This window comes from Aedes albopictus, chromosome 1 (assembly GCF_035046485.1).
Source record: "Aedes albopictus strain Foshan chromosome 1, AalbF5, whole genome shotgun sequence".
In the NCBI taxonomy this organism is placed as follows: Eukaryota; Metazoa; Arthropoda; class Insecta; order Diptera; family Culicidae; genus Aedes; species Aedes albopictus.
In genome coordinates, this window is record NC_085136.1 from 201,397,546 (window position 1) to 201,541,724 (window position 144,179).

Sequence of the window (144,179 nt, forward strand, 5' to 3'; positions counted from 1 at the left end):
AGGGTATCATCGTTCTAGTGAAGAAGAAGGGAGATGATAACTCAGCCCGGTCATATCGCCCCATCTCGTTGCTCAACAGCGACTACAAACTTCTCTCGCGAATTCTCAAAACTCGACTAGAGCGTGTGATGAGAGACCACCACGTGCTAAGCGACGGGCAGAAATGCTCAAACACAGACCGTAACATCTTTGAGGCGACTCTCGCCATTAAAGAATGAATAGCCAGCCAATCTCCGCCATCAACGTCGAGCCGGGAAGCTCATTTGCTTCGACTTGGAGAACGCATTCGATCGGGTCAGGCACTCGTTCCTTTTCCAAACCATATGCTCGCTCGGGTTCAACGAAGATCTCGTCACTCTCCTCTTTCGAATCGCCAACCGGTCGACCTCTCGGCTGCTCATTAACGGGCATCTATCTCGTCCGTTCGAAATTAAACACTCGGTTCGACAAGGGGACCCGTTGTCTTCTTTCTTTTCCTTCTAAACCATAGGGGGATAATCTGCTCATGAGACACCCTAACAGAAGGCTAGGGTAGTGTAGGTCTGAGGCCGTCTTCTACAACAAAAGTAAAAGCCAGGACTACTCTCTCCTCGTACCCACTAAACCATTTCTATGGTCGCCAAACCCTACGTCTCTCCGGAACCACCAAGAAGGTATTGCTTCAGAGAGGGGCTAGTGCACATCGCACCCTCAAGGTTAGCTGCGTAGCCTAGCAGCAACGAACATCGATGACTCGCTCTGGAGAGTCCATCACGGTAACATGCTGGCGCTTAGCCAGTTTCCCGAGTGGTCCTCGCCACTCCCTTTGTCCTCGGAAGGTGGGCAGGGTCAACCTCGCCCGCGCCCAACTGCTTTGCAGACATCAAGAACTGATGCCCACGTGCAACCCGATCTGACCTGCTGAAGGCAAGGGTATCACTACCCTTTAGGCCCTATCAGCTGCACCAGAAGGTTGCTGACAGCAGGCCGCTGGGAGTGGTGATCAATCCCAAGAAGCCAGGAAAAATTCGGATGGTTTGGGATGCAGCCGCGAAAGCTTATGGAGTCTGCTTCAACGATATGCTGCTGAAAGGTCCAGATCTTCTTGTATCACTAGTGGACGTTTTGCTGCGATTCAGACAGGGGAAAGTCGCTGTGTGCTCCGACATTCGGGAAATGTTCCTCCGAATCCTCATCCGTGATGAAGACAGATGGTCGCAGTGCTTTCTTTGGAGAAGTAGTCCGGAGGAAGAAGTACAAGTCTACGTGATCAACGTGGCGATGTTCGGTGCAACCAGCTCGCCATGTACAGCGCAGTTTGTGAAGAACTGGAATGCTTCTGACTACAGTGAACAGTACCCCAGAGCAGTGGAAGCAGTGACCAAGAACCACTACGTAGATGACTTCCTCGACAGCGTCAACTCGGTGGAAGAAGCAGTACAGTTAGTACAGCAAGTGCAAGATATCCATGCAGCAGCCGGTTTCCAGTTTGGAAAGATACTGTCCAACGAGCAGGAAGTGCTAAACCGACTAGGAGAGACGAGTACAGCGATCAGTAAACCACTGCCAGTGGACAAAGACCGAACATACGAACGTGTCACATGGATTCCGTCAGAAGATGTCTTCACCAAGGATTGGAGGAAGTTCTAGGCGCCGATTGGGCGGCACCAACGAAGCGCCAGGTCCTGCGTATTGTGATGAAGCTCTACGGCCCCTTGGGATTCATCGCACACTTCGTCGTCCAAGGGAAGATCTTGATGCAAGAGATTTGGCGGACAGGTACAAATTGGGACGAGCCTATTGCGGAGCAACCACGAGAGCTTTGGACAAGGTAGATGGAACAGTATCAGCAGATAAACGAAGTAGACGTTCCGCGATGCTTCTTCATGGATTTCTGTCCGCAGCAGGTCAGCGATATCCAGGTCCATGTGTTCACGGATGCGAGCGTTTCAGCATGTGCATGCGTGGCCTACATTAGGATCACAGTAGATGGAGAGAGTCAGTGTTCGCTGATCGCAGCAAAAACTAAAGTTGCGCCTCTTCGAGCACTTTCTATTCCACGTTTGGAATTACAGGCTGCCATGATGGGTTCCCGTTTGCTACAGAACATCTGCTCGGCCCCAACCATCAACATTCAGAGGCGTTTCCTGTGGTCAGATTCAGCAACAGTTCTTGCTGGGCTTCGCTCCGATAGTCGTCAGTATCATCAGTTCGTGTCTTTCCGTGTTGGCGAAATCCTGTCGTTAACCAGTGTGGATGAATGGCGCTACGTTCCTTCTCGCGAAAATGTTGCGGACGATGCCACGAAATGGAATGGGGGGCTTTTATTCGACGCGGGTTGCCGTTGGTACCAGGGTCCAGCATTTCTGCTAGATCCGGAAAGTCAGTGGCCTACGGAACGGCCAGGAGATACAGCGGAAGCAGATGTGACGACTGCTACGTGCGACAGCATATGTTCACTGAGCTGTATCAGTATGGAAGCATTCAACGAGTGGGACAAGATCACTCAAGGTGCTCAGCCAGAGTGAATTCGCGAAAGCTGAGGAAACACTATGGCGACAGGCTCAAACACAGGAGTATCCGGATGAAGTTCAGCTGTTGCGTGAAGGACAAAGTGTAGCGAAAGGCAGTCCTATTCGTGCACTGTCTCCATTCCTGGATGAAAAAGAAGTTCTACGAGTTGGCGGCAGAATCGAACAAGCTCCATGGATTGCATATGAAGCGAAGCATCCAGTCGTGTTATCGAGAAGCCATCGGATCACATATCTCGTTGTGCTTAGCTTCCACCAGCGATTCCTTCATGCGAACACCGAGACAGTGTGCAACGAGTTGAGACAACGTTTCCACATTCCGAGGATGCAAACAGTAGTGCGGAGCGTATGTCGTAGCTGTCAGTACTGCAAAATCAAGAAAGCAGCTCCAGTTCCACCGATGATGGGACCGCTTCCGAAGGTTCGTCTGACTCCCTTCATTCGTCCATTTACGTACGTCGGCGTGGACTACCTGGGTCATTTGGAAGTGAAAGTCGGTCGCAGTATTGTGAAGCGGTTTATATGTTTGTTCACATGCCTCACAGTTCGAGCAGTTCATCTGGAGCTAGCACACAGTCTGTCAACGAAGTCTTGCGTAATGGCTTTCAGGCGTTTCGCGAACCGACGAGGAGCTCCGCTGGAAGTATTCTCGGACAATGGTACCAATTTTGTGGGAGCTAGTCGTCAGTTGACAGAAGAGATCCAGCGAATCAAGGCCATTAACGAGGATTGTGCGGCTACGTTCACCAACGCCCGTACGCAGTGGCACTTCAACGTTCCTGCAGCCCCTCATATGGGAGGTCCGTGGGAGCGAATGGTGAAGTCCGTAAAAGTAGCAATGGTAGCAATATCCGACAGTCCGCATCATCTGAGTGACGAGGTTTTCGAAACCATTATGTTGGAAGCAGAGGGCATCGTTAACAGTCGTCCACTGACCTATGTACCCTTGGAAGCAGCAGATCAAGAAGCGCTTACTCCGAATCACTTCTTGCTCTACGGTTCAAGCGGTATCAAGCAGCCTACAGTTGATCAGTCAGTCAGTCTTCGAGATAGCTGATTAGTCGCTAGGAACAACGTTGACGAGTTCTGGCGCAGATGGGTGTTGGAGTATTTGCCAATGCTAACAAGGAGGACAAAGTGGTTCGAGAACGTGAAACCTTTGGAGCCTGGTGACTTGGTCGTGATAATAGATGAGCAGACACAGAGCAGTTGGGAAAGAGGACGGATTCTGGAGGTCTTTCCGGGCAAATCAGGCCAAGTGCGACGGGCAGTAGTACAGACAGCTCGAGGAGTCTTCGCCAGGCCGGCAGTGATGCTGGCAGTCCTGAATGAGGCGAGCAACGAAAAGAAGGCGGATGAAGTCGCACCGGAAACGGAAGTAGTTCACGGGGTGGGGAATGTTACCGGCAACACTGTTGACCGCGAAACGATGGTGAAACCACCGTCCGTTCCCTCGTAACTGAGCGGCTGTCGCCGAGTGGACTGACAGATCGGACAGCAGCTGACAGAAAAAGAACAGAACAGTAAAAGAATTGGTCGAATCCATTGTACACAGTGAGTTGGAATTTGATGCACATTAGAGAAATTTCGGATTATTTCAAGTATTTGCAGTAAGTTTGTGAACTAGTTGTTAGTTTATCTATATTGAATTGTATTCTTTAGTATATAGTGACAAATTGTATAAGTATTCCGGCTACTGTCAGCACCGCACAGTAAGAGAAAATTCCAGTCAGTTCAAGGTACGTTTTCTAGTCAGAATTTGCTCTGATGTTGCATTGTTCAGTCTGATGCATAACCTGTAATGAATTTCTATAGATTGTACTGTCCACGTTATTCCCCGGTTACCGACACTCAGAAAAGTGACCGAAAAATACTGAAATTGTAAGTGATTACTATTAACTGTAAACTGACAACCAACTAAAATGAATTTAATAAATTACAGCTTTGTAGCTGCTAAGTCTGCAACTAAAAGAACGGTGTTTGTTCTGACGATCGGGAATACATACCATTCCATTAGAAATATGCACCGCGAAGCTGATCACTACTCATACCTATATATGATATATGGTATAATTTACCACACGGCCCAGCACACACGGAATACAATCGCAATTCAGTGTGGATGCACAATGAGCACTCTTCGCAGTGTACCAATTTGTCGTCGTTTGTGAGATTATTTATCATTTTCAAATTAATAATACCGACGAATATCACAGAAACTATGTGACAACGATGGAGCAGGAAAATATCAACGTGCAGACAAACTTTTGAGCAATTTAAGTGTTTTAAACACGAAGAAAACGTTCAATATTTCAGCGAACGGAAAGTCAACGCAACTCGGCACTCGGTCACTCTAAACGATATTATAGAAAAAAGCTCCCAGGTGTTACTCATTATAGATGAATTAAAAGAATCACTATTTTAGGGTTGCCAAAAAATACCACTACTTGGTCAATTCAATTTGACACGCGTTCTATGGACAAATTCGATTGTTTGTCTACGAGGTATATTCTACCAGCAACTAACAAAATACTCATCCCTAGATAGCACACAGCACCACATCCTGTAACAGAAAGGGACAACAACGCGAATACGACATCGTCGATTATTTGTGGGGCGGAAAATAAATGTGCGGTAATGAATTTTTGCCAAGGGTCGATTACGGTCGTCCTGTTCGACGTATGCGATTCTGTGGCGTCGGACGTTGTCCTATATATGTGGTAGGTGCTGCCTATGAAGTCGAATCGGCTTTGCTCCCTCCCCCGCGGTACCCGCACCTGATAGCAGCTAAGCCCATTGAGGATTCTTCATGCGTTTGAACGATATCCCATCATCATCGTCCTCGTAGTAGGATGGCGTAGGCCTAGAGCCTAGAGAGATGAACAAAGGGTCCTGATATCATTCCATAGCTTAGTGCTCCAGCTCCCCCTATAATGCTGAAGAGGACAAACTGACAAAGTTGCTCCTGTTGGGATGGTATTTCCAACATCCACAACGATACGAACCCTCCTCGGAAAGATTTCAATGTATATTGTGGTGTTTGATGAAGGGAACGAGACGGGTAGGGGAAAAACAAATATTTTAACGAGATAAGTGATTGTAATTGAGCTTAGCTACTGACTGCCATTTTCCGGGGTTCCGATGCCATACAGCATGGAACTTTCCGACTCTCGAGCAAGGAATGCGAAATAGAAGAGGATGTGCTGTGCAGCCAAACTAGGGAACGTTAGACGGCATGACTCCGTACCAACACGTTGTCTTCCATAGGCGTGTTAAGCTCTTAGCGTTTATGTTACCGATTGCGCTAACTATCCCATCAGAGCATCCCACACATGTCCATCGCTGGCGATGTCTATGCTAAACAAACTCCGGCAAGCTGTGAAAGCGGAAATTTGAAGTGCTCGTCGCCACGTGATAACAATAAAAGCAGTGCCGGAAATTTAGTGGGGAGAAATTGCGTTCATTCGCTCGTCGTCATGTCATGCCGATGGAAATTTTCTAGTGCTAGTGGACGAAATGCAAAGAAAACTGACTGAATGCCGGCCCATGTAGATGAATTTGAATTTTACCCCGGAGAAAATTGAGTTAGATTCAAATTTTCGAATCTCATCCCAATGGATAATAAATGGCACTTTAAACACCCGAATCAGCTTGACAGTTTCGGTCCGAAATCAATTGTTCCCGAACCTAACGTTTGCCGAAGTTTTCTTTTTTATTTTAGAAGTGCACTTTTCTCATCGAAGGCACGAGTTTGTGCACGGCAAGCTGCGTCTCTGAATGCATCGCAGGCGAATAAATGAAACAAGGTGCGATATGTGCTTCAAATGTGTGCAAAACTCGAGTAGGTAATTCATACAGGATTCTATTGTTTGGTTGAACCCGGCAGGGGGTACCCAGGAGACTCTATCTCGGAGCAACAAAAGATGGAAGTCAATTATTTTGTTTTCTTTCTGTTTCTGTTTTTTTTCCTCTCGACTGACTTTCACGCATCAGGCGGTGATGCTGGCAAGCAGCCCAGCCAGTCAGTGGTGGTTGCTCATTTTTTGTCATTCATAGGACTGAATGCTTTCGAGTGGTTTTTGCAAGCAATTCAAAGGGAATTTAGGCTCTATTTGATGCCACTCAAAGGTGGCCTCGGTTCAGAGAAGTTAGGATTTATGTTTCTTTGTGTAGTTTGATAATAACGACGAGAAGAGAGATCATCAATGAGGGATTTAAGGAGGATTAAAAGTGGAAAAGTCAACGAAATTGGTTTGAAATTAGCGTTAATTATTTTGTTTGCTTCGTGACATGTGACATCTGCTTGAAACGAATAGAAAATGGCATTTAGGAATAGCTGTCTTTGAAAAGGAATTGTTCTACTTATTTGCATTATCTTGGTACTACTACAGTGGTAGACATTCGTTTAATCGAGGCCTATTTCCTCCATAATTTTTGGCAATTATAATAATTTTTCATTCGTTTTTTTTTTGGTTTTTGAATGATGTTTTAGGTAATTTGCATTATCCCTTCTCTAAGCCTGACAAACTTTATCGATAACCCCTTATCAGGACATAGGGTCCTGTACCATTTGGGCAGGTGTACCTATTTTGGGCACTTGCCGCTAAAACTAAGTCAATTTCAAACCGATTGATTTGAATTTTTGTATAAAGTTAGGCTCGTACAGTATCCAACTCTATACAAAAACTCAAATCAATCGGTTTGAAATTGACTTTGTTATAGCGGCAAGTGCCCAAAATAGGTACACCTGCCCAAATGGTACAAGACCATATTTTTGTAATAATTCACAGAATTTAACAAATAATAAACTTCTACGGTCAATTATCTTGCAAGCATGCCATGAACCAAAAGTCTTGTGATGTATTCTCGAAAATTACTTACATAGGGTCTGAGTGCCACAAGTAATATCACGCTCCCAAACTCATCATATTCGAAAACAAGCGATTACGGCACCGATTGATTCCGTTCGTTTTGTTTTCATGCGTGCTCACATCTAACAAAAAATACTACAAAAGGAAGAAACACAAACAGCGCTTCAATCCTTTGTTTTGAGTATGTTGAAAATAGGAGCCACATTAGGGTCACATGCTCAATAAGGGAGCCAATACCCTAACTCTAACAATGCAATAGAAAATCAAACTTCATTTACATTGGCTAAACAAATGTCTAGGTAAAAAACGACATTTGATGGGTTTTTATTTCAGTGTATTTTGGAGAGTGATGTAACTAACGCCTGCCTATCGAACTGTAATAAATATGATTATTATTACTACGATAAAAAAGTTTTATTATCAAACTTTTAGATTGGTTCCTTTACACTTTTATGAAATTTTGTGGACCTTGTCCAAGTGAATGTCAATCACTGTAGTTGCTAGATGCTGTCATTTTTTAACCGTAATACGGAGTGAGCCGATAAGATGTAATATTAAGTCTGAACTGATTCCATTGCCCATTGAATTACTTCGAAAAAATGCGTAAACATCAGGAGCAGTTAGGAATTAAATATGATTGGCCAGAAAGGAGAAGAAGAATGGTTAAAAGAGATGAAAATTTAAAACCAGATTCAGTTAGAAACAGGGAGGATCCTAATGTATTAATTTATTGTTATTCCGCATTTTCAATACAAACAGCATCACCGAAAAAGTAGAAGAATAACGCAAATTCAGCTTTATGTATTTCTGAATCTTTTTTTTTTTTAATTTGTTCTTTTTTATGCATGCAATAAATGTAAGAATGTCTGTAACCTCATTTTTTTTTCACAATCACATTGATGGTTACAACCAATCTTGTTGGAGTGTAAGTCCAAAGCTTATACGAGTTTCTATTTATTCCGTTTTATCTATGGCAATTTGTGTTCAAATACTTTTGCAACGAGACCAGCCAGCTCAAATATCTTGGATCATGCTGCATGCAAAACCGGCTATATGACCCAGATAGGCACACCAGGCACACTGAACATGCACTACGCCAGTGTGGGGCGCATATCCTAACAGCTAATAAGGGCTAAGCTAAAGACGGATAACAAAATCATAACAAATTATGTAACCTGGTTATCTTTTGTTTGATAATTGAGTTTGTAATCATTTAGGTTGAATTAAGAGCCAACATAACAAAAATGATAACTCAAACTTACTTCTCGAATAGGTACCAGAATAATAAAAAGTTAAGTTATCATTGGTTACAAATTGACAACTAATTGTGTTATAGCGCCTTCACTCCGTCACAAACGACAACAACGGTCTGAGATTAGTTAACTTTGCTGCTGCCAGAAGGATGGCCATTTTTAGCACCTACTTTGCACGCAAGAATATCCACAACTACACCTGGAGACACCCAAATGGCGAAGTTTGTAACCAAATCGACCATGCGCTGGTAGATGGCCGACACTTCTCGAACGCCATTGATGTTAGAGCTTTTGGGGGTCCCAACATGAACTCAGATCACTACCTCGTAGTTAGTAAGATTCGAGCTCGGTTACACTAGTTTACAAAGAAAAAAAACGAAATCCATGAACTTCTACCAACGACCAAATTTTTTGATGTATAATTATGTTCTGATATCAGTATCGTGCATCAAAATTTTTTAAGAAGAACAGTTTTTAAATTTTTCCTGAAAAACGATCTCTACAGTTTTAAAAATGTGGAATTTGCTTAATTTTAATTATTTTGCGTTGCAGTCAACGAATTTTCAATCTTTTTGCATAAATAGAAAGCTGAATGTAATATGTTTCGATCATCTGAACATAATTTTTGCATCAAATAAGTGGGATTCGAGATGTTGGTGATTATATAGGCCAGTCTCTTTAAATGTGAGCAAAATTTCCAAAAAAAACAATGATTTTTTTTTTCAGTAAGAAAACATCATTTGAAAAATTCTTTCTCAACTTACATTTGAAACATTAGCCAGTTACAGTACAAATTTCAGCTCAATCGGAGCTTTGTTGACGAAAATAGAGATGAATGAAGGGAGCAACTTTGCTTAAAAACAAAACAAAAATCGATTTCAAATCGACAGCCTTATATGGAAAGTCGAAAAAATTTCCGCTCTACTGTAATTTTTTTCCTTCACATTTTCGAATTCAGGGCATGATTCTACACCAAAAATGATCATCAGCTTACCGAGTTCAAAAATGCTGTAAACTAGTGTAAATCCAGCGTTTTTCAACAGACGGTACGGTAACTGACTATCACCAGAAGCTGGACGAGCGGATAAGTGAAATCAACGAGAGCGATAATCTCAACACTCTGTGGGAGTCTATCCACGGAGCGATGAGTACGGCATGGATGAGCGCGGGAGGTGATAGGCACTGGTCAAAGACGACCTAGGAACGGGTGGTTAGACGAGGAGTGTCAGAGGCTAACGGATGAGAAGAATGTCGCCAGAAGCCGGATGCTGATGTCTGGGACCCGGCAGAGCATGGGCGATATAGGGAAGCGAGGGCAGCCAAAAAACGAATCCACCGCAGAAAGAAAAAATACCAGGAGGAAAATGTGAATGCTCAGGCGCAAGAAAATATAGAGCAGAATGACAGGCGAAGGTTTTACGAAAATGGCGTGCGGAGAAAAACAGCGCCTCTCCCGTCTTGTGCAACGTACGTGAGGGAAACTTGCTGACAGACAAAACAACGGTGACTGCCAGGTGGAGAGAGCACTTCGAGGAATTGTTGAACGGTGGGAATGCAAGAGCGACAGACAGAATTTGAATCGACGACGACGGACAAGCTGTGGAACCTCCAACGCTAGACGAGGTCAAGACAGCCATTAGAGGGCGGAAGAATAATAAGGCTGCTGAGAAGGCATTATGCCAAATGGGGTAGAGCCTGATGAACTATATCAAACTTAGATTGTCTAGAATTACCTATAAATTTCGAAAACACTTCATGTGCACTACCTTATCATACAGGAAATCCTTGTCGACCTTAGCCATCCGTTTTCTTTTCGATAGCTGAATTACCAGTGTAGATGCCAAACGTGCAGCTGAACGGTTCCGCTTGCTAATACCTTGCGATGTTCGTTTGTGCCTCTCTGGGAATCCCTCAAAATACTCTTTATCCTTGCTAGCTCTCATTTGGCTATTATTTTCTTAGACTTATCGCGAACGCCCCCTAAAATACGGCCTCTTATAGCAACACCTTTAAACCCCTTAAAGGAGCAAAATACCTACGACTTGTAATTTAACAGAAAGTATAGCATCTTCGACTGTCTCATGTGGTTGCTGTATGCGGTGGTTGAATTTCAGTCTTTGAATCGGGTCAGATTTGATTTTGTCTCGTAGTCGGGTCTGGGACCATATGGGCAGTGAGACCTATTCTGGGAACTTGAACTCAATTTTGAACCGATCGACTTAGTTTTTGGGACACGAGATACGTAGGGAATCGCGCCACTTGGGCGGTGGCTTCTATATTCGTCTGTTTTCCACTATAACTCAGTCAAATTTGAACCAATTGACACAACTTTTGGAATGTGGTAAGATAGGTATAGTATCTACCCGTGTACAACATTTCAAGTCAATTGGTTCAAAATTGACTGAGTTATAGTGGAAAACAGACGAATATAGAAGCCACTGCCCAAGTGGCGCGATACCCTATCAAGTCAATCGGTTAGAAATTGACTGAGTTATATGTAGCAGCAAGTGCCCAAAATAGGTCTCCCTGCTAAAATTGTCCTACACTGAAAAATATTTAAACCCAAAGAATAAGTTCTAAAAACTCAAATTTGGCTAAACAGCTTATAGTTTTTACTCAGCATTGGGTTGTTTTCTCCCTTACCCCACACGAATGTTGTCAAAAACGAAGAGAGAAGCACCGACATATCCGTCCGGCTCCGTGGAAGAAGCCAAATTTGGGTTATCTTGACTTAACCCAAATTTGCGTCAAATAAGGCCTCAGCTGGATGAAAATAACTTACCACTGGGTGAAAATTTTTGCAGCGATCAAATGAGATTTACCTAGTGACCACTATCGCTGTTTGACGCAAATTTGAGTAATTCCACGGAGGTGCGGGATTGCGTCAAAAGAACTTAAATTTGGGTTGATTTGTAGTTCCGTGTAGACCCTCTATCCTATCTAGCAGCTTCAGCGGGGCAGCACGGACGTCAACCACGAATAGATGTGCCGTAGTCCACATGAATTTGACATGTTTGGGAAAATGACACTTTTAGGCACTCTCACAGATCTGGGATGTGCACAACATGTGCGAATTAGTCATTACCAGAAGTTATTACTTAAGTAAAACGTGTAAAACTAGCAAAAGGCTATCAAAATTTTAGCGTGTAATCGTTCGAGAATACACGGCAACGCGGAGATAGCAAATAAATCAGTAATAAATTGTGTAATGCATCATTTTTCAGCACAAACAACATTGAACGTGTTTTCGTTGTGAGCTACGGGGATTTTGCCTTTCGCTGGCCCCCTGAGCAGCTTAGTAACTACATATGTCCTCATAGGACAACTCCTTCAAATTATTTGTTGGAAATCATTTGAAACATTGATATACGAGACCTCTCAAATTCAATTGAATTCGGATAAATTTGACAAAGTTGATCTCAATTTGTCATTTCGGAACTGCAATAAAAAAGTTTTGTAACAAACTGGCTGCAAAAATCGATTTTTGTAGCACTTGTCGTATTTTCGAATACTAGTTGCATTTGTTACTATCATATTTTTATTTAAAATTTAATTTGTTCCGTTTAACTATAGGGGATTGTGAAACGAATGCATGATTTTTCCACACAATTTTCACATAATCAAATGCGCTCCTACTTGTGCCTGGGGTTCAAATTAGTTTTTATAACTCTCTTTTTATCTATTCATTCTCTGATAACATTTTTAACGTTGACTAGTGTATTACTAGAAACCCCGACGGTATTTAAAAACCAGTCTTGATAAAAATAAAACGAAATGGAAGCACTCAATGGATCTGTCGAAATATGTATTCCACATTCTATGCGAACTGCGTTTTCCGCACGGAAAGCAAAACCAACCAGAAGTAATAATACGTCGAATTAATTATCACTCAAATGGCTCCCGAACGAAGCTTCACGAACTCACGAAAAACTTCCAAAAGCAGCCCCACCAATTACCCGCGGGACAAATCTTCAATTATATCACGTCTGAAATTATTATTAAAACTGACCCCTTCAGAATGGCAAAGCAGAAAAAGGAAAGCGGTAGGAGAGTATGCCAAAAATTTCCTCTGCACGAAAAGCGCTTATCACCACCATCGCCATGCTGTCACCATCAGCACAGCCGACCGCTCGCTCGTTCGCTCGAAGGAACCGCATCGTTCCGTTTCGTGCGTATTCTGCCGGTTTGTGTCTGGAACCCATTAAAAATTAACAAGAATAAAATGAGCTGAAATAAGGAGAATTACCACCCGATTGTGTCCAGTTTGATGGGTGAGCTACGGCAAGGAAGGAGACGAGAAGAGGAAACCAAGAGAGACTATTTTGTCCAAAATTAATTACACAGTAAATAAGAAATTATGGAATGAAAATTGAATATAGGGGTATTAGGGGCATAATGGACACCCTAAGCAAATGATTATGTTAGGCCTGTATAACAGACAAAAACTTAAGATATTATCAGTTGGCTTACAACTTTAACTTGTTTCCTACGTATTTCAATCATTTACAGCTGGTAGAATGTCATTATTGTGAAGAAATAATGAATTGAAAACCGTGTGTTTTTTGGGGCTGGCAGGAAAGGTACGGGGCGAAATGGACACCCATCGGGGCATAATGGACACCTCTGCATATTTTATGCTGTATCTTTGAGAATATCGACCGGTTAAGTAATTTGCCAACGGAGATCAATACCACAGATATAATACTCCATTTTAGACGAGTTTACATAACTTCAAAGTTAATTAAATAAATTATAGACTAAAATAATCGGATTGATTTTTTTCAAACTCTCTAAACGCCTAACAGTATGCAACGCGCATACATCCGTTCATAATTGCCAGTGTTCATTTCGCCCCGAATAGACTACAACATTGAAATTGCTATTTTCAGTTTGTTCTGATCAAAAATATAATAATTCATCCATTGCTAAATTTACGTATACATGTAGATAAGCTAACAATACACTTGTTTGTATGGTGGACACACTCAATCACTCGTAATACCTTATTTGCTGCTGCTTCGAAATTATAAGAAATCCACCATATGAAAAACATATTTCAATTTCAATTATATTTTGGTTATTTTGAAGGAATATAAATGATACTTTTGAAAAGTAGAACAATGACTTGTTCATTTACACCTTAGCAATGAAAGATTTACATAAAAGTCAACAGTTTCGGCAAAAACAGGGGTGTCCATCTCGCCCCGGGTGTCCATTATGCCCCTAATCCCCCTAATCGTGTCTGCCGGTTTCACTCATCTGCCCTGTGTGTGCGCTATCTCTGTTTGGCTCACGTGCAACCAACGGGCAACGGCCTGCCATAGACCCGAGAAACGAGAAGCTAATTGAATTCGCGCTCCCTAAAGAGGAGACTGACAGCTCTTCACCAACACAGAGACCGTGTGCATAGCGCAGAAAATAAGAGCACAGTGCTACAAGAGCGCAGAATAGACGTCAACTTTAACACCAACACCGCACCGTCCGTCGACAACTGCAGCACCAAGCGAGAAAGGCAAAGCAGACAGCACCAGGCCAGCAGCAGGCTTCTTTTCAGCGATTCGTTTTGAATGAATGTGGGAAGAGAGGGAACGTTTGAGGGGACATAATCGTAAAATATGAACAACTTCATTTGCCGTTTCTTGTTGGATTGACTTGGTGGTGAAGTTGCGAGGAAGCGAGGTGCGATCGAAGCGCTGCAGACAGACCGTCCCCGACAGTGTGCTTATGTACTGAGAGGTGATTGGTGGGAATGGTGTGAAGCAGAGAGCGAAACATAAAGGCCGGCGAGGCTCCGCCCCTTTTGGGATCGGGTTTCCAAAGCAACATCATTCGGTCGCGATGCCGTTGCGCGATGGTATTGGTGAACCGGGCCGTTCGCAGAGCTGGTTGGCTTAGTGGTGGACAAACTGGTTGATTGCCAGTTGTATGACAGTCGTAGAACCGCACGCACGTAATCGTAGTTGACGGAAGATCCCTTACTCTCGCCGCTTTCCATAGAGTTTTGTGTTGTTTTGCGCCTATAGAGGGTGACGTTTGTTTCGATGTGGCCCCAATTGTTGTCGCAGCCGTCGATGTTGTTGTCCGTTGTGTCGTAGGGAATGAGTGGAGATCGTGTGACGTGCCCCGGGAGATAAGAAGAATATCGATTTTCTTTGGCTCGGACGTGTTTCGGAGTTGAAGTTGCGTGAAATTATACCTTGAAAGGTGACACTTTAAGAAGTTGAGCAAAGAAGAGTGGTAAATTTGCTGGTAGAAGTGTGATAGTGCCATTCTAGAAGAAATTCGGATAGCAGTGTTAAAGTGCTTGTACAATACCGAGTTGGCTGATGTGTGGGAACGTTTAGACCAAGGACAGTTAAGATATATGTTAAAATCATCAGGAATGACTGTAACTCCGATACGTATGGCGATGACCAGCCCGACGGTTCCCGCGCAACAGAAGAGCGCCTCGAGGATCAGTAACTTTAGTGTGGCGTCACTATTGGCCGATACGCGGCCAAAGACGCCATCGAATGTGTCGGCTGTTACGGAAGTGCTATTACCGGCTAATCTTTCGCACGCGAGTAGTTCGCCACGATCAGCGCATGATAGTGGATCGATTAAAAATGACCTGGACCGATCGGACACCCCTCACAGCCTGCTGGAGTCGGACGATTACGATTCAAACCAGGAGGACTCGATAGTTGACATTGAGGATATCAATAATGAAAATAGTAGTTCGCAGCCGGATCTACCGGATAAGAGTTCACCAGCACTCCTGCAGCAATCGGCAGCACTGGCAGCCGCCGGACATGTTCCTATCCGACCCACACCATTCAGCGCCCTGGCCGCAGCAGCTGCGGCATGGGGTGGCATGAGCGGTGGTATGCCCTGGCCGGCAGCCGCAGCGCGACAGATGCCCCCGTTCGGTCCACCCGGTCTGTTTCCCGGACAGGGCTTCGGATCGGGACAATTAGGTGGAGGTGAGTGTCATTAGTTTTTCTAACTTGTAAGCAGCGATTGTCGATCGCGCGGTAGGTTGTTGACTTTTCTGTTTGACCACGGAGTCAATTAGATTCTAATTCAGTTTGATTCTAGTCCGGCGGCGCTCAAATGTGTGTATTTAATTAGTGTTCTAATGTCGCCGTCCGTTTACAACAGCTGGAAGCGATCCGCCTTACGGTGGTGCGTTTTTAATTAACTGGAACGCTAATGTCTTAATCGAGCGTGAATCAAGAGAGCGTCGGTAAAATGGCGTTGGCTGATTTCTGTGGGATGTGTTTCCCAAGTTTCCTTCTCTCCACGATCGTCCACGACACCAGCTAATGACAGGGCATTTCGTCTAGTCAACCAAACTGTAACTAATTACCGACACCGAATGGGGTCCCGCGTTGTTTTTTGCCTTTTTCAAACGCCTAATTAAATTAAAGAATTTAGATTAGGGAATTATGTAAATCGAAGTGTTTCTAGTTCGTGAGCCGAGCGAGTTTAGAGGAGTGAAGTTTATCGCCTTCGTTGGGTTTGACGAGTTTTGGGGAATGGAGGCCAAGTCAAAAGTTGAAAATGTAAACTAATTCTTCCGTTTGTTTTTCTAATCGTTCAACGACAGTTGATGTTTTGGACAGAAAGTGGGGTATTTGCTTTAATTGTATGATGCATGAGAAAGTTTTATTATCAATAGTGTGAATTTCAGCAGAACTATTTCGAATCAATAGAGGTCAAATTGATAAAGTAATAAACGTGTAGCCATTGAGGAGGGCCATGTTTTATGACTTTAAGTTCGCTCCCAGTGTTATTTTCTCGTAATACAGTCATAGCACAATCATGGGTCACCCACAATTATGAGTCAATTCCATTTGAATTGCATGGTGAAATGACTGACTAATAATTGTGATAGAGTGACCCATAGTTGTGCAATGACTGTAGATGAATACAAAAATTTTTTGTGTCGGCAAAATAACACCCAATTTATCACTGGAAGTGAAACTTTGTCTCAATTGAGATGTTACTACAGAGAAAAGATGAATCCCAAGTTCAAACTTCCTCCGACCAAGTTTCTTCAAAGCCCGGCTGACTATCGTCAGGAAGTCATTCAAGTTCCGACAAAGCCAATTACACATCTCCCAGCTGTCATAAAACAATCGACCTCGTAGCCGCAATGATTACTACTGTGTGCACAGCTTCTTTTACGACAGCTTCTGCTTCCCTCTCCATCGGAAAACGCCGGACACCAGATTCATGAATGAACTGAAGCCCAATAGTGGCAATCTCGTTCGCTCGAGGGACTAACTACAAGTTAATTAAGCCACTCGAAAATTCATAAAACCTAAACCGGTGTGTGATGGACCGACCGAAACTGGACCTATTGAGTTAGCGCTCTGACTCTTCTTTATCGACACCTTTCAAGCGTGGTTCCCACACTTTTGGACCGAGGAAGCTACCTGCATCCTCCGCTTCACCCATTCGGAAATATCGCCAAGATAAAACTCGTGTATCTAAAATCTATTAATTAGCGTTCTTATCTGTTGTCCTCCGGAATCTTTCTTCGACTCGAAAGACAAACCCGAAAAGAAGATACAAACTAACGAACGGGGCCGTTCTGAATGGGAGAAACGAAACATGTCAATTTTTCGGATTCCTATCCCTCGATTCTTCAAGCACCACCGCTTCGTGGATGAGCCTTGGGCTGAGAATCGCCGCATTGTGGCAGGTATACGGAGGCTCATCGCAGACTTAAAGGGAGAGAGGGCGCACCCGGCTTGGACGCAGAACCAATTAATTATGGTGTGTGATCGATATAAATTCGGAGATTCCGGGAACCCGGGAGTTGTCCTTTTTCTGTCGTGTTATTGTTTTTTCTTCGTCGTTTTGTCAGCATTTTTTGTCTCCGCTGCCGTTCGGCGGAGACCGTCGGTCTTTTTGTGAGCGCTCCCATCGGCAGCAATTAATTTGAATGTTATTTATAACGATTTTTGGGCTTTGTCGTTGTATAGTTCTTAAGGGATAGGTATCGAGATCATTGGAATGGATTGCTGAAACGGATGTTTTAGTGCATCTTGTAGCATCGCCAATATAACTCACCATATGAGATCCTATATAGTGATGTGAGCATCTCACTGTTTTCTTTTGATTTACATGTATTGTCGTCGCGGTTGAAACCCGAAGTTTCCCCACACCCGACAATCGAATTTTCTCAAAATCTATACGTGAAACCTAACGTCGGACGTAGTGCGCTGGACAGCGGATCTGGCCCTTTATCCAACGCACTGTGCCCGACGTACGTCCGACACACCGTTTAAGAGAAAAATCGATTTTCACGTGTCAAAAATTCCAGTTTTCAACTGCACGAACAATAATGGTTCTCCGCTGATACGCACCACGTTTCACTGGCATACTACTGTCCATATTTCTATCACACCACGGTTATAGCGTAAATACTGAAGAGAAAACTGTAAGCAAATCCAGATCCACTCAAAAGTGGATCAACCACCTTGACTTCATCTCGATCGAGGGCTTATTTCAAGAACTTCATTCAAAAGTTATGAGACCATGGACTCGTTTGTCACCGATCCTGGTTCTACCCAGAACTGCGCGTTCTTCTCGGCGCTTCCCAAACAAAAAAAAACGGGCGAATGATTTATTCGCTCATGATTTGCCCATTATTGCGATTTTCTCCCAAATGACAACAAACGTCTCAACGCGCCTTCGTTTATTCAACGTGCGCGCGCGCAGGCAGCGATTTAATCATCTACAATTGAGATTTAAAAATTATGGCTGTGGTTGTGGATGTGGATGTGGGTGATCCGGCCAGCACAGCACATGTGACACACGCAGCCTGCGGAGAATATGGAGCGTGTAATTATTTTCAGCAGGATTCGTCGTGGTGGGAGCCGAAGCTGTTGGCTTCAATTAGTCCGTCAAAGTGGTTTTTATTGGATGCTTCCTGACAAGATTTTTGTTTCGTTTGGTGGGACTTTTGTTTTTTCGGAGTTTTCGACTCTCACTCACTCGGTACGCATGTGTGACTTTGGTCGGAATTCTTGGGAAGTCTCTTCGAAGGCTGCTACTACCGTGTGGAAAAGACTTGTCGCAAGTGAAATTGATACTCCGGAGATATGGGGAGACGAGGTTTTGGCTGATTGAGCTGACGGATGGATGGGTTAACGATGGAATAGCAGTTAGGAAGCATGTTAGAGGATGACGCATTTGTCGTTCGCTGATTTGGGCTTTAACTGCTGGTTTAGTATTTGTCAGTTACGTTTTTGAAGATTAATAGAACTTTGAGAAAAGTTATATCGACCAGACAAAATTTCTGTCTGTGCTAACATACCCTCTCCCTTTCCCACATTATCCTACATTTTAGGCAGCAAGTGCCATTCTCAGTGTTTGGAATATAATCGCGAGTTTCTACTAAGCTTTTATTACACTCAAACAATGTAACAAAAGTTGAAACGACGTGCTCGGAAACGCTTCCAGAAATGCTATTCACTCTTTTGACCGGTTCCATTCGAGAGCACGATCAAGAGAGAAGAGCACGATCAAGAGCTCAGCGACGCTAATGAGAGCGAAGCATTCGGGAAGAATGTGTATGATCAAATCATTGTAGTCATTTTTCATCTTATTTTTAACTTTTCCTAACTCTTTCAAAGACTTTATATCTCTCTATTTTGTACTGATTATTTTCAACATAAACAAAACTTCGACTTCTTCCTTCCAGCTTATTAGTTACGTATAATCAAAAATCATCTTAGGCCTTACAAATCATCAACCACTGCCACACAGCCATTTCCGAACACTTGGTCCACCATTTGCAAAAACTCATATATATGGAGTGATACATACAATTTACAGTGGATGAATGATGGCATCAACATTTTCTCTTCCTCATTGATCAGTCATTTATACACTGATGATAGCCACTTCTGTTTTACACGCAGCTGTTCGAAGCTTTGTATGTTACTTCATCTGTTCCTTCTTCTCACAATATTTTGGTCTTCTTTATATTTATTATATTCAGGCTACCATACATTACTATTAGCCGAGGAGATTCAGGGCCTGATATTTGTGGTGAATGATTACGGAACCCACAAATTGTCATGAGTAAAATTGTTCGATAACCTCTATCTTTGTATTTTTTTTTTATTTTTAAAATATTTGTAGGTAGCCATGTTATGGGATGTCACCAGAAAATCCCATTGGTAGTTGGTGGATTGGCCAGTCATGACGCTTACATCGGTTTTTGCTCCTGTTTGACGTTTGCTCACCACCGGCATCTAGTGGTTGCTCGGCCAAACACATCATGATTAGTATTGGGCGGTTGCGTTTTTGTGACGATATATTTTACTGGAATTTGATCACCCTTACTGTAATCACCCTTGGGATTATCCTTGACGACTAGAGAACAGGATGAGGCTAGACTCTACCGGCTGAGCCCGCTTGGCCAAACAACCAAATGGCGAATATTTTACATTTGTAGTTTGCTGGATTGGCGGTCCGTATTCACTGTAAAAACAAAGAAATGTTCTTCCTTCCCGAATCATGGGCTGGCACTTTCTGTTGGGCAACTACTGACGCAATCACTCACAGACGGGGCCAAAAGCGGCCTTTTTGCTTGCTCGCTTTTCAAAATTCACAAAAATGGCACTTTACTCGGTTAAAATCGTGCTAAATACTCAAGGACGGGAAATGCCATGGAATGTCATGAAATAAATGTTATGACATTTTTCAATTACCGCCTCTTCCGGTGTTAATTTCCATCCATCTACTATATCAGTTTATATATCACTGATAATATCACCAATCCATAATAGAGGTTAGTTATGGAAAATTGGCTTCTTTAGCGCTGTTCAGATAATTCCATATTCTGAATCTGCATGCCAAACTGAGCCGAAATCCAAATTTTCATGAATTTTGGTGCCCGGGAACCTATCTAAAAATCAATTTGTAGTTTGTATGGGAGCGATTTGATGAATCACCCCTCGTTGTATTTTGTACTGGGCGGAGCTGTCAAACAGTTGCCCAGCTGTCAAAAGGTGATTTGAAAAAATCTCTTCGAAATTGATTTTAGGTATCAAAATAAAGTTCTAAAAATCTGAAAAAAATCATAGTGGCTCAGAAAAAGGTGCTCTTTCATTTAAAAATATAAAATCAGTGATTTTTTCTTAATTTAAAAACCCAATTAACGTCGATACTAGGGCCATAGAAATTAGCATATAACAAAATGACATTTTTACGACATTTGCCATTCCAAAACTAGAGTTACTCGAAGGAAAAATTGCGTCATGTCCCAATGTTGATAGGTCTCCTACTCGTTTGGAATGAGAATTCGTTCAAATTTTCCCTGTTTCAATTTTGACATTGTCGCCACTCAAAGTTAAAGGCACTCTAGTTCATATCTTCTCTCTTCTCTCTGGTCATACAATCGACCAAATGCATACCACTTCAAAACGTCTTTCACTTATTCCAGAGCTGCGCAATGTCATTCATATACTGATTTTGCACCACCGTCACTATCACTGTAGGTAGACCTATCAATATCAAAACGACAACGACAGACAACGGCTCGATACTGACCCACACTGCAGATCATTGCACAGTGGTTCAGGACCCAGATTAGCGAGATAAGATACATTCAGCGTCTTGAAATGAGTTTAAGGCGAATATGGTCTACTGCAAAGGTGTTCCAAATAATCAGGCCCTCCCAGACAATCTATTTGCACGTACCGTGATTTCGGGTGAAATTGATCACTTTTCACAGTTTTTGGCTTCTAATTTTTGAGTTGTTATCAATATGGTCAAACTCAATGCTTTAAAACAAGTACTACCCCGGTTTCATCAGTCAACGAGGTTGAAACTTTTACTGCAAATCGTTTTATTGCAATAAATATCATTTAAAATAAAAAATCAGAAATTATAGTTTCGGGGTGAAATTGATCAGTCAGTGAAATGTCTTTGTAAGTGCTGAAAATTAATTTTCCATCTGAATTAATCACCCCAGAATGCGAAAAGCTTTGACAAATTTATACAAGTTTAGTAAATTCTTAATTATTTAAGTTTAAAGTTTAATAAATCTAAAGAAAACGCCTAAAAGTATGCAATTTTTGTACTAAACGAGTCATTACTTTAGCAAAAGTACAATTTAATGCATAAATATCAACATTTATAGAACTTTTGATGACGAAATCGGGTTTAGTAAACACTTGGCAGCTATAAACAGTCATTTGAATATTTATTCCATGTGCGATACTGCTACGGTTACAAAAGTTTGAAAGTGTCTTTGAAATTCGCCAAACACGCAGATTCGGAAAATAATAAATTCAATATAGAAATATGTGACTAATTAGCTGTAAAACATGTAAACTCATCATTCAATAACCCTTGAGCCAGATGATGGTCATTTTCTACAAATTGGTTCAAGCTCAAAGCTTTATTTTTGAAAAATAAAAACTGCCCTCTCGTCGATCAATTTCACCCCACTGATCAATTTCACCCGAAATCACGGTACGTACGTTTATGCGGTGAAGTGACATCGCATAAGATGCTGAACATAAACAATTCTAGATTATGCGTGTTTGTATGCACACTTTAACGAGGTTATTTTTACTTTTATGCGATTTTATTTGTACACCAATGCGCTTTTAACTGACATAATAAAAAAAATAAACCAAGTCGTATAATTATGCGAATTCATCTATTGACACGAATAAGTAAGGTTCATCGCAATTAAACATCAGAATATCGTCTACTATGATGAAGTCGGTAGTCATACTTCGTACAAGTTGATTTGCCGTCTTATATGACATAACATCGCATTAACTTAAAAAATCAACATCATATGCGATGAAAATTATCTCTACCGTACATATGTGTCATAATGACTTGAAAAAGTACTTTCTACGATGCACATCATTATGTAACTCCTGGAGGTCTGGTTTTTTTTAATGTACACATAAATTAGGGTGGCCCATATTTTCTAGCAATGGGAGACTAAAGTTTTTTTTAACAAGAAGAATTTTATATGTTCTTCGACAAAGTTGTACATCAAATGAGAGGCCCACATGTAAAGGGATTTTATCATTTTTTAACTGAGCATATTAAAAAATTCTTCAGATTTCAAGCCTTCAGGAACTCTTTTGAGATTATTTTTACGATAAATCGAAGAAAATTATGTTGATTTTGAAACATTAAAAAATTTTAATGTCATGAAAAAAATATTTTTAGGATTTTTAGACTTTTCAGTCCGATTTTGAGATCAAAAACAGCCTTATGTTCTCTAACTCCGACGTTTCGATCCCTATCGGATCTTTTCCAAGGGATCGCAATGTCGGAGTAAAAGAACAGTAGGTTGTTTTTGATCTCACAATCGAACTGAAACGCCAAAAAATCCCAAAAATTCACCAAGAACAGTCGGAACCAATTAGCATGAAAAATTGGTGAAAAACTTTAAACCTCGTTTACAGGAAAGAGGACTTTTGTCACTTAAACCCTTTTCCTTTTTACCCCCTCAATTCAAGTTGAGCAAGTTTGCCGAAGAATATTTTATGTAGCTTTGCCATTTACAAATCTAGAACAGTTTTTCTGAATTAGCTTAGGGTTATTAAAAAAGAACTGGTTCTCTGTCTGTTACTTTTTCAGTTTCAGTTTCTCATCAAAGCCACCTATAAAACAACATGCGTCGTTTCGTGTGCAGAGATTGTAGTTATCTCTTTTGGTTAAAGAGTTACAGGCGTTTTTCTTCAAGTATAATAATGTATTCAAATAGTGATATTACGGGTTTGGGCAAACATGAAAAATACCTCGTGTCAGTATTCAAAAATAAAAATTGTTTATCATACTTGTCGAGTGATGCCGTCGGTTTTCCGAGACACGCTTAACTAAGTATATGAATTAGTGCAGATCAGATTTTAACCATGGTTAAAAATCATAGCTGTCAAAGCTTCATTGAAATTCTTGGTGCAAAACTAGTGTCCTGTCAAATTTTCATTTTGATGACATCATAGGGTCAAAGTCAAAGACGACCGCAACTCGTTTCGACGCACGACACTGGAGAAGATATTAATCAATATCCATGCTCGCACAGAAGGCCACAGCTCGATCGGCATCGTGTATGAAGATGCGCATGCAAGTGAAAATTTGTAATCATCACCTAAATGGCTGAAAATTTGACATGACTTTACTTTTGCACCAAGGATAAATTAATGGAGATATAGGAGCTTTCAATTTTGAACATCCATGATCCTATTGTTGAACACTGGCATTATTTAAACTGTAAGCATCACTGACACATTTTTTGAAATTTTCCTAATCGTGTATTTTAAGGGGTTTCAGGGGTGATCCAGGGATGTTCCAGAGGTGTTCGAAAAGTCTTCAGGAACGTTCCAGGAGTTTTCAAGGGGTTTCAAGAGCGTATCTGGGGTGTTACATAGGAAATCAGAGGAATAAAGGGATCTAGAGGTATTTCAGGGCGTTACAGGGGTTCTAAAAGGCGATCCAGGGGATTAAAAGTGTTTCTGAGGTGTTACAGGGGTGTTCTACGGGTGTTCCAGGGGATTAGGGGGGTCCCTAACTGTTTAAGGAGTGTCCCAGTGTGTTTTCAAGGGGTTTCAGAGCGTTCTAGGGGTTTTCAAGGGGCTTCACGGGCTTTCAGGGACTCCCAGGAGTGTTTCAAGAGGTTTTGGGGCACTCCATGATGTTTCAGAAACATTCCAGGGGATTTATGCCCAACATCACCTGAAACCCTGAAACAGGTTGACGCTCTACTGAAAATACCTTGAATCTCCCCTGAATCTCTTTTTACAGTGTTGCAAAAATTCAACCCATTCGTCTTTTCAGTAGTCATTTTTGGTTCTAGTCATGATTTCTGTCAAGCAGAGCTCTCTGCAAATGATTAGCTGGGCATCAAACACAAAACCCACAGACCAGACTGAACAATTTTAGGTTGTCGGATCAAAATTGGGTCAAATTTTATCGAATGTTGGACCACTGTGGGACCTACATACGATAACTGTGGGGTCTGTGTTGGGTTTTGTGGCTGAAATAAATACAGATCAATGATAATACCTATGTCAGGTTCATATCACGAACAAAACTTGAACTGTTCAACAATAAGTGACAATCGTCCAACATTTGGATGAGTTAGCTTGAAAGCGTTCACCATTTGCGTTTCAGACTTCTGATACAAATGTTCTATTTTCTCTTAGAAAATGAAATTGAAAGAAATTCAAATTCAATGGAAAGTATAAGAAACGAACAGACGTTCTCTGGATGTTTTCAACTACATACAGTGGAGTTATACACGAAAAAATCAATGAAAACAAAAATTACAGTACTAATCGTTCAACAATTCTCTACTCACTGTTTTCGTGAATGGCGAATTGCATTACGTTGAGATTTCAAGGAGATGTTCCTCGAGTTGAAGATTTGCGACGATGAAAAGCAGAAGTTGCATTACATGCTCCGAGTGAATCCGGATGAGCCTCCATACTACATGTCATGGGCTTAGAGCGACATTTTGGATGCACCATTCGGTGGCCATTACGCCACTTGTTGAGCAAGGGCTCACATCAGCAAAATTGGTGATGTAAACTCCAAAAGAAACTGCGTCCAATAAACATTTAGAATGAAACGAGAAGTACAAAGCAAAATGCAAATGATCAATTAACGCGAATAAACTTTCGCACTAATTAGCCAACGTGAAGTAGATATACGCTTTATGTACGTTCTGCAAGGTCACTCTGTCGTTGCCCTTCCCCGAAACAGGTTACATTTTCGACGAAACTCAGATCCCTAACGACCAAAGGATAACCGAGCGCCTATGTCCATTTGTAACGCGTCAGTAAAGAGCATTTTTCTCCCACCGCCTAATGGACAAATTAAATCAATTTCACCTGTGATAAAACATTTTAATGGCTTAATATAATTTATAAGCGCGTAATTTTGTCCCCTTGCCACCAGCCGGTAGTCCATTATCACTTTATTAACCGATAAGCTCCCGGTGTTTTCGGTGATGGTGGCGGTGGTGGTGGTGGGTGCAAACTGTGAGTGGCTAAGGCCGACCCTTCGCCAGGTATGCCAGGTTCCAATTATCGCAGGGTGCTCAATGAGCATCGTGGTCGCGCCTCTCTCAGCTGGGACCGAAGCGACCGATATATGTTTTGGTCCCGGCGGGATGGAACAATTAATTGGCCTCTGAACCAAACAGAAAAAAACGAGTTCAGAAGACAGACGCACAAACGGCAGGAGCTCCCGTCCGAACTTATCGGCCAATTAAAATTTACTATCGAAATTAGCGATAAACACGCAAATTTTATTGCCACTTTGACTGAGTTGGTTGGTTGGGTGCATCCAGCTGAGTGAGGCTGAGGTGGGGATATTGGAGGTTCGCCCGTATGGATCGATGGATGAATGCGGAGAGAATTTCTCTGCCGTTCGATAAATTGTTGCTGGCCGAGTATGGATCGTTCGAAGAGGAAACCCCGACTCCGGGGAGTGAAAAGAGTACATAATTGAAATAAATTTACGCACCCTCTGCGATGGTTGTTCAATCTTCTGTGAGTACAGGATGTGCCCGAAAAAAGCTGGTAGGGTCGGTATGGTAGCTCGATGGAAACTTGTGAACAATGCAGCTAAACAGACACAGAAGCAAAGCAAACCGGCTCGTGAACATCAGAAGTTCGAGAATACTAGCAGTTCTTTATTCGCGAACAAGCGAAGCAGGCGTGTGCTCTTTTGTGATTCGTGAAGCATCTTGCAATTTGTTGAAAATGGGTTCTGGTTCTCTGGATCAGGACAAAACATCTCTGAAAAGCATGTCTCATTCGAAGAGAAGTGCCAAAGAGAATGGCACTGAGGTCGAATGCTAGTATTCTAGTAAAAAGAAAGCGGTACGTGGTGGGTAGAGCAAATGAGAAACAAATTCACCACAACAAGAAAAGGCAAGATGAATGTGTGATGGCTAAAACGCAGGAAGCTTGGAACGGAACGATATGTGGAGGTTTTATGCACCTGCGCCAGACTGCGCCTGTGCCCGCAAAGGATGAAAAAATATTGGTTTTTTACATTCACACCCTGTACCAGTGGTTCTGTTGGCTGAAGAAACCAGTTAGCCATTTGCTACTGGCGACGATTATTAATTTATTTAAATTTTAGTTCCGGTCCCGAGGGGCTTGGGTCGTTGTGTCAATCGAGGGGAATGACACCAATCGGAACTCGCCAAATGGAAACTGTTCGGGTCGGCAGTTAACCCATAACTTTGTCAAAATCAACAACCTTCAGAAGTGTTGTACCACGCGCTCTAGCACTGGCTGTGTCAGTGACGCATCCACTCCGCACCAAAGTTCATGTAACCCATACAGCAACACAGAAGGCAATCAAGCCGAGAGGGCGAGACAGAGTGTCAATTGAAAATTATCCAATCAGTGCAAACCCCCACAGAAAAATAAATCTGACACCACGCATAACACAGACCAACGATGATGTGGCCGATGCCGACGACCGCTCGCTGCCCTGACTGGTCTGCGCAGGCAGTAGTAGTGTGGTGAAACAAAAAATTATGATCGGGCAATAATGCAATTAATTTTTATAGCTCAATTTATACGCGCCCGTTGCCCCCGAGGGGGCCTAAATTGAAACTTCCTACCACAACAACGTTCGCCCGCCTTCGCGTCCTCTGGCTGTGTGTGGATCCTAAAAACCCTGGAAAAGGTGCCATATTTCGGTTTACCCATGTCAGAGTGTTTAGCCTTTATTATCGCTATATTTACACTTTTGTTTGCCCTGTGTTAATCATTTATTTACTCCTCGCACCTTGCGTTCTTCGCCGGTTCAGTAGTCCTTCCCGCGGACCCCGGATCCGAATCAGGCCAGGCCAAGCCAGAGCAGGCAGAAATTACCGACTCGAGATCTTACGACATGATACCGTCATCATGGAATTAATTAGTACCAGAAATTGAATAAAAGCCTGTGGCTCGAACCGAAAGCCGTTGAGCGAGAAATATAAAATATAAATATTTCATTTAACCTGAATTAATTGCCAACGAAAAGGGATTGGGGGAGGCCCCGTGTGGATTGGGACGGGCGGCGCAGTGGTAGCACGATCGCTTCATTTCTCCTTCCGGTTTTTGTTCGATTCTTGTTAGGCAGACATTGAGGTAGAAGGGTATTGGTATCATTGATTGGACTTTTGTAATAACCACGCCATCGCGATCGCTTATAATTTGGAAGTACTTTCTGCAGAGAATCAAGCAACCATATCCAAAATGTGCCGATTATCTTCAGTAACGGAAATTAAATGTTTGAAAGGTGGAAGCAGTACTTTGATGAACACCTTAGTTTCCAAAGTAGGCATTACCAGCATGGCAGGCCAAGCAAGGCAGTATGCAGGCAGCTGACAGAAGTTAACCAACTTCCTCCATGAATCAACTAATAAACGACTTATTGTTATGCTCATGAGCAGTTGATTTCCTTAACTCGTTCAGCGAAAAAGCTTGATGTGGTCTATCATTGGCTAGCCTTGCTAAGCCATTTCTGGCGCTATCTTGGTCCTAATGCATACATTGACCAATCAATTGTTGATCAAAGTACTGCTTTCACATTTCAAGTGCAAAACTGGTAAGAGAACCAAACTCATCTAGGTGGGTGCACCACAGACTACCAAATTGATATCCTGAATTGCGTCTAAAAATTTCATCTTAGATCACCTTCTAATGTCTTCAGTCAAGATCGTTAAGATCGGCTATGTTTTGTAATGCTTGCGTAGCGACTTCAACCGTTTTCCCCTTGTCAAGGTAAGATTCGAACGGTCGTATTCACTCAAAACAAGTCATAAGAACGATTCCCCATCACTCAAAGCGGATTGATCCCATTTTTCCTGCCCAGTTTGGATCCGTCCGAAATCGCGTGGAGGTGCGATTAGATCCTTATCTCGTAAATGCTAGTTTTGTAATTCCAAATATACCCACGGAGAGCGAGAAAGTTCTGTGGCTGTGACCCTTAGCTCGAACTGTGCGCCGCAAACACTTTGTTTACGGAAAAAGGGTTTTTATGAGTTTCTTTTGTTGCGCCAGGCAACACAGTGAGACGACAAAAGCGGCGCGAACGCGAAAATTAATTTTCAGCCAAGTTCCCGGAATGCAACCACTGCTGCATCCCGTGAGCGAAATACGCCGTTAAATAAAAGAAATATAAATTAACAGCTTCATTTACGAGCACCTTGTCGTCCCCTCAGCAGCCGGGCCCGAATTCGACGACGCGAATTCATGAGAACGGGAGCAGCAACCAGTTGAAGATGTCACCACCACCAGACCATTAGCTACCGAACCGAGCGCTGCGCCGCCTCAGAATGGCAAATTCATTTGCATCCACAATTTGGCGGGCAAAATCGAGCGGAGCCGACTCTTACTGCCAGGCCAGCTCCGTTCATTCGGCGTTTGGCGCTACATTTGGTGCATTTTTAATTAATTGTCACTGCAGCGGCGGTAATTTGTCTTGGTCGTTTGCCTGCAGCACCGCGCACTCGTCGCGTTGTATCTAAGCGCGCGTCCAGTCATCGAGACTCGAGAGAGGACGCTTACTAGGTGATGTCGTCAAGTACCGATTCAGAGTGGAGGGAGAAACATACCCATGGTTGCATGGAATCCCTGTGCTCCCTATGCTGGACAAGACAGGCAATCTGTTATGCAATGTTGTCAAGACTTCACGGTTTGTCTGTTCTGGAAACTAGTGTTAACTGCGAATCAATAAACAGAATCCACTACTACACAACCGCGATCAAGTGGACAGTAGTCATCTCCACCTATTCGAAAACTGTATACCTCCTACGTAATATAATTATCGAAACCGCTAATCTCAACTTCAGCACCTCCTTGTATATGGCATTCCATTACACTTGACCTAGGATGGAACCTAGTAGAACTCTTAAAGCTATGCGAAAGCACTTCCGATCCACTTCTATGCCGTATACCTGTACCAGGTTTCCGGACATCAAAAGACGTAGGAGTGTAAAACTGACGCCATTGCAAGCGTTCTTTACGTCAAAGGCCACTAATGCCCTGTCGCGAACTACTGTTGTTTTACGCTAAAGAGTTACATCGATAACTGATAAAATACCGACAACGGTCTACCACCCCCCCACCTCCCCCCCTTCTGGAAGTCTCTGGGAAGACTCTCTCGTCCTGACACTTCTGCATAGCAGATCCGAGCATACAGGGAGCCTTTGCAATGGCTGCTATTATGGTCAGGTTCGGAATTTCATCATATTTCCCAGCTCCAGTCCCCGGAGATACTATAAAAGGAGGCCAAAGCTTCGAGTTTTGATGCGAGATTAGCCTCTCGATGATACTCCACAGCATCTCTGAAGGCTGCTCTGTGGGTTTTCTTACACCTCACGACCCTGTAGGCGTCACCTCAAGGGCTTGTATTGGCACTCTGACATAGGCCCTAAAAGCAGGCCGTTTTTCTTTTCCTTACCATGGTATTGAATGCGGTTTTGGCACCCACAAATGGCAGCCGTCTTTCATCCCACTCCACATCTAGGATCCTAGCTGTTCATCAGTACGTACTCGCTGCAGCCGTCGCCGTGACAGTAGACAAGCGTGGAACAAGTTCGCAATCGTTTGGGATGGTTTTTTATTCCTATGGTGAACTTTCCCAGATGACATGTCAAGGGACAAGGGGCAGAACTGTTCTGGACAGATAAAACTTCTAGTGATCTGGATATTAATCCTAGAGGTTTGATGCTTTCAGAGGAAAGTTTTGTAAGAGTATTTTTACTAACATCTGGTGATACAATCAGCTGTAAAACTGCCTTGTCAGCATTTCGGTCGTTGGACAATGCTTCCCGTATTGAGCATTCTACGCTGAATTCCCCCCTCAAATCCGCACGTGCTGGACTTTTTTACTATGTAGTATGTGCGTTACGTCAACTAGTATTTGTGCGTTCGAACTCCTGGCAAGAGGCCGTATTACTACCAATTCTTGACCCATCAGTGAACCGAGTGTGCCCAATTCTCAGTCGAGTGAGCCCCTTATGATCTCGAAAATGGTCCGCATATCTCAACTTCTGTGTGTCGTTTTTAGCCTGCGGAGAAAAGCTTTCCGGTTGTAGTACCAAATTTCATTCCACGCATTCCTCGAGGCTACGTCTGTCTAATGCAGCGAATTGCGTCACAGAGCGGAGCATGACGCCCCTGATTTGATAGAACATCGGCTGCTTCATCGCTTGGAATGCCTACGTGTTCAGACACCCTTGTACGTCCATGTACCCTTGCACCTCAACCAACGACGAGTGGCTTACCTTTCCATGGCTACACGCTTGCAGCAATGCATAGGCTTCGGCTGAGAAGATACCACATCACAGAGACCCGGTAACCGGCCGCTGCGGCTCCATAGACACTCCTTAACCTACTTTCTCTTGTTCTAATTGACCATCGTTGAACGATGCGGCACCCTCTCTGAAGCCAGCCAAAGCTACTTCAGGAGCGGTACTAGTCCTGCATCCGTTTGTCACTCGCCACTCGCTCTTAGGGACGTCGACATCTGAGGCTCGCTGCCATAGGCGTGGTCTAACAATGGCTGATAGTGAGAAGCTCGTCGACGTCAGATCCACACTGGTTTAAGGGAAGCTGTACTATCGACATTCCACTAGATAGGTTGTCCCATTCCAGGGCCCGTTCAGCCTTAATAGCCAGGACCTTGGCTAACAGATGCACTAGTGGAAGCCTTCTACACTCTACCTCACCGCTACCTGGCTATTGGTGAGTTCTTGACATCGTCTGAGCAGATTCTAAACACTTCATTGTACTGAGGTTCCAGAATATTTAGCACTGCCGTGCTATTTGTACCGTCCACGGCAGTCCAATGAGAGGCTTCAAAGAAGTGTTCACTCAGGGCCAGAAGAATGTTCAACTTGGCGTTGAGTTTATCTTTCACTTGCTTGGAATGTTTGATAAAGGTAAGCTTGTTATCAATCAGGAGACCAAGTAGTTTCATCACGCGCGAAGTTTTGATTATGCTCTCACTAATACCGATTTGTGTGCAAGGTTAAAGCAAGCATGTATCTGATTAAACACCTCATGGAAAATCTTAAAGTCAACGTTCGCTCTATGCTCATTCTACTGCTTGTTGCATTTGACTCCTAACTCACCTAGCATACTTGCCAAAGAATACTAGGGTCATATTATACTAGGAATACTAGGAATATTAGGTCATATCAGGGCGTTTATTATGAGGTATACTGTTGGAGGGCTGAATTGACAGACCCTTGGGGGATGTCATTTTCGTGCAACCTCGAGATAGAGGGAGTTCCTGCTTGCGAAACTCGATTTCGTAGGAAATTGGCTATGTAGTTAAACATGCGCCCATGGATCTCTTGAGACTTGTCAGGATAGTAAGTCTCCATGTCATGTCGGAGCTCTTGAATAGGTCTAATAGGTTTTAATGGAACTACACCTACGGGCAGATTGCAGATCCTAGCTTAACACTTTCTCCAAAAGACGGCCATACTAAGAAAAGATCGATCCCCCGCCATAGCAGCATCAAAGTACGTGTTGATAAGGATGGATTTGTTCAGGGCCGGATGTAAGGGGGGAGGGGGTAGGGCCCCGGGCTCCCGCATTTTGGGGGGCCCCACAAACCCCTTTTTTAATTGCTAACATCAACTTTATTTTTCATATTGCTCAAGTTCTGTTCGAAAACAAAGAAAAAAAATTGCTCATATCTCCGAGGGACCTCCACATCCGCTTGGGCCCCAGGCCCCCACAATCCTTAATCCGGGCCTGGATTTGTTCATGCTTTTCCAGCTCTGTTGACAGGCGATGATTAACCATCTGCTCGAGTATTTTCCCATGCAACTAATATCAATATCTATATCTATAACCCCCCATCATTGTCCTTTTCCTCTTTAGGGATAGGCATAAATAACGCTTCTGTTCACTCATCATGTATAGCCCAGTTTGTCATAGCTGGTTCATGGTAACAAGGAGGGTCATTCGATCCAAAAAGGTCTAATCTACGAAGGATTGGATACCCGATCTCGTCAGAACCCGTAGCCTTTCCAGTGCCATGGTCTGTTGTTCTCGTTCAAACGGAAATCATTATTGTAGTCTACTGCTAGACATTAGCTTTCGTCTTCAATTGAGTATCGCAGAGCTCCGCTTCCGCCGCCCCACTTGGTATGCAGGAAATAATAGCTGAAATTGCTGTTTGCCGACAGCCTGGCAAATTGATCAGCAAAGGCTTGAGCGACCGTACCCGTATCATAGGTAAGACTATCCCTTACTCTTATAATGTTATGTCTGTTCTAATCGAACTTCTCCCATAGCTCCGCCAGTCTCAGAAATCTTCGCTGCATAGTCAGCCCTCTCTAGCATTCCAGATGACAATCCTGGCCCTCAAGAGGAGCCGCCCCACTCTACCTTCTCAATGCTCCGTCTAAGTCTTGACGCAGTAGACGGAGGGTCTACGGCCTCCGAGAATAGAGAAGTGGTCAATGGCTTGAAGATCTTCAACTACTTACCTTGTAATCCTACTAGCGATATGCAATGAAGAAATGGAAAGATCGACCAGTGACTGAACCCCAGTGGAAGGGAGGCCTTGTCGGTCTTTCATCATAAGTCGTAGCCGTTCACATCGTACATCTACCTTAGGCGATCCCCATGATGGATGACGGGTGTTTAAGTCGCCCACAATCACATACAGTGGATGTAGCTGTTGGACAGCATCCTGCTGCAAACCTATGACGTTGCTTGGAGCCATGTGAGCAAAGACGTGAATTCAAAAATTACCGCACTGGCTTCCAGATATGTTGGGCCACCTTATGTGGTATTTCCTCCCTCATTGCTAGTCCAGCGCCGTGGATTGTGGTGTTAGTGTGAGACTTAATATACCAGTTGTAACCGCTCTAGAGATAGTTGCGGAGTTGGTCGACTACGTTAGTTGTGGTTTCTTGGAAGAACATAACGAATCAAGGATTGTACCTGTTCGTTAGTAGTTGGATTTCGGGCAACCTTGGTCTCAATCCATACGCGTTACAATGCAGTGCAACAGGCGAGTGTCCGTTCCCAGTTAGCGGCGGAATTCTAGCCATCGGGCTCACACTGTCCAATGATCGGACGCAATCCGGTACCAAGGCCAGGGGAGTCTTGGTACCGGATGCCTTTTATGCAGTTCTCACCACTGGGGACCGTTTCAAGACCGTCGAGGTCCCAATTATGTACGTCTGGTAAGGGATGGACAAGGGGATGGACCATTACCATTCTCAATGTTGTGAGTGGTCCTACAAGCTTCTCAAGCTGTCCAAATGCTGAAGTTCAATGACTAAAGTGTATTTCCTCTTGAGTTGGGTGATCACTGTTGAAAACAGCACTTACTGGGCAGCGTTAAGGTGTTTTAGGCTTAACTTCGATACCTGCACTGTAGTTTACCAGCTGAGGCTCTCTTGGAAGTCGGGTACTTTTAGCCTCCCGTCGGCTGTTCTTGGATTTTCCAGAACAAATCAAACCATTGTAAAATATATTCATTCTGTTAAATACTCCCAATCTGTTGTGTAACTTAACTGTGTAACATAGCTGTTGCCTAAATCAACCCGCAGAAAACTCAAATTAGCATGCAATTGTTATTGATATATCTAGGTACTAACGTTTGAGCAAATCTGGTCACAAACAATTGCGAACAATTAATCAAACTCAACTTCGACAGTTGGACAGTGGCTCTTACTCTCGTCACCTCCCTTCCACCCAAAATTCTCCTCGTCCTTCGTCAAACGACGACGCGACGCTACTATGATCTCATCCCAAGTAACAATTTCATTGCTGATTGGTTTTTTTTTTATTTTTATTAGGGTTTAATAACAGCAATAATTAAAACTCACAGTTTTATGACTGCTTTTATGAAAACCATTGATAAAATGTTTTATAGTATACTTGAAGATATCCATAAAGACAGATTTCAAGAGTAAACAAAACTTTCCGATATGTAAACCTTCTGGCAATCATTATTACCACAATAAAACTGTTAAAACTCTCAACAGATGGCGATCCGTTCGATTAGTAACGACATCTGTTGATGGAAAAGCAGAACTACGACACTGCTAGGTTTATTGCGGTCATCATAAAAGTAAACTCGCTTTCGTTTTATTTTCGCTGATTATGGTTGTCGCCATATTGAAGAATTAGCTAACGTGAATGGAAAATAGTTCATTTTGCTCAAATTAGCAATGAATTGATAGTTTGCCACCATTTCCCTAACATGCTCACATAAATAAACTCTATCTGCTGAGTTTTCTTGTGATTCGACATAGTTTTACTAAATTCACAAATTGATTTATTTCATTCCAAGATGATAATATTCACTATTTTCGAAGCGCATTAATTTTATGATTCTGCAACCCCAATATTCACGGTAAATTCGAATGCGCATAAGGCTACCAGCACAATAACTACTAAAATATTGCTTTGAAATAATCGCTTTCTACTTACGAATGATGTATCCTCCTGAACTTTACATGCCATCGAAGAAGCTTCTCTGCATCTTGAGCTGTCATAGTTTTTGTTGAAAAAAAAAAACAACAACAATCGAGAATTTTTCGACTAGGTTTTAAAACGGGTTTATTGCTACTCTTAAAGCAGCTTGCAAAACCTCTCCGAGAGTGGTCCACTTAGCCGGAAGATGCTCTTAAAGAGGTTTTCAAGAGGTTTTGATGTATGATTCAGTTTTATTGCAAGTTTTATAAAATTAGTCATGAAGATCTCTTGTAGAGCCGAACAAAACTTAAAATGTTACTTGGGATCAGCAACGCTCCGTTGTTGCGCCGACTGACTGACCACCATCCACCACGCCACACAGCCCACCGAATCGCGCCGAACACGATTTTGCACGATCAATTACAGTTGCTAATTAATGTTAAAAGGCAGCGAGATTAATTAATTTAGATCTTCTTCTGTTGTTCTTGTTCGCTAGCCGTGTTCGACCCAAAGGGAGAACACCATACTACTTATACATTCCCGACCATGATTTGCTTTCGGTTTGCTACTCTGGTCACTACATACCTACCCAACCTCGTTGGGCAAGAACATTGTGAAAAATTATAATTAATTGACGAACCGCACAACTGGATGGGTGCCGAAAAGGCTTCCGATTTGATCGTCGCAGCGCGGCTGGAGATGATCACCGCGCAGACGCATTACTCAAGGGTCCATGTTAAACCGCCGAATTTCGCTAATTACAGCGATGTAGTTTCGGAAAATGTGTAAGCGTACAATAACTAGGTAGGTAGTGCTTCTGAATGGCGAGGGCCTCGCAACTCGTACAAATTTTAAGGCCATTGTTTGATGGGCCTGATGGTTGATGGTGGAAAGCGAGGGAAATCCCGAGGCAAGGCAGCTCATTGACATTTCAAATTTGGAGCTTGAAAACTTCATGTTTATATTGCTAGCGAGTGGGCAACCGTTGTTGCTGGTGGCATTGTACGTTGATGCAGCTACAATTTAACGGGTCCTCGATACGCTCAATGGTCAGAGTGGCGCGAAACGCATAGTAATTGATTAATTTTCGATTACCGCAGATAATTTGGAAGTAGTTGAGCCCATGGAATAGATACCGTATCGTTCGAAATATTGAGTGCTTTATCGTGTTGTCTGAGTTCAAGTAGCGGAAGATTGCCGTTATGGACGATATAGCTCTCACAACCATCCCCAAAAAGGCCCAAATAAGGCTAATCGAGAATTGTCGTGCACTAAGGTTCCCCCAGCATCACGTGTCAACTGGAATTTCTCCGGACAAATCGATTCAGCTCGAGTTGAGTTTCGAAGGGGGGGGAGCGAAAATTTATGCATGGATATATAATTTAACAATTTCATTAGGCCCGTTTCCTTCCCGGTAAGGAAGGAGTCAACGGCTGGCTGCCAAGAGCCAAGATTTTCTGTGCGAGGACCTTGCCCGGGAGGTGGGGACACCGGTAAAAGATAATTTATGACTTTATTGTTTTCCCTCTTGGGGGGAAATAACGATTCCGATGGGATTCCAAGTTTGCGCCGTTCGGTAGTCGTGAAATGCGCCGAGGAGGGGGGCTTAAGGAATAATAAAACAAGAATCATGCAATAGTTTATGATTTTATTGTGTGATTCCCCGTCTCACCTGGACAAGTCTCAGTCGTCGTCGAAACACAGGCGAAAAAAAAACAGCCGGGAGAAAAACTTTCAGGCATTCAGATTGGACAAACGAGAAACACCAAAATCGATTGAGATTGCAAATTTGAACTTTCCCGTCGTCGTCGTCTCGCGTCTTGGCCGTTGTCGCGTAGGTACAAAGACGACGCGGCCCTACAAAGTTCTCCGGCCTTTCCCACATGGAGTAGGAGAGAGGCATGTGGGGCGAAGGCTGAGGTTGGTTGGAAACTATTGTTTCTGTTATGTTTCTGTTTTCCAATCGGTTCTGTGGCCAGGACATGGTTTCTGGTCTTTCGCGCGGGCAACCAGCACTGGCAGCAGAAGCAGTTACCTATGCGGATTTGAAATGCAAATTTTGCCTGTTCAACGGAATTGGTTACAATAGTCCGGGCATATTAAATTTTCGGGAACCAATCCACGCTATGGAGGGTATTTCTGCCGATCGCAACTTGCGCGGCGGAGTGTGGCGAGTAGTTGCCAAACACTAAACAATATCCGGCGACAAATTCTGGTGAAGTTGTTTGTGATTTTTTTTTTGTGTTTTGTAGGGGCGAGGAAAGTTTGGTGGACTATACCAAGTTGAGGAGTTTTTTTTTCATCAAATTGGGCTATTTAAACAGGCAGAACATAGTCGAGACTGATGAAAACTCACCATGTGGTGAACAACTTATCGATTTTGGTCTTCTTCTTCTTCTTGGCGTAACGTCCTCACTGGGACAAAGCCTGCTTCTCAGCTTAGTGTTCTATGAGCACTTCCACAGTTATTAACTGAGAGCTTCCTCTGCCAATGACCATTTTGCATGTGTATATCGTGTGGCAGGCACGAAGATACTCTATGCCCAAGGAAGTCAAGAAAATTTCCTTTACGAAAAGATCCTGGACCGACCGGGAATTGAACCCGTCACCCTCAGCATGGTCATGCTGAATACCCGAGCGTTTACCGCCTCGGCTATATGGGCCCTTTCGATTTTGGTATGTGGCCTATATATTCATAATCGGAAAACTAGAAAATATTTCATCGGCGAAAATTTTTCCATACATTTTGTATGGAACGTTTTTTGATCTAAAATAGTAATTATTGATTTTTAGTATGGAAAATAGTCAAAATCTCATCTAACTCAAATTTTCCCCGATAGAATATTTTCAAATTTCGCATTTATGCATTATAGCCGAAGTTCTAACATTCTATGAAGAAAAATCCGAGGTACATGAAAGTTCGATAATAATCAAAATTTTGACACCGTGCCTAGTGGATGAACCTAGAATCAATTAGTTCATCATAAGCTATCCTTGATGCCATGACCACCTTTGCTGAAAACTCTGCACTCAACCTTACAAGTGTTTCAACTCGTGCTATGTAATCTACGCCTCTTCAACGGCCCGACAGTCAATCCCAATGATGTAGATATCGTTCGCATACGAAGGAGCAATGGTTCCGCTCCTTTGCACACCAGCTTTCCTTATCGCTCCACCCAGTGCTTTGTTGAACAATAAGTTCGAAAGATCATCACCCTGCTTCAGTCCATCTAAGAATACGCACAATGACGAAATTTCATCCGCAAATCGTACACTTGATTTCAATCCGCCAAACGTCGCACGATCAGTCTAATCAGCTTCGCCGGAAAACCATGTTGGATCATAATCTGTCATAACTCCACAGATAAAAATAATGAGTTTTACACGTCATGTAAACTTCATTTTAGTCATGTAAACTTAGTGTTATGATGATTTACATGATATATCATGTAAATTTGTGTTATATGTCATGTAAACTCTCAGAGTCATGTTGAATTACATGACATATAATGGAAGTTTACATGATATTTCATGAACTTTACATGATATGTCATGTAAACTTCTATGATATCCCACGCTCCAATTATGTGCATTATATGTCACAGAATTTTACACTCTTTTTTCGATCTGTGTCGTTTTTCTTCTCTGATTCGCTTCGAAAAATGAGCGAATATTGTTAGACTCTCTTGGTCATTGTCTCCCGATTCGATGACATTGAGAGAAGAACTTCTGTAAAATTTGCGTGAAGATCCGTGTTGACGCTGACACTTTCCAAGCCTGGTATAGAAGGTAAATCAGATTATCCAACCAACAAGCAGGCAGTTTTTCCTATTTTCATATCTTCAATATAATACGTTGTAAGAGTTGACACAGCTGTTCACTACCATGCTTCAGAAGCTCAGCCGGTAGTCCGTTCTTACCAGCAACCTTGCTGCTCTTCAGTCTTAATGGCTGACTTGACCTCGTCTAGCGTTGGAAGTTCTAAAGCCTGTTCGTCGTCGCCGATTTGAATTCTGTCGGTCGCTCATATGACGGAAGAGGGTACGGTTTAACTCTGCACGCCATCCATTGACTGTCTCGTAAAACCTCCGCATAGCATTCGGTTTCATACTCTCTTGCAGCCTGAGCAATCACACTTCCTTCATGCTCGTTTTCCTTTTTGCGGTCGATTCGTTTGTCGGCTACTCTTGCTTCTTACATCGCTTCCCTCTAGTTCGGGTGCCCGACATCAGCTTCTAGAAACATTCTTCTCATTCGTTACCTTCTTGGCAATCCTCATCGAACCACCCTTTTATAGGTCCTTTTTGAGCAATGCCAAAGCATTCTCCGTAGGTCTTCGTCCGTAAAACGCATCCTTCACGACATTGGTTGGCGTGTAGCGATAAATCAGGCTGTAGTTGAATAATTTGCATTGAATCCTCAATACGCAGAACCGGCCTTTGATCGCATTCCACCCAATAACTAGCTTCATCTGTTTCCCGATCTGAGTCCGACCTCAGGCTCTGGCTCATAACTGCCGCTGTGGTAGGTGTGATATTTGAATGATGTTCAGCAGACTTAGACCACCGCACTTTTTGAATAGCAGTCACGCACTCATCAACTTTAAGCTATCCACGAGCCAAAAGGCTCACTCGTCCTGGTTCACTTAAGGTCCTGACATTCCTTCCAGGTACCGAGTTTTCAATCATACTCCTTATTTCGTTGCCGGGTCGGTTTTCGAGAGTATCGGTATTCCTGGTAGTGTATGGTTTCCTACACCGCGCTGGTGGCGCTGTCAGCTTAGGTATAGCTGACGCAATACTGCGGGTGTTTCTTTATCAGCCGCTGGATACCAAAACAGCGCTATTTGGTGAACAGACGCTCGGCACGCACCTTCTCAATCAAGCTGTACTACTCTTTTTTTTCCTTCTAAACCATAGGGGGAAAAATCTGCTCAACAGACACCCTAACAGGAAGGTTAGGGTAGTGTGGAGTTAAGACCGTCTTCTACAACACTAGTAAAAGCCAGGACTACTCTCTCCTCGACTCACAAAAACTCATTCCTATGGTCGCCAAACCCTTCATCTCTCCGGAACCACCAAGAAGGTATTGCTTCAGAGAGGGGCTAGTGCACATCGCACCCTCAAGGTTAGCTGCGTAGCCTACAGCAACGAACATCGATGACTCGCTCTGGAGAGTCCATCACTGTAGCATGCTGGCGCTTAGCCAGTTTCCCGAGTGGTCCTCGCCACTCCCTTTGTCCTCGAAAGGCGGTCAGGGTCAACCTCGCCCGCGCCCAACTGCTTGGCAGACATCAAGAACTGATGCCCACGTGCAACCCGATCTGACCTGCCCGTAAGGACGGATATATCTACCCTTCAGGCCCTATCAGATGCATCCGTAGGTTGCAGACAGCAGAGTCTCACCTACCTCGACCCTTGCCGGGAACCCCTTTCCAACCGCTGGCTCGGATCCAACCCAGTAGACCGACGCCACGACAGCACCGCTACCGGGACTTCCTCTCCGCGGCCACTTAATCGCTGTAAGGGTCGATCTCGACCGCAGGGCACCGGTATGACCTACGAAGCCGACCTCGAACCCATGGACCACCTTTTGTACTGCATCTGGACTAGCCATTCTCCGAGTCCACGCGCCACCTCCTCAGTAGCTCCCAGACGATATGGGTGATAGCCGTTGAAACGGCGTTCCAGCTAACCTCATCCCTACACATGCTCTGGATCAAATTGTCCAGAGTTGTGTCCTCCCTGCATGTGGCAAGCATGCGGTCACGCATTGTGCGAAAACGCGGGCACACGAATAAAACGTGTTCCGCCGTTTCCTCTAAACCATTGCACTAAGGGCCAAAATCGCAATCTAGCGGAACTAAATTAATTACTCCAAAACGAAGCATTTCCGACACATGATGTCTTCGACAAAGTTGTTTGACATCAACAGAGGCATCTATTGCAAAGAACGTAGTAGTTCGCAACTCGTCCGCATAGGTGGCGCCGCCATCTAACTTTTTTGTTTTACGTCCTAGAGACTTGGCGTCTTCAGCAAAGTTGTTTATTTTGGTAAAATAAACAACTCTTTCTCAGACGTCAAAATTCCACAGCTTACTGTTTTCGAGTTATTTTAAAAATAAAAACCAATCAATGAAAAAACAGTTTTTAAGCTAATTTTGACATTTTTACCAGAAATCACGTGAGTTTAATTTTTTTTCCTAATGCATATGTGTCAAACCAAACACATTGTACGGAAATATGTTGAATATTATCATTAAAAATTAAAAATACAAATTCGTCAAAACAGTGTGAATTTCATGCCTTAATATCTCACAAAGCGCGAAAAATCGCAACTTCAAATTTTCAGCAAATACGAAACAGTACTAGGTGAACATACTGCCAAAAATTTGGAGAGGTATTTTTTGGTGTTTTTGGGATAATAGCTTTTTAGTAACAGTTTAAATATAAGTAGTTCCAGTATGTAACTTTTTACTGTTACACATTAGAGAGTTTATGTCTTCGAAAAAGTTGTTCATTTTGACTAAATAAACAACTCTTTCTTGGACGTCAAAATTCCACGGCCTACTGTTTTCGAATTATTACATATAAACTAGATTATATTGACAAAAAAATACTATAAAACACATTTTGATGCAATAGTATGAACTATTTTTATTGTTTTTTCTTTTATGATACATAGTAGGTCATGAACATGTCAGTTTCGTGGAGCTTGAGTTTCATAATCTTCTATCAACGTCCTTTCCATCCAGGAACAGATCCACGAGCTTTCGACAAGATATTTCGCGCTCTAGAATTTAAAATTATTGACAAAATAGGTTAAGCTTAAAACATTTTGAAAATGACATGCAAAAAATTAAAAGACATCTTGACCCATGCTGACAATAGTAAACTAACATTTGCTTGACCTACTATGATCGTAAAAGTAAAAACAATAAAAATAGTTCATACTATTGCATCAAAATGTGTTTTATAGTCACTTTTATCAATATAATCTAGTTTATATGCAATAATTCGAAAACAGTAGGCCGTGGAATTTTGACGTCTAAGAAAGAGTTGTTTATTTAGTCAAAATGAACAACTTTTTCGAAGACATAAACTCTCTAATGTGTAACAGTAAAAAGTTACATGCTGGAAATACTTATATTTATACTGTTACTAAAAAGCTATTATCTCAAAAACACCAAAAAATACCTCTCCAAATTTTTGGCAGTATGTTCACCTAGTAATGCTTCGTATTTGCTGAAAATTTGAAGTTGCGATTTTTTGCGCTTTGTGAGATATTAAGGCATGAAATTCACACTGTTTTGACGAATTTGTATTCTTATTTTTTATTTTTAATGATAATATTCAACATATTCCCGTACAATGTGTTTGGTTTGACACATATGCATTAGGAAAACTCACATGGTTTCTGGTAAAAATGGCAAAATTAGCTTAAAAAACTGTTTTTTCATTGATTGGTTTTTATTTTTAAAATAACTCGAAAACAGTAGGCTGTGGAATTTTGACGTCTGAGAAAGAGTTATTTATTTTGCCAAAATAAACAACTTTGCCGATGACGCCAAGTATCTAGGACGTAAAACAAAGAAGTTAGATTGTGGCGCCACCTATGCGGACGAGTTGCGAACTACTACGTTCTTAGCAATAGACGCCTCTGCTGATGTCAAACAACTTTGTCGAAGACATCATGTGTCGGAAATGCTTCGTTTTGGAGTAATTAGTTTAGTTCCGCTAGATTGCGATTCTGGCCCTTAGTGCATTGCACACTGGGCATTCGGGAGAATCCGCATGCCCGAAACGGTGTAGATACTGTCGGAAGCAACCATGACCTGTAAGGACCTGTGTCAGGTGGAATCTAACTTCCCCATGGTGCCTATTAATCCAACTATCTACCCTCGGTATCAACTTATGGGTCCACCTTCCTTTGGTGGAACTGTCCCACGCGCGCTGCCATTTGACCATAGAGGCCATCCTGGCAGTCCTACGTATGCCTCTTGTGCCGCGCATTTCGAAGCACTCCATGTCCTCACTGATAAGAATGCTGATAGGCACCATACCAGTAATGACGCAGAGAGCGTCGCGTGACACGGTACGGTACGCGCTCGCAACACTCAGGCACATAAGCCTGTAAGTACTTTCCAGCTTCCGTCGGTAGCATTCAGTACCTAGCGCGGTGCCCCCCTAGCGCGGTGCTTGCGCTTGGCGTACACCGCAGACACAGAACAGATGTGTATCTTCGAACAAATTTGAAGTTTAGAGGTGGAAGTCGTAAAATTTTCACTTGGAGAACTAGATTGGAATGAATTTCCTTGGAGAAATAAAAAAACCATCAAAGCGTGCCTCGCTCCCGCCCTATGCTCGCTGTACAAAAAAGCTTGCTTTCCACCACCAGGTTCGCTAGTGTGAAGTAGTCAAACGAGCGGATTTTTTGGTGATGAAGATTCACCCCCGTGCCGCAGAGCTATTGGACATCATCTGGGACAGTGCCGCAATAGCTGTGGAGGCTCTTTTACAGGCATAATCGACGTGGCTACCGAAGGTAAGCTTATCGTCGATCATCACGCCCAAGTGTTTGACGGAGCGCTTTGACAGGATAGTGCACTCTCCTACACTGATCTTCGTCTGCTGCTCCGACTTCAGGTTGTTAACAACCGTCACCTCTGTCTTGTGGTGAGCCAGCTCCAGTTTCCTGGACCGCTTCCACGCCTCCACAACCTTGATCGAGTGGTCGGTAGTCAACTTCACCTCCTCGATCGTTTCACCGTAGACTTCGAGCGTAATGTCGTCGGCAAATCCGCCAATCTCCAATCCCACTGGGTACTCTGTTAAGGTTAACACCTCGTCGTACATGACATTCCATAACACCGGACCCAGGCTGTACTACTCTAAATATTCCAGAATGTCGACTCACCATTTTGCAGTTCAGAAATCGCAAAAGTTACTGATTCCAAAATGGATCTTTTGATCGAACACCAAATTCAAGTCGACGTAGCGGGCTAGCTTTGATAGATTCCTTGTTTGTAGATTTCGTTTCTGCTCCTGCGTAGAACCTGGACATTTTACATAAACTTCTAAATTGTGGTCTCTTTTCATGCATTAATACTAATGCCTGAGTGTTGGAGTCGTCTCCATTCGACCCAGTGTATGGTTGTTCCTCTCCAGGTACACGCTCTGCACATGGTCCTGCACTTGATCGATTCACCTAGCTCGCTGCGCACTATGTCTTTTTGTGGCATTTGGATTGCTCTCGAGAACCATTTTCATCGGGTTGCTATGCCGCGACCTGCCCATCGTAGCCTCCCAATTTTCGCGTTATAGACGATGGTTGATTCTCTCAGCAGGTGAGACAGCTCGTGGTTCATTCGTCTTCTCCAAGTCCCGTCTGCCATCTGCAATCCGCCGTAGATGGTACGCAACACCTACCGTTCGAAAACTCCCAGGGTGCGTTGGTCTTCTGCACGAAGATTCCATGCTAGAGTACTGGTCTAATAAGCGTTTTGTAGATGGTTAACTTCGTGTGACGGCGAACTTTGATCGATCATAAAGTTCTGCGGAGTCTAATATAAGCTCCACATGTATCTGTCGATTAGGATCTGCAGTTGTCGAGTGTTATCCACTGATACACAGCAGGTTTCACTGGCGTACAGCAATTTATACATAGATCATGAATGATCTATTGTAAATACTGTCACTGAATAATTGACGAGAATATCGAGCTTATGATGAAAAGGAAAGAGTTTGCATGTGGAGCGGACCTGGTGTGAAGGTTAAAGCACGTGACTATCACGCCGAGGACCTGGAATCGAATCTCACTCCCGACAAACTCACAAAATGTGAGTTCTTCCTTCGGAAGGGAAGTAAAGCGTGGGTCCCCAGATGAACTAGACTAGGGCTAAAATCTCGTTAATACAGATACAAAAAAAGAGTGCATTTTGATTTGTAACTGTCTACTTTCTAAACATCTTCTAAACACACAGATGGAAAAGGCTATGATATCTGTTTTGTGATAAAGTTGGTTAAAGGTGCACAATGAGTATGGAACCCGACTCCGCTGCATTGGTGGTGCTTGGGATTCAAGATTTTTTCCCTTTTGTTGCCTTTCATTCCAAATGGAGTATTGCACATAAGCGTGTATAGTTTCCTGGTTGAATACTGGCACCACCAGTACCAACACCAGCATGGTAAGCAGCAACGTCCCTAGTCAAATCACGTCGGGACAACACTTTCCGCGAGAGGAGGAGAATCCGCGCCGGCGCAGATGTTCCGCCCTGTCCATTACCACCACCAGTCAACAGCAAGGATATCTATGTACGTTGCAATCATGCAATGCTTGGTGACGAGTGAAACCCCCTGTTAACGGCGAAATCGTTCGCTAATTAAATGGTGTGACCCTCTTTTTCAATTAGAATCAAATTAAAATGAGCTGCATTCATGGTGCTGTTGGTGTTGGTGAATCACGCTAAATGCCATCATCAACGAGAGACGATGGGTAACTTCAAAGTGGCAGCATCAGCATCAGTAGTTTGAGGTTAAGGGCAACCGCTGCTGCCGCAGCAGAAGCTACCGGCTTCAGTCAACGATGAGCAGCTTCCTCCCATGTCGTCGGGCGAGTCGCGGCATAGCGATCGCATGAAGCATGTGTCTAAAAGGTGGTTATGGAGGTTGGGTTTGGGGGAAGTGGCGGAAAACATGTCGCGGCTTAGGAGGGGCTAGAATTTCACATATTTGGCAGCAGACAAAAGCGCTCATGCCGCTAATGGTGTAGATTCGGTAATGTGAGTTTGACATTCTGCCGAGCGAGGCAGTTGAGTGAGTCGTCCGTGAGAAATCTTCGGTGCTGGCAAATTTTTCGGATTGTTCAATTTGGTAGCCTGTTGGTTAGGATGACACCAATACGCAAAATAGACGACAAAACAAGAACTCTTTGTGACTTTGTCTGAGAAACAATTTTTGATGAATTAGGCATTATTTTAAAATTTAACTGTTCGAACTAATCGTCAATTATTAAGCGCTCATTTGAATAACCATTCCCATTTAATTCCCACCAAACCCGCGTGTCTTCCCGTTCATCACCGCGCTACTGATACTGGTGAGAAGCTACCGTTTCGCGCGGACTATCCGATCCGATCGCGGCGTGGCTATTTTCGATAACCAACCGACGACATCAAACAGCCTGAAACCGGAGGAATTTACTGTCGAAATTCCTCCGGGGTTGATCGGGCGGATCTGCTCGCTGTTCAAAGTCTGAGAACGAAAAAAACAAAAATCCGCACAACCGCCAAAACACGGTCACCGTGAACAACTTGGGCTAAACCTACCTACATGGTAGGTAGGTTATCGTGTAAGACTATTTGTCAAAAGATTTGCCTTTTGTTGCGCGCGAACGTCTTCGCTCGGTCGTCTGCGTTCGGTAAGCGGTGCGAACGGATGAAGAAGTGCGGAACGAGAAGCGCGAAATTTATAACATAATCACACGCGGCTTGTTACTATGTACTTGCCCATGGGAGATTGTTATTTATTTGATTGCACTTAATGAATTGGTTGGAGCTCGCGGATGTCTACAGTAGATGATTCGAATTCTCCGGTTCTGGAGGACTTTGCAATTTGTTTGAACGCCTCTGTGTCATTGCAGGAACTAGCTCGTTGGCCTAGTGGCTACCGCTCCTGATTTGTGTGCAGAGATTCTTGGGTAGTCGGAGAAAAACAGAATTTGTATGGTAGAATATTCGAGAAGTTTCTTGAAATTTACACTGGAAACGACGTCACCGGCATTCCGGAGTAAACGCTTTAAACGTAAAAGTAGCTGGTATTCAATTAATGAAAGCTCAATAAGTTTGCTGGTTGCATGGCTCAAATCAACACTCATCCGCATCAGTGGTGCTTCTTAAGAAGACAATCTCACAATTCTCCAAGAATTCTTTTAGCTATTTGTCTAAGAATTCCTTCAGGGAACTCCCCGGAAATTTCCTTATAAATTGCTCCGGATTTTTTCCAGGAGGTTTGTGACGGACTCATCTAGAATCTTTTTCAGGGATTCTTTCAGAAGTTTTTTTTAGACATTCTTCAAGGAGTTTCGTTACTGGTTTACCCTGAAGCTCTATCAAGGGTTTCTCGAATAGTTCCTTCAAGGATTCATCCAGGAGTTCCTTCAGCGATTTCTTCATGAGTCCTTTTTGGGATTCTTCAGGCTCCTCTAGGAATTCATGCAGAGATTCATTTGAAAATTCCTACAAGGGTTCTTCAAGAATTTTCATCAGGGATTACCCCAGAAGTTCATTCAAAGTTTCATCCAGAATTTCCTTCAATAATTCTTCCAGGAGTTCCTTGCAAGTCATTCAAAAGTTCCTCTAGAACTTTCATCAGAGATTTGTCCAGGGGGTTTTTAGGGGTTCATTTTGGTGTTTCTTCAGGCATTTCTCCAGGGGTTCCTTCAGCGATCCCTCCAGATGTTTCTACATGCATTAGTTCAGGTGATCTTTCAGGGATTCTTCCAAAAGTCCTCTCAAAGACCCACCATAAGTTTATTCAGGGATCGTTCCGGGAATACCTCCAGTGATTTTTCCAGGAACTGTTTCAGGAATTCCTACCTAGGAGTTCATGCAGGGCTTCCTCCATGTCCATGTCCATGTCCATGTCCAGAAGTTCATTCCTGGAGTTCATTCAGAGCTTTCTCCATTAGTTCCTTCAGGGATTCTCCTAGGAGTTTCTCCTGGGATTCATTCGGAAGTTTCTACAGAGATTCCTTTTGGAGTGTATTAAGGGTTTTTAGGAGTTCCATCAGAGATCCAGGGCAGTTTTCAGGGATAATTTATGAAGCTTCTTCGGGCATTTCTCTAGGAATTCCTTCAACGACTTCTCCAGGAGTTTTTCCAGGGATTAGTTCCGGAGATTCTTCAGGGATTCTTCCAAAAGCCCTTGCAGAGATCCTCCACAAGTTTATTCGGGGATTCTTCCAGGAGTACCTTCAGTGATTTCTCCAGGAGCTCCTTCAGGGGTGCCTCCTGGAGTTCATTCAGGATTTCCTCTAGGAGTTCCTATAGGGTTTCCTCCAGGATTTTTTCAGGGATTCGTTCAGGAGTACCTCTACCTCTACCTTTGTCCAGGGTTCCTCGTGAAGTTTATTCGGGGTTTCCTCCATTATAGAGCGAAAAGATGGTTTCGAATATGACAAGTTTGTTCCGTCGTGGCAGTTGTTGAGGGAACTCCAAGATTTCAACTAGTTAACGCACTTCAGTATGTCAATGCTCCTGTTCCTCAGAATGTCGGTGTAAACTCGGTAGAACCGCTTAGTGCCTATTGTGACGCCCAGATATTCGACCTTCTTTATTCAGTCAACAGAGTAGCCATGGACACGTATAATTTCTGAATCTGGCGGAGGAAGGAGTATTGGTGGAGGTCGATTCTGGAAGGCGATAGCTTGGCTTTTCGCTTCGTTGAGCTTGACTGTTGTCTACGCATTGCACGAGCGTGCAACCACACTGGGAAGCTACGGCACAGTGCAGTGTAGAATCTAAGAAGTTGCCATGTTGCACATCTGCTGAAATGGAATCACTTTAACTTCAGAGGATGAGTCTGCGAGAGATACTTGGAAACGACTGCAAGAGACGTACTTTCTTACCTTTGTATGAGGTAGCTGGTAAACCTTACCTGTACCAGTTTGTGAACGAGGCTGCGATGCAAAACTATTTCAACCTCCGATGAAACGTGACAAGTAATCCACGTGCGCCGGTGAGAATTGAGCTCATGACTCCCTGTACGCTATACCGACGCTTCTTTTTACTCCAAGCCAAGCGGAATATCTCGCTCGCCTGTTGGTGTAGAACTAAACACAATTCTACTATGGTTTTATTTTTTTCGCAATCTAAATCTCCTTCGGATGGAATTAGATGAACATCTCACATACGCTGTAATGGACTTGTACGTCAAAGCCAGAGGAATTTGTTTTTTGAAAGTTTTCGTGAGTCTCAGAAATTGTCTATCGATCACTTATCGGTATGACTTCAGTGTGCCGTTGAACACTCGGTAGTAACCGTCGCACCTTACAAATGTGAATTTCTTGTTATACGGCTGAACTAAGCCTTGTGGAAACTACATGTTGGACGAAATAATGCTTTGTCGTCCTTGTTCGCAACAGAAACACGTGATCGACTTCGGTGGGCAAATTGAAATTAAGAAACGACTCCCAATTCGCTGGACTGGTGTTTCTCATTCCTTCAAGCTACGAAGCCACTTGAACGTCTGATCGTTATTTGAACATTTGTAGTGTTCAGGCCATGCCTGGCAACGATTAGTTGCAAGACATACAAATCGTTTCCTAACACGGACATCATAACGTAGATTTCTGATATCAAAACCCGATGTTACTCGAAATTGTAGACATTACACAAACTATTCAACCAACAAGACAAGAAGTTGTCAAACATTCGATATTTTCGTAAACAAACGAGTGTTAACCTTCAGTTGTTGGTTAACATGTCCAGTAGCTTTATACCTTAATCCATATCATCAGCTAGAATGGTGCTTTGTTTTCTCAAACCTGGCACCTTCTTCGTCTTCTTTTTTACGGTTTCTCACCTACTGCTGCTTAGTCTTCTTTATAGTCTTCCACCCATTTGAGGCTTCATCCTCGTCCGACCTGGCAGAACGCTGCCGTTTCGTAAACAGTGAGCCACGCAGTCGACTTATAGGCACTAGGTTGTACAGCACCCCGTCTCCATCAAAAGAACCGGGTCGTGTTCTTGTTTATGAATAACGTCGGCGTTATCCATAAGGTTGCTGGATCTGATCATGTCTACTTTCCTGTCAGGTACGTTGGTCCCCACCACCCACGATCAGGCTAAAGCCTGGGTGGTCTCTGCTGTACATAGTTGCCGTCTCCATTCCACTCAGTCCATGGCTGTTTGTCTCCAGTTCCGCACTCTGCGTAGGGTCCCCAGATCGTTCTCCACTTGGTCGACCCATCTATATAGCTCGCTGCGCACCACGTCTTCTTGTACCGGTTGGATGACTCTCGAGAACCGTTTTAGTCGGGTTGCTATCCGACATCCTGATGACGTGATCCGTCCACCGTAGCCCCCTCGATTTTCGTGGTGTGGACGATGGTTGGTTCTCTCAGCACCTGATGCAGCTCGTGGTTCATTCGCCCTCTTCAACTCCCGTCTTCCAACTGCACTCCGCCGTAGATGGTACGCAACACCTTCCGTTCGAAAACTCAAAGGGCGCGTTGATCCTCTGCACGTAGGGTCCATGTTTCGTGCCCATAGAGGACTACCGGTCTAATCAGCGTTTTGTAGATAGTTAACTTCGTGTTACGGAGAACTTTATTCGATCGTAGAATTCTGCGAAGTCCAAAGTAAGCACGATTTCCTGCCACAATGCGTATCTGAAATTTTAACTGGTGTCGTTGTCGGCGGTCACCAGTGAGCCCAAGTACACGAATTCTTCAACCGCCTCGAATTCATCATAGTCGTTGGTATCCATCTCATATTTACTGCTGCTGGGGAACTGTTTGGTGACTGATTGTTGGAGAGCGAGCTGTTCGGTGACGAATAGTTGTGATTTTTTCAAATAACTCAACGTATTCTTGGTAAAATTAGGGAAACAAAATCACAGCTCAGATAAGATCTAAGCTCACGATCTTCATACGCTAGACATGTGCTTTACCAACTCAGCTATCGAGTCAGGTAGTTCAAATCTCATCGATCTACATCATCTTTCCCTACACCGCGAATATAGCGACCTCCCTTGTACGTATGTACGAAGAACAAGCGCAATTTGTTTGTGTGGAACGGATTGTTGGTTGGCGAGCGGCCTGTTCTTCAAGCAGCGTTATTATTCTATTCTGTATCGTCTTCCAGTTGGCTTTTTCTTAGAGGCCACACACTTAAAATAAAGTACCGTATTCAGCTGTTCTTTTTTCGGTTAAAGTTCAGATTACCGAATGTTCAGCACCATATTACTGAAGTTCGTCAAAAAATTACCGAACGTTCGGTAAACTCTACTGAACTATCAGTAATGTTTACCGAACGTTCGGTAAAAACTAACTGAACTTCGGTAAAACTGTGCTGAACTTCGGTAATCCGAACTTTTACCGAAAATAGAACAGCCGAACAAGTGACTCTAAAATAAGTGTGCACCTCTGGAAAGCCAATTATTCAGATAGTTCTTGAATGTTCTTCCAGCTATTTGATGATGTATAAAAACTGCTGTTTTTCAAAAATATGTCCATCCAGTCTTTGTTTCAGACCAGGTGATGCATTTATTCTGTTGGTTAGCTGGCGGGTGCACCACTGGTTATACTTTTTATATTGTTTATTGAAGTATTTGCTCGGAAGAAGAAAAAAATAGTGATAAGTTTTGTTATGTTATGTGTTGAACTGTAAATATTCCCCTAATCGTCATTTAAACATTTGTAGCGCTCTGATGTAATGAAATGTAGACACAGTCTTATTGCCTAACTTCAGGTCATTTCGGGCAGCCACTAACTAAAATATATGCAAACCGTTTCCAAACAGGGACATGAAACTGCGAACATCCTAAATAAAGACCCGAATGAGGGTGTCCAATTGAGATTGGAAATCCTAGACCATATCACAGCTGTGAACACAGCAGCTATGAGTGTCGATAAGAAGGCGACCAAAAAAACACAGTTCCAGAACGGACTAAAGGGCCAAAAACAATTAATGCAACCTCGTCTTGGTGTAAACGGAGTTAGTTATGCACTAGAGAATAAGGCCACGTTTTTTGTTTGGTGTTAATTTGTTGCTCTTTTTTTACTGTGCATTTGTAATGTTCCTTTTGATTTTTCGTAACATTACGCGAACCTGAGGTCCGATACGATGAACAAAAAAGAGCATTTATAGTGTTCTAACTCTTTTGATTTTGATGATTCAATAGCTACAAGAAATTCTGTTCAGCATCTTGGTTTATTAAAAGTTTTCTTACAAAAAATAATAAAAAAAACTATGAAAAAATCATTAAATGACATTTCACAGATGAAATCGTAAACAAAACCAGTACATCTGTTGTTCATATATCATGTTGAGTGTACTTCACATTGCTACAATTGCATCAATCTCAGCAAGTTCAATTATTTGCAGATAACTTCGTAAAACTGTAAGACATGCCAAAGGCTGTCAATCTACAGCTGTCAGTTCCCAAACTGAACCATCCTCATTTCACTCGTTATCCAAATTTTTCGATTCTCATCTCAAAGATTCAAATTTATTGAAATCTATCTTTCTTAAATCAAGAAGAAAAACCTCAACCCAATTATACATCCCGATTCCAATCTCAGCTGCTACCCCAGCCGTGCGAGACACAAAAAAAAACGAATTCTGTCCGCCGTCGTGAAGGAAACTAAAATATGTCACTGGGGCTTAATCTGGGCAACTGAATCTACTACCGAATTTAAGGTTGCGCCGCCGTCGAAACGAACCCCGCAGCTAAGCCAAGCAACAAATTTAGCGCGGCTGTGTTGTCGAAGAAGATGACCGCAAAGAACACATCGCATCGCATCGCATTGGGCCCGGGCGGCTAAAGTGGCTACTTAAAAATTATAATAACAAATAAATTAACAACAATATTATTCCATGTTCTCTTTTATTATAAACAAGTATCAAATTAATGTAATAATAATTTCAAATCACTTCCCCCCAGTCAGTAGTCGGTGGCGGATTGTTGTTACTGTTGGTTTTTTGGGGTTGTTGGAGGATTGTGTGTGAGCGTTGTTGAAGTGGGGCGAGAGCCATGCAGTCTCTGCTGCGCTGGGATTCGTTCGTCGTAGGCCGATAATGGCACCCGGACACGCAATCCAGTCCGCAACGGGCGCCCCCACCATCCCCCGCCAAGCCATCAAAAGAAGTAGAGGGCGTGCGCTTCCGTAGAACTGGTCGTGTGCGTGTAGTTTTGTTGCTTTCGGGGCGCGCAAGATTGTTTGCTTTGCTTCGGTCTTGTTTTTTATTGTTTATTGTAATTAGTTTGCATTAATGCCACTGCTTGATGTTTTCTTGCGTTGGGCATTTAGTTATTTCTTGCCTTTCTTTCACTGGACTCAGACGATTCAGTAAAATAGATGTTACTTGTTACTGACGAGATCAATAAAGGTGGCAATGAGGTATTCATTAGACACTAACTGAGAACCCCTTTCCATCTTCAATACGTTATGCTATAAGCACTAAGAAGTTTCACTACCAAATACGTTCTTTTAACAGCCTCACAACACACATTTTACTAGCAGATTGATTAAATATTCGAAAATAGCGGTTTTCCGTGACTTTCTTGTAGAGTTGGTCTAGCCGCATAAGTTTTTCATATATCATATTCTCAGGTTCAGCTTCTAAAATGAGCTGTAGATGGTTGAATTTAGATGTGACGAAATTACATTTTCAGCACTGACTCCAACGACAAGCAGACTCCTATTCTCTCCTATAATGTTGAATATTTCTTCTCGTCAATTTCGTTAATATTGATGAAAACAAAGTTCGGTTTCATAGTTTTCCCCTTCCAACCCAGAACTCTAATTAAGTACCCTTTCTGAACCATAACCATTACCAGGAAGGGTGTTTGATGAGGAAATAAACTTAATTACACAACAATCCCAACAAGGATTGTCGCATCCACCATTTTCCACATTACCCAAACAACAAAATAAAAAAAAACCAAACATGCAGATGTTTCACATCCCTACGAAGAGTAAAAAAAGAACCCGAAAAAAAGAACATCAAAAACTATACGAGTTGATTGTCACCTTTGATAAGTCCTTTTTGCTTATTTATGAGCCACGGGATTCCTTTGATGCCCTCGCCGAGCCCGAGCCGACCAAAATGCGGCTGGCGCTGGCGCTGCTGGCTGACTGGCGTTAGGAAAAGGGTTAATTTTTTACGATAACCTCACAGAAATGAATGCGCCTCCAACTACTTTTTTTTCTCCCGGGTTCCGGGGATGTAACGGACCAGATGTTGGCGAGCAAATCACTTTGGGTGGGATGATCCTTTCTTGTGTTCATTGTTGAACTTAAAGTATGATGGAACATCTTCGCCTTGAAATAATTAGAACCATCATTTGGAGAAGCTATAACTACTCGGGAAAGTTGAAATTATTAGAAACAGGATGTTGATTTATGGGAAAATTTGAAAAAGGATTTGTGAAAAAAAAACCTAGCTCTGGTGGGATTTGAACCCATGTCTCCGTATTAGACAGACCGATGCTTCAACCAAGTGAACCACAGAACAGGTAACGATTCTGCATAATAGATATTACGCGATGACTGCTTTTGGAAACAGAAAACAACATAAAAGGCAGAGGACTTACGATTGGAAATTCGGTACGTGGAGTTATCTATCTCTCAACTTCATCGGGATTACCTTCATACTTGCCAATCTATTGTAGGGCCACTGGTTCGGTATCGTAGTGCTGTAGGATGTGTATTGGACAGGATCCATGGTCCGAACGTTTATAGTTAATCATATCATCTTCCACAGCTGCGGCAACACTCCAACACAGAAGTCCAATAAGTAACCCCACGGACCTTTAAAATCCTTACACTGTTTTGAAACTGAACTTCGATATCTCTTCTCTGTGTTGGTGATGTAGTAATGTTGAGATTCCGGAATTCCATCCATGATTCCTTCTTGAAGTCATTCCGGAATTCCTCCTTGCATTTCCACGCTAATTGCTCCTTTCAATTATTTCGTAGTTTCTCACAGGATTCTTCCAGCGAGTACTTCCTAACTTTTATCCAAGGCATTTCCCCTAAAGGCTTGCCAGATCTATTTTCCTGGCTTTCCGTAGCTCAACCAGTTTTTCATCCAAAGGTGTCTTACGTATTTGCTTTCATATATAGTTCCTTCCTAGATCTATCGATGTTCTTTCGAGATTTCTGTTCTGAGAGTTGTTCCTGGAGTTTCTACCAGAGTTCTTCTCAGGATTTCTGTAGGAGTTTTTCTCGGGGTATCTGCTGGAGAATCGGCTTTCTTCCAGGATAGCTTTCCGATAGTTTCTCTTGGGATTTTTGCGAGATTTTTGCAAAAAATCTACCAGGGTTTTTCTACCAGAAAATTTGCCGTCATTTCTTTTATATTTCATCGCGGGATTTCGCAAATGTTCCTACCAGGATTTCTTTGCAACTTTTTCAGAGTCCCTCTATTACCTTCCTTAACATTTCCTCCCGGTATTACATCCAGAACTTTTTTCTGAGTTGTTCTAGTTTTTCTGAGGTTACCTTCTGAAGTTTTTTTTCGAGATTATCCAACAAGTCTTCCTAGGTTTCAGCTGGGTTCCTTCCGATATTTCTACGGGAATTCCGTACAAGGAAATTCCGATATTTCTACGGGTATTCCGTACAGGGAATGTTATCCCAAGAGACATTACAAAGAAAAGCTCCTGGAAAAATTCCTACAAGAACACCGAGAACAACTATTAAGTAAATCCCAAAGCGAGCATTCAGAATCTCGGGATAGTTTCTGATAGAAATCCCGGGAAGATCTCTGAGAATAAAATCTCAAGGGCAAGAATCTGTTTATCCGCCTCATTTCATTCATATTCACTCCACTTTGCTGAAGCGAATCGAGAAAGATGCAGCAATCCGGTTGTCCTAATCACAAACACGCAACCCCATCATTATTAGTGGGATGCGATGAACAAGTTGCTTGACATTGTTATTCGTTGTTGTTCGTTCGCAGTTTGGATCAGAAGCGAATGAATGCATGGTAAATGGTGAAGATTGATAAAGAACGATCAAAACGGATGTTATCATAATCAGATAAGAATTTCTGCATGTAATGCATACACTTCACTTGCGATGTGAATGTGGACGTATGAGTAATTTCCAAGAGTGGCGTCCAGCCATTCGCCGGAGTTTACTATCGTTGCTGACAAGCAGGCACACAAACAAAAGTGACAACCGTTCACTACTGACTGGTTTCGAATGTGATTGAAGATGCAAAGCGGGAATCAGGAACCCTGCTCAAGGGGATTACTGCAAGAAATCCGTTTAACAACTACAAGAAAAAGCCTGGAAAAGGTCACGGCAAGAACTCCAAGAAAAATATCACCAATAGCTCCCGCAAAAATCCCGGAAGGCACTCCAGAAAAAAATCTCAGTAGAAAGTCCTGAGTAAATTCAGTAGAAAAAAACTCAGAGAGACATTCTAAGACCAAAAGCGGTAAGAATTTTCTGAGAGTCCCGGGAGAAACTCCGAGAGAAAACTATGCTGACACTTCAAATAAAAATCCCACATGAACCTTTGGAGAATATCGCAGTTGGCACTCCTGGAGAAATGCAGGGAGAAACAGTAGAAGAAAGTTCAAATTCCTCGAATAAATTACAGGAAAACTTCTTAGAAATTCTGAGCAGAACTTTTGCAAAAAAAAAATGAAAAACTCTTTAAGAAATCTTTGCAGGCTCTCTAGGAGATCTCCCAGAAATAACTCCTTTGGCAACTCTGGGATAAATCACGGGAAGAACTCCTGGAGAAATCAGAACAGGAACATCGGAAGGAATCACGAAACATCTTCAACATGAATCCCGAGAGACAACATCTGCGATGTATCCTTAGAGAACTCTTGTGGAGATCTCGGGAGAAATCCTGGCAGTAGTTCTACGACAACTGATTTGGGAAAAACGCAGGAGGGATCCCATCAGAGATTCTGGTAGCACTTCCGGAAAACCTCTGTAAGATATTCTGGAAAGAAATTCGGTAGGATCCCAGTAAAAACTCCAGGAAAAATGGGTCAGAATTCTGGAGCCCTGGAAGATTCACATGGAAAAATCCCGGGAAGAATTGTTCAAATCATGGAGAAAATGCCGGTAGGAATCCGGAGGGGTCCCCGGATAAACTTTAAAAAGAAATACCAAGAGAAATGGCGTGAAAAAGTATGGAAGGAATCTTGTGTGAAATCCTGGAAGGCATTCCAAGGAGGATTTCTAGAGAAATCACAAAAAGAAACTCTGACGGAATTTCTAGAAGAGTCCTTGTGACGGAGTTTTTAGATATATTTTAACTTCCAGATTCATACGCGTTTACGTGGAATTTACAGCATCTTATCCGAATATTCGGCTTGCCGTAAACATCTACTAGAGCTAGGAGCCATCATCTTGTTCCTCTAGCAGGGTTATCCCAGATTCTTTCGTCGCTATTTTGGCATTTTGAACAATTTTCCGGAGGAATTTTCAACGTCTTCCAAACTTCTAGTAAGAAGCTTCAGTATTGCAGGAAATATATGTGTTTTGACAGTTCTGTTTACAAACAAAGCTCATGTTCGAAAGACGTAAACACTACATATTCGTCCTGTTCAACGACGCAGGTTGAACTTGCTCGAAGTTGCTGCACCTTGCTCTTACCCATTTGTCATCAAACGGGTAAGAGCGGGTAGCAGCAACTTCGGGCAGGTTCAACCTACGTCGTTGAACAGGACTATTCTTAAACTTTTTTATTGATATCAACAATGAAACTAACTCTGTGGCTCTACTTCTGAATAGATCTACAAGTAGTGAAGTTCGCTTCTTTTTATAGATTCGACCTGATATTACATCAGTGCAAAACTTTCCTGAGTATTCCAGGTTTATTTGCCTGTTGTTGGATTCCCGGTTCTCCAGATAATAGACACCCTAGGTAGTAGACACCCTGACTCCTGCTCACCAAGTGACAAACGAAAACAGCCTTATGAATCGTCGGTAACGCCGCCACCAAGAATACAGCCATTTGTTGCAACTTCTCCTAACACAGCTTCCTTTATCGTTACATTCGGTGATCACCATAGCAGACGGAATCGCAAATCGACCACATTCTGATTGATGGATGGCTCCTAGATTATTGATGTCAAAACGTATCTTGTGGACCCAGTTATGGTCAAACCGCGACCAAAACTTTCCGCCATCAACAATGTACGTTACTGGCGACCGCCACGGTACACTCCTCCTTGAGCGATCGAAACAGTTGGATGACATCTCAGCATACATACGTGTAAAATCTCAGGGTACTGTTGGCAGACGAGAGCCAGCCTGATGGGCCCCTTCTAGAGGACTGATGGAGTACAGTGAAAGCAGCCATCAACTGCGCAATCGAGAGCACCTTTGTGCCGTATAAATAAAACGGAGTCGACGGAACGACGAGGAGTGCAGATTTTGGAGAGAAAGAACGCAGTACGGGCGATAATGCTGCAGCATGGAACCCGGGACAACGTGCAACGATACAGTCAAAAATGAAAACAACAGATTCGCCTCTTTCAGGAAAAAAAAGAAACAACTCTTGAAGAAGCAGAGTGTGAGGAAATGGAACTGCTGTGTCGTTCTCCAGAAACACGGAAGTTCTACCAAAAGCTCACCGCATCCCGCAAAGGGTTTGTGCCTCGAGCCGTAATATGCAGATTTAAGGGATAAGAACGGGAACCTCCTGACAGATGGACGTGAGGTGATTAAATGGTGAACGCAGTTCTTTGACGAGCTCCTGAATGACGTGAAGAACGTAGATACGGCAGGCTGAGGCAATGGAGTTCAGCAGAAGACGGAAATGGCCGGACTCCTTCGCAGACGGAGGTTTGGATCTCAGCTGGTAAGGTTGGCCGAGAAATGGCGTTCATTGTTCGAAGACCATCGGAAATCATTGATCTATACTTACAATAAGCAACATATCTTACCACCCATCCAACTTCAAGGTCTCGTGAAGCATTCTTCACCGCCTTACATATCTCAGAGTTCATCACTCAAAACTGCTAATTACCTCTGTTCGGGTGATGACGGGTGAACTCCACTAGGCTATAACTACGTCCAACGGCGACCCCGTCGTTGTCGTGGTCGTCTCAGCTATGCAAATTCGTTCAAATCATGCCACAGCAGAGGTCCTCGCCTCTAACAAATTACTAGCGTGCAAAGAGGGCGCTTCAACGCTCGCGGACCCTCCTCCCCCGCCCACCTGGTGAGCGGTGCAACAGCAGCAGCGCATTGAATCCGTGCCTGCTGCCATTGCATGCGATAGCCAATTGAAAAGGCTATAAAATTAATTTATTAAACTGCAATTTACACGTTGTGCAGTACCCGTAAAGAGCGCGCAGCACATACACACAGCCACTCACACTCGATCAGCAAGCATGCTTCTCGGTATAAAACGCTTCTTTGTTGTCGCAGTTAGTACCGATGCACATGCACATTTCCCACTGGGTAGCAGTGGGCGATCGTCGAATGTGTTTCGACTTTTGTGCTTATTGTACAAAATTCTCGCCTATAATTTCATTAAAGCTCCGTAAGTCTAAGAAAAAAAGTGGATGTTTTGTTCTATAAAACTCGATTCCATCACCGATCGCCCAATACTAATCACAAGCATACCAGTTTTGCATGGCACATATTTACATGCATTGCACCTCTCTATGACGACGACGACAATTAAGATGCGACGGTGCGGTGGCGGCGGCGGTAGTGGTGGCCGCGACGATGTTGGCACCGTCGTCATCGTTTTGTTCGCAAAACCTGTTCCAGGTTATGCTGTGGTTGACGCCGCCACTGCTGCTGCTGCTGCTGCTGCTGCAAACAAATGCAAAAGTGAAAATTATCGAGCTAAATAGGCGAGCTACCGAACGCAGTATGCAACTGCTGCAGTGCGGTAAACGCCCGCCATGAGAAGGCGACGCGACGTTCCACCTAGTCTATGTCGTCGTCGTACGGAAGGAAGGTCGGTAATGGCTGCGTTGACCACTACGTCCTCCACCATCTGTACGGACTGCAGAGAGCGAGATGGCGTCGGCGGGGGCGGCGCGGGTGTTGGTTCAGGTTTCTGTTGTGCCAAGGGGAGGACCTACCTAGCCTTTATTTGCTGCATTCACACCTTGCGCGAATCGAATCGGGGTTCCAGTCATGCAGCAGCGGAGAAGTTGCAATTGTGCTGCTGCGTGAGGACCCGCGGTCAGGGTTGAAGTCTATTCTGGGTTCATGATGGAACTTTCTTGCTTGTTTTTGTATTTATTTATTCTACTAGTCTTTCGTTGATGAGATTCCATAAAACTGCGAATTCTGGCGATATTGATTGATGTTCTTTTAATTTCAGCTTGCAGACAGCTTGTTGCACTCTTTGGTATGTTATTTGATATTTTTATGAACCGTTTTATCTCATGATACAAATAATCCTTAGAAGATCTTCGGGAAAATATCAGAAGTCCTTAACTATGCCAGCCATTGATTCGCAAATTCCTTGCCCAGGTCACATGTAAGGGTTGTGCAGTAAGTCACAGTGACTTCTGTGCAACCCTTACATGCGCTGCCGTGACTGTTTTGTAACCATATGTGTTGCTTGGGCAAAACTTATCCTAGATATTTGCCCTGTCTAGTACAATGACCCTTTTTTCACATTGACTTACAGAATCGATACTACTTTTAGTAAGACAAGGCGGCAAAATTCGGCGAAGAGCTGGGAAACCATAAGCAGGATTTAATTTTACACGGACTCTGAAAGCTGGGGTTGTACCACACAACCAGGGATCATTAAGTTACCTACCGCTATGGTAGTCCGCAGTTCGACAAGAGTTGGTAAAACTTTTAAACTACCAGATTCGAGAAGACGCTTTCTTCATAGATCGTAGAATCTAGCTAGAACCACGAATAAAACAATGAAATTGTTCTTTAAAAATGAGGCCTTTAAGGACAGACTTGTTAGAATCCCAAAATGGCTGCCACAATGGCCGACTTTGGCACCAACTCACGATTTCAAGCGCACAAATCTCTTAGTGAACAAAATCAGCGCATTTGATCTTCTCATTTTAAGCTAATTACATGTGAGCAAGAACAGAATAATAAAATGCACTGTTGTTTGAAGCTTGCTTCTTGAGATTTGTGCGTCTGAAGTTCTGAAGCACTGTTTACGCGGGATTTCAAGACGTTTGTCCTTGAAGAAGTTTCAAATGGTTTTGAGGTTCCACAAACTCCGAGCTGAGGTTTACAGGGGTTTCAGAACAGTTTTAAGGGGGCTTCACAGACGCTCAAGTGAATTTCACGGGGTTTGCAAGAATATTTCAGATGCGTTTCAAGGCGTTTCAAGAGGTTCCAGAGGGCTCTAATGACGCGTCATAGACTCTTAGCTGAGCTTCGCGGGAGTTTCAGAGGGGTTTCAGTAGCGTTTTAAGGCATTTCAATGTGTTTTATGGAACATCTTAATTTCTCTGAAAAGGTCCTTACTTCAACCCTGACTTATGTATTTGCATTCAATTAACACACTATTTGCGCTAGGTGGCGGAAGAGAGCCGCATCCAACAGAACCGGATACTACGACTCGTCGGTATCTGCACGCCAGCGTGCAACGGAGCCACCGTTGCACTGCACTCTGTGACCGCTTCCAACCAACCCGAGATTGAGGTACCCCGAGTTGTTCGTGAGCGACCCAACCAAGTAGCGCAAAAATCTAAATGCAACAAATTAAATGCCGTCAATGGAATTTCGAAATGCCAACATTGAGCTATGCGAGGTGCGGCGGGGACATTCCTCTGCTCCAGCTCTAATCAACGCCACGCCAGCACACTTCCACCTTTTTTCTATGCATTCGGGGACTCCGATTCGGACCATTTTTGGCTGCTGGAACCTTACTATGCCGTGCTGGCAGCAATCCGACATGTTCCGATCGACTTGTGCAGCTCCACACCTGACTCGATGCCATGCCACAGTCGATTTGCATTTCTCGGTTCCGTAGGAACCGGGTCCAATGCGAGAAAAAGAAGGCCGAAGAGCGATATGAATGTAATTAATTTTAATTGAGTAATGTTGGGGGAGCTCCTCGTCTGGGTACTGGAAGCAAAGACAAACAACCCAACACTGAAGTGCACCGTTCAATACCTCCACCGCCGCCCGTCGCCACCGTCACCGAGTCCACCGTATTTGTAAAGAGATCTTTCTTCTCCGATCAACACGGTTACATCTGAATACAAATAGTTTTATCTGTCGTCCGTTGAATAGTTGCTGTTGCCATTTGCCTATTGGGTCGTTGGATGGTGGGGAAGCCGCCACCGTGGTGCACCGGTGCGGTGGCTAGGAGGATGATTACTTAATTAAGCGACTCCTAGCGAGGTGCTGCTACTGTGCGCTGCTGTTCACTTTAGATTGAGCAATGTCGCCGCCGCGCGCCGCCATCATCACTGCGAGAGCGAGAGAGAAACAATAAAACACAATTAATCACCGATGGCAATAATTAATGGTTAAATGACGGAGAACGATCGGACCTGACCGGTTCAGGGAGGCATCTCTAGCATTTAGGGACTGTCAGACCCCGACGAAGCGGTTCTGAGCAGCTTAGATTCAGAAGGTTTGATGGTGTCGTAACTCAAAATATAACATTTTGGTGCTTGATCTGAGGTCGAAGACATTGGAGAACCGCAGTCTCCAAGGCGACGCATCGTCATTGGCTAGATGCAGCGTGTACAACATTCTGCCGCTTACCACCATGCACGAATTATATACCGCAGTCGCAGACATCTATTGATAAAGACCTGCAGCCGTTGAGTGTTCTCCACTGATACACACCAGGTTTCACTGGCGTACAGCAGCATAGCTTTCACGTTCGAGTTGAAAATTCGGATTTTTGTGCGTCGACTGATCTGATTGTTTTCCATACATTTCTTAAAATCGAAAAAGCAGCCCTCGCTTTCTTAATATCTGCACCTATGTCGATCTTGGTGCTGGCATTTTGACTATCAAGATATTGGATCTTTCACTGCTTGCCCAGCTACCGTAAAGCTGGAAGGTTTACCATTTTTAACAATTTGGTCTTGTTGACGTTGATGGTAAGACCTGCCGCTGAGGAGCGATCGGCAAGATCATCAAGCTTACTCTGCATATCAGAGCGCCATTGATCTAGGAGAGCAATGTCATCAGCCAGTTCGAAGTCATTTAGGTACTCCATGGTAATGGGTTGCCACAGCAATCCACGATTTGGTTCACGGTCAATCGCACCTACCAGGATCTCGTCGATTACGATGAGGAACAACTGCGGTGATAGTATACATCCATGACTCACGACAACAACGACCCGGATGGGATCGGACAAAACACCGTTGTGCAGTACTATGTACAGTATAGTACACTACAGTACAGTACAGTAAAATGCCCTGTACTGTGCTTCAATGAGGCCGTTGATTTTCTCAGAGACACCCTTGCGCCTTAGGACTCGCTTTCACTCGCTCTATCGCAGCTTTGGTGTTCCTGCTCCTCTATGTTCCTCCAGGTGGCATCTTTGATTAACTGCTATCTCTGGGTGCGTAGCCCAAATTATCATCACTGAAGGCGTTCTTGGTGGCGCTCCATTGATCTTCTATGCTTCCACCTTCTGGAATATCCGCAACACGGTTCTCCAGCTCCTCGACGAAGGACCTTTTCACCGCAGCGTCTTCCAGTCGGCGTGTGTTGAATTGGCGCCTGATTTTCTCCCCCTGTTCTAGGAGAGCATTGGGACAGACAAAAACTCTGGTTATCAAAGTTCGTCATATTAAAGGTTTTGTCTTTCAAAAACAACATTCTCAGTGTCTCAGTGTATGCGGTCATCTTTACTGCCGCTGTCGTACTCATACGGATCAGCGCATCGATAGGTTGTGGCACATTTCCAGTTACTGATTCCAACGTTCAGTCTTCTATATTTTACATCAAAAATCTAATTTAAAAGCGCCAGTTGTACTCTCCGGGCCAGTGGGACTTGGCGATTGGTAAACAATGATGTAGAGCAGAGATGGTCCAGCAGATAGGGTCCTAGTGTTTCTTGCGCTATAACGGTAGTCTTTCAATAGAAGGCCACAACAGTTTTATGCAAAAAGGACGAGAAATCTGCATCAACACAAGTAAAGTCGGTCGGCGTAGATCATTGATAACTAGTGTAGCTGACGGTGGGCACTGTGGAGCGCTTTAACATGATTAGGAATGCTCTGTTGACAAGCAACGGCGTCGAAGACCGTGTTTGACCCTAGTAGGATGTTGGGGTTAATATGACCCAGACACGCTGCACGTGTACTACACCGTCGTAGTGCGAAAAACCTAACATCTTAGGAGGGTTGATGGTAGAGTACTTTTGACAGTCCTAGGATTCTGGCGATTAGAATCGGTTTAGTGTATGTTGTACTCAGTAGTCTGCTTACCTGATACCCAGGGTTGCAAGTGTGATTGCGAACATTCTTTGGTAATAACATTGAAACGTCTGCTAATGCACCGTGTAGCATCCAATGTCCATTCTCCGGCAGGGGATCGGAAGGCCAGACACCGCGTGCTAGGGTGATCGTTATCCTATACAACCCATTCAGTTACCTTGGTCATGGCTAGTTGTACTTTCCTATTAGTGGCAGGGATAAAGAATTGGAAACAGGTCGTTTACATTCGAATGTATTTTAGGTCATCTAAATTATCATTGAGTGAAGTCTTTGATATCTACAGAAGTTGTGGTGGTTAATTCCACCGATAACAACTACAATACACAGCCAGCATGATTTGGATCAATGATACCCTTGGAATCCTAGAAATCATTCCAACATTACTGCCCGGGACTGGAACTCAAAAACTCAAATCTATGCTTGTGACCAATTCCGCGAAACATCAGCGTTCTAGTTACATCGACGCTAACAAAAAAAACTTGTATCATTCTGGCTATGCGCTACGAGACACCTCAACTAGTTTTAAAGAGGCAATACGTGCAATTGGTTGTGTATTGCACACTTATTTTATCGTGTGCTGGAGGTTGTTTCTGAGCACTGCTGTATGCACTCTCGCTGGATTTAGCTCTACGCAATATTTGCGTGTAACGGCGAACTGGTGGTGTCTTAGAGGGGGTACCAGGGGATTAAAGAGAGGTTTTAGAGCGACTTCAGATGCGTTTTCAGGAGGTTCAGTAGCCGTAGCACTTTTCAGGCCATTGAAAATGTGTTTGGAACATAACAGGAAGTTTCGGGGCATTGCAATAAGTTGTTTGCTGGAGTGTTACAGTGGGGTTTTTTGCCGTACACCCAAACGTCTGTTTAGGTAATGAGTCGGGCTTGTCTAAATCGAATTTTTATCTAAATGGATTCAGTTTATTTCCAAAATGGATATGAAGATTGCAATGAAGTTTAAGAAGGGCGAGTGGCCTGGAGGTTCAGCTTCAGAGGATTTTTGGCGAGTTTCAGAGGTGTTATGTAGGCGTTTTCGTGGGTTTCGGAGGGTCTCAGATGTGTAACACGGGGTCCGAGGGGGTTTTAGAAGGCATTTCAGGAAGCTTCAGAAGATTTTTGGTGCGTTTAGAGACGTTACACAGGCATTACGTAGGAATTTTCGGAGGGTTTCTGAGGGTCTCAGGTGCGTTACATGTGGTCCGAGAGCGAGGGGGCTTTAGGGAGATTTTGAAGGCATTTCAGAAAGCTACAGATGATTTTTGGCAAGTTCCAGAGGCATTATTCAGGCATTACGTACGTGTTTTCGGGGGTGTCTGAGGGTTACATGGGCCCGAGGGGGTTTTAGGGGGATTTCTAGGGCATTTCCGGAAGCTTCAGAGGGTTTTTGGCAGGTTTCGGAGGCGTTACGCAGGCGTTTTTGATTCTTAAACAAACACGCTTAGAGATTCTTAAACAAACATTGAACTTACACCACTTGTCAGCACACAGTTTCATCAGTCAAGCACACAAGTTATGCATGTAGATTCAATAACTTATGCTCAAGAAAGTTTTTAGGATACCTTAAATCAGCCGCCCCACCCCCCTAAACTCTCCTTAACACCACTCGCCATTAATTCCCGTAAACAAACTTTCGTCGTAATCTAAGAAAAAAATGTAGAAGGACTTCGAAGTCCATCGATTCCCCATGGAAATTTCTTAAAACCTCTAAAAACTTCCGGAATACTACCGAAGTCCTCTTGAAACAACCTAAAATGTCCCTAGAAACCTCTCCGAACCTCCTCAAATGCTCTGAAACTTCCTAAATCGCTTTAAAATTTCTCTGAAATCCTCTAAAACTTTTCTAAACGTCGTTCAAGTCTCTTGAAAATCCACTATAAGCTCTGTGAAATGTTACTGAAACCTTCTGAAATCCTGGAAACCTCAGCAAACCACTTGAGACCCTTTAAATGTCCAGGGGCGCATAAAATTAATTAAAATTTCCAGCTACTCCTTGAAATGTGCCCCAAAACGCGCTGAAGTCCCGTGAAGCTTTCTGAGACCCCTAAAAGTCCTTGAAACATTCTAAATCTTCCTTAAAAACCCTCCTGGAACTACGTAAAACACCTATGAAACCTGCTGAAGCTCTCCTCCCCAAACTCCCTTTGAACCTGGAATGCTCCACAGATCCCTTGAAATTCCCGGATACTCATTGAAACTCCTCTGAAAACCCTCTGAACCACCAGGAGACTTTCTCCTGAATCTCTTGAAAAGTCTCAATAGGTTGACGCCCTGTGAAATATACCTAGGCAGAACCCCTGCAACACTACCTTAGAAGCCCCTGAAACCCAAGATCTCCAAAAATGATCATGAACTGGCTCTGATAGCCCCTAGTAACCCCCGAATGCCCCCCCTCAAACGCCTTGGAAATACCATGGAACGCTGTAAGAAAACACCAACAACTCTTCTGAAACGGCCTAAAACGTCTGGATATCCCATTTAACCCCCTGACCATTGAAATAATTCCGTCCAGGAGGAACTCTCCCCTCCACGAAGCTTCTAGAAACTCTTTTGAGACATTTGAAACCCCTTAAGTGCCAACCTGGCACTCCTGGCGAAGAATCTTCCGAAAGTGTTCTAACATATTGTTATTCAGTCTACTCCTGATCCCACGATTTCGGATGATCGTTTCGATTCGATTCCAAATTGTTGAAAAGTTGAAGCCGACGAAGAAAATGTCAACAATCGTTTAAAACCATCAAACACTTTTCCTCTAAATACTTCTGCATCATGATACATAGGTACTTCGTAAAGCACTCATGACACTTCTGATGAGTACATTAATCGTCTAGTAAATGACGCTTCCAAAAGCGGCTGCGACCGCCTCCATAGCCCACCATCTGCTTCAGGCAAACGAAATTCCGCCGGAATCGATCCGGCAAACAGCTCTCTTAGCGCCCCTTCTGAGATACATTCACTTAGTGCCACAAGAACAAAGCACTGCGCCGGTGGCGGCGGCACTCTGGTGTTCCCCCGTCGGAAAAGTCGTTAATGTTATGACACGTTGTTTTGAGGTTAGTACGTTTGTACCACCGGCAATCCGTCGGTGCTCAATTTCGATCCAGCTGAAAAAAAAAAACGCCGGGAAAATTAATGAACTTGACACTGCTAAACGATGGAAAAACTTTAAAATCAACATAAATTTTCCTGATGCTGGCTGTGACACACACGGACCAGAATGATTTAGCACTAGTTTAGTAGAAATTGTTTCCCGAAAAGGAAACTCCGGCTCGAGTGAGCGAGAGCTCAAGCTATTCCACCTCATTAGTTAACTATGCCCAAATCTACTCCCGGCTTCCCCCTGGCGTTCTTCGGTTTTGGTTTTGTTCTTTGTGCTGCTGGCTGGCAGATCGGAACTCGGACTTGACAGCCTCGTTCGCTCGGTAGACGCAGCAGCTTCAACATCAACAACATGCGTAGCGTATGTAGTCACCGATATGTTTATTTTTAATTCTTCTGTTCGGTTTGTTCTTGGGCAGTTGGGACGGATGTACGTTTGCTAGAACCAAGAAAGTAGTATTGAAGCCGCAAATAAATGCGGCACGGTACTCAATCTTAACTATCTAAGATGTCGTCAAATTCTTCAATGCTTCATCCAATAATTTGAAATTCAGATTTCCCAGTTTCACTTTTATTTCCGGACTTCGGAAATTCCGAATTCTAAAATATTTTAGCTTAATCAGAAATGGCGGAAACACTGATTGTGTAACGACCAACTCGACGTCTCCGTAGATGAATAGACCCCGCGTTTTTTCTTCATCACAACTTCCTCGGCGCAGCAAAAAGAACCCTTGGAAGCGCAACGCTACTAATAGACTATTAGCTTAAATTGATACTGCCAAGTTGGCAGCGACGAAGTGCGGAGGAACCACAGTGCGACAGAGGCAGGCAGGGAACTCTTCGGGAGTTAATTGAAAGGAAAACTCTTGAGTCGGTAGGCACCTCGTCGTCGTCGTCGCTGCACATCGATGAACGGAGAAGAGCACCACCGCCACTTCAGGAGATGAGATCCGCTCTTCAAGTGAGAGGCTGGACTCGTTATAGGGGGCTAGGTGCGGCCAATAATGCGCTGGTTAAATAGCTGTTCGGATGAATGGCATCGGCGGCGCGGAGGGCACAAAAGGGAGTGCGAGAGGGAGTAAGTGACACAATAAATTATAACCTCAATCGGATCGCTTCTGTACTGAGCCAGCTGGGCTGAAGTAGGAGGACGAGGGATGTGGCGCAGAAGACAGACAGTCAGTGTAGCGTTTGTTAATTGAATAGATTGTTTACCGATGTGACATGTTTTGTTGTTGCGTTTTGTAATCGTGGCTTCTATTTTTGAACGTAAGAACAAAAGTGAGGAAACGGGCCTAAGGAATTTGGACAGTTTTGACACATGTTTGTGAGGTTGGAATGGTGGAGTACAACTCTTTCACTACGGAAGAATGTCGGGCATGATAAATCGTTTCGAAGATTCCTAATGATTCGTTGGGAAAACTGTTTTTAACGGGTAAACATAAGAACGCGAAATTTTTATTTTAAGACAAATTCATTGGTTTTATTTTTCAAACTTTACTAACTCTTCTCTCTTTTGTTCTTCTTCCAGATAACGAACCCCCACGCATCAAGTGCAACCTCCGGAAGCACAAACCAAACCGAAAGCCCCGGACCCCTTTTACTACCCAGCAGCTCCTGTCGCTGGAGAAGAAGTTCCGGGAAAAGCAGTACCTCAGTATAGCCGAGCGGGCCGAGTTCAGCTCGTCGCTCCGACTCACCGAAACCCAAGTCAAAATCTGGTTCCAGAACCGGCGGGCGAAAGCGAAACGACTCCAGGAGGCCGAGCTGGAAAAGATCAAAATGGCAGCCCTCGGACGAGCACCCGGCGCCCAGCTGTACATGGGCTACTTCCACCCGAGCCTGATGGGCGGGGCGATGCATTTAGGTTGAAGCCAACTCACACCCTGCCCTCCGCATCCTCATCAACAGTAGGACTGTCGTGTTCCAAAGCAAGCAACCATCCTGTTCTGTGAATATTAGCCTATAGGATCTCGCGTATTTTGTAAAAAGTATCTCGAACAACAAAACCAAATTATTACTATACAGCACTTTTCTCCTGCCCTACGGTTTACCTTCGGAGGAAAACGAGTCTCTCTCACCCTAAAACTAAAAAGAAAGGGTCTTTCAAATATGTAAATGAAGATATGTAGCAAAAGTTCCCACAAACCAGACTCGTTAGGGCTCAATCCACTCTATTTATTACCACTTCCACCCCAAAACTATTCATTTCTGCAGGCTTCAGTTGAAAACTCCCCGTTCTTCCTATCCAAAAAAGCAATTCAGACGCTCTCTCGTTGTTGTTTGCCTTCATCAAAATGCGAGCGCAAACTCCAAAAAATCATTCGGCGAGCGAGGCCATTCGCGCGAGTGCCAGCCTGTAAATATTAGTCCAATCAGCCAAAAAGAGGAGGAAAACGGTTCGAAAAACAATTAATTTCAGGCACTTGGCCCGTCCGTCACTTCGGGCCTCATATGAATCCGATGCTTTTGTAAATATTGACATTCACGAGATGAGCACCGCGAGTGAGGTTATTATCTGGCTTAATTATTGTCAAACATGCGGGAGACGCGTGAGAGTTGACACAGAAGAACTGAACGCCAGGCCCCACCAGAGATGGGCCAAGGAACTGAAACCCAAACCCAAAGCCGTGGGGACAAACTTGTATGTGTAAATAAAGTCTCTGTAAATCCTAATCGACGGAATAACCGAGGAAACCGTGCGCAGAATCGTTTTGTAAATATAGTTTGTAAGACAGGAAACGTTAGGAGCAAGAAGCAATTGCAGTTGTCGACTGTGCCACGTGTAATTTAAAACCGGAGTTTGATTTGTTGGAAGAATCAGATAAAGCAAATAATTACTGTACGTCTTCTAGGATAAGGCTAAACTTAATGAATACTGTATTGTAAATGAATGGAAGAAAGTCGAAAAAGCCGCAAAAGTTTATCGGTAGAAAAGAGACAAGAGACACAAAATGATTGAAATAAGATCAACTCTTGAAAGGTACAATAAAACAATGTCACAAATAATCGAAAAATGTGTAGAAGTCTTCGTCTTTTGAAAGAAATATACCTAGAGCGTATTGCGCTAGATATTGCGTCTCTGATTCGCCTACCGTCTACCCTCGTTGGTTTGACCTCATGTAATCTGAACACTTTTTAGTTTGAACCCCTCTAATCTGCACATCGTTCAAACTAAAAATGATTCAAATGATTCAAACTAATGGAACGGTGTGAAACGGATCGCAGAACCAAAACAAAACACCAAATCAGGTTGCCAGTAGTGTGTTTTTCGATGCTAACAGAGTTGTTGACGTTCAAATTAAAAATGAACCCCGTTGGTTTGTATGAGGCGTCGTTCAAACCAACGGGGGTAGACGGTATAGCTTTTTGAGTCGGGTGTTGTGAAGAAGCAGTCGATGCTAGCTAGTACTTTCGCGATCATTCATAAATGACGTAACATTTGCAAGAGAAGTGTTGGATGTCATAGCGTCTGTACAGACGAAGCAACTAACCTGAAACTTTTCAGTAAGGCTATGCTTAAGGGGCCTGTGTTCGTTTCCCGGTACGGTCCAGATTGCACGGATTTTTCTAGTTACCATGAGCGACTCACTTCCTTTTCGAGCACCGATTAACGTTGACAAGTGCGGTTTTGGATCTTCGCATTTTCGCTCGTTCAATCATGTTCCTTCATTCATTCAAGTGTTTTTTTTTTTTCTTCTAAACCATAGGGGGATAAATCTGCTCATCAGACACCCTAACAGGAAGGTTAGGGTAGTGTGGGGATGAGGCCGTCTTCTACAATGCCGGTAGAAGCCAGGACTACTCTCTCCTCGACCCACTAAAACACATTCCTATGGTCGCCAAACCCTACGTCTCTCCGGAACCACCAAGAAGGTATTGCTTCAGAGAGGGGCTAGTGCATATCGCACCCTCAAGGTTAGCTGCCGTAGCCTAGCAGCAACGAACATCGATGACTCGCACTGGAGAGTCCATCGCGATAGCATGCTGGCGCTTAGCCAGTTTCCCGAGTGGTCCTCGCCACTCCCTTTGTCCTCGGAAGGCGGGCAGGGTCAACCCCGCCCGCGCCCTACTGCTGAGCGGACATCAAGAACTGATGCCCACATGCAACCCGATCTGACCTGCTGAAGGCAAGGGTATCACTACCCTTCAGGCCTTATCAGCTGCATCCGTAGGTTGCAGACAGCAGGGTCTCACCTACCCCGACCCTTGCCGGGGACCCCTTTCCAACCACGGGCTCAGATCCAACCCAGTAGACTGACGCCACGACAGCACCGCTACCGGGACTTCCTCTCCGCGGCCACTTAATCGCTGTAAGGGTCGATCTCGACCGCAGGGCACCGGTATGACCTACGAAGCCGACTTCGAACCCCTGGACCACCTCTTGTACTGCATCTGGACTAGCCATTCTCCGAGTCCACGCGCCACCTCCTTTGTAGCTCCCAGACGATATGGGTGATAGCCGTTGAAACGGCATTCCAGCTAATCTCATCCCTACACATTCTCTGGACCAAGTTGTCCGGAGTTGTGTCCTCCCCGCATGTGGCAAGCATGCGGTCACGCATTGTGCGAAAACGCGGGCACACGAACAAAACGTGTTCCGCCGTTTCCTCTAAACCATTGCACACTGGGCATTCGGGAGAATCCGCATGCCCGAAACGGTGTAGATACTGTCGGAAGCAACCATGACCTGTAAGGACCTGTGTCAGGTGGAACGGTACGGTACGCGCTTGCAACCCTCAGACACATAAGCCTGTAAGTACTTTCCAGCTTCCGTCGGTAGCATTCAGTACTTAGCGCGGTACCCCACGCCGGGCCGCCATACCTAAGTATGGACGTAGCAACACTAGCCAGAAGCTTGCGCTTACTGGCGTACACCGCTGAGCTATTGGACATCATCCGGGACAGTGCCGCAATAGCTGTGGAGGCTCTTTTACAGGCATAATCGACGTGGCTACCGAAGGTAAGCTTATCGTCGATCATCACGCCCAAGTGCTTGACAGAGCGCTTCGACAGGATAGTGCAGTCTCCTACACTGATCTCCGTCTGCTGCGCCGACTGCATGTTGTTCACAACCGTCACCTCTGTCTTGTGGTGAGCCAGCTCCAGTTTTCTGGACCGCATCCACGCCTCCACAACCTTGATCGAGTGGTCGGTAGTCAACTTCACCTCCTCGATCGTTTCACCGTAGACTTCGAGCGTAATATCGTCGGCAAATCCGACAATCACCACTCCCACTGGGTACTCTAACCTCAACACCTCGTCGTACATGACATTCCATAACACCGGACCCAGGATGGAACCTTGCGGGACTTCTGAGGTTATGTGAAAGCACTTCCGACCCACCTCCGTGTCGTAAACTAGTACGCGATTCTGGAAGTAGCTTCCGAGAATCTTGTACAAGTACTCCGGTATCCCCAGACGCAAGAGCGCATCAGCAATAGCAGCCCAACTGGCGCTATTAAATGCATTCCTTACATCCAGAGTCACTACCCCGCAAAAGCGAATTCCCCTCCTCTTAGGCTCGAGTGCTTTCCCGGCGGTTTTTGTAACCGACAAGATAGCGTCTACGGTGGACCTCCCCTTCCGGAAGCCATACTGGTTGCTCGAGAGACCATTTACGCCCTCAGTGAACTTCAACATTCTATTGAGGATGATCTTTTCGAGCACCTTCCCCGCCGTGTCAATCAAGCATATTGGTCTATATGCCGACGGGTCTCCGGGTGGTTTCCCCGCCTTTGGCAATAGTACCAGGCTCTGCCTCTTCCAAGCGTCTGGGAAAACTCCCTCGTCCAGGCATTTCTGCATAGCAGACCTGAACATCTCGGGAGCTTCTGCAATAGCTACTTTTAAGGCCAGGTTCGGAACTCCGTCCGGACCTGGGGCCTTACCTACGCTAAGGGACTTAGCTATCCCCGCAAGTTCCACATCGGTGACCATTTCCTCATCGCCAGCCCCAGTCCCCGGCTGTCCTACGAAAGGAGGCCAAGGACTAGGATCATGACGCGGAAAAAGTCCTCCAATGATCCCCTCCAACATCTCTGGAGATTGCTCTGTAGGAGCCATCACACCTCTCGTCTTGGCCATAACGATCCTGTAGGCATCACCCCACGGGTTCGTATTGGCACTCTGACAGAGACCCTCAAAGCAGGCCTTTTTGCTTGCTCTTATCTCGGTCTTGAGCGCGGCTTTTGCAGCGGCGAACACCACCCGCCGTTCGTTTCGCTCTTCCTCTGATCGTGCTCGCTGCATCCGCCGCCTAGCCCGTAGGCAGGCGCGGCGCAGGTCCGCAATCGCGTCGGTCCACCAGTAAGCCGGTGGCCTCCCATTTCTAGGGTGGACTCTCCTAGGCATGGTCGCATCACAACCACGTGAGAGCACCGCTACCAGCTCGTCGCCGTCTAAACCGAGTAAGTTTCGCTCACGGCGGAGCGCTTCCCTAAATACCTCTTCGTCGAAGTATGATGTCTTCCACCTACGAGGGCTTGGCCTTGGCCTAGCCGCCTCTTCTTCTATCCGCTGACTGCTGTTGTTGTAGTCGATACTGTAGCGAACCGCCAGGTGGTCGCTGTGAGTGTAGCCATCATCTACTCTCCAGTTCGAACTACTTGTTAGGCCAGGACTACAAAAGGTCACGTCAATAATTGACTCCGCTCCGTTTCGACTATAGGTACTCTTGGTACCGACGTTAGCCAAGTCGACATCTAAGATGGCCAGTGTTTCTAGCAGGATCTGACCCCGCTGGTTCGTGAAACGGCTTCCCCATTCCACAGCCCAGGCATTGAAGTCACCCGCTATTACCACCGGCCTTCGCCCTGTTAGCACGGTCGTTAAGCGGTCCAGCATTTGCGTGAACCGCTCGATCGGCCACCGCGGAGGCGCATAACAGCTACAGAAGAAGACCCCGTTTACTTTGGCGACCACGAAGCCCTCATAGGTAGTAGACACCAACTCCTGCATGGGGTATTTACCCGTCGTCCATATCGCCGCCATTTTCCTGGTCCCATCCGAGGCCCAGTTGCCGTTGCCGGCGGGTACTCGGTATGGGTCCGAAATGATGGCGATATCCGTCTCCCACTCAGAAACCGCCTGACAAAGCAGTTGCTGAGCCGCATCACAGTGGTTCAGGTTCAGCTGCGTTACCTGCACTGTGATTTGTTGTTCACTGCGGCTTTCTTGAAGGCCGGGCACCCTGGACCACCCATCGCATGTCTGTTTTTCGAGGTTTTCCCGGTACAGACCATGCAGATGGGCGGACTCGTGCAGCTTTGGGCCTTATGACCTTCAGCGCCGCATCGCCTACACAGTTTGCGCCTGTCGGGGCCTTTGCAGTCCCACGACTTGTGTCCTGGTTCCAGACACCTGAAGCAAACCTCAGGTGGCTCGTGGAATGTCAGGTGACAAACACACCAGCCCACCTTAATACTCCCTACTTTAACGGACTTTTTAACATCCGCCACAGGTAGCTGAACCAGAGCTATCTGTGTCCCTGCTGGCCCCTTCCGCAGCCTGACGGCTGTGGCGGCCACCTGAACATCGCACTGTTGCCGCAGTGCCGTGACGAGCTCTTCCGCTTCGGTGATCTCGTCTAGGTCTTTGACCTTCAGAGTCGCCTCATGCGTAAGAGCCCTCACCTCCACTCCATCTCCAAGGACCTCTTCTGCCAGCCTCTTGTAGGCGGCGCCCTTGTGATCCTTCTGGCGCTTAAGCTCCAGGATCATTTCGCCCGTACGAGTACGTCTGATACTGCGTACGTCGGCTCCCAGACCCTCGAGCTTGGCGTCGCACCTCATCGCCTTCAAGACGTCCGAGTATTTCGACTGTTCGGTCTTGATGACGATAGCGTCACCTTTTTCGCGCCTGGCACCTGCCTTCCTACGCCTTGGCTTGGCGACCTGCGCTTCTACCTGCGGATTCCCCTTCTTCTTCCTCTTCCGCTCTATCTTTGTCCAAGGAGGGTCCTCTCCTTGGATCGCCCTGCTCTGTGGCTGCTGAGGGCCCACCATTGGTCGCAACCCCTTGTTCCCATCATTCCGGGACGGGCCGGCCTTTTCAGGCCCACCCTTCCCAGCTTTCCGGGAACCCTGGCTGGGGTCCGACTTTCCAGCGTTACCACCGGCTTTCGGGGTTATTATACGCCTGGCCTTGCGGGCGCCGCCAGACAGCTCCTCACCTGACGGCTGCCTCGCCCGCTTCTGCGAATGCTTGTCGCTTTTGTCGCGAGCATTCGCTTCCACTCTCTTCGGACTACCCGCGAAGGAGAAGGCCTCCGTTTGCGTAAACTTAGACGCTTTCTCCTTTGCGGGTTCCGCCGCTGCTGCAGCCAGCAACGCAACCGCGTGCTCCTGCTTGGCATTATCGACAGACGCCCTAAGCCGAAGCAAGGCCGTTTTCAGGTCCTTGCTTATATTCGACTTGGTTGTCGCAAAGTCGATAATTTTGCCGAGCTGCTGCTCAGCCACCTCAAATGCGGGCCGTCCTTTTTTCTGCAACTTGGCTGATGGCCCTCAGCAACCATGCTCCGTCCATGACCTCCGCCGGCTGGCTTGCCGTGGAGTGGACAGGAGCTCCCACGCTTGAGCTGCGTAAGCAGCTTCCAGCACCTGACTCCTCGCTTCTCCTTGTAGGAGACCTCATCAACCCGCTTCTTGCGAAGGGGTTGATCGCACCGCTACTTCCACCTAAATTATTTGATTTTGAATTCTTGCTCATTGTTCCCACGAGTTGCACGAGAAATAATGTCCACCACGCCAGAGCTCTGCATTAACGCGGTAAGGGACAGCATACTGTGGGAGGTGCCCAGGTACCCCACAGGCTCCGTTAAAGATCGAGCATCTTTTTCACCCCCTCGATCACTCATTCCTCGGCACGGGTCGCTTGACACCTTGAATTGGGGTTAGTAGTCCTATTCTTAGCCGGCAACTACGCGGCTGACTCGCAAGCGGGGGGTGCGTCAGGCCCCAGGACATCCGTCCCTGCTGCCCCCATTCATTCAAGTGTAGGTACAGCCAAGTGATCTTCTGCTTAACCTTCCGTAACTCGCGCGGTTGACTACCTGCGTCAGCACCACGCTAATGCTGAGTACAAAAAGCGGGATTTTTTCATCGTGTTGTACAAAATACAACAGCGCGATCGCTCGAGGGTTAACATGATTAATTGTTGTACCAGTTGCCAGTTCCTCAACGAAGGATCTTTTAACCACGGTTCCTTCATGTCCACGTGATCACACACTTGACCACTTCTCACTCACTTGGAAAGAGTTACACTCACTTGCTATTTTCTCAGCGCAGAAGCATGCTACATATCAAAAAACAATTCATGCAATCGGAAAGTGAAATTCATGATTTTCTTAGGTTTCGGGGCTCTCTGACGATTTCTTTCCTTAATTTCCCACTGTGAGCGCCGTGTAAAATTTACACATTTACATTTCTGGATTTAGCATTCGAACGAGTGATTCATTCTCCACATACTCGCATCAAGAGTAGGCATGAGGGTCCGTCACCTTGTCGCAGTCCCCGGCGAGATGTGAATGAACTGGATAGATCACCCGAAACCCTTACGCAGTTTTGCATACCGTCCATCGCTGCTTTAATCAGTGTAGTCAGCTTTCCAGGAAGGCCGTTTTTGTCCATGATTCTTCATAGCTCGGCGCGATCGATACTGTCGTATGCCGCTTTGAAGTCGATAAACAGATGATGCGTTGTGACCTGGTATTCACGGCATTTCTGGAGGAATTGCCGTACGGTGAAGATCTGGTCCGTTATCGACCGGCCATCGATGAAGCCTTGATAACTTCCAACGAACTCATTCGTTTCAGGTGACAGACGACGGAAGATGATCTGGGATAGTACTTTGTAGGCACTATTCAAAATAGTGCTCGCTCTGATGATCTCACATTCCAAATAGTCGCCTTTCTTTTGAATGGGGTAAATTATCTCTTCCTTCCTTCCACTCCTCCGTTAGATGTTCGGTCAACCGATGTAGACAAGTGGGCAATTTTTCTGGACCCATCTTGATGACTGAGCTGCGATGCCATCCTTAGCAGTCGCTTTGTTGGTTTGAGTGCCATCCTTAACTTCCCTCAGCGTGAGAGTTGGTTTATTTCCGTCCTCCGCAGCACTGGCGTCGTCGTTTCCTCCGTTTCAAAAAGACAGAGACACGTCCAATGCTTCTAAAGAAATATTCGCTCTTTGAAGGAAATACGACGCTAGATAACGGACTAGCAAACACCGCCCAGTGGCACAGCCTAAAACTGTTCCTGACTGCTGCGGCGGGAATCGAACCCGCGCTGCTCAGCACGATGCGACTAAATGCTTGGTGACACTAGCCGCACGAGTGCTGATCGAAGTGCTGCTTCCACTGTTCGATCACCCTACGTCCGTCCATCAAGAGGCCTCCGACCTTATCCCTGCATATTTCGGCTCGCGGCACGAAGCCCTTGCGGGATGCGTTGAGCTTCTGGTAGAACTTCCGTGTTTCTTGGAAATGGCAGAGCAGTTCCATTTCTTCACACTCCGCTTCTTCCAGGCGGCGCTTTTTCTCCCGAAAGAGGCGGGTCTGGTGTTTCCGCTTCTGTTTATAACGTTCCACGTTCTGTCGAGTCCGTTGCTGCAGTATTACCACCCTCGCTGCGTTCTTCTCCTCCAAAACCGTTCTGCACTCTTCATCGAACCATTCGTTCCGTCTATTCCGTTCCACGTACCCGATGGTGCTCTCTGCTGCGTCGTTGAATGCTGCTTTCACTGTACTAGAGGGGCCTCATCGAGCTCGCCCTCGTCTGGCAATGCGGCTTCGAGATTCTGCGCGTATATGCTGAGGCGACATGTGATTGTTTTAGTCGCTCTAGGTTGTACCGTGGAGGTAGCTGATACCGTACATTGTTGATGACGAAGAGTTTTGGGCGCAGTTTGATCATCACTAGGTGGTGGTCGAAGTCGATGTTGGCGCTACGATAGGTCCTGGCATCGATGATGTCGGAGAAGTGCCGCCCGTCAAGAAGAACGTGGTCGATTTGCGATTCCGTCTGCTGTGGTGATCTCCAGGTGTAAAGATAAGGGAGGCGGTGTTGGAAAAAGGTGCTACGTATGGTCATATTTTTGGAGGCGGCGAAATCAATAAGTCGTAGGCCGTTTCCGTTCGTCTGTTGGTGGGCGCTGAAATTTCCAATCATCGGTCTGAATTCCTCCACCTGGCTTACTTGAGCGTTTAGATCTTCTATGATGACCTTAACGTCGTGGTTTGGGCAGCGGTCGTACTTGCGTTCGAGCTGCGCGATAAAGGATTTTCCGTTACAATGTTTTTTTAACGGCTGACTCGTTGTGCCAAACGCCAGCCCCTACTTTCCGGAGGACCATAGTGCACAGTAGACCATGGATTCCTTCTCTGGCACTCAGACGTTGATCAGCCGCCCCTAACATGGGGATCAGACGCTGTTGTGAGCCGCTCCTCCTAGTGAACAGACACTCAGGTTTTCAGAAGCAACCCCTCCCCCTTTCCCTGTCAGCCTACGACCAAAGCTCCCACCGGGGTTGGTTACCGAACCCACACTCCCAGGTTTTCGGAATGGCCAGAGGACTGACACATCTAACTGCACGGCCACGAAGCCCACAGTATTTTTTCAGGTTTTCAAGAACTCCCCAGTCAACACATGATCGCATATGATGATGAAAAGGATGCAAAAGTGGGGGCGCATATAACCTCCACTTTATCATCTTATTCAACATCATATAATACTTTGTGTTAGCTTTGTTGTTCTTCCATGTAATCCATCAGATACTCGGCTAGAGATTATGTAAGTGTAGGGATTTTTCTTACGAAAGCTTCCAGGGTTTCATTCAAAATTTTTGCCAGGGATGTCATCAGATTGTTTAGTATTTTTTTTCAAAAAATCTTGCGGGTATTTTTTAGTAATGCGTACAAATATTTTTTTACGATCGCTTCCATAAATTTTATCAAGAATTGCTCCAGAAATTCATTCATGGTTTTGTTTTTTAGGTATTTATCTAGACATTCTTCCAAGGATTCCTTAAAACTCGTTTACGAATTCCTCCGGGTATATTTCAAAAATATCCTCCACGAATTTTGGTAAGAGATTTCTCCTGGATTTTTTATAAACATTAATTAACGAATTCTTATGGGAATGTCACTAAGTTCCTTTCATTTATTTAGTATTACATCAAATTCAAGATAAAACTGAATCAACAATATTTCTCCATAATACACGGTTCGTGGCTGCCGCTCTCCATCCTCGGTCGCGCCCGATGCTCGCCAAGTCACGCTCCGCCTGGTCCGCCCATCGTGCTGTCTGCGCTCCACGCCTTCTTGTGCCAACCGGATCAGTTGCAAACACCAGCTTTGCAGGGTTGTTGTCCGGCATTCTTGCAACATGCCCTGCCCACCGTATCCTTCCAGCTTTGGCCACCTTCTGGATGCTGGGTTCGCCGTAAAGTGCAGCGAGCTCGTGGTTCATCTTTCTCCTCCACACACCGTTCTCCTGCACACCGCCGAAGATCGTCCTTAGCACGCGTCGCTCGAAAACTCCGAGTGCTTGCAGGTCCTCCTCGAGCATGGTCCATGTCTCGTGCCCGTAGAGGATCACCGGTCTTATTAGCGTTTTGTACATGGTGCATTTGGTGCGTGGGTGAATCTTTTTCGACCGCAGTTTCTTCTGGAGCCCGTAGTAGGCCCGACTTCCGCTGATGATGCGCCTCCATGTACTTTGTTTTTGATTGAACTGTTGTGGCTTTCTCAGTCTAAGAGCATTGAGGCATTCACCACCAGTCCGACCTTTGCTGCTTCGCGTTTCAGGCGGGTGTACAGCTCTGCCACTGTTCCAAATGTTCTGGCAATAATGTCCATGTCGTCCGCAAAGCACACAAATTGTCTGGAGTTTGTGAAAATCGTTCTCCGGCTGTTGAGCCCGGCTCGTCACATCACACCTTCCAGAGCGATGTTGAAGAGTAGGCATGAAAGTCCATCACCTTGTCGCAGTCCCCGGCGAGATTCGAATGAACTAGATAGTTCACCCGAAACCCTTACGCAGTTTTGCACACCGTCCATCGTTGCTTTCATCAGTCTAGTCAGCTTCCCAGGAAAGCCGTTTTCGTCCATGATTCTCCATAGCTCTGCGCGGTCGATACTGTTGTATGCCGCTTTGAAGTCGATGAACAGGTGATGCGTTGGGACCTGCTATTCACGGCATTTCTGGAGGATTTGCCGTACGGTAAAGACCTGGTCCGTTGTCGACCGGCCGTCAATGAAGCCGGCTTGATAACTTCCCACGAACTCATTTGTTTTAGGTGACAGACGACGGAAGATGATCTGGGATAGCACTTTGTAGGCAGCATTCAAAATAGTGATCGCCCTGAAGTTCTCACATTCCAAATGGTCGCCTTTCTTGTGAATGGGGCAGATTACCCCTTCCTTCCACTCTTCCGGTAGCTGTTCGGTTTCCCAGATCCTGACTATCAGCCGATGCAGACAGGTGGCCAACTTTTCTGGGCCCATCTTGATGAGTTCAGCTGCGATACAATCCTTACCAGCTGCTTTGTTGGTTTTGAGCTGGTGAATGGCATCCTTAACCTCCCTCAGCGTGGGAGTTGGTTCATTTCCGTCCTCCACTGCACTGGCGTCGTCGTTTCCTCCGTTGCCGTGGGCTCCCGTGCCTACGTTCTCCACGCCGTTCAGGTGCTGATCGAAGTGCTGCTTCCACCTTTCGATCACCTCACGTCCGTCCGTCAAGAGCCCTCCGTCTTTATCCCTGTATATTTCAGCTCGCGGCACGAAGCCGTTGCGGGATGCGTTGAGCTTCTGATAGAACTTCCGTGTTTCTTGGGAACGGCACAGCAGTTCCATTTCTTCACACTCCGCTTCTTCCAGGCGGCGCTTTTTCTCCCGAAAGGACGGGTCTGCTGTTTCCGCTTCTGTTTATAACGTTCCACGTTCTGTCGAGTCCCTTGCTGCAGCATTACCGCCCTCGCTGCATTCTTCTCCTCCAAAACCGTTCTGCAGTCTTTGTCGAACCATTCGTTCCGTCGATTTCGTTCCACGTACCCGATGGTGCTCTCGGCTGCGTCGTTGATGGCTGCCTTCGCTGTATTCCAGCAGTCCTCTAGAGGGGCCTCATCGAGCTCGTCCTCGTCTGGCAACGTGGCCTCGAGATTCTGCGCGTATGCTGAGGCGACATCCTGTTGCTTCAGTTGCTCTAGGTTGTACCGTGGCGGTCGCCGGTATCGTACATTGTTAATGACGGAGAGTTTTGGGCGCAGTTTGACCATCACCAGATAGTGGTTGGAGTCGATGTTGGCGCCACGATAGGTCCTGACGTCGATAATGTCAGAGAAGTGCCGTCCGTCAATCAGAACGTGGTCGATTTTACGATTCCGTCTGCTGTGGTGATCTCCAGGTGTAACGATACGGGAGGCTGTGTTGGAAAAAGGTGCTACGTATGGCCATATTTTGGAGGCGGCGAAGTCAATGAGTCGTAGGCTGTTTTCGTTCGTCTGCTGGTGGGCGCTGAGCTTACCAATCGTCGGTCTGAATTCCTCCTCCTGGCCTACCTGAGCGTTCAAATCACCTATGATGATCTTGACGTCGTGGTTTGGGCAGCGATCGCACTCGCGTTCGAGCTGCGCGTAAAATGCGTCCTTGTCATCATCAATACTTCCGGAGTGTGGGCTGTGCACGTATATTATGCTAAAGTTAAAGAATCGGCCTTTGATCCTCAACCTGCACATTCTTTCGTCGATCGGCCACCAACCGATCACGCGCCTCTGCATATCACCCATCACTATGAAAGCTGTTCCCAGCTCGCGTGTGTTGCCGCAGCTCTGGTAGATGGTATGATTACCTCTTAACATTCGCACCATGGATCCTGTCCAACACACCTCCTGCTGCGCTACGATGCCGAACCCGCGGTCCTTCAGTAGATCGGCGAGTATGCGGGTGCTCCCAATGGAGTTGAGAGATCGGCAGTTCCACGTACCAGTTCCAATCGCAAGTCCTTTTTGTTCGCTGGGGTCGTTGCCGTTGGTCTCGGTTTGTATTATTCTGTTGCTGATTTTCCGTTACAATGGTTTTTTACGGCTGGCTCGTAAGGCCTGACACCAACCCCCTACTTTCCGGAGGACCATAGTGCACAGTTGAGCTTAGAGTCCTTCCCTGGCACTCGGACGTAGATCAGCCGCCCCTAACATGGGGATTAGACGCTGTTGTGAGCCACTCCTCCTGGAAAACAGACGCTCAGGTTTGCTGAAGCAAACCCCCCCTTCCCTGTCAGCCTACGACCAAAGTTACCACCGGGGTTGGTTACCCGATCTTCCCTAAGGTTGCTCATAGTTTCCGGCCGGTACCGCGTGGAGGTAGGGATAGGCATTGCTGGGCAGAGGCTAGTGGATCACAATAGGATCTGAATTGCGCAGCATACCCAGCCTTTACCGTGCCAATCTCACTAAGTGGTTTTCCTCAATATCCGTAGACAAGATTTTTTCTGGGATTTCAACATTATAATTAATGACAGAAGATTTACAAAAAAACTCCAAGAAGAAATTCCTTTTCAAACTTCTTTAGGAATTTCTGCAGAAATATCTTCTGTAGACTTCAGTAGTTTAAGGATTTCTCTATGAATGTCATCAAGGGATTTCTTCAGTAATTTTCGCACGGATTTTTTTTTTAAATAATTCGTCTAGATTTTTCGGAAATTCTTCCAATGAATGTAAAGGGGATATTTCGTCAGGGGTGACTGAAGAAATTTCTAAATATTTTCTTTTTTTCAATGTAAAGAAAGAATTTTTGAAATAATTTCTTGAAAAATAACTAACATCTCTGAAGCAATTTTTGAAGCCCTAGAGCCTACAGGAAATTTCGGATAAGAATTTATTAGCAGAAATTGAAAACTAAACTGGAAGAATTTTTAAAGTAACGACCAAAAGAAAGTCCTAAGAAAAATTTATTTTAAGGAATATCTGAAGGAATACCTGGGAAACTGGAGAATGCTGGAAATTTCGAAGGATTTCTTGAGGCTATCTTTTTTGTGGTCATAAGAAGAGTTCTTGAAATAATTCCTGAAAAAAAATCGTCAAAATAACTCACCCAAGAGTTTCATCAGCATAACTTTTTGGGCAGTTTGAGAAATTATTGGAGAAATTTCAGAAGCACTTTTCTAGCAACTCTTTAGTCATTGGTTCATAAACTTGCTGGTCCTTTGAGCTTATTTAATACTAAAGAAAGATTGTCCGTATTTGAAAAAATCATGCAAATAATGTGCATAAAATTTAATATTTAAGTTTTTCCTTAGGTGCGTACCAGTACATAGGGCGTTGGAATTTGAAAACCTTGAGTAACCAGCTCTGATTTTACCATGACAGTACTGCTCTAAAATGAGTTTTAGAAATATCTTTAGAACAGACGCTTAAGTTAAAATACACAGAAATAAAAACCAAAACCAAAAAAGCCGTACGATTTTGTGCACTTCTACCTAAAGCAATCCTGAACATGTCCTGGCAAACATCTTCCAAAAAATATCTCAAAAATCTACGAAAAAATCTCGTGAAAATAGTTTTATTGGAACCCCTGATTTTCTTGTGTTCAAACCTTTCGCACAAGGTTACGAGCCGATTTTATGAATGAAATTTTGACAAGAGCATGATTCCGAACCCGTGAAAATCAATATCATCATCACCATTGTTGTCACTTCGTAAAATGGCTCATAGAAAAGAAATCTGGCGTTTGAATTGAATAGGTCGTAATTTTGTTGTGATTCCTATGCAGGTTCGTTCATTCAAATCGAAAGTCACGACCTTCTCAAAAAGTGACGAAAGTGACGACATTCTCAAAAATGTTTGAAGTCCCATACAAATAGTGTGCCATAGGAGGAGGGGGGAGGGGTGTTAAAAATGGGCATTTTTTACTTTCTTTACGTTAATTTTATAATTGCTTTTCTTCACTTCAACTGCATAGTTGCTACACTTAAAACTAACTGTTCCACTTGAAGCCAGGATCTCAATCAGCCAGCTAATAAAATATCTATTTAGTCGCAGCTACGGCTGCCATTCCCATGCTGTAGGACGGATAAATCTCGCGTGTTTCCCAGAATTAATTAAATCAAATTAAGGCCCGAGTGAATGCGTGTAATGGTAATTATATTTCACATAATTAGCAATAAAAAACGACAGCACGCAGTTTGCAACCGAGCCAACACACAACTGGCATGATTGTGTTGGTAACCTAGCGTGGATCGAAAAGGAAACCCAGAAGGAGATGGAGGGGGATTGATGCGTGCCATATTGGACACCATATACCAACAATATGGGACAGATTTCCGAGAAATTCAACGGTTGCTGGCTCCAGCAGTGGTACCACCAGCACGCCGAGCAACTTGTTGGTACCCCGACGCCGACTAGCTGCTGCCGAAAGAGGCGTCATTTGGTACGGAATAAAAGGGTTAAAACGAGCTGGCTACAGAACAAGATCCTAATCAATGAACAGCCGTAAGTCTCGCTGTCTGGTTTCTCAGCAATCGTCGAACTACTCTGAACGACAGATTCGGCTACTGGTCTGCAGCCAGCCAGCGTTCGCGTGTGCCTTCGCCTTGCAGTCCTCTAGAGCAGAAGCAAGAGGATGTCGCATCAGGAGATGAACCGAATCCGAGAATCCAAGCAGCAGACAACTGATGGCTGGATGATGTTGAGCGTTTAATTGATTAGAAGTTGAGATTAGAGCTCCTCTCGTCTACTGGTTTGTCTGATGACGGCGTGTGGTTGTAGCGCTCCGTGAAGGAGCAGAGGAGCGTTCGGTTCGGGGTCAACCCAAAGGTTTATTTATACAAATACAAATTAACCGGGCAAGAGAGATGAGATAAAAAGGAAATTAATATCACACACAGCAAACCGATGATGACGATGTGGGGACTCAAGAGCCGACCTTGCTTGTCGAGATCGGTGACGACAGCTTAGACAAGTCTCTGTCCAGATGATGTGATCGTTGCGGCACATGTTAGGATTTTTGAGACAGCAGATGGCCCACCACACCACCACCGGTTGATACTGATCTGACGGTTATTGATAGGTTTATGCGTAACGATTTTGATTATTATATAAAAGAAAAAAAAATATTTGAAATGGCTCAACTTATTACAATGTTGAGGATATGTAAAACAGTCGCTTGTTTCGTTTATTGTTTGGCATTAAATGGTGGAGCAAGCAAAGTATCAAGAATAGAAAAACCCGTACGAAGAGAGGCGAGAAGGTTTGGTAAAAAATATCCAGTTTTAGCGTGATGTACAGCTCCCAAAATGTATTATTCAATATCAGAGCTTTTCGCATTGAGGTATTTTTCTGTCGTGATGCTAATTAGTCGATGAAAGGTGTCAATTTAAAAAAAGAAAATAGCTCTACGAAAACATGTTAAATTTTGATCCGCAAGATCTCCCGCATACATAGAGTAAGGTGGGGCAAAAGTTCGACCCAAGCTGAAAATTCAACCTTTTTCAAAAAATCAAAGAAGATAAAAATAAATAAATATCGTGTGATGATTCTACCATCCATCAGCTAAAATTTTGCTGAACAAAGTTACGCCAAATGTCTTTTCAACTTTGAGTTACAACACTTTTTGTAAGTGTGTGTTTTATTCGAACTCTTGCCCCACCACTGCACTGGGGCAAAAGTTCGAATCTTGTGTTTCTGGAATTTCTCTAACCGTAGCACACTATTTTGACACTTTGGTAATAGGAATACATGAAACCACTTAATATTTGATGTTGGAACTGGAATACACTTTAAAATTCGATCTGGATTTTACCCAAATCAGGGTTAAATTTACTACACCAAAAATTAGTAGTTTTCCGCCAAATTCAGATAAAACAACATTTTTTCAACTTTAATAGAATTTTCTCACTAATTCCATCACTCTTAGAGATAATATGTACATTTTGCAGAATTTTAGGTTTATACCTAAAGTTGCCACATGACTCGAACCTTTGCCCCACTATGTGTAAAATATGATTTCCAAATCTTTTTTGCAAAATATTATACATGTTAAAGCATCTTCAAAATATACCTAGTTACGCCCCAAAATAAAATATCGTATTCGATTTCATTACAATTCCATCCTATGCGTTGGAAGGACCATCTCATGTTACAATTGTTTGATCAAAAACCAACATTTTGTCATAACTTTTCGAAATATTGATCAATTTTCATATTTTTTGGAGTGAAAGACTCTTTTCCAAAAAGGGTTCGAACAACCTTGACACCCAAACATCAAAAATTTATGTGATTGGATAGACAATCTTGTATAAATTAGTTCATTTTATGCACAATTGGTCTCCTAGTTTCGATTGCAGATTTAACAATATGATGACGGTCTCATTAAACAGTTTAAGAAATACTTACTTCTGCCATTTTGTATGGTATAAAGAATGTGTAGGGTTTGTACTGGCATGCACTCTCTATGTTTACATTGAATGTGTAGATGGTGCGAATTGAGCAATTATGAGTGAGCGTGTAGAGTGACAGTTGCGAGAAAGTGGAGCGTCGGCGGACGACGGACAGCGAACCTGTGGGAAGTCTGGTGAATCCGAACGACCGGAGAAAGCTTCTGAACTGGAGAGCTGGAGTTTGCTGTTGCGAGAGTTGCTTCCGGAAGTGGACCCTACAATTGGCGACGAGGATGGGAAGGAAGACCTCGTATACGGTGAATGTTTTTTTGGCCCCTTGAACGTGTTTGTTTTCAGATGGATTGCTGGCAGGTTGGTTGGTGTTGTGATGATGGGAGAAACGGTGCAACAATTCGGCAGGTGAAATTAAAAGAGGGAGTGTAATTATTTGCACGGAATTGATGACACAGTGTTTTGTAAATGCAGGTGTTGATGGATAATGTTTGGACAGCTCATTGAGAGAGCGTGCTTGTATGATGTTTTAGCGGAGAAGTGTGAATGTGCGTGATACAATCGGTATTTATCTGAACATTTTTTTCAACCGTGGCGGGTTGCCGGTTGAAGAAAATTTTAACCGTGGCGGGTGCCGGTTAAAAGAACACATGAGACCGTGGCGGGTGCCGGTCGAAGCAAATTTAACTGTTGCGGGTGTCAGTTAAAAAGGACAAAAAGACCGTAGCGGGTGCCGGTCGAAAGAAATTCAACCGTTGCGGGTGCCGGTTGAAAGGACAATTGAGACCGTAGCGGGTGCCGGTCGAAAGGAACTTAACCGTTGCGGGTGCCGGTTATAATCGAGGCCGTGGCGGGTTGCCGGTCGAAAGAAACGTTTGATCGTTGCGGGTTGCCGATCAAAGAGAATGATTAACCTTGAAAGTCCCTGCAAGGGTGCTTGGGAGCAAGGTAGTGATTCCATGGCTTGGGGGCGCCTGGAAAAGGATCCGTAAATTCCTGCAATCAGGTGACATCGAGGTTTTGTGTTGTCATGACTTAAGGGTGCGTTGAATACACAATAGTAGTTGGTAGTGGTTTTGGCAGTTTCTGTAACCACAACATGGTATAATTTCCATGGCTGGGGGCGCATGGAAATAAATTAATTTGCTTTAGAAGCTCCTTCCTTCAGGTAGGGTGCTTGGAAATTGGGAAGTGCTTCCATTACATCTTGAAGAAAACCAGGGTATATTAGTGGATTGGGATCAGTGTGATGATTGGCTGGATGATGGAGAGGCGATGTCTTGCATGTTGTGTTTGAAGGCAGTGTAATGTTTCCATGGTTTGAGGATGCCTCTAGGACAGTGTACGCAGAATATGCCACCGCAAGCAAAAAATAGGCAACAAAGATGGCACGGCAACAACGCTTTGTTTTTTCGTTAGCAGATAATGACAAAATCGCTCCCGAGTTTGTTCACAACAAAAACGGTAGGAATATTTGTCTCGTTCTATTCACATCGTGATTTCCGCATTGTTTTACAACTGAAACTCGACTCTGAGGATGGCAAGAGTCTTAATTCGTCCAAATGCTCATGAATTCGATGATGTGGGTCGAAAATTTCAGCAGAAAAGCCGGAATATCAGCACACGCACCGCATGTGATGTTTGTTTTATTGCTCTCATCGCCTGACATGCGTTTGTTGCGGAGCGCCTTTGTTACCAACATGCACCGCTTAGGACAAAGTGTTTGTTTTTCAGCGTGATCCGTTTTTCATACCCTGCTCTAGGAAGATTGGTCTGACTTAGAGATTCCAAGTTGCACTTGAGACTTCGAGAGCACTAGAAGTAAATCGTGTTATCGCCTGATAGTTCTTGCATGAGACGTGAATCATTGTATTCCATGGTTTGAAAGTACTTGTAATCAGGGAATGAAATTATCGATCACGATCGCGATCATAGAAAACTCGCTCACACGCATTATCGGCGAAAAAAGACATGCGATAAATTCAGACCCGGATTTCTCCCGAGAATGTGTTCTCACTCGTCCCGCAGCGCCGAAAATGGATTATCACCAGCAATGAAAAGCCCACTGGTTTACTCTCTGCTCTTTGTTCGCCTTTCCGTTTCGCCGTCGCAACCAAAGGTAGCTTTTATGCATCAAATTTCTTCCACCTCTCGAGCAGCTTGTGTGGCCGCGTGGTTATGGTGCTCGCTAAGAAACATTTTTGTGGAGGGTCTTGGTTCGAATCCCGTTGGCGGCACAATTTTTGTTATTTGCCTTCTGATAATTATCGCGATAACCGGCAAGGCGGATAAAGTTGGATAGCGAAAATGGCAAGAGCGATTTTCAGTTTTCAGATATCTTTGATCGTGGACAGCAGCAGTGACCGATAAACATTTCTCGCTGGAAAAAGAATCGTAGAATTGTTCGGTTGCTCGGAAAACGCCCATTTTCGTCTCAATTTGCCGATAATTTCATTCCCTGCTTGTAATGGGTAATACATGTATATAATGGATCACTAAAACAACTAAAACGGCCGCTATGAAGCGAACAGAAAGTGTCACTGTAGCCTTGTGTGTTTGACGTAACTCCACTGGTGTCACAATGTTAATGCCCATATACGCTGGCGCCTTTGTTTACATGCGGAGAACACTAGAAAAGTTGGCTTCATTGATCCATTGATTCTGGCTTGGAAGAGGAGAACAGGGTTTTCGTAGTTCGATGGCTTTGATGCAACAGTTGTCACAATTACACCAAGCGAACGTGTGATGTTTGATGGTTTGTACATGGAGTGGAAGGGAAAGCGAGACATGTTCTGTTTACTGACCCGGATGCTGGATTCAAGAATGGATTGTTGATTATACCAAGGGTTGCTGAAACTTGGTTGTTGAAGATTGGCTGGCTATCTACGCGGATGGTTGGGATTAAAATGAGAAAATTTGGTTGGGCTTTGTGCGTCATTGAATTGCACACTTGCGAAGTTGGGTGAAAAATAAAGTATCTAGTGTTGAAAGGAGTTGAGCTCTATGACTAATAAATCTTACACCGTTCACCGAAGGAGTCAGCAATATTATGAAAATCAGTGTGTAGTTCGAATGAAGCATAAGTTCGGAGAGTGACACACGTGCTCCTATCAAACCAAATGAGTATAAGGCACAGACAGAAAACGTGACTAAGAAGAGAAAATAGTGACTTCAAGGTTTGGGTTCATTGTGGATGGCCAAGATGTGTTGTGCCATGAAAACTGAAATTTTTGAGAGGTAAAGAAATCCAAAAACCAAAACCACCACCAAAACTCATGAAAATTTGGATTTCGGCTCAGTTTGGCATGCAGTTTCAGAATTTGGAATTATCTCAACACCACTAGAGAAGCCAATTTAGGCATTTTGTCTTACTTTGTCTAGTTTCTCTCATATACATTATTTATATGCATTCATTCTTTTGCTTGACGCATTGGTGCAGTGCGGCTTATAGAATTCTATTGAACTTTGACGAATAGAGTGGCTTCTCTAAATTATTTCCTTGTCATGGAAAAATAAACGTTATGTAAAACTATTGACAAAGCTATTGACTGTTGTTCATTGATAAAAGGTTGGAATTAGAATTGCAAAAGGTTTGAAAAGCCAAGGGGATGTTATTTGAAAATAGTTGAGCCACGTCACATCACGTTGATGTTGGGGAGCATGTGGGCCGGCATGCAAAGATGCAATGAGGTTGATGGTATTTAGCTGCTGAACACAGAGTCTTGTTTTGTGGATTGTTCTGATAATTTGTGTGACGGGGTTTGATAATTAAGGAGGTTGGATAATTGTTTCTGGTTTTGCGGATGTGTTTTCGTGTTTGACTGATGTTGGATCTCCAGTGAGTCCAATGCAGTGGTGCTTGGGCTGAAGCATACCTCGGGCTAAATTGAGATTTAGCGTCTAAGCCGCGGGCCGCAGTTTGAGCAACACTGGTCTAATGGATATGGCTTGCAATTTCTAACCAAGAGAGGCTGAGTTGGATTCCCGTCTCCATCGTAAGGTATTTGAGACTTCCTGGATGTGATATATCAATGAGCTTCCCACAATGTGCAAGTTCGTCCAATAGCAGGTGGGGAAGGACCTTGATGTTAGATTGTTTATGGAATGTTGCGACTGGGCAGGCCAAAGTCCAGCGGAGGCATTGTGGATTGTTGTTTTCAAGTATTGAGTTGCATAGCGTAAATTATAGGTGCTGAGTAATAATAAGGCTGCATTTCAGAGCATGGGTTAAATTTGCTGAATTCAAGGGAGCATGTAGTTTTAGTGTTACATAAAGAGAGATTGTTTAGATGTCAGGTTCATAACATTTTTTTAAAGAAAGATGGGGGTGTAGGGTTTGTACTGGCATGCACTCTCTATGTTTACATTGAGTGTGTAGATGGTGCGAATTGAGCAATTATGAGTGAGCGTGTAGAGTGACAGTTGCGAGAAAGTGGAGCGTCGGCGGACGACGGACAGCGAACCTGTGGGAAGTCTGGTGAATCCGAACGACCGGAGAAAGCTTCTGAACTGGAGAGCTGGAGTTTGCCGTTGCGAGAGTTGCTTCCGGAAGTGGACCCTACAGAATGGTGTTGAAGATGATTAGCAAGAAATGTTAGCAGCTAACATCTAGCCGTGCTAGACAGCCTTTCGACGGAAAGGAGTGTAAAGGACCCAAGTAACCACGGTGCTGAAGCCTTATTGCATGCAGATATACGGTGTATTTAGAGCAATCATTACTTTGCATGAACACTGTTGCGTCTTCGCACAGACCAACACCAGAAAATTGTTCGTAGGTGGAAAGCACAGAGAATTTAGCGGACTGTATTACTAAGCTACACGGGACTTTCGATTCCGGAAATAAAAAAGCACTGGTGATTCACTTAACTATTATAAGAAAAATAACAGAGTTTGTCTAAACGCCGCGCGGTCCACTTGGAGAGAGATTGAGCCGCTTCGAAGATGCTGGGTTTGCGCGCGAGTTTTTCATTGTCCCTTTCGTTCTTCCCTAGGATGTTATTCCGTTCGTTGCTGCGTTGCGTTCGATTGCGTCAAGTTGGCTGCGGCGATGTGGCAGTCCGCTGAACGCAAACTTTTCGCACATCGAGGTAGGCATTGGTTTACGATGTCAAAAAAGTTCATTACAAACTTTGTTCGGGAGAAGATCGGACAAACACTTAAGGTTGATTTAAAGTGGAAATGACAATTATGCGACTGATTAACCTTCACGTACCCGACCCCCAACATCTTATTTTCAAAATGCAGGCATTTCGTCAATTTTCATTCAACTTGTTTGAAGTCGCCCTCAAACGATCTTAAATTGGTACAACTTTAGTACACCCAAGAGGCCATGCAATATCCGGAACCATTCCGGTGATATTCCGGATTGTACTGGGGTCAAGGAGGGCGCCGAAATGGCTAAAAATGGTTGTTTCGTGTATTATTGCGTTTGAACCATCGATTTTCAATGGAATTTTCATTGCGAACAATAAAACACAACTGCGATAATCAGATAAGTTGACCCATCCGGATCACCGTGACAGGTTCCGCGGGGGCCTCATTGAGGTCACTTCTGGTTTTCATCCAAAACATGTCGTGCGACATATCAAACTTTCTGATTTCGAATGACTGAGTCAGAAACGATACCCTGAAGTTTGTATAAACTATTATGGCCACCCCGGAACATCTACACAGAAAAAAACTGTTGTGTAATATTACATCTGAACTGCTGCAACCCAGTCAATGCGTCGGTTGCATGAATATTACATAGGATGATGTACTCATAAGAACAAAAGATTTTACATCAAAACGATGTAATCGTACATGGGAATCGTGATTACATTGATTACTTAGTACATCGGAATGAGTTACATCGGGTGGGTTGCATTTATTTTTTGCTGGATAGCATAGGTTCCACGGGGGTGACATCGGGGACATTTCTGGTTTGCAACTAAAACATGCCGTGCGACTTATCAAACTTCATGATTTCAAGAGAATGGGGCTGAAAAAATTGACGGAAGTATGAAGTAACTGATATGGCCGCTCCGAAACACCTAAAACAGGTTCCACGAGGGCCTGCACAATAACACACGAAATAATCACTTTTGGTGATTTGGTAAAACAGACAACTCCCCCACCCCCTGACCCCAGTACAATCAAGAATATCTCCGGAATGGTTCCGGATATTACATGACCACTTGAGTGTAAACTTGGACCAATTTATGATCGATTAAGGGCGACTTCAAAAAACTCGAATGAAAATTGACGAAATGCCAGCATTTTCAAAATTAGTTGTCGGGGGGCGGGTATGTGAAGGTTAAAGATTGTATGATCGTAATTTGATTCTATAGCTCCCCATTTCCACTTTAAATCAACCTTAAGTTTGCATGTAACGTGATGATTGCTGTAAATACACCCTATATCGGGTGCCATTGGCGTAGGGTTACCTTAGCTTCATTGTCTTCTGCCTTAACATGTAGAATGGCCATTGGCGTAGCTAGGATTTTTATCTGGAGGGGGGCCGGGGGGATATTTCAACATCCTACTATCATAATAAAAATTATTAAGATTGCATAAATAGGATTGTTATGCGCTCAGTGTGGACAAGCCTGCCTCTAGGGGTTCTTCCAGGCATTACTTCTGGGATTCCACCAGGAATTTCTCTAAGGACTCTTCCAGAGATTCTTCCAGGAATTTCTCCAATGATTCTTCCAAAAATTCCTCCTAGAATTCCTCTTGGAATTCATCTAGGAATTTCTTCAGATTTTTTTCCAGGGATTCCTCCAAGAATTCCTCTAGAGATTCATCCAGGAATTCATTCAGGGGTTCCTTCAGGAATTCGTCCATAAATAACTCCACGGAACTTCCCCAAGAATTCTTCTAGGGATTTCTCCAGGAATTCCTCCTGAGGTTCCTCCAGAAATTGCTTAAAGGATTCCACCAGAAATTCCTCATAAAGTTAATGCTGGAATTCCTCTAAAGATTTCCCTTGAAATTTCTCCAGAGATTCCTCCATGACAGGCATGTCTCCAGGAATTTCTTCAGGGGTTCCTCCAGGCATTCCTCCAGGCATTCCTTCAAGAATTCCTTTGGGAATACCTCCAGGCATTAATCTAGGAATTTCTTCAGATTTTTTTTCCAGGGATTCCTCCAAGAATTCCTCTAGAGATTCATCCAGGAATTCATTCAGGGGTTCCGTCAGGAATTCGTCCATAAATAACTCCACGGAACTTCCCCAAGAATTCTTCTAGGGATTTCTCCAGGAATTCCTCCTGAGGTTCCTCCAGAAATTGCTTAAAGGATTCCACCAGAAATTCCTCATGAAGTTAATGCTGGAATTCCTCTAAAGATTTCCCTTGAAATTTCTCCAGAGATTCCTCCATGACAGGCATGTCTCCAGGAATTTCTTCAGGGGTTCCTCCAGGCATTCCTTCAAGAATTCCTTTGGGAATACCTCCAGGCATTAATCCAAAATTTCTTCCAAGCATTGCTCCAGGAATTCCACCGAAAATTCCTCTACGAAAAACGCCACCACCCCCCCCCCCCCCCCCCCCCCCCCCTGATGATGGGGTTGCGTGTTTGATCACGACAATCCGTTTGTTGCGTCTTTCTCGATCCGCTTCAGCAAAGAGGAGTGAATATGAATGGAGTGAGGCGAATATACCGATCCTTGTTGTGAATTTATCCAGGAATTTCTCCTTCAGGGATTCCTCCAGAAATCCCACCAGGATTCTTCCAGAAATTCCTCCAATGGTTCTTCCAGAAATTTCGGGAAATGCTTGTCATATCCCCGACCCAATTAAACAATTGTCTGAATACACAGGCAATAAAAAGGAATTAAATGCCTGGCTCCAGGAAGTAGATGAACTCTTCGATGAGTTCAAAATTGAAGGAGAGAACGGTGTTCCAGATTCTACAAACAGCCACTACTTAAGGGCTATAAAAAAATTAAGAGGGGAAGCCCGTACAGTTGTTTGTGCAAACGGCAATCCAGACACAATACAAGAGTTGAAACAAATTCTTTGAGACCATTTTGGTGATCAAAGGGATTTCGTAACAAATCTTAACCAACTGTTTCATATACGCAAGGGTGATAGAAGCTACAGCAAGTATTGTAGTGTGATAAAAGAATTAAATACAAAGCTGAAATAAAACCTACAACTCCACCCATTAAGCACGACCGACCCGCTAGAGATCCTTAAAGTGACCAAATTTTTATCTAGCTTCAATTATCCGCAATTCTAAACCAAAATCTCTTGACGACGCAATTAATCAAAACGCCGAAACTAGGGAACCCATTCAGAAGCAAACGTATTTAAGCAAAATTACTCCATACAAATCACAGAATGCACAGGCAAGTGGTTCTCGTCAATCACAGGCTAGCGCTTCGCAACCCAATATTTTTCATAAATATAAAAAGCCATTCCATGCAAGACCAAGGATTGAAACTAACAACACAGAAGAGAATGAAGTTCTGAATGAAGCCGGCGACTACGCGGCTGCTCTGCCATCCCAAAGACCACAACCGTACACCATTATCCGTTTTCGGCACTGGAACCTGTCGTACCTTCTGAAGCAACGCGAAGATTATTCTCTTTGGAAGTCCATGCAGAATCTGCAACGTCTAAATCACTTGTGGCACCGATTGTCAGCAATCCCTTCTAGTGTTAGACGATACACTCCGATCAAAAGTTTGGGGTCACCTCCTCAAAAACATGTCATATTTTTAGGCCCATATCTTCACCAATTTGCGTCCGATTTCAAAACTCAAGGTCTCATTCAAAAGATAATAAGTCAAAGAAACTTTGAACATGATTTGAAAAAAACTTTTTCAAAAAATTTTGTTAAGTTTACTCAAAGTTGCCAAATTTTCTAAACAATGAATATAAACTTACGGCAGTGTCGCTGGAAATTGGGTCGACCAAATTTTAAGATGAGAGCTGTAGTATAAACCATTTTCTATTAGCTTTCAACTGCTTTTTACAGAGCTTAGCTAAAAATTTAGAAAAAAAGTTATTAAGTAAATTAATCCTTGATGTCATCGACCAAAAACTTGGGGTCACCCCTCAAAATGCTGTATCGGCCAAAAGTTTGGGGTCACTATCGTAAAACATGGAAAAGTGATTTGGTGATATCTTTGTCATTTTTCATTCAATTTTAATTCTTCTTGGCTTATTTGAAACAAAATGAATGACACTTACTGCATAGACATTGAACCACACATATGTGTTGAAATTTACATACTAAAACTTAACGTAAAGTTGCCTCATTTTTTGAAGTGTGGTGAAATGTGTTAAATTTACATAACATTGTTATACACAAAAATCGTTAAATACGTTAAGGACAAGGTATTTGGAGTACATACATCAAAATTTCTAGAGCACCGTTTTTTTAAACCGTTGAACGGATTTGGATGAAAATGCATCACGCTAATTGTTCAGTGGTTGTCAACAGCGTGATGCATTTTAATCCAAATCCGTTCAACGGTTCTAAAAAACGGTGCTCTAGAAATTTTGAGCAATGTACTCCAAATACCTTGTCCTTAAGTTAAAGACGTCAAACGTAAAATTAGTTAATTATATTTGAAATGAGCCAAAAAGAATTAAAATTGAACTATAGATGACGAAGATATCACCAAATCACTTTTCCATGTTTTACGAAAGCGACCCAAAACTTTTGGCTGATACGTCATATTGAGGGGTGACTCCAAACTTTTGGTCGATGACATGAAGAGTTAATTTACTTAATAACTTTTTTTTCTAGATTTTTTAGCTAAGTTCTGTAAAAAGCAGTTGAAAGCTAATAGAAAATGGGTCATATTACCGCTCTCATCTTGAAATTTCGTCGACCCTATTTCCAGCGATACTGCCGCAAGTTAATATTCATTTTTTAGAAAATTTGGCAACTTTGGGTTAAGTTTACAAACAAATTTTTTTGAAAAAGTTTCTTTTAAATCATGTTCAAAGTTTCTTTGACTTATTATCTTTTGAATGAAACCTAGGGTTTTGAAATCGGACGCAAATTGGCGGAGATATAGGCCTAAAAAAATGGCATATTTTTGAGGGGGTGACCCCAAACTTTTGATCGGGAGCGTATATAGGGCCTATAGGGCCTGAGTCTCCAGTTAGCCTAGTGGTTTAGGCTATGGATCGCCAATTCGAAGACGGCGAATTCGATTCCCGTTCCGGTCGGGGAAATTTTCTCGACTCTCTGGGGATAGTGTATCATTGTAATTGCATAAAAATTCATGCAATGGCAGGCAAAGAAAGTTCTTCAATTAATAACTGTGGATGTGCCCAATGAACACTAAGTTGAAGCGAGGCAGGCCAAGTCCCAGTGGGGACGTTGAGCCATAAAGAAGAAGAAGAAGAAGGGCCTGAGTCAGCAGGTCAAATCACGTTGCACGCAAGTATCAGTTCTTGATGCTGGCAGATGCTTGTAGGGCGCCTTCAGAGGAAGGACCAATAAGCGCCAGCAGTTACGCAGTTACGCAGTTAATTTTGAGGGTACGATGCGCACTAGACTCTCTCTGAAGTAATGCCTTCTTGGAGGTAGGTTTGGTGGCAATGGGAATGTGTTGTTGTTTTTCCTTCTAAACCTTACTTACCTTACCGGTCAGGCTAAGGCCGGGGTGGCCTCTGCTGTACATAGTAGCCGCCTCCATTCCACTCGGTCCATGGCTGTTTGTCTCCAGTTCCGCACTCTGCGTAGGGTCCGCAGATCGTCCTCCACTTGGTCGACCCACCTAGCTCGCTGCGCTCCACGTCTTCTTGTACCGGTCGGATGACTCTCGAGAACCATTTTAGTCGGGTTGCTATCCGACATCCTGATGACGTGACCCGCCCACCGTAGCCTCCCGATTTTCGCGGTATGGACGATGGTTGGTTCTCCCAGCAGCTGATGCAGCTCGTGGTTCATTCGCCTTCTCCAAGTCCCGTCTTCCATCTGCACTCCGCCGTAGATGGTACGCAACACCTTCCGTTCGAAAACTCCAAGGGTGCGTTGGTCCTCTGCACGTAGGGTCCATGTTTCGTGCCCAATAGGGAGTGAATCTGCTCAACAGACTCTCTATCAGGAAGATTAGGGTAGTGTGGGGTTAAGGCCGTCTTCTACAAAAAAGTAAAAGCCAGGAATACTCTCTTCTCGGCCCACTAAACACATTCCTATGGCCGCCAAACCCTTCGTCTCTCCGGCGCCACCAAAAAAAGCATTACTTCAGAGAGGGGCTAGTTCACATCGCACCCTCAAGGTTAGCTGCGTAGCCTACAGCAACGTACATCGATGACTCGCTTTGGAGAGTCCATCTCGGTAGCATGCTGGCGCTTAGCCAGTTTCCCAAAAGGTCCTCATCACTCCCATAACCTCGGTAGGCGAGCAGGGTCAATCCCGCCCGCGCCCAACTGTTTTGCAGACATCAAGAACTGATGCCTACGTGCAGCCCGATCTGACCTTTTTTTTCCTTCTAAACCATAGGGGGAAAAATCTGTTCAACAAGCACCCTAACAGGAAGGTTAGGGTAGTGTGGGGTTTAGGCCGTCTTCTACAACAAAAGTAAAAGTCAGGACTACTCTATCTTCGGCCCACTAAAACACATTCCTATGGTCGCCAAACCCTTCGTCTCTCCGGAACCACCAAGAAGGCATTGCTTCAGAGAGGGGCTAGTGCACATCGCACCCTCAAGGTTAGCTGCGTAGCCTGCAGCAACGAACATAAATGACTCGCTTTAGAGAGTCCATCACGGTAGCATGCTGGCGCTTAGGCAGTTTCCCGAGTGGTCCTCGCCACTCCCATAACCTCGGTAGGCGAGCAGGGTCAATCCCGCCCGCGCCCAACTGTTTTGCAGACATCAAGAACTGATGCCTACGTGCAGCCCGGTCTGGCCTTTTTTTTCCTTCTAAACCATAGGGGGAAAAATCTGTTCAACAAACACCCTAACAGGAAAGTTAGGGTAGTGTGAGGTTTAGGCCGTCTTCTACAACAAAAGTAAAAGTCAGGACTACTCTATCTTCGGCCCACTAAAACACATTCCTATGGTCGCCAAACCCTTCGTCTCTCCGGAACCACCAAGAAGGCATTGCTTCAGAGAGGGGCTAGTGCACATCGCACCCTCATGGTTAGCTGCGTAGCCTGCAGCAACGAACATAAATGACTCGCTTTAGAGAGTCCATCACGGTAGCATACTGGCGCTTAGCCAGTTTCCCGAGTGGTCCTCGCCACTCCCTTTGTCCTCGAAAGGCGGGCAGGGTCAACCCCGCCCTCGCCCAACTGCTTTGCAGACATCAAGAACTGATTCCCACGTGCAACCCGATCTGACCTGCTGAAGGCAAGGGTATCACTACCCTTCAGGCCCTATCAGCTGCACCAGAAGGTTGCTGATAGCAGGTCTCCACCTGCCCCGACCCTTGCCGGGGACCCCTTTCCAACCACGGGCTTGGATCCAACCCAGTAGACCGACGCCACGACAGCACCGCTACCAGGACTTCCTCTCCGCGGCCACTTAATCGCTGTAAGGGTCGATCTCGACCGCAGGGCACCGGTATGACCTACGAAGCCGACTCCGAACCCCTGGACCACCTCTTGTACTACATCTGGACTAGCCATTCTCTGAGTCCACGCGCCACCTCCTCTGTAGCTCCCAGACGATATGGGTCACAGCCGTTGAAACGGCGTTCCAGCCAAACTTATCCCTACACATCCTTTGAACCAAGTTGTCCAGGTTTGTGTCTTCCCCGAATGTGGCAAGCATGCGGTCACGCATTGTGCGAAAACGCGGGCACATGAACAAAACGTGTTCCGCCGTTTCCTCTAAACCATTGCACACTGGGCATTCGGGGGAATCGGCATGCCCGAAACGGTGTAGATACTGTCGGAAGCAACCATGACCTGTAAGGACCTGTGTCAGGTGGAATGTAACTTCCCAATGGCGCCCATTAATCCAACTATCTACCCTCGGTATCAACCTATGGGTCCACCTTCCTTTGGTGGAACTGTCCCACGCGCGCTGCCATTTGACCATAGAGGCCATCCTGGCAGTCCTGCGTATGCCTCTTGTACCGCACATTTCGAAGCACTTCATGTCCTCACTGATAAGAATGCTGATTGGCACCATACCAGTAATGACACAGAGAGCGTCGTGTGACACGGTACGGTACGCGCTCGCAACCCTCAGGCACATAAGCCTGTAAGTACTTTCAGCTTCCGTCGGTAGCATTCAGTACTTAGCGCGGTGCCCCCACGCCGGGCCTCCATACCTAAGTATGAACGTAGCAACACTAGCCAGAAGCTTGCGCTTACTGGCGTACACCGTAGAGCTATTGGTCATCATCCGGGACAGTGCCGCAATAGCTGTGGAGGCTCTTTTACAGGCATAATCGACGTGGCTACCGAAGGTAAGCTTATCGTCGATCATCACGCCCAAGTGTTTGACAGAGCGCTTTGACATGATAGTGCACTCACCTACACTGATCTCCGTCTGCTGCGCCGACTGCATGTTGTTAACAACCGTCACCTCTGTCTTGTGGTGAGCCAGCTCCAGTTTTCTGGACCGCATCCACGCCTCCACAACCTTGATCGAGTGGTCGGTAGTCAACTTCACCTCCTCGATCGTTTCACCGTAGACTTCGAGCGTAATATCGTCGGCAAATCCGACAATCACCACTCCCACTGGGTACTCTAACCTCAACACCTCGTCGTACATGACATTCCATAACACCGGACCCAGGATGGAACCTTGCGGGACTCCTGAGGTTATGTGAAAGCACTTCCGACCCACCTCCGTGTCGTAAACTAGTACGCGATTCTGAAAGTAGCTTCCGAGAATCTTGTACAAGTACTCCGGTATCCCCAGACGCAAGAGCGCATCGGCAATAGCAGCCCAGCTGGCGCTATTAAATGCATTCCTTACATCCAGAGTCACTACCCTGCAGAAGCGAATTCCCCTCCTCTTAGGCTCGAGTGCTTTCTCGGCGGTTTTTGTAACCGACAAGATAGCGTCTACGGTGGACTTCCCCTTCCGGAAGCCATACTGGTTGCTCGAAAGACCATTTACGCCCTCAGTGAACCGCAACATTCTATTGAGGATGATCTTTTCGAGCACCTTTCCCGCCGTGTCAATCAAGCATATTGGTCTATATGCCGACGGGTCTCCGGATGGTTTCCCCGCCTTTGGCAATAGTACCAGGCTCTGCCTCTTCCAAGCTTCTGGGAAAACTCCCTCGTCCAGGCATTTCTGCATAGCAGACCTGAACATCTCGGGAGCCTCTGCAATAGCTACTTTTAAGGCCAGGTTCGGAACTCCGTCCGGACCTGGGGCCTTACCTACGCTAAGGGACTTAGCTATCCCCGCAAGTTCCACAACGGTGACCCTTTCCTCATCGCCAGGCCCAGTCCCCGGCTGTCCTACGAAAGGAGGCCAAGGACTAGGATCATGACGCGGAAAAAGTCCTCCAATGATCCCCTCCAACATCTCTGGAGATTGCTCTGTAGGAGCCATCACACCTCTCGTCTTGGCCATAACGATCCTGTAGGCGTCACCCCACGGGTTCGTACTGGCACTCTGACAGAGACCCTCAAAGCAGGCCTTTTTGCTTGCTCTTATCTCGGTCTTGAGCGCGGCTTTTGCAGCGGCGAACACCGCTACCAGCTCGTCGCCGTCTAAACGTATTAAGTTTCGCTCACGGCGGAGCGCTTTCCTAAATACCTCTTCGTCGAAGTATGATGTCTTCCACCTACGAGGGCAGGCCTTGGCCTAGCCGCCTCTTCTTCTATCCGCTGTCTGCTGTTGTTGTAATCGATACTGTAGCGAACCGCCAGGTGGGCGCTGTGAGTGTAGCCATCATCTACTCTCCACTTCGAACTACTTGTTAGGCCAGGACTACAAAAGGTCACGTCAATAATTGACTCCGCTCCGTTTTGACTATAGGTACTCTTGGTACCGATGTTAGCCAAGTCGACATCTAAGATGGCCAGTGTTTCTAGCAGGATCTGACCCCACTGGTTCGTGAAACGGCTTCCCCATTCCACAGCCCAGGCATTGAAGTCACCCGCTGTTACCACCGGCCTACGCCCTGTTAGCACGGTCGTTAGGCGGTCCAGCATTTGCGTGAACCGCTCGATCGGCCACCGCGGAGGCGCATAACAGCTACAGAAGAAGACCCCGTTTACTTTGGCGACCACGAAGCCCTCTTAGGTAGTAGACACCAACTCCTGCACGGGGTATTTACCCGTCGTCCATATCGCCGCCATTTTCCTGGTCCCATCCGAGGCCCAGTTGCCGTTGCCGGCGGGTACTCGTGCAACGCCTAAATATTCCCACGCCTTCCGATATTCAAAGTCAATTCAACTGAAACAAAAATGCATTTTTTTCACCCCACATTCCCAACAGCTGCCCGGGGGATTTTAGATTCAATTTTCATCGTAGGGTCTACCTACCTCACGCGCGGTATATTGGAAGCAACGGGAAACATACCATTCGTTACTGACTTTGTTTTTATGACCCATCATCGTCCGGTGGTGGCCGGGTGCGATCGTGTTCGAACACGTTGGGCCTGGACCGGGGTAGTGCAGATTGTTACTACGCTTGGTGGGCCGACGACAAAGATGGGCAATAAACCCGAAAGAATGTTCTATTAATCGCGGTTGCACAAAGGTGACATTGGCTTGGGTTGAACCTAGGTGAACCTAAAAGGAACGTTTCGAAATCGAGGCACCGAATTGGCCGTCTATGGTCTCAGGTAGCCCGGATTGTTTTGCACCTGATTCGTTTTGAACTCAGGTAAACTTTAGCTGGAATGTTGCGAAATCAAGGCGCCGTATTGGCCGCCTATGGTTTCAGATAGCCTAGATTGTTTTTTTTGTCACAAGATTGAGGCGCCGAATTAGCCGCATGTGGTTTCGGGTAACCGCAATTGTTTTTGTTTGTCTCGAAAATCGATGCGCCGAATTGGCCGCGTAGCCGTGGTTGGTTTTTTTTTGTTTTCACTGGGTTCGCTTTGAACTCAGGTAAACCCTTGCTGGAATGTTCTGAAATCGACACCGTATTGGCCGCATAGGGCGCCTGGCTTGTTTGCACTGGATTTGTTTTGTCTTCAAGTAAACCGAACGAAAAGAATGTTGGAGTACAATTTCAACCAACATCCGTGGCCGGGACCCGGCTAGGGGTCATTGTGCGCAAGCAAGGTTACATTTGAATAACAAGGCGGTTGCTTTGTTTTGAAGAATTGGGTGCCAAGTCCGAAAAGATGATGGGGCTAAGAATGATAATGATGATGATAATGATGATGATGATGGTGATGATGATGACGATGATGACGATGAGGACGATGGTGAAGATGACGATATGACACGCCCAAGCATTGAAGATGCCCAAGTGAGGCGGGGTTAGACGATGTAGGCCTTCGGGTAAAGATTCTTAGTAGGGGTTTTGCGAACACGCCCAAGTCAGGCGTGGTTAGGAAATTAGGTTTTTTTTTTATCAGAACTAGGATTTTTGGTAGGGCTTGGGATACGCCCAAGACACGGCTAGGCTTGGGATACGCCCAAGAGAAAAGAGATTTTTCAAGAAGAGAAAGATGTAAAACACGATGTGGACAAGTAGGAAAGGTAGAAGGTTTTGGGACGTTTTAGTATTTTTTTTAGGTTTTTTGGACACGCCCAAGATGGGTTGGGCAACGTTAGGAATTTTCGTGACTTCTTCGGGTATTGCTAGGAAATTCAGGCTATAAATACGGAGGTTTTGGCTTCAATCGGGGCAGTTGTTGAAGAACAGAGTAATCGAGGAGAGTTCGACGTTAGAGTTGTTGAAGAACGGAGTTGTTGAGTTCAAAGACAGTCAGTGAGACAGTGGGTCAGTTTCAACGCTAGAGTGTTCAATCTTGGTTCAGAAAAGACAGTAGTCGTAAAAGTTCAGTTGTTCAACGTAAGAGTAAAAGTCCAGTCCGGTTCAGTTTTTTCAACTTCGGTGAAGAAATACAGAAAGGTGATATAAGAAAAAAATTGAATCATTGTAATATAAGTTAAGTGATGGTTTGTGATATTTCAATATAGATTATTAAAAAGATATCGTCGGACTGTTATGAATTAAAAGATATCACATTCCGTGTAGTGTTTAGTTGAGCCCCTGGACGGTACAGGGCGCTTCATATGGTGACAGCGAAAAACTGTTCGACAATTAGAACAGCGGAACGCCAATTTTCTGACTGGAAGAAGAAATCAGTGTCAGAATCAGTGCAAACCATAAACATTGAACAGTTTTGAACAACTACGAAGAAAACAATGTTACAGACTGAACGGAAAAGATAAAATTCGTGGCAGCGCAAGTGATAGTGGAATACAACGTAGCACCGAATTGGAAATGGCAACGCAACAACCTGTGTATGGAACCGAGTGTCTGGACCAATGGACATCATTCAGCCTGCATTATTTGATGGTATCGTGAGTATTAACCTTTTAAATGATTAAGTGTTTTGAGATGGTTTAAATTTTTTGTGAGTTGGCTTGAAATGATGAAACATTTTTACGATATAAACAAAACATTTTAATTGAAATACTGTTGTGGGAAAAATAAAAAAGTTATTCAAAAATTTATAAAAAAAAAAAAGGAAATCATAGTGATGTCTATGGATGGATATGATAATGGAAAAATATAGCAAGAATAATGATTTCAAGAAGAACAAGTGGATGAAAAATACGAACAAATAACACTAGTTAACAAAATCAAAGGAAAGTCGCGGACTTCTGTTAACGATTAAAATTATTGATGCATAATTACGTGCTGATTTTGAGACCGTGTTTAAAATAAGAAAACTAAGAAGTACAGTTTTTTTTTTATTATACGAGACAATCGCAACCAAGTTTTTTTTAGAATTTACTAAAATTCAAATATCTCAAGTTACAATTCACCAAATTTAAATATCTTTTTTGCAATAATAGGAAGCTGAATGTAATATGTTTTGAATATCTAATTATTTTTTTTTCTCGTCAGATTAGATATTGCTGAGTGTTGGGAACAATCTCCTTAAATTGTAGCAAAATATTCAATAAATAAAACAAGATTTGTATTTTTCTTTCAAAAAAAAAAAATCTTTATCAGTTATAGCAATGTTGATTCAAAATCGCCAGCTTTGTACGGGATATCGAAAATATTTTCAGCTCTACTGTATTTTTTTCCCTTATGCTTTCGAACTTAGGGCATAATTTTACACTAAACATGATTTTCAGATGTAAGCTAGCATTACAATGGAATGGAATCAATCAAAACAAAAAAATAATAATTTTGTAAATATGCAGCAGACCGGCGATAATAAGGTCGTGTTAATTTGAAAAAAAAAAATCAGTAAAAATATCAACATAAAAATGACCACTAATACAATGGATGAAATAGGCAACAATAGTGGAGCGAACAACGCTAGATTTGAATTTCCAATAAATTCCAATAAATTGTGGTAGATTTTAGGGCATTGAATTTGATAACTAAACCATTTGTATATCCGATTCCACAAATAAATGAAATATTGGATAGCCTAGGCGATAGCAAATACTTTTCAACAATTGATCTGAAATCTGGATTTTATCAAGTTCCTATAGACCCCAGAGATGCTGCAAAAACTGCATTTTCTACACCCAAAGGTCATTTTGAATTCACGAGGATGCCCATGAGGCTTAGAAACAGTCCCTCGACTTTTCAAAGACTGATGAACACAGTTTTAGTTGAAATTGAAGATGTTAAAGCAATCGTTTATTTGGATGATATCATTGTTTTTGGAAGAACAATTCAAGAGCATAACGAGAATCTGATTAAAGTTTTGAAAGCTCTTCGTAAACATAATTTAAAAATTGAACCAACAAAATGCCAAATTTTGAAAACCGAATTGAAATTTTTAGGACATACAGTTGATAAAAATGGTATTCGTCCGCTTGATGGTAATATTAAGGCTATACGAGAAATGCCAATACCAAAAACTGTAAAAGGAGTGCGATCATTCCTAGGAACAGTAAACTTTTATGGTAAGTTTATACCAGGAATTGCAGAAAAACGAAAACCTCTGAATGATCTATTGAAGAAAAATGTGAAATTTAACTGGACCTCAGAGTGCCAGAAAGCATTTGAAGAATTGAAAAACTTTTTAACGTCTGACTCTTTGTTAGTGAGACCAAATTACAAGGACACATTTGTTTTAACGACAGATGCCAGTGAATACGCTATTGGAGCAGTTTTATCGAATGAAAAATCAATTGACAGACCCATAGCTTACGCTAGTAGGGGACTTATTGGAGCAGAACGAAAATATTATACAATTGAGAAAGAATTACTGGCCATAGTATGGGCAGTGAATTATTTCCGTCATTATATCTACAATCAGAGGTTTATTGTTTACACAGATCATAGACCATTGATCTCAATATGGCATCTAAAAGAAACTTCATCAGTCCTCACACGTTTGCGTTTGAAATTGCAAGGATTGGAATGCGATATTCGATACAAACAAGGAAAGGATAACGTTGTAGCGGATTTTCTCTCTAGGCTAAATCCAGACAATGAATCAGAAGAGCAGAGTAATCCAGCCGATGAAACTAAAACCGCAAGGTCGAAATTAATTGCTGTGGTCACCCGACAGCAAACGAAAAGAGCAGAACAAGAAAACGTATCCAACCAAAAACACCGCGACCGCGATCAAGCGAACAAACAGCTGATGAAAAACTACACCGTTTCTGGCGACAATAACGGGGGCGCGATCGCTGACCGGGACCATGAAAGCGAGGGAACCAAAACAAAAACGCAAAAGATGACCTATATGAATGATTGCGTAAATAATAATTGCACGGGTTCCGACCTACGAGGCATAAACAAGGTGTCAAATATACCTCCAGCAAGTACGAGTGCGATATCGGACGAGGCTGAAGTTGAGGAATCCATTATGGCCGACGTTTTCGATTTACGCAATAACACACATACTAATGACACATTTGCGGCAAGCGCATATGATGAATTTTTAGAGATGTCCAAGAATAATCCAACTGATGTAAATCGATTGAAAATTTCTAGGAATTTGAAAAGTGCAGATGCTGATTGTAACATTGTAATTTTGAATAGCAGATCAGCATTTAATGAAATTTCAAAAATTATTGATTTACCCCATGGACTGAAAGATTTTTGCGAAGATGGAGTTGTTTCTATTACAGATAGTAATTTATTCGGAATTATTGTGGAAGGCAAAAGTAATTCAATGATTAATACCAAAACATTCTTTTACAAACTTAGCAATTGCTTGAATCAAAATAAAGCGCCGATAACAGCGTCCAAAAATATTCATATGATTTCGTTCAGAAAGATTAAACAATTTGAAGTACTTGAGATGATTCAATTTTTAGCTTTGAAAAATCAAATTACGTTAAGCCTTTATAACGCAGATTCGGAACGCACTGAAGTACGTAATGAAGATATCGAAACAATTCTTCGAGAGTTCCATGATGCTCCCTTAGGCGGACATGTTGGAGCAAGGCGAATGCGAAAACGCATTGGTCTCATTTTTAATTGGAAAAACATGAGAAGGGATATCGAAAATTACGTAAAACAATGTGATTCATGCCAGAAAAATAAAATTTGTAAATCCAACAGAATTCCGTTAAAAGTAACTACAACGTCATCCGAGCCATTTGAAAAATTATATATGGACATTGTTGTTCTCCCAGAATCCGAATGGGGCAACAAATACGCGCTGGTCATGCAGGACGACCTTACGAGATTTTTGGTAGTAGCTCCAATGGACAATCAAGAAGCGGAGACTGTATCCAAAACTTTTGTCGAAAAATTCATTTGTAAATTCGGTACTCCGTTGGAACTTGTGACAGACCAAGGAGCAAATTTCATGAGCAAATTTTTTAAACACGCATGCAAAATTTTGAAAATCAAAAAAATCAATACAAGTGCTTATCACCCACAAGCAAATTTAGTAGAACGATCAAACAGAGAATTAAAAACATATCTGCGACAATTTGTCGGAGGAAACCCGCAACAATGGGACCAACATCTTGATTACTTTACTTTTGAATACAATACTACAAATAACAGCTCATCCAACTACAGTCCATTCGAACTTTTATATGGAAGAAAGGCAAGGATTCCTACCTCCATATATACTCCAACAAATTCAGATCTAACATATAATGACTATTTTTGCGAAATGAAACAAATTCTTAAAAATTTGCATGAAAACGCCAAAAGAAATTTGATTATTTCCAAAGAGAAACGTAAAATTATTTATGACAAGAAAACCGAAGAATGGCAACCTATGTGGGGCGAATTGGTTTTAGTACAAGCGATCCCAACAGGAACAGGTCAAAAACTTCAAAGTAAATGGAGAGGCCCATACGTAGTCGTTGACCTACCCAGCGAACAAACCACAATTATTAAAAATGGGAACAAATTTGAAAAAGTCCACAATAATAGGTTAAAAAAGTATAATGATTGATTAGCTATGCGTAGTCGTCAATGTATAAATTGATGTAAATATTGAAAAACCAATTATTTCCTAATTACGAATGATTTTTGTAAATATTAGTTACTAAATATGTTGTTAAAAAAAAAAAAATACCATAGGAATAATATGTTAGGATAGAGGCTTGCGTAGGATAGCTAGGAATATTAATTGAATTATTATATTAAATAAACAATTAACATATAAGATTGTGGTAAGGTTCACAACAAAGCGGTTAACGATTGAAGAGCATACGAATTAACTTAATTGAAATTATATCGGAACAACTTAGAAGGAATTGAAAAAAAAAATTATGATAATAGCAATAAATAAATAAATAAATTTTATGAGAATATGGAGAGACATAAAAAAAAATGATGATGATGAATGAATCAGGATAATGAAAATAAGTTTTCGGGAAATTTTGTACAGCTGAATTATAACAAAAATGCGTCCATCAATTCGGCATGAGTTTGAATGCAAGAACGATTTGAATGTACCGAAGAGCTGAAAAGGGGTAATTTGGGATGAGGAAACATAACTATGCAAAATGATTATTTTAAAAGGGTATATAGAAATTGGGAATGAAGAATTGGGCAATTGATATATTGGGAATAATATGATGGGAAATACAAAGTAATCTTGAAAGGGGATCATTGGGGTATATCGGGTAACAATAGCGGGGAATGTATAAGAAGAAAAATAATAACTTTAGAGATTCTCTATTTAACGTTAATACATATGGGATACATAATAAATGAGGTTTGAACAAACAAACAAAAGACATAAATTGTTGATTGAGAGTATTAATAATAAAAAGAAACAATGACAACAACCGAACGATTATTCTCTGAAATGATAAAGCAAAACGGATTAAACAAAAAAACAATTTAGAAACAATTTAGACCCTAATGAAACTACGGAGGACGCTCCTATATAAAATGGCCATGTTACATAACATTTTTGAAAGTATATACGAGATCGGATGAAAATTGAATGATGAGGACAAGGGAGGGCCCCCCAGAATGCTTGTGAATGTTGAGTGTGAATGATGAATGAATAACTAATTTAAAAAAAAATAATAATAATATGTGAATGAAAAATGAAGTAATATTTATAGATTCGGAATCATTAGGTGGCGTCAAGAAACAAAAACTAGAAATTAACATAAATATATTTATATTTTATCAAATCATGAATTAAACACAAGATCTAAGTCTCGTTACAGGTATCCATCCAAAAACCTTATTCGGTAAGGGGGAGAAGTCGTAGCAATAAGGCGATCAAGCCGAGCCTGCGAAAGGAAACGGAGCAAACAGGAATTGAAAGAAAACGCACTGGAGAGAATTCTGCAGTGAGATTTTTTTTTGAATTGGTAATACAGATGTTTATAGTGATCCTGCAGAAGCTTTCCATTGCTACAACTCACATTTTAATATTTTACGATTTTTGAAAAAAAAAACAGTTTATGACTATTAAGAAAAGTAACGGTAACAGAGCATGATTAATGTAATGGTGCAGTTTTTTTTAATACTATTGTAAAGGTTATATTTTGCACATACAAGAAACACAAACAATAATAACATGAAGACTAAAAGTTCAGTTTGGCATGGTAGATCAATATTTTATAAATCGATGGTTTCGACAGAATTAAAAATACAACTTCCTCGAGAGATGACGCGGGAGGACAAGACAAGAAGGCAACATCTGGCGAGAGCAATCAGAGGAGCAGTTCAACGGTAACTCTATGAAAACGTACCACAGTCCATTGGTACGATGACGAGAAATAACAGATCGGATGGAAAGTTGAAGGTCAAAGGTGCTGGTATGGCGGAGGAGATAATTCAGCGAACAGAATTTTATCATAGGAGACGATTCAAGGTCAACTCGGGTGGCACATCGAGACAAATATTATTGTACATCTGCGAATCTGCTAATATGAACCAACACAATGCAGAGCATCGAGAAAAACAACAACAACAACAGCAACAACAACAATTCATACAGACATATGATGAGAGAAGGACGTCTTCAAAGTTTTCCAAATTAACCGACATAATGTAATGTTCACCAATCGCATTACATTCACCATTGGAAAAACACTTACTCAGTGCTTCATACAACAACAACAACAACAACAACAACAATTAACAGTAAACATAACCAGGAATGCAACATTTCGACATCATCAAAAGCTTTGGAAGTTAAGTCAACTAATTACAAACTCTTTAAAGAGTGTGCAACAGTTCCACAATTTGCACCAGGTCAAAGACAACAATATTCGCATCACTATTGAGATCCAATACCAACAAAATTCAGAAGGCGGGCGATAAGTAATCAACCATAACACCGTAAATGACAATGATAAACAATCCAGTTCGGAAGGCAACTTATGACACTATTTCGAGAAACAACAGAAAGCAACAGTAAAACCAATTCTTCTGTCTGCAAACGACAGCGCGGGAATTCCAAGCAGGGAAATACGATTCAACCGAGGTAATATCCGGATAACAAAGCTTCATGGCAAGGGGTGGTCACTCTACACAGTGTGCCTTGGGCACACCGGGCACATCAATGGCACCGGCTGGCACAAATGAACATTGAACTGAAATTATGGGAAAACCATCTCAGCAAACTTTGAAACCAGGAAAAAAATGTCCAGCTGTCAAAACGGAAGAATCATTCGGTCAAAGAGACAATCGGTCATCATATGGAGACTACGTCGTTGCAGCATGATTATTGATCCCCATGGGAGGAGGCTCGTGAATACATAACTCCTACAAGAGCCATTGTTTGACTGGCCTTTGGTGTTACCTTGATTTTAAGAATTAAATCGTTCTACCTTTACAAGTCTTTACCCGTTACCCAGTTCTACTACCCCTTAGGGCCACAGTTAAAGTAGTACTACTCAACATCTGTCCTAGAAACCTTTACGAGAACTTAAGTATTCAGAAGATTTTCATACTTAAAGTTCAACGTACCAGAACTTAAGTATATTCACCAGTTTTCTTCTCTTTGCCATGTGGGTTATGGCTTGGGTCATGGAGATCATAATTGACTTGAAAACATTCCCAACCAAGTTACAGAAAATTTGGCCGAAAAATCCCTCATGAGAGAGAAATCAAAACTACCGAAAATACCCAAATTGTCTCCTCCCAATTAATTCGCCTTGGGACAAATGCATTTTACCGGACTGTCGTGTCGTCAGAACAGAAGATTTGGGTGTAATGCAATTCCGCGAATGACGAAACAGTTTTCACTGGTTGGATTCATATATTTGGGTCTATTGGGGTTAGATTAACACCAACAGAGGAATCTAGGGGCATCATGCTGTAGATATATCATCACACCTAAATGAACCTAAAATATAAAATAAATAATTTTAATTGGGAAATCCAAAATATAACCAGAAAAATTTGCGGAAGCGGTTTTCATGACAGTAGACATTTTTTTTCCTTGGGTTCAATGTTTGCTGAGATTATGTTATCATGTTTTCAGTTCAGTGCATCCGTCATTATGACAAGCGTGAAACGCTGATCCTCGGCACCTCGGCACACTAGGGCACACCAGTGCACACTGGTAGGCACATTGAAAAAAACGTTGGCACAAATGAAATGTGTAGAGTGACTACCCCTTGCTTCATGGTCACGTTCCCACAGGAGACGACATCAACTGAATCAACTACATCATCTTCAAGACAAACCAGTACAACAGAGAAGCAACGATACCATTCATCTGAGACCTGAAACTAACCAATTGATCTGGACATCTAACAAGAAGAGGTAGAAATCAATGGCAGGCGAACAAACCCTACGACGAATCAAGAGGAGCAGCAGCGAGTACCAAGGAAGTCAATCTCTTGAGGAAGACTGTAAGAAGGTTAATATAAAATTTAAAGTTTCTTTGGGATATTCAGATCAATCAACTGTAGTGGAAAATATTGTAAGACACTTACTGGGAAGATAAAGATTAGTTTAGCAGTCTCAGTTTAGAAAATTAACGATCATCGTTAACGTCATCATCTAAATGAAGTTTTGGGGGATACATTTTACCCACATCCTTACATTTGAACGTGATTTTATACACGTTCAAACTCCGCTAAGTGGGAGGGCATGCAACGCCTAAATATTCCCACGCCTTCCGATATTCAAAGTCAATTCAACTGAAACAAAAATGCATTTTTTTCACCCCACATTCCCAACAGCTGCCCGGGGGATTTTAGATTCAATTTTCATCGTAGGGTCTACCTACCTCACGCGCGGTATATTGGAAGCAACGGGAAACATACCATTCGTTACTGACTTTGTTTTTATGACCCATCATCGTCCGGTGGTGGCCGGGTGCGATCGTGTTCGAACACGTTGGGCCTGGACCGGGGTAGTGCAGATTGTTACTACGCTTGGTGGGCCGACGACAAAGATGGGCAATAAACCCGAAAGAATGTTCTATTAATCGCGGTTGCACAAAGGTGACATTGGCTTGGGTTGAACCTAGGTGAACCTAAAAGGAACGTTTCGAAATCGAGGCACCGAATTGGCCGTCTATGGTCTCAGGTAGCCCGGATTGTTTTGCACCTGATTCGTTTTGAACTCAGGTAAACTTTAGCTGGAATGTTGCGAAATCAAGGCGCCGTATTGGCCGCCTATGGTTTCAGATAGCCTAGATTGTTTTTTTTGTCACAAGATTGAGGCGCCGAATTAGCCGCATGTGGTTTCGGGTAACCGCAATTGTTTTTGTTTGTCTCGAAAATCGATGCGCCGAATTGGCCGCGTAGCCGTGGTTGGTTTTTTTTTGTTTTCACTGGGTTCGCTTTGAACTCAGGTAAACCCTTGCTGGAATGTTCTGAAATCGACACCGTATTGGCCGCATAGGGCGCCTGGCTTGTTTGCACTGGATTTGTTTTGTCTTCAAGTAAACCGAACGAAAAGAATGTTGGAGTACAATTTCAACCAACATCCGTGGCCGGGACCCGGCTAGGGGTCATTGTGCGCAAGCAAGGTTACATTTGAATAACAAGGCGGTTGCTTTGTTTTGAAGAATTGGGTGCCAAGTCCGAAAAGATGATGGGGCTAAGAATGATAATGATGATGATAATGATGATGATGATGGTGATGATGATGACGATGATGACGATGAGGACGATGGTGAAGATGACGATATGACACGCCCAAGCATTGAAGATGCCCAAGTGAGGCGGGGTTAGACGATGTAGGCCTTCGGGTAAAGATTCTTAGTAGGGGTTTTGCGAACACGCCCAAGTCAGGCGTGGTTAGGAAATTAGGTTTTTTTTTTATCAGAACTAGGATTTTTGGTAGGGCTTGGGATACGCCCAAGACACGGCTAGGCTTGGGATACGCCCAAGAGAAAAGAGATTTTTCAAGAAGAGAAAGATGTAAAACACGATGTGGACAAGTAGGAAAGGTAGAAGGTTTTGGGACGTTTTAGTATTTTTTTTAGGTTTTTTGGACACGCCCAAGATGGGTTGGGCAACGTTAGGAATTTTCGTGACTTCTTCGGGTATTGCTAGGAAATTCAGGCTATAAATACGGAGGTTTTGGCTTCAATCGGGGCAGTTGTTGAAGAACAGAGTAATCGAGGAGAGTTCGACGTTAGAGTTGTTGAAGAACGGAGTTGTTGAGTTCAAAGACAGTCAGTGAGACAGTGGGTCAGTTTCAACGCTAGAGTGTTCAATCTTGGTTCAGAAAAGACAGTAGTCGTAAAAGTTCAGTTGTTCAACGTAAGAGTAAAAGTCCAGTCCGGTTCAGTTTTTTCAACTTCGGTGAAGAAATACAGAAAGGTGATATAAGAAAAAAATTGAATCATTGTAATATAAGTTAAGTGATGGTTTGTGATATTTCAATATAGATTATTAAAAAGATATCGTCGGACTGTTATGAATTAAAAGATATCACATTCCGTGTAGTGTTTAGTTGAGCCCCTGGACGGTACAGGGCGCTTCACTCGGTATGGGTCCGAAATGATGGCGATATCCGTCTCCCACTCAGAAACCGTCTGACAAAGCAGTTGCTGAGCCGCATCACAGTGGTTCAGGTTCAGCTGCGTTACCTGCACTGTGATTTGTTGTTCACTGCGGCTTTCTTGAAGGCCGGGCACCTTGGACCACCCGTTGGATGTCTGTTGTTCGAGGATTTCCCGGTACAGATCATACAGATGGGTGGACTCGTGCAGCTTTTGGCCTTGTGACCTTCAGCGCCGCATCACCGACACAGTTTGCGCCTGTCGGGGCCTTTGCAGTCCCACGACTTGTGTCCTGGTTCCAGACACCTAAAGCAAACCTTCGGTGGCTCTTGGAATGTCAACGGACATACGCACCAGCCCACCTTTATCCGCCCTACTTTAACGGACTTTTTAACGTCCGCCAGAGGTAGCTGAACCAGAGCTATCTGTGTCCCTGGAAATGTGTTTAGTGGGTCGGGGATGTAGTCCTGCCTTCTACTTTGTCTATAGGAGATGGTCCCCGACCCCATAATTCTTGGATCTCTCTGTTAAGGTGTCTATTGAGCGTATTATTTCTTAGAGAAGAAAAAAAACGGTAAGGATATAGGGTGGGAGTAGGATGTCTGGGCTAACTGGCAGGTTAGCCCAATCACAGACATGGGAAAGGCAGCCGACAAGCCACAAATTAAAACCAACAGTTACAGCCTACTACCCTCAGAGCGTTAATGAATAATCATATATTTAATCATGATTAATGATTAATGATTAAGAATAATCAAAAATCATCAATCATTAATCTTAATCACACTGCTTTGGCAATTTAATCATTAATCAGTAATTAATCAGTAATAATCATAAGAAACCAAATTTAATCAATCATTAATCATTCACCATAGAAAATGATTCACCATATAAAATATATGATCAATTTTAAATTAATTTAAATGCTGTTCTGAAGACTGAAACCTTTTTCTATGTAGTTTATTTCTATGCACTTTCAATTTATGTACCGTAAAATGGGGTAACTTTGATAGTTTTTCAGCGAATTTTCTCAATATTTTTACATGTAACAATATTTCCCCGAGTTTTATATTTTTAAAACAAGTACTGGGATATCAGTTATCAATTGCAATTAAAAAATTCGACAATCCAAATATTTTGGATAACTTTTAGTTTTTCAAAGAACCGAAAATCAGATTTTCATATTGGGTTAACTTTGATAATGCCCTAAAAACACATCAAATCTCAAAAAGTAATCACAGATTCAAATCTTAGGAGTATGAGCATGATGAGAGAAGGCTTGAGGAATATATTAGATAGAATTTTTATGTCAAAACATTGAATTTTACTAAATTCTACATATTAAAATGAGTTTGTGGAGTATTGAGTGCAAAACACAATAAATTTAGCTACCAAAAATTATTATCTTTGTAATAATAAATGCTTAACGGTACATCAACATATGATTACTTGCTATCCATGGTAAGTTTTCTCTTTTTGGGTAGTTTTTCAATCTTTTATTAACAAATTTTGAACAACACAGATTTATCTACATGAAATTACAAGGGCATTGCATACTTTTAGGCGTTTATCAATGTATGGAGATAATTATCCCAATTTACACAAATACTTCCAATTCGTAAAAACACACTTCATTAAGAGATTCAAGGCCAGCTTTGGAATCTTCTATGATGCATCTATCGAGAATAAGAGTCCATTCATTGAAAAAATAGTTGTAACGACCTCGCCCAACTGCTTTGCAGACATCAAGAACTGATTCCCACGTGCAACCCGATCTGACCTGCTGAAGGCAAGGGTATCACTACCCTTCAGGCCCTATCAGCTGCACCAGAAGGTTGCTGATAGCAGGTCTCCACCTGCCCCGACCCTTGCCGGGGACCCCTTTCCAACCACGGGCTTGGATCCAACCCAGTAGACCGACGCCACGACAGCACCGCTACCAGGACTTCCTCTCCGCGGCCACTTAATCGCTGTAAGGGTCGATCTCGACCGCAGGGCACCGGTATGACCTACGAAGCCGACTCCGAACCCCTGGACCACCTCTTGTACTACATCTGGACTAGCCATTCTCTGAGTCCACGCGCCACCTCCTCTGTAGCTCCCAGACGATATGGGTCACAGCCGTTGAAACGGCGTTCCAGCCAAACTTATCCCTACACATCCTTTGAACCAAGTTGTCCAGGTTTGTGTCTTCCCCGAATGTGGCAAGCATGCGGTCACGCATTGTGCGAAAACGCGGGCACATGAACAAAACGTGTTCCGCCGTTTCCTCTAAACCATTGCACACTGGGCATTCGGGGGAATCGGCATGCCCGAAACGGTGTAGATACTGTCGGAAGCAACCATGACCTGTAAGGACCTGTGTCAGGTGGAATGTAACTTCCCAATGGCGCCCATTAATCCAACTATCTACCCTCGGTATCAACCTATGGGTCCACCTTCCTTTGGTGGAACTGTCCCACGCGCGCTGCCATTTGACCATAGAGGCCATCCTGGCAGTCCTGCGTATGCCTCTTGTACCGCACATTTCGAAGCACTTCATGTCCTCACTGATAAGAATGCTGATTGGCACCATACCAGTAATGACACAGAGAGCGTCGTGTGACACGGTACGGTACGCGCTCGCAACCCTCAGGCACATAAGCCTGTAAGTACTTTCAGCTTCCGTCGGTAGCATTCAGTACTTAGCGCGGTGCCCCCACGCCGGGCCTCCATACCTAAGTATGAACGTAGCAACACTAGCCAGAAGCTTGCGCTTACTGGCGTACACCGTAGAGCTATTGGTCATCATCCGGGACAGTGCCGCAATAGCTGTGGAGGCTCTTTTACAGGCATAATCGACGTGGCTACCGAAGGTAAGCTTATCGTCGATCATCACGCCCAAGTGTTTGACAGAGCGCTTTGACATGATAGTGCACTCACCTACACTGATCTCCGTCTGCTGCGCCGACTGCATGTTGTTAACAACCGTCACCTCTGTCTTGTGGTGAGCCAGCTCCAGTTTTCTGGACCGCATCCACGCCTCCACAACCTTGATCGAGTGGTCGGTAGTCAACTTCACCTCCTCGATCGTTTCACCGTAGACTTCGAGCGTAATATCGTCGGCAAATCCGACAATCACCACTCCCACTGGGTACTCTAACCTCAACACCTCGTCGTACATGACATTCCATAACACCGGACCCAGGATGGAACCTTGCGGGACTCCTGAGGTTATGTGAAAGCACTTCCGACCCACCTCCGTGTCGTAAACTAGTACGCGATTCTGAAAGTAGCTTCCGAGAATCTTGTACAAGTACTCCGGTATCCCCAGACGCAAGAGCGCATCGGCAATAGCAGCCCAGCTGGCGCTATTAAATGCATTCCTTACATCCAGAGTCACTACCCTGCAGAAGCGAATTCCCCTCCTCTTAGGCTCGAGTGCTTTCTCGGCGGTTTTTGTAACCGACAAGATAGCGTCTACGGTGGACTTCCCCTTCCGGAAGCCATACTGGTTGCTCGAAAGACCATTTACGCCCTCAGTGAACCGCAACATTCTATTGAGGATGATCTTTTCGAGCACCTTTCCCGCCGTGTCAATCAAGCATATTGGTCTATATGCCGACGGGTCTCCGGATGGTTTCCCCGCCTTTGGCAATAGTACCAGGCTCTGCCTCTTCCAAGCTTCTGGGAAAACTCCCTCGTCCAGGCATTTCTGCATAGCAGACCTGAACATCTCGGGAGCCTCTGCAATAGCTACTTTTAAGGCCAGGTTCGGAACTCCGTCCGGACCTGGGGCCTTACCTACGCTAAGGGACTTAGCTATCCCCGCAAGTTCCACAACGGTGACCCTTTCCTCATCGCCAGGCCCAGTCCCCGGCTGTCCTACGAAAGGAGGCCAAGGACTAGGATCATGACGCGGAAAAAGTCCTCCAATGATCCCCTCCAACATCTCTGGAGATTGCTCTGTAGGAGCCATCACACCTCTCGTCTTGGCCATAACGATCCTGTAGGCGTCACCCCACGGGTTCGTACTGGCACTCTGACAGAGACCCTCAAAGCAGGCCTTTTTGCTTGCTCTTATCTCGGTCTTGAGCGCGGCTTTTGCAGCGGCGAACACCGCTACCAGCTCGTCGCCGTCTAAACGTATTAAGTTTCGCTCACGGCGGAGCGCTTTCCTAAATACCTCTTCGTCGAAGTATGATGTCTTCCACCTACGAGGGCAGGCCTTGGCCTAGCCGCCTCTTCTTCTATCCGCTGTCTGCTGTTGTTGTAATCGATACTGTAGCGAACCGCCAGGTGGGCGCTGTGAGTGTAGCCATCATCTACTCTCCACTTCGAACTACTTGTTAGGCCAGGACTACAAAAGGTCACGTCAATAATTGACTCCGCTCCGTTTTGACTATAGGTACTCTTGGTACCGATGTTAGCCAAGTCGACATCTAAGATGGCCAGTGTTTCTAGCAGGATCTGACCCCACTGGTTCGTGAAACGGCTTCCCCATTCCACAGCCCAGGCATTGAAGTCACCCGCTGTTACCACCGGCCTACGCCCTGTTAGCACGGTCGTTAGGCGGTCCAGCATTTGCGTGAACCGCTCGATCGGCCACCGCGGAGGCGCATAACAGCTACAGAAGAAGACCCCGTTTACTTTGGCGACCACGAAGCCCTCTTAGGTAGTAGACACCAACTCCTGCACGGGGTATTTACCCGTCGTCCATATCGCCGCCATTTTCCTGGTCCCATCCGAGGCCCAGTTGCCGTTGCCGGCGGGTACTCGGTATGGGTCCGAAATGATGGCGATATCCGTCTCCCACTCAGAAACCGTCTGACAAAGCAGTTGCTGAGCCGCATCACAGTGGTTCAGGTTCAGCTGCGTTACCTGCACTGTGATTTGTTGTTCACTGCGGCTTTCTTGAAGGCCGGGCACCTTGGACCACCCGTTGGATGTCTGTTGTTCGAGGATTTCCCGGTACAGATCATACAGATGGGTGGACTCGTGCAGCTTTTGGCCTTGTGACCTTCAGCGCCGCATCACCGACACAGTTTGCGCCTGTCGGGGCCTTTGCAGTCCCACGACTTGTGTCCTGGTTCCAGACACCTAAAGCAAACCTTCGGTGGCTCTTGGAATGTCAACGGACATACGCACCAGCCCACCTTTATCCGCCCTACTTTAACGGACTTTTTAACGTCCGCCAGAGGTAGCTGAACCAGAGCTATCTGTGTCCCTGGAAATGTGTTTAGTGGGTCGGGGATGTAGTCCTGCCTTCTACTTTGTCTATAGGAGATGGTCCCCGACCCCATAATTCTTGGATCTCTCTGTTAAGGTGTCTATTGAGCGTATTATTTCTTAGAGAAGAAAAAAAACGGTAAGGATATAGGGTGGGAGTAGGATGTCTGGGCTAACTGGCAGGTTAGCCCAATCACAGACATGGGAAAGGCAGCCGACAAGCCACAAATTAAAACCAACAGTTACAGCCTACTACCCTCAGAGCGTTAATGAATAATCATATATTTAATCATGATTAATGATTAATGATTAAGAATAATCAAAAATCATCAATCATTAATCTTAATCACACTGCTTTGGGGCTGTCCATAAACCACGTGGTCATGAGGGGGGGGGGGGGGGGGGGGTTCGGCCGAAGACCATTTTGTATGGAAGATAAAATAAATTTGTATGGACTAATGACCACGCGAGGGGGGGGGGGGTTGAGAAGTCCCAAAAAAATGACCACGTGGTTTATGGACAGCCCCTTTGGCAATTTAATCATTAATCAGTAATTAATCAGTAATAATCATAAGAAACCAAATTTAATCAATCATTAATCATTCACCATAGAAAATGATTCACCATATAAAATATATGATCAATTTTAAATTAATTTAAATGCTGTTCTGAAGACTGAAACCTTTTTCTATGTAGTTTATTTCTATGCACTTTCAATTTATGTACCGTAAAATGGGGTAACTTTGATAGTTTTTCAGCGAATTTTCTCAATATTTTTACATGTAACAATATTTCCCCGAGTTTTATATTTTTAAAACAAGTACTGGGATATCAGTTATCAATTGCAATTAAAAAATTCGACAATCCAAATATTTTGGATAACTTTTAGTTTTTCAAAGAACCGAAAATCAGATTTTCATATTGGGTTAACTTTGATAATGCCCTAAAAACACATCAAATCTCAAAAAGTAATCACAGATTCAAATCTTAGGAGTATGAGCATGATGAGAGAAGGCTTGAGGAATATATTAGATAGAATTTTTATGTCAAAACATTGAATTTTACTAAATTCTACATATTAAAATGAGTTTGTGGAGTATTGAGTGCAAAACACAATAAATTTAGCTACCAAAAATTATTATCTTTGTAATAATAAATGCTTAACGGTACATCAACATATGATTACTTGCTATCCATGGTAAGTTTTCTCTTTTTGGGTAGTTTTTCAATCTTTTATTAACAAATTTTGAACAACACAGATTTATCTACATGAAATTACAAGGGCATTGCATACTTTTAGGCGTTTATCAATGTATGGAGATAATTATCCCAATTTACACAAATACTTCCAATTCGTAAAAACACACTTCATTAAGAGATTCAAGGCCAGCTTTGGAATCTTCTATGATGCATCTATCGAGAATAAGAGTCCATTCATTGAAAAAATAGTTGTAACGAAGTCGTATAGCAGATTGTTTGAAGGGGTTGATAAATTACAAAAATATCAACAATTTTTATTTTTTGTCCAAAAAGTTGTATATAAACTAGATTTTAATGAAAATACGTCTAAGATGAACTTTCATATGTATAGAATTGATTTACATTTACCTTTTTCTTAACTGGTTGAAGGAATCATAGTTATAAGATAAATTACACAATGCCAGCCGAACTATCATAGTTACCCGCATTATCAAAGATACCCCGTTTTACGGTACCTTTTTTATGCCTTACAATATTGTGTATAAGAATATGTAATAATAATGGTAACTATGCCAACAAAAGATATTATAGTACAAGATACAGATTGTCGCTCTCGTCGCTGTCCGCAACATCCCGGGACCACGTCTGTCAAACGGTTTGTTTACACGATCAGCTGCTGGCGATGGAAGGCTAACATGTGAAAGCGTCTGGAATAGAATATTTCAATTTCCATACTAAGTGACAAAATCTTATGAATTTTCAATACTAAAATTGATGCTGCAAGTAATCTGAACCGAGTGTTAATTATGGTTTTTTTTCATTTGATTATTCAACAACTATTAATGAAAAAAATGTTTATTTAGTTTAATGAAATTTGATATCCGCTTGTGCGAAAAAGTATGTTAGGATGTAACCAAATGTTGGGATAGAAACATTGAGAGGCAAATGAGAGACACTAGGGTTCCCAATGCAAATCGCGTTGATTGTCGTCGATGATCAGCATAATCGGTGTAGTGATTTCGAGACATCCACATTCAGCTTTGACAGATATGTACCTGGCATGTTGCGGCGCCGGAACAATAGTTACACTAGCGACAATCTTTATCTTGTACTATAATATCTTTTATGCTAACGGTGGCCAGGGGACGTTTATTGGGACCAGCAAAGGGAGGTTGCAGGGGTCAAAAAGGGATTTCAGCGGGGTATCAAAGCAAGAGATCTCGGGAACATTTTAGGGGATTTAGAGTTCTCTCAGGTGGCTTCGGGGATTGTAGGAAGTCTCAGTAGTGATTTAGGGAGTTTCAGACAGTCTCAGGTGGGTTCCAGGGAGTTCTAGCGGGTCTCAGGGTGTTTCAGGGGCATTACAAGAGGTACCAGAGTGTACCAGGAGGTCTAAAGGCGTTTAACGGGGTATCAAGAGGCTCCAAGGGGTGTCAGGTGCATTTCAAGGGATTCAGGGGTTTTCAGAGGGACTCAGGGGAACTATAGAGCAATTCAGAAGGTCTCAGGAGCTTTTAAGGAGGTCTTGGAGGCGTTTCAAGGATATGCCTGGAGGTCAGGCCGGGAACATTGGTTTTCGGAACAGGGTTTCGGGCTTTTCTGGGGGCCTTAAAGATATGACGAAGCCACATCTCGAATTTTCAAAAGCACAAATCTGAATAACCAAGCATCGGTTTGCGCTGAAAAGTTGGTGGTGGCCAATCGATCAACTTTTCAGCGCAAACTGATATCCGTTAATTAAGATTTGTGCTTAGCAAACTCGTGGTGTGGCTTCGTCATATCTTCAGGAAGTTTCAGAGGATTCCCGGTGGGTTTCAGAAGCGTAACACAGGCGTTTCGGAGGGTGTCAGGAATGTTACATGGGGCCGACGGAGATCTAAGGAGATTTCGGGAGCATTTCAGGATTTTTGGCAGATTTTGGAGGCGTTACGACAGTTTCGTAACGTTTTAGATGCGTTACATGGGGTCCATGGTCGTTACGTAGACTCATTTTTGGCCATCTCAGACCGCAACCACCCTTCCTTTTCTAGATTTTTATTCACACAAAATTTTCGAAATTTGTGTGGAGCGTAGACTTTGGTCAGAGGGGGTCTGCCCCATAAGAGTCTACGTAGTTTATGGACAGGCCCAAGATGGAATTCTACTTGAGCGCTACTTGGGAACAGGAAACTTTCTTTTGTAATTTCAAATACATTCCTTATAACTTAGATGTAGTTTATCATTAATCATTTCCAGTTTTTTTTGATTGATTAATCATGATTAATCATTATTTTTAATCAATGAGTCAGTTTAATCATTAATCATAATCACTAATCACGGATAAAACCAAATTTAATCAACCAATTTCAATTAACCAAAATTAATCATTATTCACAGAAATTGCAATTTTAATCATCATTGATCAATCGTGATTAATTTTTTGTTAATCATGAACGCTCTACTACCCTGTACCAGGGTTACGATAGTGAGTGTAACGATTGTAGGAAATCGATGTATCCATGGGAAATAACGTTCAAAAAATGATAGATTGCTTGAAATTACGCGCTTGGCTTTAACTAAATTATTTGCTGTGCAAAAAATAAACTCTTCTGTCTGGTCAGATGTGTAAAAACCAAACACTCAAACTATAAAGAAACACTTTTCTTGTAGATAACCCACATTTCACTGGAACACAAGATGCCCAGTGCGCATGAGTGCACCTTCCCTTTCTTGGGAGGAATGTTCATATTTACGAAATCTACACAAACGGCACGCGCTACGGGGAGTCTCGGATTTCTGATCTGTTTGCTCACGGCATGCGATGTGGCGCGATGGGCGACGGATGATGACGGTGATTATGATTTGGGGTTTGATTTTTCGACAGATTAAGCTCGGCCAGATGGGGCCGAACCGAGCAAATATTTACTGCGGGAACCAATTGGAGGAGGAAGAAGCAAGCAAATCGTTTAGAGAGTGTGCGGTCAATTTAGCGCTGATTGAGATTTGAACGATTGGGGGTTAGGATGATGTAGATGATACTGGTGTGCTTTGGATTGATTTTTGACGTCTCGGGCACGCGTTTCCAATAGGTTTAGCTATGGACCATGTCCACGTATGAAGGCCAAAGTCAATAGTATTGATTGGATTGTAAATTGACCAGAATTGGATCCAAATTAGGCAAATATTGATCTTCGTTTTGAACTGCTCGTTTGTTGATCCAATATGACCCCAAAATTGAAGCAAATAATGAGGAATCTCAGTGTTTATAGTTATTCAAACTCTATGAGGTTCCGTTGCTCTCTATGGAGAAACCTATTTTATTTTAAAATATGTCTCGTTAACCTTTTTCTAACGTACGCAAAGCCATTTGATCATGTTCTATTTTTTTTATTTTTGGCATAACGTCCAGACTGGGACAAACCCTTCTTCTCAGCATAGTGTTCTATGTGCAGTTATTACATTCGAGTTTAATCCACCTATAGCCATTTTGCATTTGTATATCGTGTGACAGGCTCGAATTTACTGTTTGCTCAAGGAAGGCAAGGAAATTTCGATTACGAAAAAGTCACGAACCAAGCGGGAATCATACCAATCACTTTTAGAATGGTTTACCACTTCACCCCTTTGATCTTGTTGCAAGTATTGAAAATGTGCTCCTAAAAACTCCTTAGGTATCCAGAAAGTAACCAAGTACATAAGACTCGAAGTTTTTCCATCACCACCTTTCTCTGAAGCTCACGTCCGGTTACTTCTCTCTCATCCACCGTAGCAAATCTGGCTCCTCATAGTTGACGATGGAACGCTGATGAAATAATAATAATCGAATCAAAAATAATTACGCGCTATAACACTCACCCTCGGAATCGCTGATCCGCATTTGCCGACAACGCAGCAGCAGCCAGGCACCGCAGCGGGAGGTGGTTCCGCAGATTATGATTTTATTACCGAGCAAACGGTTCGACCGATTGAGCGGTCGCCCGCGGACGCCGATGGAGCGGGAGAAAGTCACAAAAGCCCGCACTGCGGGTGGTACCGAGGTAATCCGCACTGAGCGGGGAATCACTTTCCGCTTATTCGGGGGTAATTTGGAGGGATAACCTGCTGATTCGGTGGCCATCATCGGGGACGAACGCCAGCCACCACTGACTGCCGTCAAAGCGAACTGATGAGCAGTGTTGCCACATTTTTTTCGGTTTTCATCTGTGATTTTGGTCAAAAAAATCTTTTTCATCTGTAGGAAATTTCAGAAAATCTTAGTAAAAATCTGTGATAGGTTAATGTCTCCAAAATCGAATATTTTTGAACAATTTGTTTAAAAAAATGTAGAAAAAAATGTTCTTAGAATAACGTTGACCAAAACACTCCCAGGTTGCATCCGAAGATCATCAGAAACCCCAAGAACGTCGAAAACAATGCGCCTGAGGCTTGGCCTAGGCCATCCAACTAGAAGATTTAATTCTTATTATTTAAATTTGAGTACCTAAAAATTATAATAAAGCTTTTTTCACAAAAGTCATTATCATTATTTTAAAAATCTTAAAAATCTTTTTTATTGTAAAAATCTTTGATCTGTGATCACAGATATCTGTAGGCGAAAATGGGAAAAAATCTGTGTAATTCTAGGTAAATCTGTGTATGTGGCATCACTGCTGATGAGATGTGTGGTGACTGAAAGGAGCCGACCGGCGCAGCGAGCAGTGACTGGAGGACCGTGCCACCTACTGCGAGAAGTTCTGTAGCTAGTTATGCGTTTACGGCGTGGAATGAAGTATTAATTGTGAATGAATGTTGAACGCGTTGAAAACGAGTTAACATGACGGAAGATATTCGATATGTATACCTTCTAAAATGTTTTATATGAATGAATATTTTGAAATAGTAAATAATAAAAAATGAGCAATACACTAAAAAAACCGTTTGCACGCCTACTAGATTGCTTGATGGGCATTTGGCAGACCATGTGCTACCAGCGTTCATTGGAAGGCTCGTCGAACAACAATGCTTATTCAATACCACACATCCTCCCTCTTCTCAGGAATTATTTCAATTTTTTTCGTTCATTTTTAAGATCAGCCTTCCACAGTTGTTCATGTTTTGATGTTGTGACTGTTTTATTTAATTTGTATTAACAGAATTGAGAATCGATGAGCACTGAGCTCTACCGCACACATGTCTGCCATCAGCAAACTTTTACTGAATACCTACGCCCAGTACATAATATAGTACTGTCATTGAACCAGACGTCGCACAACTGAGTCACTACACCACCACGCTCGAGATTTTTTTTTTTTTTTTGGTGAAAGTTGTGCGCAGCCTTCGCATTCCAATCAGCATTCATCACCATAAACTTGCAAAGCTTAGGTACTAAACAAATATTAAATTTTACTATCTATGACTACATTCCAAACCAAAATATGTAATCCGAGTCTCACAGTTCTTCCCTTAGGCGTATCTTTGCGTGTAATATGCTAAAACTGCAGCATCTTCTACACATGCCATACCGTCTATTTCCTCCGGTCAGATTCTAATGGAACAACAATTATACAACAAACAAAAATGTAGAAGTTTCAATATCGCACCATACGATAGACACATTCACCATGAGACAAAATTGGCTACAACTTAAGGGTCCGGTCATCCGGACACGCTGTGAACTATTTTTACTGTCGCCATGAGACAGAGTTTCTTACAAAAGTAAGGGTGCGGTCATCCGGACACGCTGTGGACTGTTTTTACTGTCGCCGTGAGACAGAATTTCTTACAAAAGTAAGAGTGCGGTCATCCGGACGCGCTGTGGACTATTTGTACTGTCCCCATGAGACAGTTTCTTACAAAAGTGAGGGTGCGGTCATCCGGACGCGCTGTGGACTATTTTTATTGTCGCCATGAGACAGAGTTTCTTACAAAAGTAAGGGTGCGGTCATCCGGACACGCTGTGGTCTCTTTATACTGTCGCCATGAGACAGAGTTTCTTACAAAAGTATGAGTATTTCTTACAATAGTAAGATGGCGGTCATCCGGACGCGCTGTGGACTATTTTTACTGTCGCCATGAGACAGAGTTTCTTACAAAAGTAAGGGTGCGGTCATCCGGACACGCTGTGGTCTCTTTATACTGTCGCCATGAGACAGAGTTTCTTACAAAAGTATGAGTGCGGTCATCCGGACGCGCTGTGGACTGTTTCTACTGTCACCATGAGACAGAGTTTCTTACAAAAGTAAGGGTGCGGTCATCCGGACACGCTGTGGACTGTTTTTACTGTCGCCATGAGACAGAATTTCTTACAAAAGTAAGGGTGCGGTCATCCGGACACGCTGTGGACTGTTCTTACTGTCGCCATGAGACAGAGTTTCTTACAAAAGTAAGGGTGCGGTCATCCGGACACGCTGTGGACTCTTGTTACTGTCGCCATGAGACAGAGTTTCTTACAAAAGTAAGAGTGCGGTCATCCGGACGCGCTGTGGACTGTTCTTACTGTCGCCATGAGACAGAGTTTCTTACAAAAGTAAGGGTGCGGTCATCCGGACACGCTGTGGACTCTTGTTACTGTCGCCATGAGACAGAGTTTCTTACAAAAGTAAGAGTGCGGTCATCCGGACGCGCTGTGGACTGTTTTTACTGTCGCCATGAGACAGAATTTCTTACAAAAGTAAGGGTGCGGTCATCAGGACGCGCTGTGGACTGTTGCTTATTCAATACCACACAGATTCCTCCAGGAATTCTTCCCAGGATTCCTCCAGGAGTTCCTCCCGAAATTCCTTCAGGAATTCCTCCCAAAATTCCTCCAGGAATTCCTCCCAAGATTTCTCCAGGAATTCCTCCCGGGCCTCTAGGAATGCCTCCCAGGATTCCTCCAGGAATTCCTCCAGGGATTCCTCCCAAAATTCCTCCCGGGATTTCTCCAGGAATTCCTCCCGGGATTTCTACAGGAATTCGTCCCGGCATTCCGCTAGCAATATCTCAAGGGGTTTCGCCAGGAATTCCTCCCGGGAATTCGCCAAGAATTTCTCCCGGGATTTCCTCAGGAATTCCTCCAAGAAATTCATCCAGGAATTCCTCCAAGAAATCCTTCCAGGAATTCCTCCAAGAAATCCTTCCAGGAATTCCTCCAAGAATTCCTTCCAGGATTCCAACAGGAATTCCTTCCGGTATTCCTAAAGGAATTCCTCCCGGGATTTGTACAAGAATTTCTCTCGGGATTCCTATAAGAATTCCTCTAGGAAATCCTCCCTGAATTCCTCTAGGAATTCTGCCTGGGATTCCTCCAGGAATTTTTCCCAGGATTCCTCCAGGAATTCTTATCAGGATTCCTCCAGGAATTCTTCCCAGGATTCCTCCAGGAATTTCTCCCAGGATTCCTCCAGGAATTCTTCCATGGATTCTTCCAGGAATTCCTCCCAGGATTCCAACAGCAATTCCTCCCGGGATTGTTACAGAAATTTATACAAGAATTTCTCCCGGGATTCCTATTAGAATTCCTCGAGGAAATCCTCCCTGAATTCCTCCAGGAATTCTTCCTGGGATTCCTCCAGGGGTTCCTCCCGAAATTCCTTCAGGAATTTCTCCCAAAATTCCTCCCGAAATTCCTCCAGCAATTCCTCCCGGGATTTCTCCAGGAATTCCTCCCAAGATTTCTCCAGGAATTCCTCCCGGGCCTCTAGGAATGCCTCCCAGGATTCCTCCAGGAATTCCTCCCGGGATTCCTCCAGGCATTACTCCCGGGATACCTCCAGGAATGCCTGCCGGGATTTCTACAGGAATTCGTTCCGGCATTCCGCTAGAAATATCTCAAGGGGTTACGCCAGGAATTCCTCCCGGGAATTCGCCAAGAATTTCTCCCGGGATTCCTTCAGGAATTCCTCCAAGAAATCCTTCCAGGAATTCTTCCAGGAATTCCTTCCAGGATTCCAACAGGAATTCCTTCCAGGATTCCTACAGAAATTCCTGCCGGGATTTGTACAAGCATTTCTCCCGGTATTCCTATAAGAATATCTCCAGGAAATCCTACCTAAATTCCTCTAGGAATTCTTAATGGGATTCCTCTAGGAATTCCTCCCGAAATTGCTCCCAGGATTCCTCCAGGAATTCTTCCCAGGATTCCTACAGGAAATCTTCCCGGCATTCCTCCAGGAAATATTCCCAGAATTCCTCCAGGAATTCTTCCCAGGATTCCTCCATTAATTCTTCCCAGGATTCCTCCAGGAATTTCTCTCAGGATTCCTCCAGGAATTCTTCCCAGGATTCCTCCAGGAATTCTTCCCAGGATTCCTTTAGGAATTCATCCCAGGATTCTTCATGGAATTCCTCCCAAAATTGCTCCCGAATTTCCTCCAGAAATTCCTCCCGAAATTCCTCAAGGAATTCCTCCCGGGATTTCTCCAGGAATTCCTCCCGGGATTCCTCTAGGAATGCCTCCCGGGATTCCTCCAGGAATTCCTCCCGGGATTTCTGCAGGAATTCGTCCCAGCATTCCGCTAGGAATTTCTCAAGGGTTTCCACCAGGAATTCCTCCCGGGATTCCTCCAGGAGTTCCTCCAAGATATCTATCCAGGAATTCCTCCAAGAATTCCTTCCAGGATTCCAACAGGAATTTTTCCTGGGGTTTGTACAAGAATTTCCCCCGGGATTCCTATTAGAATTTCTCCAGGAAATCCTCCCTGAATTAAAAAAAAGACACGGACACGTTTAGTACTTCCAGTGAGCTATTCGCTCTTTGAAGGAAGCACGACACTAGACAACGGACTAGCATGCAACGCCCAGTGGCACAGCCGAAAACTTTTCCTGACAGCTGCGGCGGGAATCGAACCCGCGCTCCTAGCACGATGCGACTAAATGCTTGGTGACACTAGCCGCACGACCACGAAGCCACAGGAATTCTTCCTGGGATTCCTCCAGGAATTCTTCCCAGGATTCCTCCAGGAATTATCGAAGGATTACTCCAGAAATTCCTCCATAAATTCTTCCCGAAATTCCTCCAGAAATTCTTCCCGGGATTCCTCCAGGAAATCCTCCCGGGATTCCTCCAGGACTTCCTTCCGGGATTCCTCCAGAAATTTCTCCCAGGATCCCTTCAGGAATTCCTCCCGGGATTCCTCCAGGAATTCCTCCCGGGATTCCTCCAAGAATTCCTCCCGGGATTCCTCAAGGAATTCCTCCAGGAATTCCTCCCGGGATTCCTCCAGGAATTCCTCCCGGGATTCCTCCAGGAATTCCTCCCGGGATTCCTCCAGGAATTCCTCCCGGGATTCCTCCAGGAATTCCTCCCGGGATTCCTCCAGGAATTCCTCCCGGGATTCCTCCAGGAATTCCTCCCGGCATTCCTCCAGGAATTCCTCGCGGGATTCCTCCAGGAATTCCTCCCGGGATTCCTCCAGGAATTCCTCCCGGGATTCCTCCAGGAATTCCTCCCGGGATTCCTCCAGGAATTCCTCCCGGGATTCCTCCAGGAATTCCTCCCGGGATTCCTCCAGCAATTCCTCCCGGGATTCCTCTAGGAATTCCTCCCGGGATTCCTCCAGGAATTCCTCCCGGGATTCCTCCAGGAATTCCTCCCGGGATTCCTCCAGGAATTCCTCCCGGGATTCCTCCAGGAATTCCTCCCGGGATTCCTCCAGGAATTCCTCCCGGGATTCCTCCAGGAATTCCTCCCTGGATTCCTTCAGGAATTCCTCCCGGGATTCCTCCAGGAATTACTCCCGGGATTCCTCCAGGAATTCCTCCCGGGATTCCTCCAGAAATTCCTCCCGGGATTCCTCCAGGAATTCCTCCCGGGATTCCTCCAGGAATTTCTCCTGGGATTCCTCCAGGAATTCCTTCCGGGATTCCTCCAGGAATTCCTCCCGGGATTCCTCCAGGAATTCCTCCCGGGATTCCTCCAGGAATTCCTCCCGGGATTCCTCCAGGAATTCCTCCCGGGATTCCTCCAGGAATTCCTCCCGGGATTCCTCCAGGAATTCCTCCCGGGATTCCTCCAGGAATTCCTCCCGGGATTCCTCCAGGAATTCCTCCCGGGATTCCTCCAGGAATTCCTCCCGGGATTCCTCCAGGAGTTCCTCCCGGGATTCCTCCAGGAATTCCTCCCGGGATTCCTCCAGGAATTCCTCCCGGGATTCCTCCAGGAATTCCTCCCGGGATTCCTCCAGGAATTCCTCCCGGGATTCCTCCAGGAATTCCTCCCGGGATTCCTCCAGGAATTCCTCGCGGGATTCCTCCAGGAATTCCTCGCGGGATTCCTCCAGGAATTCCTCCCGGGATTCCTCCAGGAATTCCTCCCGGAATTCCTCCAGGAATTCCTCCCGGGATTCCTCCAGGAATTCCTCCCGGGATTCCTCCAGGAATTCCTCGCGGGATTCCTTCCGGAATTCCTCCAGGCATTCCTCTCGGGATTCTTCCAGGAACTCCTCCTGGGATCCCTCCAAGAATTCATCTAGGAATTCCTCCAGGGATTCCTCCCGAGATTTCTCCAGAAATTCCTCCCGGGATTCCTCCAGGAATTCATCCCGGAAATCTTCTAGAAATTCCTCTCAGGATTACTGCAGGAATTTCTCTCGGGATCCTCCCATCAATTCTACCTGGGATCTCTCCAAGAATTACAGTTTCTTCTAGGAATTCCTCCCGGGATTCCTCCAGGAATTCCTCCCGGGATTCCTCCAGGAATTCCTCCTGGGATTCCTCCAGGAATTCCTCCCGGGAGTCCTGAGGGAATTCCCCTTGGGATTCCTCCAGGAATTTCTCTCGGGATTTTCCAGGAATTCTTTCCGGGATTCCTCCAGGAGTTCCTCCCGGGATTCCTCCACAGGTTCCCTAGGAATTCCACTAGAAGTTCTCCAGGAATTCCTCGCAGGAGTTCTCCAGGAATTTCTACCACGATTCCTCCCGGGATTCTTCCAGGAAATCCTCTCAGGTACACTGCAGGAATTTCTCCCGAGATCCTGCCATGAATTACACCCGGGATCTCTTCAAGAATTACAGATTTCCCCAGGAATTCCTTCAGAAATTTCTTCACGGATTCCTTTAGAAATTCCTTCAGGAAGTCCTCTAGGAATTTCTCCCGGGATTCTTTCAGGAAATCCTCCCGGGATTCCTCCAGAAATTCATCGCTGGATTTTTCAAGGGATTGCTCCAGGAATTCCTCTCAGGATTCCTCCAGGAATTCCTCCCGGGATTTCTCCAGAAACTGCGCCTGGGATTCCTTCAGGAATTCCTCCCGGAATTTCTCCTGGGATTCCACCAGGGATTCTTCCCAGGATTGCTCCAGGAATTCCTCCCGGGATTCCTCCAAGAATTCCTCCCGGGATTCCTCCAGCAATTATTCCCGGGATTCCTCCAGGAATTCCTCTCTGGATCCCTTCAGGAATTCCTCCCGGGATTCCTCCAGGAATTCCTCCCGGGATTTCTCCATCAATTCCTCCAGGAATTCCTCCCGGGATTGCTGCAGGAAATCCTCCCGGCATTCCTTCAGGAATTCCTCCCGGGGTATCTTCAGAAATTCGTCCAGGAATTCCTCCAGAAATTCCTCCCGGGATTTCTCTGGAAATTCCCCCCAGGATTCCTCCAAGAATTCCTCCCGGGATTCCTCCAATCTCCAGAAATTCCTCCCAGGATTACTTCAGGAACTCCTCCCACGATTCCTTTCGGAAGTCTTCTAGAAATTCCTCTCAGGATTACTGCAGGAATTTCTCTCGGGATCCTCCCATGAATTTCTCCGGGATCTCTCCAAGAAGATTCCTCTAGGAATTCCTCCCGGGATTTCTCCAGAAATTCCTCCCGGGATTCCTCCAGGAATTGCTCCCGGGATTCCTCCAGGAATTCCTCCCGGGATTCCTCCAGGAATTCCTCCCGGGACTCCTCCAGGAATTCCTCCCGGGATTCCTCTAGGAATTCCTCCCGAGATTCCTCCAGGAATGCCTCCCGGGGTTCCTCCAGGTATTCCTCCCGGGATTCCTCCAGGAATTCCTCCCACGATTCCTCTCGGAATTCTTCTAGAAATTTCTCTCAGGATTACTGCAGGAATTTCTCTCGGGATCCTCCCATGAATTCCTCTCGGGATCTCTCCAAGAATTACAGATTCCACCAGGAATTCCTCCCGGGATTCTTCAGAAATTCCAGCCAGGATTTCTCCAGAAGTTCCTCAGGAATTCCCCGTGGGGTTCCTTCAGGATTTCCTCGCAGTATTCCTCCAGGAATTTCTCCCACGATTCCTCCCGAGATTCTTTTAGAAATTCCTCTCAGGATTTCTTTCGGGATCCTCCCATGAATTTCTCCCGGAATCTCTCCAAGAATTACAGATTCCTCCAAGAATTCGCCCAGAAATTCCACTAGCCCACTAGGAATTCCTCCCGGGATTCCTCCAGGAATTCCTCCCGGGATTCCTCCAGAAATTCCTCCCGAGAATCCTCCAGGAGTTCCTCCCGGGATTTCTCCAGGAATTCCTTTTGAGATTTCTCCAGAAATTCCTCCCAGAATTCCTCCCGGGATTCCTCCAGGAATTCCTCCCGGGATTCCTCCAGGAATTCCTCCCAAGATTCCTTCAGGAATTCCTCCAAGAGTTCTGCCCAAAATTGCTGCAGGAATTCTCCCAGGATTCCTCCAGGAATTCCTCCAAGAATTCCTCCCGGGATTCCTTCATGACTTCCTCCCGGGATTTCTCCAGGACTTCCTTCCAGGAATCCCCCCAGGAATTCCTCCACAGACTTTCCAAAAACTCTTTCAGGGACACCTCCAGCAATTTTGTTTAGGATTCCTCCAGGAATTTCTCTCTGGATTCCTCCCGAGAATTCACTAGGAAATGTTTTTAAGATTCCTTCCGTCATTTCTTCAGGAATTCCTTCCAGGATTCCTTCAGGTATTCCTCCCGGGATTTATTTAGGAATTCCTCCCGAGATTCCTTCAGGAAGTTGTCCCGGGATTCCTCCAGGAGTTTCTGCAAAGACTGCTCCGGAAATTCCTTCTGGGATTCCTCCAGCAATTTTTTCCAGGATTCCTCCAGGAATTCCTCTAGGAATTTCTCCCTGGATTCCTCCGAGATTTTCACCTTCTTCAGATTCCTCTCATCATTTCTTCAGGGATTCCTTCGGGGGCATCCATCAAGTACGTCACGCTCAGAGGGGAGGGGGGTGGGGTTCAGGAAAGTGTTTCAAGCAATGCATTAGGTATATGGAAAACCTCCTAACTTTTTTACTGTAAACATCACCGTGTTCAAGAGTAAGGATTACAAGATACATGTTTGGGGTTCAATGGACCCCAAGGTCGCAAAACCGACCCTAATTTAAGGTATCCTCTTGAGCAATAAATTCGCTCAAAACCCCAAATGAAGACTGAATAGGATGGTTTTTTGAAATATGGTACAATATAACAAGTAGAGCATGATACTCATTAAGAAATTTGAGTTTAAGCTAAAACCACCTAAATATCTGAAAAAATTTACAGTGCAGTCAAAATCAAGTCAATGTGTCTTAATATTGATCAGCCTACAATCAGTCATAGTGATGGCCGTGCAATATCAGTAGACCACTGCCAAGACAAATATCCAATTTACCTTATGTTGCTCGTAGCCAGGTAGGATCTACAAGAAAAATACCTATCTCCTAAGACCTGCTAAGAAGATCTTAAGGACCTCAATAGGATCAAGTTTCTATTCCTTTAAGTACGCATTACCCAGCACATACCATGCCGCGAATTATAGCAATGTATGACGCATTTTACAGGGTTTCGGTTGATTTTTCAACACAGAGAAGCATATACCTAAGCACCAACAAGATGGTGATCTTTGACATTCCTGACTTTCTGTTCTCCTTCATAAGCTCGGACTATTTTAATCTTCTACCATAGATGCAATCAGCTGATTTCACTTAATTACTTTTATTTCAACATTCGGACACCATAATGACAAGTCGATTACCACCTATCACCAAATAGCGGTCCGACTATTATCCGTTATCAATCCGCTGGTAACGATCCGACAATTAACAGACCGCCCAGCCGAGGACATTCAATGTTTTCCCAGACTAAAGCACCTTTTACAACAGCCCTTATTCAGCGTGGCATAGAATCGGAAGGTGGAAGGGCCGCCCCTCAATTTGCTCATTTATCGCTTGGTTTTACGACCCGAGCAAGCACGGAATGCCCCAAAATGCCATCCAAATCAACTGCGACCGAGCACGGATGACAAGAGAACAATGCAATTAAACGTGTTCACTTTCGTTAATGGCAGCGGGTCTCGCTATCCCCCATCAGCAGCAGCAACAGCAGCGCGCCTCCGGTTGGTGGTGATGTGAGAAAACAATCGGACGGAAAAGGTGAAATAAACGAAAATTGAAAGAGTTTGCTCAGCTGACTGCAACGGGGGTGGAGAATCGCGGGTTCATAACTAGCTCGTGGGGTCGGTCGGTCGGTCGATTTCGGATTGGTGTGGGATTGCCTTTATGCAAATTTGCTGCCTTCCTAGGTAGGTACCTAAATGAAGTCATCGCCGCCGCATTCAGAGCCATCGCCATCGAGGGTGGCTGTCGGTGGTAGGTAACAGTCGAATCTGTACGAGAAATCGTGAAAAGTATCCCATAATGAAAAAAAAGCTCATTTAATGTCTATATTAGTGCGGTTGTTCGAGGTACGAGGTGGAAGGCAACGGATAGCTGTGGAGTGTCGTTTGAGTTGGGCCCAAAGAGGTAGTAATCGTTACTAATAAAGGAAACCATCGTCGAATGGTGAGTGTTTACATAAAAAATTATTCAACTCTTGAGGAGAAGCCTCTTTGTGTTTGCCAGGCTGAAATTGCATTATTGTTACGATTGCCATTTGTAACCCTTCTTTCGGTGAGGCAACAATCGACAGCTAATGTTTGCTCTTTCTAGTAGGTCTCTTTGGTTGATCGATGGCCAAGTGGACAACGGCGGCAGTAAGATGAGGGTGGAGAATTACCTGAGACAATATTGATCTGTTTGCTCAATTCACTCATCATTTTCACAATCGATGCGGTGTGTGATGGCTTTTGAGCAAATATATCGAAGGAACGATTTTTTAATGAGTTAACAGTTAGTCCGTCTCAGCAGATGGCAACCGCAGTAATCATTCAAACACACCTATCATTGCCATCGCAAGCGAGATGGGTGACATCTTTGAAGACGTGCTAATTTTCTCATGAATAGGATTTGAGAAGTGATCGATCAGTACGAAGTCAATTAAAATGTCATTTTTTCGACAGATTTAGGTACGGGCCAATATTCCCTGTGGTGCAACATATAGGATTAGAAGTTGATCTTCTTGCTATTCAAAAGATCGCTTCATTGTTTCCCTCACCGTTATATCTTCTTCGGAGCACATCTGAAGCTTTACACACCATTGCGGATCATAAAGATCACAAGAAAAGTGTCACTTTCGGACAATGTAAATTTGAAAATGAGTGGTTCTTTTTTATCCTTGTTATTCTTGGAGATTATCTCTGCCTGGATTGGCATTCATTTTATGGAAGAGTGATGAGGATCCAATGAAGTCAACCACGTTGACAAAACCGTATGTTTTTGGCAAAACTTCGAGAGCTTAGTGTTATTTCATTCTTTTAATAAAAAGATGTAATTGATCACGGTTGACAGATTGTATTGGGTTCCAACGGGATACAAGGTTCTCTAGATTTTAAATCAAATTTCAAATCTAGATTTCAAATGATCCATGGCAACTTTAAGTTTCACTATATAGGGTATTGATTCCTTTATTAAGCGTATGTCTTCTATTTTCATCCTACTAAAAAAAGGATTAAAGCGCTGTTTGTTTTGTTACTTATTTTCGTTTTTTTTGTTAGATGCTTGGAAACAAGAAAAAAAACGTGGAGCATGAGATTACTAATGGGTCTTGGACCCCAGATACTTATGATAATGGTGACAAGTTTAAAGCTGCGTAACGCGTAATACATAACGTTCTGAGGACCGTTTTCGCAACAATTCGTGGAATCGGCCAGATTACGAGCAACCTTAAGGAGGATCGTGAAACCAACCTTGGTGGAAACTTTGGTCTCCAGCTGACAGGAAAACGGGGTTGTGTTATTTTTTTTTTCTTCTAAACCATTGGGGGAAAATCTGCTCAACAGACACCCGAACAGGAAGGTCCGGGTAGTGTGGGGTTGAGGCCGCCTTCTACAACAAAAGTAAAAGCCAGCACTACTCTCTTCTCAACCCACTAAACACATTCCTATGGCCGCCAAACCCTTCGTCTCTCCGGAACTACCAAGAAGGCATTGCTTCAGAGAGGGGTTAGTGCACATCGCACCCTCAAGGTAGCTGCGAAGCCTGCAGCAACGAACATCGATGACTCGCTTTGGAGGGTCCATCACGATACCATGCTGGCGCTTAACCAGTTTCCCGAGTGGTCCTTCCAACTCCCTTTGTCCTCGGAAAGCGGGCAGGGTCAACCTACGCCCGTGCCCAACTGTTTTGCAGACATCAAGAACTGATGCCTATGTGCAACCAGATCTGACCTGCTGAAGGCAAGGGTATCACTATCCGCCAGGCCCTATCAGCTGCACCAGAAAGTTGCTGACAGTAGGGTCTCCATCACTCCATCTGCCCCGGCCCTTACCGGGTACCCCTTTCCAACCGTGGGCTCGAAAGCAACCCAGTAGATCGACACCACGACAGCAACGCTACCAGGACTTCCTCTCCGCGGCCACTTAATCGCTTGCCCGGAGTTGTATCCTCCCCGTGTGTGGCAAGCATACAGTCAAGCATTCTGCGAAAACGCGGGCACACGAACAAAACGTGTTCCACCGTTTCCTCTAAACCTGCATTAACAGGTGCATTCGAGAGAACCCGCATTCTTTTAACACGGCACTAGCACAAGAGGTACTGGGCGAAAATGTACAGGTGAGGGCACTGACGCCAGAAGCCACCCTCCAGTGTAAGAATCTGGACGAGATCACCAACGCGGAAGAGCTCTCTGCCGTCCTTAAGCAGCAGTGCATGGCAGTTGCGATGAGCGCACTGATCCATATCCGGAGAGGCCCAGCAGGCACGCAGATCGCTGCGATCAAGCTTCCAATTGAGGAGGCGAACAAAGCGGCTGCGAAGGGCATGATCGAAGTCGGTTGGTCTGCGAGCCGCCGGAAGTGTGCGTCAGGTACTTCGAGCGAGGACACAAGTTGTGGGCAGTGATGGAAAACAGTGAGGAATGCAGCTAAGCAGACACAAACGCAAAGCTATCTTAGTCGTGAACAACAGAAGCCTGAATATATTCGCATTTCCTTCACTCGCGAGCTAACGAAGCTGGTCGCACTCGTGATTGATTCGCGAAGCAGCTCTGAACATTTTTCAATTTTGTGAAAAAACGAATTTACACGGCCGACAGCTCTACTTTTCAGGAACAATGAATCACAAAACATGACTATCTGATGGATAATTACTAGTTTTGCTATTAAAATCGCACTAAAATATAATTCCTGCATCTCCACTTGTTCTTCGCGAATAAAAGTTCATGAGTGTTTTTGTTTTTGTTTTGCTTCATACTCATGAAGCAAGCGGGTGCGAATAAACTCACACAAGGCTTACTCTCGGCACCGTGAGTAAACCGTTTGTTGGTTTTTCACTCACGAGTTGATTCACGATGAGAGTGTTCCCATCTCTGGTTGTAGGCAGGTAAAGGCCTCGACATGAGCAAATTTTGCAGAAGGTGCGGAATAGAAGGCCACTTTGCCAGAGGGAGTGCAAATCGGCGCGGCATTAAAGTGTCTGATTTTCTGGGCGAACAAAGGCCACGTGGCGGGTGGGCTTAAGTGCCCAACGTGAGAGGGCTTCGCAATTGCGTAGATCGACGGGGTCTACTACTGCAGTTGCTATGACCTTACCACGAGGTAAGACCATGGGCACCAACGCTCCGAGCTAGGTTCCCCCTTGAGAAATGACGAGCTAACCGCAATTGCGAAATCACTTAAATTGAACAAGACCCTGGGCCCGGATGGCATTCCGACGGTGACTATCACAGTGGCTATCGAGACTATGGTCAGACTGGCTATGCAGAGATGCCTGGATAGAGGCGAGTTTCCGGATAGGCGGAAAAGGCATATAATAGTTTCTGGTGGTTTATTCAGGGGATCCGCAAGCGGCAAGGTAGGCCTACTGCTTGAGGGGATCATTCTGTCGAGGTTATTGGTCTACACCGAGAGAAGGGAAAACGCGGGGCTATCAGATAGCCAGCTTGGTTTTCCTATGGTAGATCGACAGTGGATGCCATTGGGTCACTGACCGGAATGGCCGAGGTAGCGCTGCAGAAAAAGCGGAGAGGCATCCGCTACTGCGCGATCGTCACGCTAATTGTAAGGAACGCCTTTAATAGTATTAGCTGAGCCGCCATAGAGAGCGCCATACTTCGCTAGGGAGTCCCGGCTAGCCTCAGACGAATTCTGGAAAGCTACTCCCAGAACAGGGTGCTGCTTAATGACACCGAGAAGGGTCAAAAACAGCACAATGTCACCGCGGGGGTACCGCAAGTATCAATCTTGGGCCCGGTACTGTCGAACGCGGCGTACGACGGCGTATTGAGGCTAGCACTACCACCGGGAGTAAAGTTGGTTGGCTTTGCTGACGACATTACCCTGGTGGTATACGGTGAGTCGGTTGAAGAGGTGGAATTGACGGCAGCGCATGCGATAGACATAGTGGAAGGCTAGATGAGATCGAGGCAACTGACACTCGCACACCACAAGCGGGGACGGTGGTGGTGAACAACCGCAAGTCTGCACAACATGCAGTGGTCACCACGGGCGGGTGCTCGATCGAGACTTGTCGCTCACTGAAGCTTCTTGGAGTCATGGTCGACGACAAGTTGAATTTCGGTAGTCATGTCGAGTATGCCTGTAAGAGGGCGAGCGTGGCGGTTACGGCATTATCGAGGATGATATTACACAGTTCGACAGTTCTTCTTCTTCTTTATGGCTCTACGTTCCCACTGGGACTTGGCCTGCCTCACTTCAACTTAGTGTTCTTTGAGCACTTCCACAGTTATTAATTGAAGGTCTTTCTTTGCCTGCCATTGTATGAATTTGTATATTGTGAGGCAAGTACAATGATACACTATGCCTAGGGAGTCGAGAAAATTTTCCCGACCGGAACGGGAATCGAACCCGCCGTCTCCGGATTGGCGATCCATAGCCTTAACCACTAGACTAACTGGAGACCCGAGTTCGGCAGTTATTGTACATATTGATTTATTTTAGACCGAAGTCGATATGTGAAATCAAATATCTCCAACAAAAGTTCGCCGAAGTAAAAACGTCGGCACGATGTGTTCTGTAGAACAACTTTATAATAAAAAAATAAGTACCGTAAACCGGGGTCAAATTGATCTCCGGGTTGAAATTGATCAGTCGTTTTTCGAATAGATGAAGCATTTTTTGAATAGTTTCTCCACAAATAGCAATAAGTATCAGATTCCAACAGCACGATGCTTAAAAGAAAATTATTAAAAATGTGCTTTTTCTATCCGAAAAACGTCGTTTATGGTAGTTTTATGAAAGCATGCATCGATGCCTAAGGTTTTATTATGTTTTATTAAATCTCATTTATCATTTGGCACTCAAACATACCTCACAACTAAGATATAACTTCATATGTAAAACTTCAATTAGTAAGCCTTCTTGGTGGTTTTAGAATAAACTTAAATCCTCTCTAAAAAATCGCGGAATAAAACTTACGTGAAGGTAAACAAACAGTTTTATCTATAACCTGCTTAAAATAATAACTTTTAAGGCAGTTTTATGCTGTACTTTGAAGTTACAATCCAAAAAATATCGAGATTTGACTTTTAAAGTTTGGAATTTGTTAACAACTGTAAGGAAATTGAAAATAATGAATTCTTGGAAAATCTTCAAATCAAGCGGATCGTATAAAAGAAAAGTTCAAGAAAATATTGAGCGAATTCATCGCTTACGGAACACTGTACCTTTGAAGACACCTGATGAAACCGTTGAAAACAATTCTCCCGATTCGTTAGAATTTGACCAGCTGAATAATGAGGCAAATTCACGAGACATTGATGAAAATGCAGCAGATGAGACCTTAGAAGATTTTATGGAATCCCTATGCGACGATGTCTCAGGTGCTCCAGAGATTCAATCAGACGAAACCTATGCCAACATGGAACTACTTAGAGATCTAAGATTATGGGCCCTGCAGTTCAATGTTAGACAACACACAACCAAAGAACTTCTGAAGATACTCAACAAGCGACTTTCGAACACTCTTCCCCAAGACCCAAGAACACTTCTCAAGACAGCACAGAGCGTTCTGCTGAATCCAGTTGGAGGCGGCTACTATTGGCATCATGGTTTTAAACTTTGTATTAAAAAGGTATTTAGTGAAATAAGTCAGCCAACAACCATCTCAGTGAAAATAAATATGGATGGTTTGCCAGTATACAAAAGTGCCAAAGACGAATTTTGGCCCATTCTTTTCAATATCGACGAATATCCTGACATTAAGCCAATGGTAATTGGCATCTACAGCGGAAAACATAAACCAACGGACCTAACTACTTTCCTGAATCCATTTGTCGACGAAATGGAGGAAGAATGTAGGAATGGTATTTTGATCAACGGATTCAAAATCACCGTCCTCATACGTGGTTTCGTGTGCGATTCGCCAGCTAGAGCCTTTGTAAAGGGTAAGACCTTTGTAAATTTGCTGAAAAATATAACACTTAAACATATAACGGTTTCTACATCTATATACAGGAGTCGCTAACTTCAATGCGCAAAACGGATGCCAAAAATGTGTTTCGGAGGGAGAATATTCGTATGTACATACTAACTTCTACCCTCAGATCAATTGTCCAAAGCGAACTGATGCTGGGTTTCGAAGTAAATCGTACGGATCTCATCATAAGATGGATTCCCAATTGCTGAGACTACCAATCGACATGATCAAGGACTTTCCAGTAGGTGATTCACTTCATCTAATCCATCTGGGAATTATGAAGAAACTCCTTCTCGGTTGGCGTGATGGGTTTTTAGGTTATTTAGGTTTTTAGGGGTAGGTAGGTTGACCCACAGATTGATCCCGTGGGTATACAGGCGCCATGGGGAAGTAACATTCCACCTGAATCAGGTCCTTTTGGGTCATGGCTGCTTCCGACAGTATCTACTTCGTTTCGGCTATGCAGGTTCTCCCGAATATCCGGTTTGTGCTGGTTTAGATGAAACAGCGGAACACGTTTTGTTCGTGTGCCAGCATTTTCGCACAATAAGTGGCCGACATGCGGGGAGGACACAACTCCGGACAATCTTGTCCAGAGGATGTGTAGGGCTGAGTTTGGCTGGAATGCCGTTTCAACGGCTATCACCCACATTGTCTTGGAGCTGCAGAGGAAGTTGCGCGTGGACTCGGAAAATGGCTAGTTCAGACGCGATACAAGAGATGGTGCAGGGGTTCGGAGTCAGCTTCGTAGGTCATACCGGTGCCCTACGGTCGAAAACGACCCTTACAGCGATTAAGAACTCCCTTGTAGGGTTGCTATCGTGGCGTCGGTCTACTAGGTTGGATCCGAGCCCGCGGTTGGAAATAGGTCCCCGGTAAGGGCCGAGGCAGGTGGAGACCTTACTGCTAACTTGAGGATGCGACGTTCTATGCCTTCTTGATGATGATTTCGGAGAGACAAAGGTTTGGCGACCATGGGAATGTTGTTTAGGGGGTCGAGGAAAGAGTAGTCCTGGCTTTAATTTTTGTTGTGGAAGACGGTTCTTAACCCCACACTACCTGGACAGGACATTCATGTTCATGAGCAGATCTGAGAAGATTACCCCCCATGGTTTAGAAGAAAAAAGATGTAGTCATCTCGCAATAGCGTTCAAAATTTTCCCGCAAAACCAAGCAAGACAATCATTGCCATTTGCATACATTTCAAAGTAATGCGGCTATACGCCGATTGTTACATTTCCTATTTTCGCAGCGCCAAAGACGGCATTATCTTTAATTAGTTTGATTTGAACAGGTAGGAAATTTTCGGCTGGCTTCCTTTGTTTTGTTACTAACTTAATCGTTGCCGTTTGTTTGCCTAGCTAGTAAATGGCACGGTAGGCAAGTTTTATGGTTCGGAAAAGAAGACGTAATGAAGTCATTAAAGGCTATCTCACCCTCTTTGCACCCGGCTGCTGCCGTTTGCAGCTTCCATGGCAAAACGTGGGCTGTGGCGCATGGGATCCCACCAGACAGAAACGTACAGGCTGGTTGGCGGTTGGTAGCCATTGAAAACCTTTTCAACCAATGGTCGAAACGTTTTGCTGGGAAATGGCGCGCTGCTTAATTGATATTAATTTCAGAGCGGAAATCATTCAGCAAATGAGGGAAATTGCGAAAAATTAACGATCGGTAATAGGCCGCGTTTCTTGACCTCTTGGATTTGTATGTGTGTTTGTTCAAGTTTCATGTTAGTAATCGGAGAATGGTTAATGGGAGTTAACAATGAGCTTTCAGGCCATGCAGTAGCCAAAATCGTTGTATTTGTGTGCTATGTTATGGCACATGAAGTTTTGATCACCATTTACCTTCACAAGAATGTATATAATACAAAAAGTCTTTGGAATTTGCTCATTTCCGTTTCTTTACATTTTTCCATAAGTACAGAAACCTGTTCTACTTCAAGCCATCCACTGCTGATATCGTTAGCCAATTAATTATGCTACAATTTGTAACTTCTTGGAATTGCAACATCGCTTCCTTCGTTCACTTCCTGCCACATTCAATTGCTCGTTAAAATCCACCTAACAAAGGAACACATAAACTAACGATGCCCGGTTGCTGTACACGCATTCGATATCAATGGAATTTTATGAATTTCCACCATTTGTTCTCCCCCAAAAACCAACCGCAATAAGCATCACCCATTATAGAGGCCTATTTCTAGGCTTGAATCAACCTGCGCTAATCGTAGGACCGAGTTTACGACTCCGATCTTTGGCTGATGACGATAGCTTTCCGGGGGTTATAATCCCATCGCAGAATAGCGAGCAGCTTATCGGAAAGTGCGTTTCGTTGCGGTTGGAAAATCATTCACAAAAAAATGCCAACCACCAAAGCTATAGACCCGGCAAACAGAGGAAACAATGACAAATTCCCATTTTGGGGGTTTTCGTTTAACGACCTCGGACGGACAGTTAACGTGGCTTGTAGGAAGTAACTAACCGAAAAAGCGAAATCCACCTCTTTAATGAGTTTATTAAAATATTAGTCAAATGAGACTAACCACTCACTTACAGTTGGAGTGAGTACAGTCGCAGCCAGAGGCAACTCATAACATTCCAGGAAAACCCAACTTTCGGCGCACTGGCGTTAAACACAAGGTGCTTCCCGAGAGAGCTATGAATTTGAAATTTTATTACGATTGCACGATAAAACTTTGCCGTTTTTGAAACTGGGTAGTGGAAGCGCAATTGTTGTGAGGGTAATCAGTTTTCTGCTGCTCAAGGTTCAACTTCTATTTGGATCATAGAACGAATGAAGAGTAATTAGCTTTTGTTACAATTGAAATTGCGTATTCACGACCAAGATAGTTTGGCATGGCCGAGCAAACCTGTGATAATAAACCCAAAACCATTCTAAACGAGGTGAAAACTAAGTATTACTTTCTGGAGAAGACCAGGCACTGGTCAAAAGGAGACAACTAGGTATTTAAGGCTTTGATTACTTTCTGTCGCGCTATACTGAAGCTGTGCGAAAGTCGTACAAAAAAT

General features: G+C 44.1%; 2 protein-coding genes and 1 pseudogene across 3 annotated transcripts; all 3 read left to right on the plus strand.

The window, feature by feature from the left end:
- The first annotated feature begins 2,835 nt into the window (after positions 1-2,835).
- LOC134290677 (uncharacterized) lies at positions 2,836-3,969 on the plus strand. Its single transcript, XM_062857858.1, has 2 exons — positions 2,836-3,542; positions 3,606-3,969. Exons 1-2 carry the CDS (start codon positions 2,836-2,838, stop codon positions 3,967-3,969), a joined length of 1,071 nt encoding a protein of 356 aa, XP_062713842.1.
- Positions 3,970-13,889: 9,920 nt separating this feature from the next.
- Positions 13,890-70,442, plus strand: LOC109425430 (muscle segmentation homeobox). 2 transcript variants are annotated; one of them, XM_062846126.1, is made up of 3 exons: positions 13,890-15,596; positions 60,112-60,138; positions 68,802-70,442. In XM_062846126.1, exons 1-3 carry the CDS (start codon positions 14,999-15,001, stop codon positions 69,140-69,142), a joined length of 966 nt encoding a protein of 321 aa, XP_062702110.1. In that variant the 5' UTR covers positions 13,890-14,998; the 3' UTR covers positions 69,143-70,442. The 2 variants fall into 2 exon arrangements, with proteins under 2 accessions (XP_062702110.1, XP_062702111.1); XM_062846127.1 differs by lacking the exon at positions 60,112-60,138 and having other exon boundaries at positions 13,895-15,596; positions 68,802-70,440.
- Positions 70,443-94,382: 23,940 nt separating this feature from the next.
- Positions 94,383-137,613, plus strand: LOC134290682 (uncharacterized; annotated as a pseudogene).
- The last annotated feature ends 6,566 nt before the right edge of the window (positions 137,614-144,179 follow it).

Excerpts from the sequence above, each read along its gene's own strand:
- LOC134290677 (XM_062857858.1), top strand. The coding sequence starts at position 2,836 with ATGCAAACAGTAGTGCGGAGCGTATGTCGTAGCTGTCAGTACTGCAAA. Across the intron at positions 3,543-3,605 it reads AAGCAGCCTACAGTTGATCA|ATGGGTGTTGGAGTATTTGC; the intron begins GTCAGTCAGTCT and ends GTTCTGGCGCAG.
- LOC109425430 (XM_062846126.1), top strand. The coding sequence starts at position 14,999 with ATGTTAAAATCATCAGGAATGACTGTAACTCCGATACGTATGGCGATG. Across the intron at positions 15,597-60,111 it reads ATCGGGACAATTAGGTGGAG|CTTGCAGACAGCTTGTTGCA; the intron begins GTGAGTGTCATT and ends TTTTAATTTCAG. Across the intron at positions 60,139-68,801 it reads ACAGCTTGTTGCACTCTTTG|ATAACGAACCCCCACGCATC; the intron begins GTATGTTATTTG and ends TTCTTCTTCCAG.